Genomic DNA, 142,282 nt, shown 5'->3' with positions numbered 1-142,282 from the left:
GTATGTAACCTGAGGTACCACTGTACGTGTTTCGCAAGAAGAAGATCCCAGATTCAAGCTCTGGACTTTCAAATAAAAATGTTCACATAGCACAGCATCTGAGACCCTGGAGAGCTTCTGCCAGTCAGAGCATACAATATTAGGTTAGATCAGGAGTACCCAATATGTTGCCGTCTATTACAACTCCCAACATCCCTGCTTGCTGAGGCTGCATATTAACTCCATGAATGGACCGCTTTCTTTCTTTCTTTTTGAAATAAATTTTTATTTGATTTTCAAAAATATAAACATACCACAAAAACAATTCCAAATATTGAGATTGCTCTGAATCTCCCGACTTCTCCCTATCCCTTCCATGGGCCCTATTAATCCTATTTTCAACTGCATATCATTGCTTCTCCATTTTTTATCTTCCTAAATTACCCATACATACATTCCTAAATTTTTCTCCAATTTTTATCTTCCTAAATTATCCATATATCCATCCATACATTACAAGTGTGCTTAAAATCTTGCCAAAGTTTAAACCTGTTATTAAACAATGTTTAATAACCACGTTATTAAACCATGTTTAAACAATGTTATTATTACAATAATCTTCTATATAAATTATAAATTTTTACCATTCTTTTTTTAAAAAAAGATCTTGTCTTCTTGATTCCTGAGCTTCCCAGTTAGTTTTGCCATTTTGGCATGATCCATCAGCTTGGATGGACCGCTTTAAATGCTTATTAGCACATTTATTTAAAAGATGTGAACAAAAGGTGCTGACTTTCACAGGCAACTTCATAACACTAGCTTAGTTTTTGCTAAGTTTAAAACTAATTAAATGGTGACTACAGCAGCAAGGGACATGGGTGGCGCTGTGGGTTAAACCACAGAGCCTAGGACTTGCCGATCAGAAGGTCGGCAGTTCGAATCCCCGCAACAGGGTGAGCTCCCATTGTTCGGTCCCTGCTCCTGCCAACCTAGCAGTTTGAAAGCACGTCAAAGTGCAAGTAGATAAATAGGTACCACTCCGGCGGGAAGGTAAACGGCGTTTCCGTGCGCTGCTCTGGTTCGCCAGAAGCAGCTTAGTCATGCTGGCCACATGACCCAGAAGCTGTATGCCGGCTCCCTCAGCCAATAAAGTGAGATGAGCGCCGCAACCCCAGAGTTGGCCACGACTGGACCTAATGGTCAAGGGTCCCTTTACCTTTTTACAGCAGCAAGAATGCTACTTGCCCAAAAATGGAAAGAAGAAGTCTCAGCAAAGGAAGAATGGATACAAAAACTTATGGAATATGCAGAAATGGTGAGACTTATCAGGAGAATAAGAAATCAAGATGACAAACTTTTTATAAAAGAATGGAAATGGTTTATTGAATATTTACCGACAAACTGTAAACAGATAACAACCACTGGCAGGATTATTGTAATAACCTGCAGTTACATAAGTGTATATATTTAAAGAAGATAAAAAATAAGTTAATTTGGATATGCAGAAGATATTAAAAATAATTTTAAGGAACTACAGAAAGAGGGGAAGGAAGTCAAGTTTTTAAAATGTCAAAATGACTTGATGATGATGATCATCAAGTCATCAAAATGAGTTTGATGATGGTGGTGGTGGTGGTGAGGATGATAATTATAATAATTTATTATTTATACCCCTCCCATCTGGCTGGGTTTCCCCAGCCACTATGGGCAGCTTCCAACAAAATATTAAAAATACAATAAAACATCGATATTAAAAACTTCCCTAAACATGAAATGTATATATCTGAAAAGTAAAAATGAAAAAAAAAACCTAATAAAATGGTGGAGCTAACCAGACAAGCTATCCGTTCTAAAAGCACATTTAGAAACACATAGCAAAGGAATAGATTTTAGGAGTTAAATGGAAGGTCCCCCCCCCATTTCCTTTCATGTTAAAATGATTATATAAGCACAGAGAATGTAATACTTCTAAGAGACTAGATTAGATACCTTGGGGATTCATAAATGAATATATACACACCGGCTAATTACCAATCAAAAAGTCACACACACACAAGAGAGGCAAACTAGTACTCACATTTTGCATGTACACAGAGACAAGGATCTCCTAACATGCCATTCGTGTCTCCAAACAATTGTTAGTTTTATGGGAGTGCAAAGCAACCATGTCAACAATCAACCATGGAAGGGTGGGAACCGCTACACTAAATGGGGGAAACCCATCCATAACCACCAAATCATCATTTAGCGTATTTATTTTGACTAAGTTAACTCGTAGATGGTCAGTGAAACCATTTGAAACCATTGCTTGATGCAGAGGAGGCAAGTAGTTAAAACAGTACCTTCAGCACTAAACCTGTGGACAGCTCCAGTTAATCTATAGGCAGGTTTTCCCCAACCCTCAATAATCTTAAATTTTGCTTTTTAATCTGAAAACTAACTCTGGAAGTTTCAGCCAAGAGCAGAAAAGCAGAGTGAATGGGGACAGGGTGGGGGCTGGGGGAAAAGGAGGGCTTGTTAACCCTTTCCCTTCCCATCATTTGATCTCTCAAAATTGCCCTTAGAATCATAGAAATGTAGAGTTGAAAAGAGCCCTTCTCCCCAGTGCTTTTCTTCTAGGGGGAAAAAAAAAGGAGTTGGTGCAGCGTAGCCCCAGAAAAAACCACTGTTGCTCCCTGCAGCTGAATTTCCTCCATAGTGGCCCACAATTTGTGAGGGAGGGCACTAGGTTGAATCCTGACAAGACAGAAGTACTGTTTTGGGGGGCCAGGAGGAGGGCAGGTGTGGAGGATTCCCTGGTCCTGAATGGAGTAACTGTGCCCCTGAAGGACCAGGTGCGCAGCCTGGGAGTCACAGCTGTCCATGGAGGCACAGATGAGTTCTGTGTCCAGGGCAGCTGTCTACCAGCTCCATCTGGTATGCAGGCTGAGACCCTACCTGCCTGCAGACTGTCTCACCAGAGTGGTGCATGCTCTGGTTATCTCTCACAAGGACTACTGCAATGCGCTCTACGGGGGGCTACCTTTGAAGGTGACCCAGAAACTACAACTAATCCAGAATGCAACAGCTAGACTAATGACTGGGAGCGGCCACCAAGACCACATAACACCATTCTTGAAAGACCTACACTGGCTCCCAGTATGTTTCCAAGCACAATTCAAAGTGTTGGTGCTGACCTTTAAAGCCCTAAACAGCCTGTATCCAGTATACCTGAAGGAGCGTCTCCATCCCCATCGTTCTGCCTGGACACTGAGGTCCAGCTCTGAGGGCCTTCTGGCAGTTCCCTCACTGGGAGAAGTCAAGTTACAGGGAAACAGGCAGAGGGCCTTCTCGGTAGTGGCACCCGCCCTGTGGAACGCCCTCCCACCAGATGTCAAAGAGAAGAACAACTACCAGACTCTTAGAAGACATCTGAAGGCAGCCCTGTTTAGGGAAGCTTTTAATGTTTAACAGACTACTGTATTTTAATACCTTGTTGGAAGCCACCCAGAGTGGCTGGGGAAAACCAGCCGGATGGGCGGGGTATAAATAATAAATTAGTAGTAGTAGTAGTAGTAGTAGTAGTAGTAGTAGTAAGGACCTGTTTTGATTGCAAAAGACGTAGATAGTGCAATCTGCTCTGGACCCTCCCCCCCCCCAGCAGCAATCATAGGACAAAGACCCCTCTCCTTCCCTCAGGATCAACCCTCAATTGCTGCCACCAACTTTATGTACTGTAATAGAGACACAGCTGCCAGGATCATCAGTTTTCTGGCTTGGCAGTTACCCAAGCCATTTGCAATGAACATAGCCACACCAGGAACCTCAGCAGGGACTGTATAGTAAAGCCGTAATAGGTCTTACACCACAGCGTCAGTGCAGCATCAAAGGATATCAACACAGCCTTTTGAAAGGGTACATCCTTATCTGTCCTCATGACAATTACATTATCAGGCCTCCCTGAAGAACAGGATTGCTAAGGTGCACATCAGAGAATAAGCATTTACCTTTAAAATCACTGATAAAGTGAGAAACAGGGTTGCAGACACTCCTGGTTCCTTCTCCTCTGCTCCTTTCCTTTTTCTTTTTAGCCTGTCCTTTTGCCCACCTGTGGTAGGAGAACAGAACTCTACTCCTGCCCCTATGATAGGCACAGGCAGGTGGATGAAAAGGATCAGAGGAGGAGGGAAAATGGTACCTTCTAGCCTCCTTAGATGTGTGTTTAAAGAGGGAAAAGTTTATTTTCCAGGCTGCAACCCAGCAACCCTACTGAGTACTGCTGTGCTGTAAGTGCTAGGACTGAAAACCTCCTGCCTTTCATGACTTCCAAAGGAAGAGGAATCTGGAGCAGGTCTTTGCTCAGTAGCTCAAGCAGGCTCATTTTTCCTTAACGAGTTCATCAGAAATCAACGGTGGACTGACTTCGGTCTGCTTGGGCAGAGATGGGTTCATTGTGTAATAAACGAAAATCTGCCCTTATTCCCTTATGGGGAACACAATACCCATTATAAAGTCCTTTGTAGGTTCTCCGTCGGTCGGAGAAAATAACAGAGGCCAACCAGAGAATATTGAGAAGCAAAGTAGCTTGTAAGTCTGATCATTATTGAACTGTTGCAACAGGGTGCTGCCCTCACATGCAGGAGAAAGGAGGAGGACCCAGAACAAAGGTGTGCCTGCCCTTATATAGACATTTTAAATTGCCCACCCTGGAGTCCAAGACCAACCCCCAAAACATCATACATGCATCACAGAAGCAGTGTAGCCCAAGATCACCACCCCAGATACATCATACCTACATCACAGAAAAGGCGGTCTACAACAGAAATCTGAGTGCACTGTTTTTCTCCTGTCTGGCAGGTTACCTGTTAATGCTCAATTGGATAACCTGGGGAGCCTGGCCAGTCTTTTGTAATGACAAATACTTAGTTCCTGAGCCAGGTCACAGGCTCACCCTATTCATACATAGACATACCCTTAAGACAGGATTTGTGAAGGAAAAGACAATGGGGAGGCTTTTCCATTTTCCTTTGACCTTGCAGAGAAAACATTTGGTCAGTTTGGGAGTCAGGGCTGTTTTCCTGTTCTGCTTCAGACATGTGGTTTATATATTTATGTACATGTTTGCTTGGTACATTTATAAACAATTATATATACGATACCTTAATTTTTTTTATTTCAGTTGCAAGTCTCCCTGCACCACTGAAGCCCAAAGGTAGGCCAGCATTGTGCCACCGTTATGATAGCACATGTCACTCATGGACAAAGCACATAGTTTGAGTGCCAAAGATCCCAGATTCAGTCCCTGGGATTCGAAAAGCTGTGGGGCTCATAGGCCTGTGCCTATTTGGTCATCGGGCACAGCTGAAGTCACTCCTCTAGGTGTGGGTAGTCATTACAGATAGACTTCATCAAATCTAGGATTCATTTCCTTCCATTATGGCCTTTTGTTCCCAGGAAGTGAGTACATATGGAAGCACATAATTTATTCCCAGAGGGTGAGGTTGAAACGTTCTGGATATCATTGCCCAATCTTTCTAGATCATGCCTTTGCTTTAGGCGGCAGGCTACGATGTCCTCATGTCATATTACAGCATGTTTCTTATCCATGTGAATTAAGTCCTGAAATCACCGGTCAGGCCATTAAACAAGCACATACAAGCCAACAGCCGAAACTTAACTACTAAAGCTTTCCCCCCAGAAAGCAAATGTGAAGAGCTGGAAAAGATTCCAACTATTGAATTTTTCTTGCCACAGAGCTGCTTAAAGCAACAGGGGTCCTATCACACACACACACACACACGCCTCCACCACACATCCTGTTAACAATACACAATTGTAAAGCTGAAGGCACAAAGCAAAAGTACACTCTTGGTAAATAATATCACACAGCACAGGAAAAAGAAAATCAGAAGTAACACATCGCACAGATAACAATAATAAGATAGCCATATCCAGTCCAGTGTGTGTGTGTGTGTGTGTGTGTGTGTTTGTATAAGCACCTACAGTTTGAAAGGGACACAGGTGGCACTGTGGTCTAAACCACTGAGCCTCTTGGGCTTGCCGGTCAGAAGGTTGGTGGTTCGAATCCCCACGATGGGGTGAGCTCCCGTTGCTCGGTCCCAGCTCCTGCCAACCTAGCAGTTCAAAAGCACGCCCAAAAGTGCAAATAGATAAATAGGTACCACTCCAGCAGGAAGGTATACGGCATTTCTGTGCACTGCTCTGGTTTCGGTGTCCCATTGTGCCAGAAGCAGCTTAGTGATGCTGGCCACATGACCCGGAAAAACTGTCTGCGGACAAATGCCAGCTCCCTTGGCCTGTAAAGCGAAATGAGAGCCACAACCCCAGAGTCATCTGCGACTGGGCTTAACTGTCAGGGGTCCTTCACCTTTACAGTTTGAAAGCAGATCTTAGGCATGGCCAGAGCCCTTTGGATATGCTAGCACTACAAAGCTGCTGTTGAGAAACCTGTCTCTTCGGTCTAAAGGAGAACAACATGGGCTACTGTGATCAAACTCTGTGATCAACATCACTATTGAATATTACTCTAGGCCACATTCACAGCAGGCATTTAAAGCATTTAAAGAGAACTCTGAGAAGTGTAGCTCTGGGAGGGGCTCTGAGATTAAAGGCTGCTCTTTAGTCACCAGGGACCACAAGTGGAAGTGTGCTGCTGTCCTCGTGCCCTGGCTGTGGGCTACCTATAGGCATCCAGTGGGCCATTGTGAGAACAGGAGCTCCTGAAGCTCCCCACCTCCCCACAAGCATGTATCTCAGGCCACTGAATGTGTATTATTGTATTTACTTTTCAGCTGTTTCCATTTCCCAAGGCAACCAGTCTACATGTTCCACCAGAAAGAAATTAACTTATCCTATTTTCAGATAGCTCCTTACTCTTCTTGCTGTGTTGAATCCCTTCCCAATTCTGTGCAACCTTTGCTGATTTCCCCCCCAGTTAAACAGAGCTGTTACAATGTAAAGCTTTCCCACAGCAGAACACCAGCTCCAGAAATCCCACTATCTCCCTAAGCAGATATGAAATGAATACAGCAAGGACAACCAATACACGAGGAAAAGGAGATTTGTTGTGGCACACATTAAATTTGGCAGGGATTTGTTCTGTTTCAGCTGCAAAGATTGATAGGGGTAGCCGTAGGATTGGAATAAGAGACTACCAAGTTCCACGGAAACCGATTCATCAACACAGAAGCTAGGCATTATATAACACCTGTATGCACACACACACACACACACACACACACACACACACACAGAGGGGGGGTCTGCCAGACATCTTTTAGGGTCCCAATTGACCAACCAAGAGAGGCAAACGAGGATGCCTTGAAATGTTGCAGATGAAATGCTCAGATCAAACAAACACCCCATGCAATAAAAGAACTACTTGTATTTGGTTTCTCCTGGATTCCGATATCAGGAACTTCTTAATTATATCTGAAGGAGCCACCCCCATCGTTCTACCCGGACACTGAGGTCCAGCACCGAGGGCCTTCTGGCAGTTCCCTCACTGCAAGAAGCCAAGTTACAGGGAACCAGGCAGAGGGCCTTCTCGGTAGTGGCACCCTCCCTGTGGAACGCCCTCCCACCAGATGTCAAAGAGAACAACAACTACCAGACTTTTAGAAGACATCTGAAGGCTGAAGGTTTAGGGAAGCTTTTAATGTTTGATGTATCACAGTATTTTAATATTTTTTGGGAAGCCGCCCAGAGTGGCCGGGGAAGCCCAGCCAGATGGGCGGGGTATAAATAATAAATTATTATTATTATTAATTCTTCTCGGTTCCAGTTCAAGAGTTGCCTCCAGCAATCAGTTGGCTGCTGGCTTTTCTCTGTAAGCCTCTCATTAAAGAAAGTCCCAGTTGGTTGTGTACCCTCCCTGTGACTTCATAACATGCACCCCATCCTATTTCTTTGGCTCTCAAGGGACCAATAAGGGACACAGGAAGCTGCCATACTGAGTCAGATCATTGGTCCATGTAGCTCAGTCTACCCACTGACTTGTAGCAGATCTCCAGGGTTTCAGACAGGAAATCTCTCCCAGTCCTGCTTGGAGATGCCAGAGATGGAACCCATGACCTTCTACATGCAAAGCAGATGTTCCATTGCTGAGCTACAGCCCTGGCCCTAATGCTAAGTGACCACTGGAGCTGTGCAATATACAACTTTTATGATGAGGAAGGAAAGTCTTGGGTAACCTGTGTCATAGAGCAGTGTTCCCCAACCTTGGGCCTCCAGCTGTTTTTGGACTACAACTCCCATCATCCCTCGCTAGCAAGACCAGTGGTCAAGGATGATGGGAATTGTAGTCCAAAAACAGCTGGAGGCCCAAGGTTGGGGAACACTGTCATAGAGTATGCATCGGGGTGAGGAACTGGACCTACCAAGTGAGATGGATTTTTTTCCTCCTTCACTCTCTGTAGACCAGCGGTTCTCAACCTGTGAGTCCCCAGATGTTGTTGGACAGGGGGTTGGACTAGATGGCCCTTGTGGTCTCTTCCAACTCTATGATTCTATGATTCTATGATTCTACAACTCCCATCATCCCTGAGCTCTGACCTACCTTGCTAGCTAGGGATGATGGGAGTTGTCGTTCAACAGCATCTGGCAACCTACAGGTTGAGAACCACTGCTGTAGACCAAATTTGAAAGTAGGTGGGGCCATCTACCTGTCCGTTGCATGACATCATGCCCGTGAAGGAGCATCTCCACCCCTACTCTTCAGCCCGGACACTGAGGTCCAGCTCCGAGGGCCTTCTGGCGGTTCCCTCACGGCAAGAAGTGATTTTACAGAGAACCAGGCAGAGGGCCTTCTTGGTAGTGGCGCCCACCCTGTGGAATGCCCTCCCATCAGATGTCAAGGAAATAAACAACTTTTAGAAGACATCTGAAGGCAGCCCTCTATAAGGAAGTTTTGAATGCTTGATGTTTTATCGTGTTTTTAATATCCTGTTGGAAGCTGCCCAGAGTGGCTTGGGAGGCCAGGCCAGATGGGTGGGGTATAAGTAATAGATTAATAATAATAATAATAATGTATGCTAATGTGAGCAACAGTTCCAATAAAGACTACTTTACTGACATTGAAGACTCTGGGCCCTGAATCTGGTTCCCTGCCCACCTCCATCAGAAACACAGTAAATAACAGGGCCTTTTCACCTGTGGCACCCAAGACATGAAACAGCCTCCCAGTCTGAAGGAAGCTCCTCCTGGCTCCTTTGCTGCTCATTGTTAGACAGGAACCAAAGACTGTTTGATTTCAGCTAATTTTTAAAGGTTACCAACCTGCAGATTTTTTATGCTGCTACTGCTTTTTAAGGTTTTTTTTTAAAAAAACAACATTATATCACCCCAGAATTGGCCCTACTAAACATCTTCCAAGACAACAATGCCCATTTACACCACAAAGCACTCATAACCCACCTACTTTCAGCAGCCAGAAACACCATAGCCAGACACTGGAGAGACCTGTCAGGAGTAAGTATGGACCAATGGTACCAAATAGCATGGGAAACAGCCCTACTAGAAAAATTAACCAATAAACTGAAACTGACACGGGGACAAACAGAAGACGCCTTTACCCCGGTATGGCTCCCCTTTTATCACATACACAGCCCAATAAGACAATGACAAAAATCCACCAACAAAATACAAATCAATATGGCTAACTTGATCCAAAACACCCACCCACCCCACTCACACATGAAAACAAAGACCACCACAGCCAACCACAAATGAACAGCCACACCCTAGGTGAACCCCAACCTCTCTCACCACCAAAGAAACACAAATGAACAGCACAAGCAACGCTGACACCAAACCCTACATACATTAAGCAAAATAGAAACATCGCCAACCGACCCCACCCCATCTCCTCCCTCCCCCCCCCCAATGTCTCAACAAATGAAACTGATTTGTAAAAATGTTACATGGAAAAAATACGAGAGAGATTACACATACGTCTGTAAAACAAGAAAATCTTTAATAAAAAAACCAACATTATTTTTATTGATATTTTGCTCTTTTTCGTATGTGCTCTGCTTTTTGTTGATACCTTGATTTATTATCGTGTCTTGTTTTATTTTAGATTGAAACCACCTTGAATATTTTGATTGCAAATCACCTTTAACATTTTAAATGTCAACTAAGAAATTAGCACAATGTATCACAATTATATATTTAAATGCTGCGATAAAAGAGAATTTCAGACGGTGCCATTTCCCCCACCTTTGTAGCATGAAACAAACCATGTTTCCAATTTCGAGAAGCTACGGTACTTGTTTTTCTCTTGCATTAGTCAACTCTGCCAAACACAAGAGAACATATCAGCCCTTTTAAAAATGACCAGCATTGCCTTTTTCCCTTCTTCACCTCATCTACGCAGGCAGGAAAAATCATAAATACTTTCCACTTTAGGTCATCTGCAAACAGGAGTCCTGACTGAAACCAAATTTCAGGAACTCCTTCATTCCATTTGCTGCACAAACTACACTGAATTATTATGTTTTAAGCAAGCAGTTCGGTTTCATTAGATGCATGAATTATTGGCGATTTTGCTAAGATTTCTAGCATCCTTTGGCACATTACAGGTTAAGTTATTCCACTTTCTATTCCATAAAGGGTTGAACTTTTAATCCTCTTAGGCTCGGCTGCCTCCTTTGCAGAGCTTAAAATATCTACAACCAATGCATAACAGGTACACTCATCCCAGAATGTGCACTGGGCTTGCTGATGTAATCTTAGAGCTGCAAATTAGAATCTCCTAAAATGCCTTTTCCCATCAAACTGCATCAGTACAGTGGTACCTCGGTTTATGAACTTAATCCGTTCCGGAAGTCCGTTCTTAAACCAAAACCGTTCTTAAACTGAGGGGTGCTTTCCCTAATGAGGCCTCCCGCCGCCGCTGGTGCCCTTCCACTGTTCGGATTCTGTTCTTAGACCGAGGTAAAGTTCACAAACCGGGACACTACTTCCGGTTTTGCCGAGTTCGTAAACCGAATCGTTTGTAAACAGGACTGTTCTTAAACCGAGGTATCACTGTAATGGGAGAGGATGAGGTGAGAGGCACCTGCAGGACCTTTTCTCTTCGATGCAACTCTACAAAGGGAATATAATCTCTCAGGCCTCACTCCTCTGCAGTCTTCCACTAAATGTTCAGTGCTCATCATCAAGAGGGTAAACATCTATCACCCAGGCTCCCATCCATATTTGAATTGCACTGTTATTTACATCATGGCAGCCTAATCCATGGGCAAACTAAGGCCCGGGGGCCAAATCTGGCCCAATCACCTTCTAAATCCGGCCCCCAGACAGTCCGGGAATCAGCATGTTTTTTACATGAGTAGAATGTGTGCTTTTATTTAAAATGAATCTCTGGGTTATTTGTGGGGCATAGGAATTCGTTCTCCCCCCCCACCAAAAAAATATAGCCCGGCCCCCCACAAGGTCTGAGGAACAGTGGACCGGCCTCCTGCTGAAAAGGTTTGCTGACCCCTGGGCCCTAACCCTAGGACTTGCTGAGGAAGGGCAAAAAATGTTACCAACGCAACGCCAAAATCAAAACAACTGAAGCAACTCAAGACAGCACAATTGCATTGGTATAGCTACACTAGCCAAGGCTTGTCATTATTATTATTATTGTTGTTGTTGTTAATTAAATTGGTACACCGCCTTACACCCGTAGGTCTTAGGGCAGTTCACAAGACAAAATCACAATATAAAAACACAAAATACATAATCAAAATTAAAAAATAGAACAACCCAAAAACACCCCCACCCAAACACATTTTTGAAGGGCATTGAATGTCAATCAACCAAAGGCCTGAGAGCAGGCATAGGCAAACTCGGCCCTTCAGGTATTTGGGACTACAACTCCCATCATCCCTAGCTAACAGGACTGGTGGTCAGGGATGATGGGAACTGTAGTCTCAAAACATCTGGACGGCCAAGTTTGCCTGCCTGAGAGGAATGTTTTTGCCTGGCACCTAAAGGTGTATAATGAAGGCACCCAGCGAACCTCCCTGGGGAGAGCATTCCACAGACGGGGGAGCCACCGCAGAAAAGGCCTGTTTAGAGCTCCCATATCTTTAAGAATTATTTTTAAATATTTATATATTATTAGGGCGATTTCAGTTAAAAGAAATAAAGTGATACAGGGGGGGGAGAGAAGGAAAAGTGAGAGGGAGAACAATGACGACGATACATATAAAAACGAGAATATACAAAAAAAGCAATATACAATTTTCCCATACATTCTTGTATAAATTGGTATAGTGTTGTTGTCCTAGTGCTTATGTAAATGCTAACAGCCCACTACATTTTGTATAAACTCATTCCAAATGTTATCATATTTATCCATACAGAGTCTGCGCCTTTAAGAAGTCCATTCATAAATTGCCAGTGATATATCATCAGTCCATTGACTGAAGGGTATCATCTCTTTATTTTTCCAATTCCTCAATATCAATCTCTTGGCCACCATTAGGACATGGAAAATCCATTTCCGTTGTCCTGTTGATAATTTCCATAACAATTCAATAAAACATTCTCTACTGAAAGGTATCTTTAAGAATTATGTAGAGTTGGAAAAAATGCCAAATGCAGTATTTTCACCTGCTGCCCAGATCTCTCAAGGACTGCCTACTCCTATGAGAACCTGTCCAATTACTCACATCATCCCTGGTGGTCCTATTCCTAATGCCTCCACAATTCAAGACCCCATAGGCCATCACAAGAAAGAGTACCATCTTGTGAGTCACTCTTGATTAGTGGCAAAAAGCTCACCTGGCTCTTTCCTTGTAGGCATCAGACCAAAAACCTTACAATTTTGTAAAACTTTTGGGGTTGCACATTAACTGTTTCGGTTCCCTGTAGTTTAAGCATCACTTTTATTTTTAACTCTGTTGGTGCTGATATTGTTAGTTGCACCCTGTTGCTATGTCCAAAGCTGGTTTCAATTAATACGTGTGTTCTTATCTTTCAATTGTTGTAAGCCACCTCACGCATCTTTCTGATGGAAAGATGGCATGTATATGAATAAATGAAAGCTGCACCTACTAAAACTTATTTGTCTCCATTAGAGGTGGCGAACCTGTGGCCTTCCAGATGTTTTTGAACTACAAATCCCATCATCCACAGCCAGCATGGACAAATAGCCAGGGATGGTGGGAGTTGTAGTCCAACAACATATATAAGTTTCAAAAAAGGATGATTAAGCTGTTTGTGTATGTAAGGACAGCAGCTAGGATTCTTTGTGCAAAAGATGGAAGGAAGAAGTAGTTCCCACCAAAGAAGAATGGATAAGCAATGATTGCTTGATTGCTTTGTAGCAGAATGGAAGCCTTTTTCGGATTACTTAAAGAAATTCCATAATATGATGAACTCATTGGCAGGATTTGAACTATGAGCAACAGAAGGAATTAGAGATTATAGTATTGTTGTTATGGTAGAAGAGATAGAAGACAGGGTGCAGCAAACAGGGTAAACTAAAAACACCATGGAAAATGGGATGGGAAGTCTACAAAACCAAAGAAAAAATTACTATGTATACAAGTGAGTACGTTAAACTTTTGAAAATTTAATTATAGATATAGATATAAAATAGAAGGCTGAATGTTATGCTGATCTGAGATTAAGTGTCTTTGGGTCCGGCAAGAAAGTTAAAAACCATGAATCTGAAACATGCCTCAGCCAGGCACAGGCAAACTCGGCCCTCCAGATGTTTTGGGACTACAACTTCCACCATCCCTAGCTAACAGGACCAGTGGTCAGGGCTGATGGGAACTGTAGTCTCAAAACATCTGGAGGACCGAGTTTGCCTATGCCTGGCCTAAGGTGACATTACTGCCTTTGAAAATACTATCACTGGAGGGAATCAATGGCCATTTTAAGTATAAAATGATGTCTTCTGGAGGTCATAGAAAAATGGTGACGAAGCTGTGGCCCTCCAGATGTTGTTGGACCGCAACTCCCACCATTCCTTACCATTGACCATGCTGGTTTGGGTTGCTGGGAACTGGAAACCAACAACATCTCTGGAAGGCTACAGGTTTTCGGCCTGTGGCATAGATCGTAAACAAACAAGCAAACTGAAAACACATTTGATACTCAAACTAGTTTTGATGTCCAGTAGTTCCATTCAGCTCCAAAGTTAAGTTATGGACTTCAAACCAATTACGATTCTCAAACCCATTTGTTTTAGAATTGTTGATGGCTTCAACATAATGGTTTTGGGGCGTTGAAGCTCAAGGGTCTTCTGTTTCTGTACAATACAATACATTCATTGGATGCCTTGGTAAAGCTACCAACTTTATTGACACTCCATATCAGAGCAAAGGGAAAACAAAGACGAACCAAGTTCAAACACTTTGATGAAGCACAAAAGCCCTCTCCATATTCACATCAAAAGAAATTGTCAGCAAGACCAGTACCAAAATCTTCCAACATTCCCCCTTTGTGGGATGCCTGTAGGCTGTTTTAAAGAAAGAAACTGTGTTCTAGTCCTGTTCAGCAATCACGCAAATAGTTTGAAGAGCTTTGCCCTACAGATATTGACATTCTTCACATAATCACCCAATGAGACAAGTCAACTGCTAGTGGGATCAGGCAATTAAAAAAAGAGAAAACCAACAGCAGGTAAGAACTATACTAGTGGCCAGGAGAGCAGGGATGGGTAAGGAATAAGGTTGCTGTTGTTGTCTAGTAGGCTATGGGAAGTATATAGGGAAGATGAGAAAATAAGTCTGTCCAAAATCTGTAACACAGAAGACGTGACTAAGGAGCAAACATGTGACGGTCAATTACAAGTAAGGGGGGTGGGGAAGGCAATTCTCACAACGGGGATTCAGTTTTCATTGCAATAACTGCTTTTAAAGTGATGTGCACATCATCTCCCTGCCTAAGGCTATTGGTGAAATGTTGCAACTACATGCAGGATTCAGGGCCATAAATGTATCTCAAGTCATTTGGAAGCACAGAGCTATGAAATCAGGGGTGGCCAATGTAGGCTCCTTAAGACGTCACTCTCCTCCACAGATTTCCATGCAAGTACGTTCCGTTCTGTGACACAGGGATATACCCCCAGTCCTGACTAGGGCACTTGGTGCTTCAGCACCAAGAACATGCCTTAATCTCCGTTTTATGGTGTTCCACTGTTGCTCTCTCCAACGCACCAGTCTTCTGCATGGGGAGTAGGAGTCTCTGACTCCCCCCAAGAGGAAGGGTGCTCCTTTAGTGCATACTTAAACATATGGCAGCCACAGCAGTGAGGGGAAGGCCCTCTGCACATGCTCAGAGGCATGCCACTATTGCACACATTCCAGGACAAATGCACACCATTTCTGAAACCCTGAGCCCCATCCTGTGCTGTAAGAGATGTGTATCATTCTGATACAATCTGGGGGTTGTGGGTGGGGGAGCAGTCTCAGAAATAGGGCTTAGTGAGATTTGGAGAGCCCCAAGGATAATGCTCCCCCCCTGAAGGAAAGGCAGTTCTTAAATATCCGGTGGGAACGCAGGTCCCCCACCACCACCACCAAGTTGCCTTACCTCATCCCCCTGGCCAAACTGCAGCCCCAGGGCGACGAAGTGCTCCACCCGGATGAAGCCGTCGGCGTCCTCATCGCACACATCGAAGACCTCCTTGAGCTTCCGCAGAAACTGCATCAGGTTGGGTGGCTCCCCGAGGCCACTGGGCTCCATGGCGCCCTATGGGGATTAGCTGGACGCCGCCGCGGGCGAGAGGCTCTCCCGGTCCATCACCGCAGGAGGAGAAGCGGCGGTGGGGGCGGAGGCAGCGGCGGCGGCAGCAGCCATGATCTGGGCAGGCGAGCGGCTCCTGCTCTTCTCTTGCCTTCAGCCTGAACAGCTTCTGAATGACATCAGCAAAGGGAGGAGAAAGGCGCGCGGGAGGGGGCGGCGGGGGGGGGAGGCGGAGGGAGGAACAATGGCGAGAGGAGGAGGAGGCAGGGCGCGAGGGGACCAGCTCGCGGGGGACGAAGGATGCACATCAAAGAAGATGCCCGCGGCCGCCCAGGGGATGCGAGCGTTGGGTACCACTAGGGGGCAAGGTTGCCGTTCCGGCGCATGCCATCTCCCCTCAACTCTTCCTCTATCTCTCTCTCACACACACACACACACACACGCACTCACTCAATCTTCCGTTTTCACGTTTCTAAGACGCCGGGTTCGTTTACACGAAGAGCCCACCAATAAACTCGGAACCTGAGCTGTCGGCATATATTGAAAAACGAGAAGCGCATGTGCCAGATCACATTCAAGAGGTTTAGTTCCCTTGCACTGCTCTGTTATATATACCCACAATCAGTTTTCGGCAGTTTAGATTCCCCCCCCCCCCCCGCCTTTCAACAGCTTGTTTTGGCAAACGTGGGGATTGTATTCCGCGTTAGAGACGGGGGAGGTGGACGGAGTCAAGGGTGCTAATCTTGGTTAATTGACGTCGTCTTCAAAGTTGAGGTTGGGTAGGTGGCTATAAGAAAATATCTCCCCCACCCCCAACATAGAAGCCAACTCCTAGGGGCCGAGGTCCCTCAGACCCCCCCCTAAAATAATGCCCCCCAAAAGTTGATGGGCATTGCCATTCAAATAGTGCGCATGTGCCACATAATGTGATCGATTATATGGGGTGGGGCTCATCTGGGCCCCCTCAATATTTTATTCAAGTTGGCACCCCTGACCTTCCAGTGTTTAATCACCTGGTACAGCTAACCGTGTGGATTAAAGTGTTTAAAAATGTAATACTAGGACCAGGGAGACACAGAGTCAGCTTTCTGCTCAGCCGAGAAACTCACTGGAAGACCTTGGGTTTGTTGCTATCTCTCAACCTAACCTACCTAACAGAGTCGTTGTGGAGATGAAATGGAGAAGGGGCGAATTGCCTTGAGCTCCTTGGTGGAATGGTGATTTTAAAAAATATATGATTAAATGTTATGGAGTGAATAGTCTTTGCAAGCATGCTGGGTTTAAATTAAGCATGCCATGCTTAATTTAAACCAAGATTCAGCAACTGGCCTCACGCAGGACATGTCAGGTGGTAAATTATTAGGACCCCCAGTCTCAGGACTAACCATGGAGTAAATTCCATTGGCCTCTGTGGAGCTTATTTCCCATTTTCCTAATGGGACAGTGATGGCTGCTACATTGAATATGATCATGTGACATACCGGTAGTCCTCAGACACGAGTTGTTACCTATTCTATAAAGGGAAGGGTGAACAACCATTGCAGGGGGCAATTCCTTTTGGTGCATTCACATCAAAAATTGCCCCATTCGCTAGCATTTCAGAATGAGAAAAGACCAAAACAACAACCCTCAAACCAAAAACCTTGAGCTGGAATAATATTTCACACAAAAATGGCTTTCAAATTTGGGTCCCAGATTTTGCGTGTTTACCGTTTTCATATTTTCTTTTTAACCATTTGATTTCAAGGGGCATGGTGGTGGTTGCTAGGGGGGGAAACTTCATATATTTATAGGTAACACTAATTAGTAATAATTAGTAATTAGTAATTAGCCAAATTCAGCCCCTTGCACTCTATTAGGAAAATACATGGCAGGTGTGGGTTCGACACACTCCACTAGTAAACACCTTGTTACACATCCCTAAATCAAATCTTCCACAGCTGGGAGGCATATAAATTCGGCAGGAACCAGAGATCAACAGCTCAGGTATCCTGGAGAACTAATGTATTAGCTGTGAAGAGCTGGGAATAGAAAAAAAAGAGACTCTCGCTGCTGCTAGATTTCGAGCTGTGTAAATCTTGATTACAGCCTTCGAAGCAAGTGCTGGGATTCTTGTGAAATCCAGGTACTTGAGGGCTTGCACTCTCGCCAGGATTCCTGCAGCTTGATAGCTGGGCCCTGCCTGTTAATGAGTTCACACTGTGCCATTACAGCTGTTTTTACGTTTCCTGAGATTTTTATGAGTGATGTTTTGAAGAGCATTACTGGACTTCAACTTCCAGAAGCATTTTCTACTTCTTCTTTTTTGCTAGAGATGTTAATATTGACACTTGCAGCTGGAATCAAAGGGCACCTCGTTAGGTACTTGATTCTACCAGCAAAAGGATTCCGTTTCAACTTTTTTCTAGAAATTCAACTTTTTTCTAGAAATTATGGATTGAAAGGAGGATGTGGACTGGACCTAATGGTCAGGGGTCCCTTTACCTTTACCTATGCCATTTGATGTCAGGTGTGGTGGGACAGGTGGCAAAGGGACAGTCAGACTCTGCAAAAGGCACTGCGAATTGCTCCATGGCAAGCGGCGTTTGTATCAAGTGCCTTTTAAATTTGGTACCAAGTACAGGCCCCACTGGGGTCATAGCTGTCAACTTTCAGATTTGAAAATAAGGGATCAGCAGCCTTAAAAATAAGGGAGCAGCAGCCTCACCTGTCCCAGGGACAGTCTGCGGGATATCTAACAATCCAGGATAGCAGTGGGAAGCAGCGGGAAACGGCGCTGGAATAAGGGAATTTCCTGCAAAAAAAGGGAAGGTTGACAACTATGACCGGGATGGGCTTGTGCAGCTGATTCCTTGGGGCCACTGCTGAATCCAACCCACACCTGTGAAGGAACTTTCCCCCTTTTTTCTTTTCTGTTCTTTTTGAAAATCATTTTTATTTGATTTTACAATACAAAATTATAAAGTAAAATTCAAATACATATCCATATGCAGAGATTCCTTGGATCTCAGGACTTCCCCACCCCCTCCCTGGAGTTCCCATTTTAAACGTTTCATATTGCATCCTCTTCAATCTCTAACTGTTGTATCAATCCATACTTTCCATGGTATTTGTTACACTACAAGTGGAATCAAAATTCTGCCATTGTTTCCATTTGCTTACAGTGGTGTCTTAAGTAACTTAAAAATTCCCCCCCCCCAATTCTTTTGTAAAGTTTTTGTCCCCATAGTTCTTATTCTTGGTCCTCAGCTTGTTTGCCACTCTTCTCTCTTTGGGACTTTGTCTTCTTTCCATCTTTGGGCTAATAACATCTGGGCAGCTATTGTTCCATATATAAAGAATCTTTTCTGGTCTTTTGGGATGTCGGTACCTGTAATTCCTAATAAAAAAAGCTTCTGTGTTTTTTTTAACAAAAGTCATTCAAAACATTTTTTTTCAATTCATTGTATATCATCTCCCAGAAAGCTTTTCCTACCCTGCACATCCACCACATATGCTAAAAGTAACCTTCTCTTTCTTTACATTTAACTTTGGCCCTTTTCTTCGTCCTGCTTGAATTTCAGCCAGGCTGCAAAGGAAAAAGCTGTCACCCACCTGTCAAAAGGGCCTGCAGAAATCGAAGACCTCAGGAGCCTGGATGTGCAGATGATGGTGACTTGTTTCACTAATGACCACCAATGTCACTCAGCTTGAGATGAGAATGAAGCAGCCACCAGAGGAGTGGAATTATTATCTTCTAAGGGTGTCATGATCACGGCTGATGGTGACAGCAGTCACGAAATTAAAAGATGCCTGCATCTTGGGAGAAAAGCAGTGACAAACCTAGACAGCATCTTAAAAAACAGAGACATCACCTTGCCAACAAAGGTTCGTATAGTTAAAGCTATGGATTTCCCAGTAGTGATGTATGGAAGTGAGAGCTGGACCATAAAGAAGGCTGATCGCCGAAGAATTGATGCTTTTGAATTCTGGTGCTGGAGGAGACTCTTGAGAATCCCATGGACTGCAAGAAGATCAAACGTATCCATTCTGAAGGAAATCAGCCCTGAGTGCTCACTGGAAGGACAGATCCTGAAGCTGAGGCTCCAATACTTTGGCCACCTCATGAGAAGAGAAGACTCCCTGGAAAAGACCCTGATGTTGGGAAAGATGGAGGGCACAAGGAGAAGGGGACGACAGAGGACAAGATGGTTGGACAGTGTTCTCGAAGCTACGAACATGAGTTTGACCAAACTGCGGGAGGCAGTGGAAGACAGGAGTGCCTGGCGTGCTCTGGTCCAGGGGGTCACGAAGAGTCAGACACAACTAAACAACTAAACAACAACAGCAACAAGGGTGTCATCCCCCCCCCCCCCGCCGCCACCCATCTAGCCCAGCAAGGGGAGATTTTCCAGGCAGTGGCGATGATATCACTTTTGCCGCTCCCTGCATGAAGATGAAGGAAGCAAGCTTTAAAATTTACACACGAAAAAATGCTCGAGTTTCCTTAGAGTGCAGGCCTAGGGATAGTGTCAGACTTGAATATAAGATTCTGGAATTCAGATTCCAGGTTTGTGTCTTGGGTTCACAGCTGTGTGTGTGTGTGTGTGTGTGTGTGTGTAGCAGCAGCCTCCTCATCTGCATCTTCAGGACAGAAAGGAGCCTTCCAGGTTTGGTTTGGTTTGGTTTGGTTTGGTTTGGTTTGGTTTGGTCTGGTCTTGTTTGGTTTGTTCCCTGCTGCCTCTCTCTTTGTGACTGGTGCAGTGGTGTAGCGTGGGTTGTCAGCACCTGGGGCAAGGCAAGTAATTTGCGCCCCCTAACCCGTGGATTTGCGCCACCTAACCCTAACCCCCAGATGTTGCGCCCGGTGCGGTCGGCCCCCCTGCACCCCCCACGCTATGCCACTGGACTGGTGGCTGAAATGGACCCCCATGCAACATGGGAGGGGGTGCATGGGTTGGGAGAAGCAACAGGTTCCAAGTGGAAAGGAATAATACCATCCCTATGTTCTGCAGATTCCTGCTGTATTGAAATTTTGCATGCAGCTTTCATGTTTTGGAAACCTCGTATCTGCCGCACTAATGGACAGTTCACAGATAGGTGGGTTAACTACATGCGCATGATGCAGGCAAGTAAACAGAAACCTTCCCTTTTTCCGATTTGTTCCTCAGGGGCTTTTAGCTCATGTTCCCTTCCAGCTCTACAGTTCTGTGATTCTAAAACCACATGTTCTTGCTACAGATCACAAGGCACTGAGCAGCCGCAGTCTGACAGCTGCCCATCAACTGTCTCTGCACACTAATGAGATCTGGGAGAGGCAAGAAATGAGGAATCTGGATGGTGCTGTAGGAAGTGTCACTGGGAAGCAACCGAGAATGCCCATTTGCGATGTGACAGCTTTCAGCAGGGGTGAGGGTCTGAGAATGAAGGGGGGGGGAGTAAAGAGAGGGAATGGATCTGAGACCAGGTCTGAGACCAGAAATAGGTAAAGGTAAAGAGACCCTTGACCATTAGGTCCAGTTGTGACCGACTCTGGGGTTGCGGCGCTCATCTTGCTTTATTGACCGGGGGAGCCGGCGTACAGCTTCCGGTCCATGTGGCCAGCATGACTAAGCTGCTTCTGGTGAACCAGAGCAGCGCACGGAAATGCCATCGAACCACCAACCTTCTGATCGGCAAGCCCTAGGCTCTGTGGTTTAACCCACAGTGCCACCCGTGCCCCTGAGACCAGAAATGGTCCAGAAGAAAAGCCAGCTGTTTTAGAGTGGCTGGGGAAACCCAGCCAAATGGGCAAGGTATAAATAATTGTTGTTGTTATTTTGACCCATGAGCTTGTTTGGATTTTTGAGTGAGTGCCATGGGAGACATCCCTCTCTGCTCCACACAGACAAACAGCATGGAGTTTGGCACATGGAGGGCTGCTTCACATAGTAGGATTTAACCCACACATTAAAGCAGCCACTCATATTATTCAGCCTTAAGTCACGTAATACATGGTTGCCTCGCACATTAGAGGAAGGGTTATAATTTAGCTTACATCACGGCAAATAGATTCCTGCATTTCAATTAAGTTTCATTGCTATGATGCATAAGCAACTTTCTTCTGCCTATTCGGTTAGATCAGCCCAGTCTAATCTAGGACAGATCTGCAATTCACTCTAGTATGGAAAGTATCATACTTAACCTAGGACATCATCTAAGCAATAGCCTAGCTGAAAAAAAGAAGTAGACATTTCTGCAAGGCAAATTTTCTGGTTCTTGGTGACTTGCTAAAGCAGCTTTTGAATATCATCCTGGATCTTTATGGTTTCAAAACGCCTGCTGTAACGCTTGAAAGGCACTCCATCACGGCTTATGAGGAACTTCTCAAAATTCCATGCGATGTCACTGCGACACACAGGGGACCAGATGATGAACTGTGGGTTGGTCATCAGAGACACGGGGTCATCATGTGGAAAGGGCAACTCTTTCTTCAGGAATTTGAAGAGTGGGTGAGCGTTTTCCCCATTCACCTCACACTTCTCAAAGACACTGAAGTTGGGCTCATACCCATTGCCTGGGCGGACATACTTTAGTGAATTCAGGATCTCCTCGTTGGTGGCATTTTCCTGGTGGCCGAATTGGTTGCACGGGAAGGCGAGCACCGTGAGCCCCTGAGGCCCAAAGCGCTGCTGGAGCTCTCGGAACTGCGTGAAGTCCCGGCTCGTGGTGCCTCAGAGGGAAGCCACGTTGGAGACCAGCACCACCCGGCCCAGCAGCGAGCCCAGGTCGACGGGCTCCCCGCCGCCCAGGGGCCGCACCAGCACTCCCGCCAGGCTAGACAGCGATGCTCCGGCCATGCTGCGAGTAAACTTAGATCCCATAGAAAATCTGAGCTTTGAAAAGCACATAGAGCTGGAAGAGGAAGTGGGGAAGAGAGTCAGTTTTCCCAACTTCCTCCTTTAGCTCTATGAACTTTTCCAGAGAGAGAAAGGCAACTGGCCTCACCATTCCATAAGCAACCCTAACCCTAACCACAATACGCTCTCCATGAATTTGTCTGATCCTCTTTTAAAGTCACCCATTCCTTCTTTTGTGCCATTGCTTACATAGCAAAGAAGTCACCATCTATGGATCAGAGGGGGGGTTATATCAGCAGGCTTGTGAGAACTTCACAGTTTGTAGAAGTACGAGATAAAGAAGCAGCAATCTTGGGGGAAACTCCAGACAGCCCAGTGAGAGGATGTACATACTATGGAATACTGACAAACTGGGAAGCGAGGGTGGTTGAAAATGAGGGAAGTGGAAGGCGGAATGGAATGGTGTCACTGAAATAGTGAAGATGGGAACACCACACTGCAACATTTTGTTGCAGGCCCTACTTGTTCATAGCCCTTTGCAATAACCTCTTCCCACTTTATGAATGGGGATTAACTGAAACAAAGTGCCAAGATATGACAGAATGGGTTTCTGGGGAACAACTGCATGTGCATCCATGAAGAAAGTGAAAATCTGGAAACAAAAGTTGTTGGGCTATTTTTAGGCTTTTATTTTTTAGCTGCAGGCTTGTCCCTCATAACTGCACGCAGATATCTGCCGCAAACCAGCAGGATGGAAACAGATAATATACGATGTGCCGGCTGCCGTTATTAGTCACTACCAGAAATACCCTCTGCTCAGATCATGTGCTCTGTGGAACAGCAAGCGTAGGGCTTGTTACGGAAGGAGAAGCGCCTTTTCTGCTCCTGAAATATCACTTTTGATGGGCCTGTCATTTTGGCTTCTTAAAGGTTAGTGATTGAGGAGGAGACATTTCACGGTGAGGCCCTGCGGTATCCACAGAGCTAGCGGGATTCTGCCAGTTGTCAGATGTTTTCCCCTATCAATGCCATCCCTCCTTATTTAGCTGGTGTCACAACTCCTTTTGAAGCAAATGCAATCACCCAAAGGCTGGTGACCTTATCACCTGCCATTTCCATCACCTTCCAACGTACAGTAGCAACGTCTCTTAATACATTTGCAGGCTGTGTTCACCCTAGGAAACTCATCTCACATTCTCCTATAGATATATTAACAGCAGATGTGCAGTTTTTTTCATGATTTCCTGGTTCCTAGTTAAGAGCTTTCTCATCTTGCCTTCTCTGAAGGTTCTCTGAAGGTTGTTTTCAGGTGGCATTGGACCCCGGCTTGTCTAGCCAAAATCAATACATCCCTGTGTCCCTCCTTTGTTGGAAAGGTTGTGAGAACCTTGGGACATATTTTCATGCTTAGTGGGAATGCAAGATTATCTATATATTCTGGACCAGGATCTTCGATACTATCTCCAAAATTGTTAACCAACCTCTCTCATCAAACCCAGCCTTTGCTCTGCCCTCACTAAACCCAGATTCTAATCCTACTATCCAACATAAAGATTTAATTTCCCTCCCTACTGATAGCCGCATGTCTCATGATACCATATCACTGGAAATCCCAGGAAGCCTACCTCTAATAAAAACAATAATAATTTATTATTTATATCCCACCCATCTAGCTAGGCCTCCCCAGCCACTCTGGGCAGCTCCCAACAGAATATTGAAAACACGATAAAACATCAAACGTTAAAAACTTCCCTAAACAGGGCTGCCTTCAGATGTCTTCTAAAAGTCAGATAGTTGTTTATTTCCTTGACATCTGATGGGAGGGCGTTCCACAGGGCGGGCGCCACTACCAAGAAGGCCCTCTGCCTGGTTCCCTGTAACCTCACTTCTCGCAGTGAGGGAACCTCCAGAAGGCCCTCGAAGCTGAATCTCAGTGTCCGGGCTGAATAATGGGGGTGGAGATGCTCCTTCAGATATACTGGGCCGAGGCCGTTTAGGGCTTTAAAGGTCAGCACCAACACTTTGAATTGTGCTTGGAAACGTACTGGGAAATAAACCCCCATCCTGAAAAAAAACATAGTCCGGTCCACCACATGGTCTGAGGAACAGTGGACCAGTCCACGGCTGAAAAAGGTTGCTGACCCCTGGCATAGGTCCATCGAAATCAGAATTGCCTGCAATTGACTGGAAGTCGCTCTCCAGGAAGTCGCTTTCTCAGGAAGAGAAAAATATTTTTGGCAGGAGCACGTGAGACAGGAGAGGGGTAACAAAGCCGCATCTCCAATTTTTATTTTTAAAAATATTTTTATTAACAATTTCAGCATAATAAAATTTCAAAACATATCATATTCATTATTTTTCCCCCTTTCCCCCCACCCCCATCAAACCCTCCCCCCGAAACTTCCCTCAGCTCCTCTCTCTGATTTCTCAGCACATATTATTCTCTGCATATTATAAACTTGTACATATCCTTACGTTATCTTTCTATCATGTTATCAACCAATAAATTTGTGTGTGTTTATTCAAACCCTGCCAAGGAGTCCAGTTCATTTTGTTATCTTTTTAGATAAGTTGTAAAAAGCTCCCCTTCTTCCTTAAAGTCACAGTTGTCCTTGTCCCTCAGTTTGTATGTCAATTTAGCCAGTTCTGCATAAGCCATCAGTTTTCTTGCCACTGTTCTTTTGTTGGGATTTCCTCATTCTTCCATCCTTGTGCTGCCAAGACTCTTGCCGCTGTTGTAGCATACATACCGTATTTTTCGCCCTATAGGACACACTTTCCCCCCTCCAAAAATGAAGGGGAAATGTGTGTGCGTCCTATGGGGCGAATGCAGGCTTTCGCTGAAGCCTGGAGAGCGAGGGGGGTCCGTGCGCACCGACCCCTCTTGCTCCCCAGGCTTCAGGAAGCTCTGCGCAACCCTCGGGAGACCGGCTCCGAGGGTTGCGCAGAGCTGCCTGCAGTCCCGGGATCAGCGAATTTATTTCCTCCCCCAAAAAAACTATGTGCGTCCTATGGGCCGGAGCGTCCTATGGGGCGCAAAATATGGTAAATAAGTTCTTTATTTTTCTTGCATCTCCCATTTTTAGAGGAGCTTCAGGGAAAATTGCAATTTTCTTCTTCTTTTGGCCTCCAGTGCAGTAAAGACAGCTCATACAGCTCATCACATGGGAGATCTGTAAGTTCCCCTTTGGCCATTGTACTTGCAGCATGAAGAGCAGAAACTCTGGTGCTCACATATAAGAAACAGCAGCATTCTGTCCTGGTTCTTCGTCTCTCAGCGTCCCAGTCTCCTGCACCCAAATCTACCAACTTGATTTCATTATTTCCCCTTCCTTCCACCCACATCCTTGCCTTCAGCTCAGTGTGGGGCAATGGTTAGTCTTTAAACATTAGCATTTCAAGCACTAAACAACTTAGGCCCAAATATCTGAAAGACCACCACCTTTCCCACAGTCCCACTTGGGCTGGCCTCATCCCAGTATACCTGAAGGAGCGTCTCCACCCCCATCGTTCTGCCAGGATGCTGAGGTCCAGCACTGAGGGCCTTCTAGCAGTTCCCTCACTGCGAGAAGTGAGGTTACAGGGAACCAGACAGAGGGCCTTCTCGGTGGTGGCGCCCACCCCGTGGAACGCCCTCCCATCAGATGTCAAAGAGACAAACAACTACCTGACATTTAGAAGACATCTGAAGGCAGCCCTTTTCAGGGAAGTTTTTAATGTGTGACATTTTAATGTATTTTAAATTTTTGTTGGAAGCCACCCAGAGTGGCTGGGGAAACTCAGCCAGATGGGCAGGGTGCAAATAATAAATTATTATTAATTATTATTATTATTATTATTATTATTATTATTATTATTATTATTGGCAGCAGGGCCACTCAAGGAAGTCCCATCATCCTCAGAAGTTTGGGGGTGGCAGCTTCTCAGTTGTGGAATTCCCTCCCCATCAAACTTGGCACCTTCCTGGTCTAGTTTCTATGGTAGGTTGAAGTCAGATTTCTTTACCCTATCCTAGGCATAGGCAAACTTGGCCCTCCAGATGTTTTTGGCCTACAACTCCCATCATCCCTAGTTAGCAGGACCAGTGGTCAGGGATGATGGGAATTGTAGTCTCAAAACATCTGGAGGGCCAAGTTTGCCTATGCCTGCCCTAGCCATTGGCACCTGGTATCAATTAGGAACCACCCTATTTTTGTGACTGTCAACTGTTTCAAATTAATTTTAATATTGCTTTTCTAAAGCGCTGCAACCTGTCCTTAGACCTCACGAAGGGAGGTTAACAGCTCGAAAATAAAATAAAATACTTGGATCAGGCTTCCAATCTGTACTTGCCATGAAGCTCATAGGCAGTGTCTGAAATTCGCCAGATTGCGACCAAGTGAAGATGCCTGCGTGTCAGGATGGCACTCAACATCTCCACCATCTGGAGGTTTATTCCTGGAGATCCTTGGAGCCGAACTGTTTTCACACACTAATTCCACATCCTGTAGAATTCTATCAGTTCTATTTTATCTGCACAATCTGAACGCATTTCAGGAACCAAAATGCTTTTTTTGTGTGAAGGCTGAGCAGGAGCAGGGAATGACTTTAGAGTTAACCGCAGTACCTTGTTATCATTTTCCCTACCCCAATTCCCTGTTCACAGTTGTGAAGAACCGCATTTGTGGATGAACCACCTACCTTGCCACTTGTGTGTCATCGCACATTCTGGTCTGTGACCCTCTTTCATAACTGCTTAAATTGTTAACACTATGCAGTCTATGGTGGGATATTTAAAGTCTCCTTACTCCACCTGGTGGCTCAGAAGTCCACTGCAACGTTATGAGTAACCAGACAACAGGGCCAAGAATCCGTGACAATTAATGAAGGTACAGAATATATCCTACAACCTCTTTGTGGGCAGATTTATTGGTTTTTTTTTAAAGAGGTTCAGATGTATTCTATGTCTCAGAAAAATGGGATGATGCACAGAAGTAAAACTGCACCAGATTCTCTGTCTACGCTTGCTGAAAAATCAGCACAAACGTTTTGGGTGGAATCGGGCAGAAAATCTCTGTAGCAAACAGCTGTATTAAGTTGCCATCTTTTAAAAGGAAAATGAAAATCTAAAGCTATGTTGTGGAATCCTCTGCTCCTCCAAAGTGGTGCTATGCCCTCAGCTGCAATCACAGCTATTAAAGGTAAAGGGACCCCTGATCATTAGGTCCAGTCATGTCCGACTCTGGGGTTGCGGTGCTCATCTCGCTTTATTGGCCGAGAAAGCCAGTGTACAGCTTCCGGGTCATGTGGCCAGCATGACTAAGCCGCCTCTGGCGAACCAGAACAGCGCACGGAAACGCCGTTTACCTTCCCCGCCGGAGCGGTACCTATTTATCTCCTTGCACTTTGACGTGCTTTCAAACTGCTAGGTTGGCAGGAGCAGGGACTGAGCAACGGGAGCTCCCTGTTGCGGGGATTCGAACCGCTGACCTTCTGATCGGCAAGTCCTAGGCTCTGTGGTTTAACCCACAGCGCCACCTGCATCCCATCCAATCACAGCTATTATCAAGTAGCAATTAATAGCTCAGTCGGTAGAGGACAATTCTCTTTATCTCAGGGTTGTGGGTTTGACTCCCATGCTGGGCAAAAGATTCCTAGCATTCTGGCTGGAGATGATGGGAGCTGGAAGTCCAACACCATCCATAGTGCTACAGGCTCCCCACTGCTGGTTTAGAGGAAGGTAGGTAAATTGGTTTCTATCCCAAACCCAGAGAAATAATGGCATCAGGACATACACAAAGCCTAGGCCGCCACAACAGGCAGACTGAGAACGACGGAAGCTCTGTTTTAGTAAACAAAGGTGGGCATCTAAACCTTTAACATATATGTTAATGGCCTATGGAGAAGTATTCACCGGAAACATATAATTGTCTCTAAGTGTTTGTTTTGAAGAGCGCTGCGTGCAGAGTTCATATGCACCATGCAAATGTGGCTTCCATCCATTTATTATTTATTCAGAGTCATCAGAAAGACATGCATTATATAAATAAGCAACATGGTTTCCATTTCCAACATCCGGCATATTTGAACAAAACATAGCGCTCTCCTCCTGGACAAATGTTCGAGAGATGTATTGCAATTTGATCTTGGGGTGCTGCTATATCGACTTCTAAACTCGGGGGGAGGGCACAGGCGCGACGGGACAGTCACGAGAGGGCAACGCAAAGCAGCATCTGGCAAGAGCTTTTCCTTCATCTTCCCATTTCACAGAGCAACAAAGGTCCAGAGATCTGCATACCCACCTTGGGAGTTTCTGGTTGAGGGCCTCGTTTCATTCAAGGAAGGATTGTAAACAGCAAAAACAAAACAAGCCTAGCAACTAGTCCTCATTAAGGTGGTAGCAGCTGCCTTTACTGCCAGCTGCCCAATTTAACAAGAAAACGTGAAGCACAGGAAAGAATACCTACCCCAAAACACACAACACCATTACAATGTCGTGCTGGGTTTTTAAACGACAGGTTGAGTTACTGCTCAGATCGTTTCCATTGGGTCAAGTTCAAGTGGGGAAACTGGGCGGGAGTGCAAGGGTTAAGCGTTGCCCTGTTCCCCGCTAGTCCCCTGCCATTGCTGGCCCCTCTGCCCAAGACTGTAGCCTCAATCACATCAACAGTGAAAAACAGGGGCGCTGATGCTGCGATCGCTGTGGCCTGTTTGCCCACGGCCATGTTTCAGACCTTTGTGCCGTAGATCAAGCTTCAGGAGGTTGCAAAAGGAAGACTGGTATCTTTGGGAGTTTAAAGCTAGGGCTGCAAGCCCAGACTGCCTGTGTAACAGTGCTTTTCTGAATGCGTCTATATGTATATATATAAAAAATAGTCACCTTAAAATCAGATGTAATAAAATTTCCCTATCATAATTTGCATTTCCCCATCCCCACCCCACACATTTTACAAGCCTGCGCACTTTGGTGCCACGTGGGCTTTTGTCTCCGGGGTCAGCCAAACAGCCCCACCCAGCCAGACTACAAAGTGGCTCCTAATCAGTATATTTTGTAGGCTTGTTTTGTTTTCTACATAGAAGGTTGCCCTGAGTCGTTCACAGCAAACGCCGTGGTTTAATAGAAGGGCTCGTCTAACAGAGCCTCTGCTTTTCACTCGTCCTCCGGGGGCTCGGCAAACCTCAGTTGATCCTAAGCTCTTACCCGTTTTAAGCGGCGATGGTGCAGAAAGCAGATGTTCGGTGAATTACTTTATCGTACCGAAGGTCAGTGGGGGTACCGCGGAGGCAGAGGCTGTGGTTTCAGAGGAGTGTGAAGGGCAATGCTTTAAAAAAATAAGATGCCTTGCATAGCGTATCATATAGGGAAAAGACTCCACCGCGCTGAAGAGCTACTGTCCCACCCGCAAGTTCCGTGTGCAATGAGAACATTCCAACAGCATGATGCGCTCTTGTGGGAAAGCCAAGCCAGCAGGCCCCAGTTCTCTTAGCGGCATTGGCGGGTCACCATCTTGACCATTTTCAGCGCCATATCTCCTTGGTCGGCTGGTACCTGTTAAGGAGAGGAACGTGATCTTTACTCTCTTTCCATTATTACGTTTTTATTTCACCTTTTCTCCAGAGAGCTCGTACACAAACACACTTCTGTCAGATTCTCAGGCCGCAGTCAGAGGTAACTGGCCATTCTCCAGGCATTCGGCTTGAGATCCTGGTTGACCTCCCCGTCTGTGTCTCCCGGCAGGATACAGGCAAGGTCACCAATCGGCGATCCCACTCAGCGTGAGAGGGACACACCTCTCCCCCCCTCTCCCTGGTTCCCTCAGGGAGGGGTAAAGAGACAGACAGAAATCTATTTACATGTCTTTATTTCTGTCATTGCAGCAGTACAGAGAAACGTGTCTGCACTCTCCAGACTCCAACAGTAGAGAGAGAAACTCCACCCCTGTACTTCCAGTACAGGTCAGATGACACTCTGAGCTAACATCCGGTGCTCAGTACAGTGAATAGACTGCCCCTTTGTTCCAATAGTACAGTCCCAAACATCAACATCCTGTTTTGCATTCCAGCACTTTGCAGCTCGCTCTTGCATTGCTGCTTTTTCCTGACAACTTCTTCCTGTCTCCATTTAATCCTTGCATCAGCAGCGTGAGGTAGGTTAGGCTGAGAGATAATCGGCTTCATGGCTGAGAGGGGATTTCAACCCTGGTCTCCTAGGTCCAAGCACAGTGGTACCTCGGAAGTCGAACGCAATCCGTTCCGGAAGTCCATTTGACTTCCAAAATGTTTGGAAACCAAGGCGCGGCTTCCGATTGGCTGCAGGAAGCTCCTGCAGCCAATCGGAAGCCGCGTTGGATGTTCGGGTTCCAAAGAACATTCACAAACTAGAACACTCACTTCCTGGTTTGTGGTGTTCAGGAGCCAAAATGTTCGACTTGCAATGCATTCGGGATCCAAGCCTTTTACAATGTGGCTGGGGCTTTTTGGGGTTGTTTTCGTTTTTATTTTTATTTTATCTTGTGAACTACCCTGAGACCTGCGGGTATAGGGCAGTCTGCAAACTATTATTATTAATAGAATCATAGAATCAGAGTTGGAAGAGACCACAAGGGCCATCGAGTCCAACCCCCTGCCAAGCAGGAAACACCATCAGAGCACTCCTGACATATGGTTGTCAAGCCTCTGCTTAAAGACCTCCAAAGTAGGAGACTCCACCACACTCCTTGGCAGAAAATTCCACTATCAAACAGCTCTTACTGTCAGGAAGTTCTTCCTAATGTTTAGGTGGAATCTTCTTTCTTGTAGTTTGGATCCATTGCTCCGTGTCCGCTTCTCTGGAGCAGCAGAAAACAACCTTTCTCCCTCCTCTATATGACATCCTTTTATATATTTGAACATGGCTATCATATCACCCCTGAACCTCCTCTTCTCCAGGCTAAACATGCCCAGCTCCCTTAGCCGTTCCTCATAAGGCATCGTTTCCAGGCCTTTGACCATTTTGGTTGCGCTCCTCTGGACACGTTCCAGTTTGTCAGTGTCCTTCTTGAACTGTGGTGCCCAGAACTGGACACAGTACTCCAGGTGAGGTCTGACCAGAGCAGAATACAGTGGCACTATTACTTCCCTTGATCTAGATGCTATACTCCTAATGATGCAGCCCAGAATTGCATTGGCCCAGAATAATAATTCTTCAGGACTCCTGTTGGCATGCATGGACTGCTATTAACTTTTTTATTATTTGTCTGTCTGTCACTATGCTTTTTTATTGTTTTTATTATGGATGTTCTGTAACGTGTTTCTAATGTTGTACACTGCCCCAGGATCTTTTGATAAAGAGTGGTATGAAAACTGAATAAATAATAAATAATGATGATGATAGAAGCAGCTAGAGAGAATGTCACAGGTAGGCACAGCTAACGATTAGTCATTTAGAAAAGAAAAGGGGGGGCAAACCCCAGCTATAATATTATTCATCTCAGGATTTGCTATCATTTAAAGACAGTGATCCAGAGATGCCAGGGTAAGGCTCCCCTCCCCTCCACACACGGTATTTTTTGGCGTAGGTAGAGAACCGTAAGAGAAATCTGAGGCCTACTGATTTCAAGCGCAACGAGGGGATTGAAAAATTCCCAAGAAACAAAGGCCAGTGCAATCTCATCATATCACTATCGTCCAATGAAAGGTCTCAACTTATGGGAGCCTGTCATCTTGAATAAATTATCCAATCATCATTGTGCCCGCTCCACGCTTCCACACTGTAAGAAACAGAACTGCAGCAACTACTGCGACATCAAGAGATTTGTCTCTTGCTGGCAGTTGGTGATTTCAGGATTTTCCCTAACTACCTACAGGGTTTAGTCATTTTGACATGGCCCCTTAAGGACAAAGCAGTTGTGTTCGCTTCCCTTTCCCTTTCATCCTTTGTAGTTCCTATTCAGGCCCAGGCAGGTACCAGAAGTATAAAGGGCCCCTGGACGGTTACGTCCAGTCAGAAGCGATTATGGGGTTGCGGCCCTCATCTCGCTTTCAGGCCGAGGGAACCGGCGTTTGTCCACAGACAGCTTTCCAGGTCATGTGGCCAGCATGACTAAACCACTTCTTGAGCAACGGGACACCGTGACAGAAACCAGAGCACATGGAAATGCTGTTTACCTTCCCGCTGCAGCCATACCTATTTATCTACTTGTACTGGTGTGCTTTCGAACTGCTAGATTGGCAGGAGCTGGGACAGAGCAACGGGAGCTCACCCCGTCGAAAGGGATTTGAACCGCCGACTTTCTGATTGGCAAGCCCAAGAGGCTCAGTGGTTTAGACCACAGCGCCACCTGCATACCAGAAGTAGCCTAGCCTTGGCTCGATGATAAACAGCCCCCAGCCCTATTTCAAGTGCCTTTTTGTGGAACTGTTATGACTATAAGCCTGGTCACATATAACCTATTGGTTTTTATGTATTTCTCTCTCTTAAACACACAGGCCTGAAGGAAGATACTTGGCAGCCTGAAAGCTTCTAGCAGTATTTTATAAAACCAGCTGGACCAATAAAAGGTTTCAACTCAATTGTTCCATGTTCCTTGTTCTGTGAAATATTAAGATGGCTATTATAATTATTTCCTTTGGCACCTTGCACGGGAGCATAAGTGAAGATTCTCCATACGGTGCTAAATCCCTGCTCTCCGAGTCATTGCACCCAAAAATGATGTACTGCGACTGCCAACAAAGTAACTCCTTGAAAAGACTGCAACAGGAGCATCCAATTTAAAGCAATCAAGCCTCCTTTATATTCCATTTTGTTTCTTTCCCAAGGCATACGAGTTAACTTACCATGTGCCCAGCTTTCAGAATCCAGAAAAAGTCCAGGTTTTCGTAGGATTTATGGAAAGCGGCCGTCGCTGTGGATTCTGATCCTACATATAAAGGCTTCCACCTTTGCGCAGTAAACTTTTTCAGCATGGGCCACTTCAGTTTCCGCAGCCATGCTTCCTGGCCTAAACAGGTAATTGAGGGGGAGAGAGAAAATGCTCATGTAAGAGAGAGGTTTTGCCAGACATCACACTCCACAAAAAATGGTGGCGGTAGCGGGAAATGTCCTTATTGGGTTTTTCTGCCTGTTTTAGAAGACCCTGGAATACCACACTTTCCCCCCAGCCCTGCAATAATCAATATACAGTGGTACCTCTGATTACGTACTTAATTTGTTCTGGAGGTCCATTCTTAACCTGAAGCTGTTCTTAACCTGAGGTACCACTTTAGCTAATGGGGCCGCCGTGCTGCCGCTGCCTGATTTCTGTTCTCATCCTGAAGCAAAGTTCTTAACAGGAGGTACTATTTCTGGGTTAGCGGAGTCTGTAACCTGAAGCGTCTGTAACCCGAGGTACCACTGTAATCAATTTAAAGGAACAAAAAAGAGCTCCATAGGAAGCCTGAAAGGGGGTAAAGTTAAAGGACTCCTGGACGGTTAAGTCCAGTCAAAGGCGACTATGGGGTTGTGGCGCTCATCTCGCTTTCAGGCCGAGGGAGCAGAGTTTGCCTATGCCTGGCATAGAAACTTGTTTTTCTTTTAACCCTGCGGCATACATCTCTGTTCCTCCCTTAGTACAGGTATAGGCAAACCTGGCCCTCCAGGTGTTTTGGGACTACAACTCCCATCAACCCTAGCTAACAGGACCAGTGGTCAGGGATGATGGGAATTGTAGTCTCAAAACATCTGGCGGGCCGAGTTTGCCTATGCCCGGTCTTGACAATGGGTGGATCTACACACGGGCAGGGGGGACCACAATAAATAAGTCAGAAATTAGATTATAACAAAAAATAAATAAACAACCCTATGGAAAAGGGCGTATAAAAAATTCCTGCTCTCTGGCGCCATCTGGTGCTGCATGTTTATAGCACATTCAAATCACTGTTTCTTAGTCCAGTATCTTAGGAAGGCAAGAGGGAATTGTTAAGAAACTGTAGTTTGGAATTGGACATTACAAACTGCATTCTCCTCTTCATGGCTGTACTGAGTGACAGAGGACAGAGCACTCGTGCAAGAAACACTACCGACTGGCACTGAATCCAAACCAGAATGAGGAACCAAGGGGAGGAATATTGAAATAGAGTGACTCAACAGGCAACAGGATGAGATGTTACAAAAAGGTGGGTTGTCAACTACCCGAGGAGAACCATGACACTATCAGGGAAACGTTTGAGACATTTCTAAGCAACTGGCGCGTGCACACAGAATATGCCTGTGACTTCTACAGTCACCGCCTCTCGTCTCCACCCTGTCTTTCCTGATACTAACAATTATAGTCTCTGGAACCGCCTTCAAAATTACTTTTCTAAATTGGCTGCTGCTGCGGATTCACCTCTTCCTGGCAGGTTGTTTGCATCTTAAATGCAAACCTGAGCCAGCAAGCTTGTTCCCAAGTCAGGTCTCCACAAACCATGTTGCCTTAGGTGTAAAGAGATAACGACATAAAAGTGGATATTTGAATACAGTGGACTCTCAGGTTGTGAACATGATCCGTGCGGGATGCACGTTCGCAACCCGCAGAGGCGCGTCTGCGCATGCACGGGTTGCGATTTGGCACTTCTGCGCATGTGTGGCCGCCGAAACCCGGAAGTAACCCGTTCCGGTACTTCCTGGTTTCGACAGTCCATAACATGAAGAAACGCCAACTTGAAGCGTCTGTAACCCGAGGTATGACTACAGTGGTACCTCTGGTTAAGAACTTAATTTGTTCCGGAGGTCCGTTCTTAGCCTGAAACTGTTCTTAACCTGAAGCACCACTTTAGCTAATGGGGCCTCCTGCTGCCACTGTGCGATTTTTGTTCTCATCCTGAAGCAAAGTTCTTAACCTGAGGTACTATTTCTGGGTTAGCGGAGTTTTAACCTGAAGCGTCTGTAACCTGAGGTACCACTGTATAGGTTTTGTACATTTTGCAGAAGTTCTTGTTTTAGCCTAGGACAAGGCAACCTGGTTATAATCCAAATATTTGGGCAGGCATTCAAGCATGCTTCCAGAAGCCTGAGTTCTCATGGCTACTAGTCAATCTGTGTTCTCAGGGCATTGATCATATTGCCTTGTGATGAAACAGGCCCTGAAAGCCAGTCAGTTGTGTATATTATCAACTGCACACTGCAAGAACTCAGCCTGAATGGCTTATCAGAATTGCACATGTTTGCAGCTCCTCATATGCTGGGTTGACAGACAGTTGCAGGAGGTGGGAGGAAGCAAATATTACCGCATGTTTTGCCTTACAAGACTCACTTTTTGCCTCCTAAAAAATAAGGGGAAATGTGTGTGCGTCTTATGGAGCGAATGCAGGCTGCACAGCTATCCCAGAAGCCAGAGCAGCAAGAGGGATTGCTGCTTTCACTGCGCAGCGATCCCTCTTGCTGTTCTGGCTTCTGAGATTCAGAATATTTATTTTCTTGTTTACCTCCTCCCCAAACTAGGTGCGTCTTATGGTCTGGTGCATCTTATAGAGCGAAAAATACGGTAAGTTTCTAGATCTTAAAGCTTTGAAAACATTGGAGTAACGACTGGTGAAGTCTCAGAATGGGGCACAGCAAGTATTTGAACTCCTTAGCAAGCAAGTTTAACACTTCTACCAAGGTTTCCCAAACTTGGGTCTCCAGCTGTTTTTGGACTACAACTCCCTTCGTCTCTACCTAGCAAGACCAGTGGTCAGGGATGATGGGAATTGTAGTCTGAAAACAGTTTGGGAAACCTTGCTACATATTATCATGACTGTGAGACGCAAATGGGATTTCAAAAATGCGATGCCTTGCCTATAGCGTCATCCTCCCTCTCTCTGCTGACCCCTGACCCTTGCGCCCCCAGAAATATCCTTACCTATGGTAGAAACGATGAGATCCAACTGCCCATTGTAGACAGTAACATTGACGTTGGCTGCTAGCAAGTCATCTACGATATCTATTACATTCTTCATGAAGTCTTCAGCCATATTCGCAAACACGTCTTTTGACTGGCCTGGAAGAATGATGGCAAAAACATTAAGAGACGGGGGCAAGGAAAGGAAATATAATCAGCGCGGCTTTACCACTCATGGGGCCAGGTCCTGAGTTATCTGAGTCAGTATGATATACTGCTAAGGAGAAGTAGAACGTTTTATGTGTTGGAGAAGAAATCAGAACATCTAGTGGCATGTACTTTAAGAAACAACAGTCGACCGCCTTCCATTTTTTTCTGTGCAAATAAAACTGCGTATCAACTCCAACAATGAAGCCACTTCTGCTCTTCGAACAGATGGGATTTTCCACTGGGTTGCAATTTCTTTCTTTGTACAGTGGTGCCTCTGGTTACGAACTTAATTCGTTCTGGAGGTCCGTTCTTAACCTGAAACCGTTCTTAACCTGAGGTACCACTTTCGCTAATGGGGCCTTCCGCTGCTGCTGCCATGCGATTTCTGTTCTCATCCTGAGGTAAAGTTCTTAACCCAAGATACTACTTCCGGGTTAGCGGAGTCTGTAAGCCAAAGTGTTTGTAACTCAAGGTGTTAGTAACCCAATGTACCACTGTAGAATCCAGTTCAAAAAGTGGAAGACTTATAGGGAAACAGACTGGAAATGCTCTATCACAGGAATAAGCAAACTCAGCCCTCCAGATGTTTTGAGACTACAACTCCCATCATCCCTGACCACTGGTCCTGTTAGCTAGGGTTCATGGGAGTTGTAGTCCCAAAACATCTGGAAGGCCGAGTTTGCCTATGCCTGCTTTATCAAAAGGACCACCCCCTCAATTTTCCAGAGATCAGAGTATACAAAATACCGCTTATTTTCAGGAAATTTTCAGCTTTATTCCAGAGTTATGGCCCTACCTCCCCATCTGACATGGTCTGGAATTATTTTCAGCTTCTTCCTGATGGGCCCGTTCATCAAATCACTCAGCTTGTCCTTACTTTGATGTTGTACATGACGCTGGAATAGTTTCACTTACGGAAAGAGAAGGGGAGAGAAATAGAGAAAGGCTTTTATTGGAGACTGCATGAGCCGGTTTATCTGGAAAGATGACGCATATTAATTATAGAGCCTAAATCCTCGCCCTTCAGTTGCAAGAACTGCAGGGCGATTCCTAGTAGGCCAAAAATTTAAAAACCAACAAAACAAAAACAGCCTACAATAGCTTGGAGGGAATCAGACAGCATGAGACGGCAATAAAACATCCCATAAGTGTCAGTAGAATCAAAACTAATAGCTAAAAGACAAATTAAAAAGTCATGGCTTAGCACCATCATGCAATTCGGTGCTAGGAAAGATTCCCCGGGAGAAATATTTCCTTTCCTTGGTCATATGACCTGTCTAGTCACATGATCCAGTGCAGCATCCAAGGCCATAAATGAGGCCTTGCGTGGAAAAACATGGAAATTCCCAAATCCTATGGCTGCCACCAAATGTGACGGTTGGAGGAAATGTGCCTGGGGCACAAAGATATTTCTGGCAATGATAAACCTGCCCTCAAATAGGGCATTTCCCTCTGAACTTACACACAGGGACTGTTTCGCTTGCAACGGACGCAGCAGCTGTGGATGAAGTAGTATCCTGAGTCAGAATGTTATAGAAATTCACACCATTCGTGTACTAGAAAAGAAAATGGAGAATGAAGTGAGGAGAGCGAGAATGAGAGCTTCTCACCAGAAGACATCAGTACACCTCAGCTTTATACAGCTCTGGGTTTCCCCCCATGACAAGTCAAAATTCAGCTTTCTGGTGGGGGAGAATGAGCTTTTTTAGGAAGGCGATTGTCCAAAAAGTTGTGGAGGGATTTTTTTGACATACACTTCCTGGTTCTGTTTGCAAAAAAAAAACAGACCTATGCCAACCCTACCACAAGTCATGAGTTGAGTCTCCTTTACACCCAGTCATCAAACTGTCTCTGCTTCTTCAAAACTACTAACCCAGGGGTCGGCAAGGCTTACCGGGCATGGGCTGGATCACTCCCACAGAGATCTTCCATGGGCCGGACTGCTGCAGCGCGACACCGGAAATCGTATCTGCGCACATCCGCGGCTCTGGAAATAACTTCTGCACATGCTCAGACGCCTAAAATTGTGCCTCTGCAGAAGCGATTTTCGGCATCTGGGCATGTGCAGAAGCGATTTCCAGCACCGTGGACATAGGTAAAGGTAAAGGGACCCCTGACCATTAGGCCCAGTTGTGGCCGACTCTGGGGTTGCGGGGCTCATCTCGCTTTATTGGCCAAGGGAGCCGGCGTACAGCTTCCAGGTCATGTGGCCAGCATGACTAAGCCGCTTCTGGCAAACCAGAGCAGCGCACAGAAATGCTGTTTACCTTCCCGCCAGAGTGGTACCTATTTATCTACTTGGATGTGCTTTTGAACTGCCGTTGCGGGGATTCGAACCGTCGACCTTCTGATTGGCAAGTCCTAGGCTCTGTGGTTTAACCCACAGCGCCACCCGCGTCCCTCATCGTGGACATGCACAGATGCAATTTCCGGCATCTGGGCATGCACAGAAGCGATTTCCGGAGCCGCAGAAGAGAGTACCTGTGCCATGCTGCACTGGTTTAGCGCGGCGCGTGGGGACTCGCCAAGCAAGCGGCTCAGCTCGGGGGTGGCTCATAGGTCAGTTAAGCAACCCCCATAGGCTGCTTCCGGCCCACGGGCCTTAGGTTGCTGACCTCCAGTGGCGTAGTGTGGGGGGTGCCAGGGGTGCCGGCCGCACCGGGCGCAACATTGGGGGGGGGCACGTTTGGCCGGCCCTTCGCAAGACAAAAGTCCATAGGGAAATCTCCGGGACAGCGGGGAAGCGCAGCGCGTCTTCCCCACTGTCCTCGGACCTCCTCCGAAGCCTGGCGGTGGGGCGGAGAGACCTTCTTCCTGCGCCAGCCTTCGGATGGCTGTCCTGAAGACTTGTGGTGGGAGCAGTGGCGTAGCGTGGGGGGTGCAGGGGGGGGCCTGCCGCACCTGGCGCAACATCTGGGGGGGGCGCGGAAGAGACTCGAGTGCTAAAATCCACGGGTTAGGGGGCGCAAATTACTTGCCTTGCCCCGGGTGCTGAGAACCCACGCTACGCCACTGCTGACCTCTGTCTAATCTGCTCACACAAACTCCTTACAAAGCTTACCTCCTCTATGGTATCTTCGGCCTTACTCCAAAGCAATGTAGCCAGCTTGAATTGCCTTTTATTCATAGCATCAAGGACCTTCTTGGCAGCCGTGGTCACTTGTTTTAACCCTTTATCGTCAAGGTAAGACTGCAGTGCAAAATAGGGGAAATGAACATACATGAAAATCGTATGACAGATGTGTTGACCACCCTGCCATATGCTGAGGACAAGGTCTCTATACTTTCAAGAAGACAGTCCCTCTATTTGAAAGGCGTCCTCTGTTCAAAAGGATGTGTGGTCCAAGGATGGGTTAAAGATCAAGAACTATAAAAAAGAGACAGCAGGGACCTTGAAGTTGCTTATCAACACTTAGCACCCAGAGAAATAAATAATAATAATAATAATTTATTATTTATACCCTGCCCATCTGGCTCGGTTTCCCCAGCCACTCTGGGCGGCTCCCAATCAATACAGCATTAAATATTAGAAACTTCCCTAAACAGGGCTGCCTTCAGATGTCTTTTAAAAAGAAGATAGCTGCTTATTTCCTTCACATCTGAAAGGAGGGCGTTCCACAGGGCGGGCGCCACTACCGAGAAGGCCCTCTGTCTGGTTCCCTGTAACCTCACTTCTCGCAGTGAGGGAACCGCCAGAAGGCCCTCGGCGCTGGATCTCAGTGTCTGGGCTGAACGATAGGGGTGGAGACGCTCCTTCAGGTATACTGGACCAAGGCCGTTTAGGGCTTTAAAGGTCAGCGCCAACACTTTGAATTGTGCTCGGAAACGTACTGGGATCCAATGCAGATCTCTCAGAACCGGTGTTATGTGGTCCCGGCGGCCACTCCCAGTCACCAGTCTAGCTGCTGCATTCTGGATTAATTGCAGAAATGCCAGGTACACACCAAGTCATAGTATTCTGCACTATGGTAGGGCATATTGTGTATTTCAAAAATTTTATCTATACACTTAAACTAGCACATGTAATTCTTATGCAAGTCTGAATCCTCTTTTATTCGGTGATGCCTGAAGCTCCGTACATACCACATCTATAAAGCACCCCACACAAACACAAGGTATCCTGGGAATTGCAGGTTACTCATCACAGAGTTTAACAAATGACAATCTGCAGGATTATTTGGGAGGGCGGGAGAATGTGCTTTAAATGTATGGTGTGTACACAGTATAAGGGGCCGCCCTAGCATCTGAGAGTACTGCAGCCCAAACAAGAGAGAGTGGCTTTTGCATTTCACATGAAAAATGACCAACTGCCTATGGAAATACTAGGATTCTGGGCTGGATGGGCCTTAGATCTGATGGTTCTCATGAAAAAGTAAAAAACTAACTGCAAAAAGCATGGACCGAGTAAACACTTACAGTGCTGTAAAGGTAAGGTCCCCAGGAAATCACAGAATCTAAAGGGTAAAAAAGAAAAATCACGAGTTTCCATGATGCAATAGACTTCCTTAACAGTCAGGTAAATCCACTCCGGCTGAAAAAAATCCCTGATTACAAGGAGGACAGGAGAGATGTTCTCAAGACTCCCATTAACATACCTAGAGGAGAAATCCACGAATCGCCAAGCGCTACACCCAGAAAATTGCACTTTATGGTCCCAGCTTGAACAGCCTTTGAAAAAGAAAAAAAAAGTCAACAAGAGTTTGTGTAAAATGAGATCTACACCAATATAATATGTAATATTTTGAGTAGGGCACCAGCAATTTGACAGTACCGCCTTCAAGAACACATGGACCTATAAACAGAGCCTGTAGATTTCGGATGCTGTTTCAGAGCGAACAGAGAGGAAGCCAGTATAGTCGTACCTTGGTTCTCGAACGGAATCTGTTCCGGAAGTCCCTTTGACTTCCGAAAACGCTTAAAACTAAGGTGCAGCTTCCGATTGGCTGCAGGAGTTTCCTGCACTTAATCAGAACCTGCGGAACCCGCATCGGATGTTTGGGTTCCAAAAAACGTTCGCAAACTGGAACACTCACTTCCAGGTTTGTGGCGTTCAGGAGCCAAAATTTTCGAGTCACAAGGTGTTTGAGAACCAAGGTACGACTGTTTTCCACAACTGATGGCAACGGTGGCAGATGATTATTAGCTAGCACCCATGAGAAGAGTCATGTTGCTAAGGAAGAATCCAATCTCTTTAGCACAGAGATGGGAAACCTGTCACCCTTCAGACTCCATCAGCCACAGCCAGCATGACCAATGGTCAGAGATGAGGAAAGCTGTAGCCCAGTGACCTCTAGAGGGCCACAAGTTATGGCCTCCCCGCCTTCAGGGAAAGGTTTGATCCACGTACCTTATGCAGTTCCAAAGCGACGCCAGCAGCCATTTTGCCTCCATACGATTCTGAAAAGATGTAGAAAGGGACTTTCTACAAGAGAAACCCCATGAAAGCAGTTAAGGTTTTGAGCACTGTACCTTCTATTCGCCTGCCCCTCATCTCCAAACAGACAAAAATAAGTTTCGGCGTTTCCTTCCTCCCCAAACACATCGGAAATTGAACTATTCTGAGGAGCAAGGCCAGATTATAAAGCCTTCACTTCCATTTGCAATCATGAAGGGTAAATAAGACCACAGGATAGTGACCATATACATCACTGAACAACTCCGGTATGGCCAAAATCAGGAATTATGGGAACTGTAGGATCCCCGCTGAGGATTTGGTCATCAGATTTTTGCCACATTCTCTTTCCAAAGATAAAAACTCCTCCACTATAAACTAAGTATACCAAATTGGATTGATGTGCATGAGATCTTATGAATGCCGGTTTTCACTTCTGAAAAACCAAGGACTAGAATATTATTTCATCCGACTCATCTCGAAGGAACCCAGGGTACCTAGTTCCTCCATTTCATTCTCACAACAACCCAGTGAGGTACGATGGGGTCAATCACTCTCAGCCTAAGGTTACCAAATGAGCTGAGCGGGGATTTGATTTCCTCAGACTTCCTCAAACACGCTGCCCGATTTGAGGAAGTGATAAAATGTTATGTACTGAAGTTCTCACCCTGGGCCAGCAGGGGGATACTGTAGATAGTTTTCACTCAGGTCCACGTCAGTTATTTTAGGCGGGAAACCCTGGGTTGTTGTTGCTACAATGTTGACAGCCGGCTGCCTATAAAAGCAGGTCGGCTGAGCTGTTTGCTGCTCAGTTCTGTCCAGCTTACAAATAAAGAGCTGCTCTGGAGAAATCACTGTGTCGTCTGCTATGTTCGCCCACAACTTAACAGAAAATGTGAGGCAATAAGTGCAAAAGAGCAGGAAATAAACAAAGTGTTGAGACTCTCATGCCCCAATCCCTGTACTCTACAATGGCTTTGGAAACTCTCAAACCTTTCTGGAAAGTCATTTGGCCTAGTAATTTAAAAACACAAAACTGGGATTCTAAAATGGACATATACTTCCCCTTTTCATCGAGCGTCATTTGCAGGGCGGGGAAATTCTTAACACAAGGGGGGCATTCAGATGTCATGATAAAACGATGGCTTATTGGGACAGGAATGAGCTCACATGAGCTCCTCCCATCTCTCCCGATTTCCGGTGTATTTCCTTTGATTCATCATAGTTCAGCATTCTGTCTGAACGCTAAACTGAGATTGATCCCAAGTATAGTTTGTTACAACAACCCACCGTCATAACCCTTGGTTTAAAGACTTGCCAATTTTTCAGATTAATGGCAGTTTGGGGTCTGGAGGAACACTAAATTGTGGTTAATCAAACTGGAAGTAAAAATACTTCCAAATTCTGTCATGTAACCAATGACCTCATGTCACACACATCACGGCAGGGATGGTGGGTAGAGATAATAGTGTCATAAGTAATCGCCATAGTATGTACATTTGACTTCAAAATGTTGGACACTCGATTCTTTTCTCTTTTTTTAAATAAAATTATTAGATTTTCCACCGTGATAACACAAACCACAAAGCAAGATGATACACAAAAACAGAAAAAAAGAAAAAAGAAGAAAGAGAAAAGGAAAAAAGGGGGGGAAAGGGGGAACAATAAACAGATAAACTATAACAACAAACTTAATTCTTCACAAATCCAACCTTTTAAACATCTTGGTTGACTTCCTCAAATCCCTCCCTTCTGAGTTTCCTTGTAATTAAAAGTAACAGCTTTCCAATATCATTATTAAACTAAAACAATTTCAATTATAGTCCATCTTAGTCACTTTTCTTAACATTCTAAATCCCATTTATTTAACTGTAACTTAATTTAATCCTAGGCCTATTTGTTTATTTCAAGTAATTTCTATTTTTTTATATTACGTGGACACTCGATTCTAGGCTCGTGTGGCCATTCAGTGGACTACTTGCAGCTCTAGCTGTAGAAGTAACATTTCCTACCTAATACTTAAAATTATTCCATCCTTATCTGGTTACTTGCCTGGAATTCGGGCGTAGACTTGAAGAATTCTCTGAGAACCACCATCAGGTCTGTGGAGACTGTGCAGAGATTTGTGGCGTACGCAAGCGTATCGTTCACATAGCTGAATCCAGTGCCAACAGGGTTATCGACAAACAGCAAGCTTGCTGTCTGCAGCTGCATCACCAAAAGAAAACAGAGTAAGCCTTCTATATGTTGTTGTTGTTGTTTAGTCGTTTAGTCGTGTCCGACTCTTCGTGACCCCATGGACCAGAGCACGCCTTCCACTGCCTCCCGCAGTTTGGTCAGACTCATGTTCGTAGCTTCGACAACACTGTCCAACCTTCTATAAGCAGTAGTATGGCTCCAGATGACTTGACAACAGAGCAAAGTGTGGCTGTGCATTTGGTAAAGAAAAACCCTCCCCAAAGTTTTCACATTTCCCTTTTCCATCAGGTTCAGATGTTTGCAACAGATAGGTTCAAACTGGGCAAAACAAGGAAAATAATTTCGATGCCCCATAAGTGGACTATTCCTCAGAGCTGTAGCTAGTGTGTGTGTGTGTGTGTGTGTGTGTGTGTGTGTGGCTAGCCAGGTTTTTTGGACCCAGATGAAGCCTCCAGAGAGGTGCCATTGAGGCTCCTAGCCTCTGTGTGTGTGTATGTGTGTGCGCATGCAAATGTGTGGGGTGTGCCAAACGTGAAACAAAGCCCATTTTTGCCCCTCCTGTTCCAGGTTATTGTTTTTCGACTGCATCGTTTGAGGTTTTAGAAGATGGTGTGTAAATATATATACGAAGAAAGCCACAGTACAAACTCTTTAACGTACGCTTGCAAGTTTTGACTATCAGCATAAGCAGCAACAAGCCTTGGAGGCTAGCTAATCTTGTGAAACACACACACACCACCACCACCACAACATTGACAATGACTTTTACCACCCACATAATGTACAGAAATTAAGCAAGTGAGGCTTTTCCTGGAATTACAATTCCATTTTTCACTCAGGATGATGTTTCACCCACTTCATTTCTGTTTGTTGGGCTCGTTTAAAAGGATCAGAGCCAGTTAAAACTTCCATTGTTTGGTTTTTATCACATTTTAAAAATATAATTTTCATTATTACCGTTTCCAAAATCACATTCACATTCGAATATATATTTCCACCATTAATATCTTTTTTTATGACAAAACATTCAACGACTTCCCTTCCCTGATTCCTTTAATTTCCCCACCATTCCTGCACATTCTTACATGTCCTTTTAGTTTATTTTCTCCCTTTATTCTTCCTTTTTTATATATTATACCATTGAATTTACCTTAATCCTGCTAGCGTTTTCACTTGTTTACAGTTATTTTCCAAATAGTCTCCTTTTTATTGTTGCAAACCACGATGACACATTTCTGCGATATAGCAGTATTCAAATATTTTTACAAATAAATGACTAAATAAAATAAGTGCCAACTCTGGTTCCAAGATGAAAACATGCAGGAAGGATCCTAAAGCTCACATATTGTATGGGCAAAGGAAAACAGAAACGGGAAACAGAAACTGCAATATAGTATGATCAACTGCAACGTGCAGAGATCATGATCTGGAAGAGCCATTCGTATTAAATTCCATGGGACACACTTTTTCCTGCTTAAACTCATAATCATGTGAGCAAGCATGGTTAACTCCTTAGACAGCAACGGGTGGGTGGGTAGGTAGGAAATGAATCTTCTAGTCACAAGCCATGATACATACCCAAGTTGTCTTTCTTGGCTTTAGATCACTATCTAAAGGGCCAATCTCTTCAAAGTTTCCGAATCCTGAGCCCGAAGCCCCCGGGCCACCCTGTGAAGCCACACAGATTAGGGAAAAAAGCAGAGAAAAACAGATTATAAACCTTTTATAGCCCTTCCATTCTTTGTCTCCACAAAATCCCTGTGAAGCAGGTCATCAGAGGTAGATGGTTTCTCCTATGGCTGAACATGGATTGCGTTTCCTCAGCAATCACTGCAAGATGTTAAACTACAACTCCCATCATCCCTGACCATTGGGCTTTACAGTCTGGCGCTGATGGGAGTTGGAGTCCAACATCAGCCAGTAGGGCTGGGCGATATCTGGTTTTCAACATTGTGATGTTTCACTAGCTAAAACATCACAATATACTGATCTATAACAATGTCCTAGGACCTAGGTAAAAGGTAACGGATTTATGGACAAGTTAAGTCCAGTCAAAGGTAACTACGAGGTTGCGGCGCTCATCTCCACTCTCAGGAGTCAGTGTTTGTCTACATACAGCTTTCCGGGTCATGTGGCCAGCATAACTAAACCGCTTCTGGTGCAACAGAAAACAGTGACGGAAACCAGAGCACATGGAAATGCCGTTTACATTTCTGCCGCAGCGGTACCTACCGTATTTTTCGCTCCATAAGACACGTTTTTTTCCTCCTAAAAAGTAAGGGGAAATATCTGTGCATCTTATGGAGCGAATGTGTGATTGATCGCTGGCTCCCTTTCCGGCCCCGGCCCCTTGCCCAGGCCTCCATTGTTGAATGTTCTGCAGACGGAGGCTGTTCGTTTCCCCAGCGACATGTGATTGGCTGATTAGATTATATGTCTGGAAACTGTAGAAACAACTCCCTTTCCTTTCCTAAAGAAGCTGCAGAACTGTGAGTTTAACCCTATAAAAACAGGATTTTTTCCCTTTGCAAAGTAAGCTCAACAACTTTGAGCTGATCCTCAAAAAAATGGGCTTTCCCCCTTTCCTCTAAAAACTAGGTGAGTTTTATGTTTAGGTGCATCTTATGGAGCGAAAAATACGATATTTATCTACTTGCACTGGTGTGCTTTCGAACTGCTAGGTTGGCAGGAGCTGGGAAAGGACAATGGGAGCTCACTCTGTCACAGGGAATCGCCAACCTTCTGATCGGCAAGCCCAAAAGGCTCAGTGGTTTAGACCACAGCGCCACCCGCTGCTGACTGCCACAGTAAACTGATAGCATAATCCTTCTGCAAATCACACCCCATATCCTGCCCGAACGTACCTGAAGCCACATGATCAGAGGGAGCTGCGTGAAATTCTTCGCAGGGCTGTCGGCATAGTACAGCCACCAGAACATGCTGGCGTTGGGCCTGACAGTGACATACCCCCATGCCTGCTTCGGTTCTTTTGGTTCCTCTAAATACACAGCTGAAAAGGAGGAGGAGAAAAAACACCGGTTGCTACACTTTATAGAAAGGTGGTGCATGACATAATAAATATGGACAGGTATCCTTTTGACTCCAGTACAGTGGTACCTCGGGATGCAAACGGGATCTGTTCCGGAGCCCCGTTCGCATCCCGAACGGAACGCAAGACACGACGGCGCGTCTGCGCATGCCGCGTTTTGCCGCTTCCGCGCATGACGTCATTTTGGTCGTCTGCGCATGCGCAAGTGGCGAAACCCAGACCGTTACTTCCGGGTTGCCACAGAGCGCAACTCGAACGCACTCAAGCCGAAGCACATTCAACTCAAGGTATGACTTTACCAAGATCAATGTTCAGCCCATTTCAACACACAAAGCTGCTTCTTCTATCACTGTGTCAATGATTCTTGAGAAACTGCTACTTGTGCAATGGGTCAGGCTGCTATCGTACAGTGCAACTCGAATCCATAAAAGCAGTTGCATGCCAGATCGTCGCTGAAAAATTACTAGACACGCCCTCGCAAAGGATTCTTAGGCAATTCAGACAAACCACAAGGCTGAGGTCAGAGTATCTGCAGAAGCCCAGAGGCCTACTCTTAGAGACGTTCAAGGCTACATTGCAAAAGGTTATTTGGTGTGATTTAAAGCAGGCATAGGCAAACTCCAGCTCTCCAGATGTTTGGGACTACAATTCCCATCATCCCTGACCACTGGTCCTGTTAGCTAGGGATGATGGGAATTGTAGTCCCAAACATCTGGAGGGCCGGAGTTTGCCTACGCCTGATTTAAAGCAATAATTTGGGTTGTATTCCACACAGCGCTAAGGTGAACATTCACCGTAAGGATTTCTGCTTGCGCAACAGAACAACCTCCCACTCTCCTCCAAGCCACCTAAATATATTTGGGGGGTTCCTCTGGAGTAGATTTGGGGATGGTGCAGGGGACACACAGGGAAAGGAGAAGGGGGGCAAGTCCCATTGTACATCAGCGCAAATAACCATGACTTGGGTGGGCAGTCACCTCAGCTTGGCACTGGACATTTCAAGAACATTGCTAGCTGAAGAGAGGGGCGGCAAAAGCAGCCTATGGCTCTTTCCGTAAAGTCTTGTGAACAGCTAGGATATTCTATGCACAACCAATCAGGAAAAGGAGATAACTAATTGACCTTCACCCCCACAGCTGTGTACTTAACAGTCTCGCTTGGATTATATCTCAGAATTTGTCACATTACTCAGAGGAAGTGGATGTTCTGTCTACACCCCGGGAAGCTATGTATTTTTCCTCTGGCATTCCAGAGCACTGTTACTCTGGGACATACCTGAATAAATTTATGCATTTTGAAATGAAAATGGATGTGAGTAAGAGGTTGTGGTCTGGTTCACACATCCAGCAGAAATGAGGTGGCAAAATGACTTCTTACCACTTTGGACTTACTAAAGTGGTACCTCGGTTTTCGAACAGAATCCGTTCCAGAAGACCGTTCAAGTTCTGAAACGTTCGAAAACCAAAAACTCTATAGCCGACAGCTAGGCCTCAGGATCTTGCACTCAGCGGAAGCCGCGTGGCATGTTCAACTTCCAAGGCATGTTCGAAAACCGAAGCATTTACTTCCGTGTTTACGGCGTTTGAAAACCAAAATGTTCGTCAACAGAGATGTTCGAAAACTGAGGTACCACTGTACTTCGAACTGCATGTAGGGCATTTCTGAATGCTCCTCCTCTTAAGAACTCCCTAGATGAAATCGAACACATCGGGGATAAACGTTCTGTATCTCCCTGCTGTTCTAGTTTTCTGCTTGCAGAGATCACGCACACAACATTCAGTGGTGCAGCTCTCCATCTGCAGACCCATTTTACCATCTCGTCCTGCTAGATCAGGCTTCCTCAACCTTGGCCCCCCAGATGACTTGAGACTACAATTCCCAGCATCCCTGACCACTGGTCTTGCTAGCTAGGGATCATGGGAGTTGTAGGCCAAAAAACATCTGGAGGGCCGAGACTGAGGAAGCCATTACTGCATCAGGTGGCCTGGTGTGGAGCTGTTTCAGCAAACAGGAAGGGTTGTCACATTTCAGTCTCGCCCCACTAACTGCAGCACACAGCTTGATAAACACAGGCGTGGAAACCAGCTCCTAGGCAAGTTTTTGCCATGTAGGCTTCCAATAAAACCTTGATTGTCACTCACTGCATTCCACCAATAGGATTCAGCCTTCCTCCAGAAACTGATGCCACAACAGTCAATGCAACTGCTCTGGGTGAGAGCAGGCTCCCCACCCATCTGTAGGTGTAAAGCTATGGTTGCGAATGGACTACTCCCAGAAAACGGTGCCACCTTTTTTCTCACGTGGCTGTTATGAATTCTTTCAGCAGAAATTCAGCCAGAGCCAGCCATCGCTCCATCTCTATGCTAGGAATCTAATCCCCTGTTGAATGCAGTTAATTGTTAAATCCAAGAGGGCAGGTGGAAGTTTGACAAATTTAGTCCCAGAGAGTAAAAGATGTAACCTGTGTGTGTTTCTATGCCTTTTTATTTCCCTGTGTTCCATGGGATTTACTCCCATGAAGAATGCACAGGATGGTCACTTTGAAAACACAGGGCAAATCCTGCAAACACGCAGAACTTTCACACATACATTTATTTCTGATTTATTGACTGATTTGTAGACTGCCTTTTAAGGGAACCTTCCTATCACTAATTGCAAAGTATAAGCATGTAACGAACAACGTGGAGTTAAAAACTGGATTACTGCCCATAAAAATGAGCAGAAGTCATCAGTACAACAATGGACATGAATGAAGACTGTCACATTAAAAAGGTCAAAGATGGGGAATGAATTCCGCAATCACAGGGCCACCACCAGAACACCCTTGTTCTGGTACCCCCATCACTCTAATGCAGGCTTCCTCAACCTCGGCCCTCCAGATGTTTTGAGATTACAATTCCCATCATCCCTGACCACTGGTCCTGCTAGCTAGGGATCATGGGAGTTGTAGTCCCAAAACATCTGGAAGGCTGAGGTTGAGGAAGCCTGCTCTAATGTCTTTTACTGTTGAGATAGATACATAGCTAATGATCAAGGACAACAGGAGTTAAAGGTCAACATCTGGGGTGCCACAGTTCCCCATTCATGTGTTGGCTAATGCAGCAGGGGGAATCATGAAAACTGCCTACTGTAGTATGGATACTCAATATGGTGCCCTGCATTTTCTTTTAGGCTCCAAGTTCCCACCATCTCTGAGCTCTGGCCGTATTAGCTGGAGCTGCCAGGAACTGGAGTCCCATAACATCTGACTGCCCCCCACAAAGACTACCCCTGCAATTCTGAAAGCTACAGGGTTAGACTGCAAAAGAGGACATCATCCCTGCACTTTTAGTTGTGGTACACACAAGGGGATTTCAGCTCTTCTTTCCCTAACAGGTTGCATAAATACTACAATGCGGTAAGTTTGGACCTCCTAAAATTCCTTTTCTTCCATTCAGACATTACAGGTTCAGGGGCCTCATGCTCCTTTTGCATCTGCACATGCAGAGACAAGGGCTGGGTGGGCAGAGAGGGTCAGGTGGAGGATAACCAACGCATCCATTTAGGGGTTCCAACCAGTGTGTTTCACTACAGAGAGCTGCAGGGATCAGCATCTGAACCATTGCAGAGATCGCCTGGCTTGAAAGTAATCAAGGCCACCAGGCAGAAAGAGCTTCTCTGTAAAAGCAAACTCATTGTGCAATCCTATACCCAGGACCGATGTTAAGGAGGGCAGACAGCTGTTTTCCTCCTCTGTCTGGCTCTGTCTAGCACAGGGGTCAGCAAAGTTTATCTTGCCTGGGCCGGATCGGTCCTGCGGAGATCCCTCCATGGGCTGGATCGCATGCACCCACGATTTTAGCACAGAACGCGAGCGGGCAATTTGGTTTGGGGGCGACTCATGGGCCAGTTCCGGCCCATGGGCCTTAGAAGAAGAGTTTGGATTTGATATCCTGCTTTATCACTACCCGAAGGAGTCTCAAAGTGGCTAACATTCTCCTTTCCCTTCCTCCCCCACAACAAACACACTGTGAGGCGAGTGGGGCTGAGAGACTTCAGAGAAGTGTGACTGGCCCAAGGTCACCCAGCAGCTGCATGTGGAAGAGTGGGGAATCGAACCCAGTTCACCAGATTACGAGTCTACAGCTCTTAACCACTACACCACACTGACTGACCCCAGGTTGCTGACCCCTGGTCTAGCAGATTTGGGATGGAATGTCTCAACAACAGTTGTTTTAAATTACTTTCTTTTGACCCCAAGTGCTTGGAAAAATCTGTCAAAATCTCTACTTTTAGCTAAGTATTTTTATTTATTTTCTTGAGGGGGGGCAGCTGCCCCCACCTTTGGCTACACCCATGATCCTATAACCAGAAGCAAACCCCACTGAATCCGACAGGTATCACTCCCAGCGTACAGGATTGCGACGGTGGGCGGGAGAATGCAAGCCAGAAGCAAATTCCTTAAGATATCAGCATGGGTGTAGCGGGGCGGGGGGTGGGGAGTGCAGCTGCCCTCCCCCTAAATCAAGTAAATAAATGAAAATGCTTAAGTAACTAATTTGCATTACAGATAATTCGCTTCTGCCTCCCCTAACAGAAATCCTGCCCTCCCCCCAATAAAAATAAATCCTGGCTATGCCCATGGATACCAGTGAACCCTGCTTCCAAAGAGATGTAAGTAGCTGGGAAATAATAAGTAAGCGTGCATTTACAGTTCAGTTTAACTGCGAATAATAACAACAAATATTCATACCCCAGCCGCTCTGGGCGGCTCCCAACAGAATATTAAAAACGCGATAAAACGTCAACAATTAAAAACTTCCCTAAAGAGGGTTGCCCTCGGATGTCTTCTAGAAGTCAGATAGTGGTTTGTTTTCAATCGGGCACTTCCCCTCTAGTAAGAGCTTAAAACAACGCACACGAAAAAGCCAGGCACTGAGTTGCAGAGGTCAGTTCCCCTTAAAACTCACCTGAGCCCAAAGTGGCCAGAGAAAACAGCGCGATCGCCTGCGGCAGTTTCAACAACATCTCTGCTCTTGCCCCGCGATTTCCTGGCTGGCGGTCATATGACTCTGTCTGCTTGTCAGCTGTTTGTGCGAGAGGGAAGTGCGCCTTTTTATTTAAGGGAGCCGGGCGGGCGGCAGAGCCGGGCAAGAGCCGCCCCCTTTCCGCCTCAGCCGGGGAAGTGCAGCCGATGATTGATTTCCACTTGCCAGTTCCTGCAAGCTTTGCGCGTTTGCGCCGTGGATGGGGCGAGCGTTTTGACACTCTGCGGGAAGATGGATGAGGGACACTTCGTTTCAGCGCGAGCAAGTTTGCGCGGAGGAATGCCAGCAGCACGCTGTCAAACATGCAGGTGCTTAATTACGTCGGGAGCAATTTGGTTATGCAAATGAGAGAGCTGAAGATCTGCTGGGTTTCGCACCCGATCGTGCTGCAGTACCAGTTTCCTGCGTGGCTGACGCAGCTGGTTTTGCCTAATCCGTTTCGCTCCTTTGCTCTCTGTTTTGTTTTTGTATAATTTTCATTAAGTTTTTCAGTTTTACATTTTAGAATATTCATTTAAACCACCTTAAAATTATCAATGACTAATGACTTCCTTTCTTTCCATGGTTCATTTTGCATGCCATAAATCCCTGCATGTTTTACATAAACTAAACCATTTGGTATTCCATTATTACATCCATCAAAACTTATCTACACAGTTGAATTTATCTTAATGCTGCCAGCATTTTAAAGTGCACACAGTTTTCACCCATATATTCAGTAAACATTTTCCAATCTCCTTTAAACGTATGTTCCTCTTGTTCTCTTATTGTTTATGTTAAGTCTGCAAGCTGTGCATATTCCGTCAGTTTAAGTTGACATTATTCTTTAGTTGAGACCTCAATTGTTTCCCATTTTTGGGCTAACGAAACATGGGCTGTAGTAGTAGCAACATACATAAATAGTCTTTTTTGACCCCTGTGAATTTCCATCTGGATTATCCCCAACTAAAAGGACTCTAGGTTTTTTTGGGAAAGTACTTTTAAACATTTTTTTCAATTCATTATAAATTATTTCCCAATACTCTCTTGCCCTTTTACAAGTCCACCAACCTTTGCTCTCTGTTTTGATCCTCAAGAACCACTGAGCCTCTTGGGCTTGCCAATCAGAAGGCTGGAGGTTCGAATCCCTGCGACGGGGTGAGCTCCTGTTGCTCTGTCCCAGCTCCTGCCAACCTAGCAGTTTGAAAGCACGCCAGCACAAGTAGATAGGTGCCACTGCGTCGGGAAGGTAAACGGCGTTTCCGTGCGCTCTGGTTTCCGTCATGGTTTTCTGTTGCACCAGAAGCGGTTTAGTCATGCTGGCCACATGACCTGTAAAGCTGTCTGTGGACAAACACCAGCTCCTTCGGCCTGAAAGTGAGATGAGCACTGCCCGCAACCCCATAGTCGCCTTTGACTGGACTTAACTGTCCAGGGGTCCTTTACCTTTACAGTTCTAGGATTCTATGATCATTTCCCCAGACAAAGGCCCCTGAAATGGAGGCATATCCAAGTCTGTGCATGCTTTATCTAGCCGAATCCAAGGGAACAGCCTGGGCCAGAGGGACATGGCAACAAGCAGAAACCAAGCAAAGCTGCAAAATCACAGAACTGTGAAGCAGGGCAAAGTGACCTCAAAAAGAGTGAAGGAAAAGGTGTGGCACCAGCAGACACAATACTGGATCTTGATTCTTGTCAGACGCTAGTGCTGAATTTCCTATCTATCACTTGCTTTGCTTTCCTTCGGACCACATCAGAGAGGCCGAGAGGGTGGTCTAGGCAGCCCAAGACCTCCACACACACTGTCCAAGCTTGCACCCTGGAGAAAGGTCCCTTCGGGCGCTGTGATTCCCCTAGTGGTTTGACTTCACCCCCAGAGGCGCGCTCCATTGTTTCCCGAGACAGACACTTATGCCAACCTAAGTATAAAAAGCAGGTGTGGCTGATCTGTGAACCTACAGATGTTGTGGGACTCCAACTCCCATCAGCCTCCACCAGAATGGCAGGGATGATGGTTAAAATCCAACACCTGGAGGGCTGTAGTTGTGTGCCCTCCCCACTGCAAAGATCAATCTACTAATGTCAAGACTACGGTACTTTAAAAAGGCATTGAAGTGGGGGGGGGCAGGGGATGAGCGCTCTAGACATAGCACTTGTCCCAGAAAAATCAAACGTGCCACTGATTTTCTTTTTTCAAAGTGTAGTATGAGAAATAAGGGCATGGGTGGCGCTGTGGGTTAAACCACAGAGACAAGGGCTTGCCGATCAGAAGGTCGGCGGTTTGAATCTCCGCGACGGGGTGAGCTCCCGTTGTTTGGTCCCTGCTCCAGCCCACTTAGCCATTCGAAAGCACATCAAAGTGCAAGTAGATAAATAGGTACCGCTCCAGTGGGAAGGTAAACAAGATGAGCGCCGCAACCCCAGAGTCGGCCACAACTGGACCTAATGGTCAGGGGTCCCTTTACCATTATGAGAAAAAAGGCCCATATCTCTGCCTACGATTAAGGAGTTCTGTTTGCACATTTTCTACATGCCACAAACTCCTCTTTTCCAAACATGCTGCAGATAGTCTGTACAAGGTTCTAGCTGTCTCTTATGTTCACTTTTTTCTTTACATGCTTTTGTGATATGGTGAGCCAGCCCCTTCCTTGCATAGATGCTGGCCTTGACATGCCGACATTATCATTATGAGAAGCCATCAGTTTAGATCCATTAATTCTTAGGGTTTGCACATTTTAACCTGCCCCTGTGCCTTTAACAGCAGCTCGATGTGTGATTAGGCTGTGCTTAACCTGTTAATTTCTGTTTGCAATGGGGTTGTTAAACATGCAGGAATTAACCGGGGTTTATCCCCCGCCCCCGGTCAGCTGACAACCAAAGGCATTGCCATAAATCCTATTGAAGAAATTATTGTTGTTATTATTATTTTATTTTTACCCAGCCCATGTGCTTTGAGCGAACAGCAGCAGTTACCTTGCAAAGTTGTTCCAGTAAAACATGGCATGGAAAGCAGTGGCGTAGCGTGGGTTGTCAGCACCCGGGGCAAGGCAAGTAATTTGCGCCCCCTAACCCATGGATTTGCGCCCCCTAACCCCCAGATGTTGCGCCCAGTGTGGCCGGCCCCCCCTGCACCCCCCACGCTACGCCACTGTTGGAAAGCAAAACAATTTAAAAGCTCTGGGAGAGCTCTTTGGTTAATTCCAAAAGGATCTGGATTGCATCCTTACAATGGAAAACCTACAACGCTGCTTCTCTGTCCCGGACCAACACACACACGGCAACAACAGTACACATAAAGCACAACCCAGCTGTTTCAGCCACTTTCCAGAGAAACCAGAAGACAATCTTCAAGCCTGGATGGAGAAGAATGTAATTATTGGCTCCTGCAAACTGCATAAATTATGCAAACAGACCAACTTTACTTGAACCGTGAAGGGTCTGCAGCTACTCTTATAATGCTTGCTGCTTTGGGTTGCTTTCCGTTTCATATTCCTGAGAACTACTACATTAGCTGCAACCAGTTATGGAGAACTTTGGAGCTTCCTAGTTTTGAGTCATGAGCATTGCAACTAATTGGTTTTATTGGATGAGCAAAACGAGGCCTTTAGTTTACTCTTCCATTTAGCATTCCACTTATAAGCTGGTTTCTTATGTGGCAAAGCCATGAAACCCTGAGCTATTGGGGTGAAAATTGGTATACACATTCAGGGCACCGTTCTGTGTTTTAGGTTGCACTACCAGCTCTTGCCTCTCAACCTATTTTCAAAGGCAAATACAACATAATGGGATATGAACCCAGAAACATCGGAGCAAAAGTCGCAGTGAATATTCAGGCGCGCATTCTGCATTTGAAGGACAAAGGTGAATTTCAGCTCAAATCCTTGCACTCCTTTTCAGGAAAGATGATGGCAGACACAACACAATGCAACATCTGTCTTCTAGGGGTTTTTGTTGTTGTTTGTCTTTTAAGGAAAAATCCCTAAATAAATGTTTTGCTTCCTAAACAAGCTTATTTCTCTTTGGTGATCACTCGTAGCCAAGTAAGAGTGTCTTCCATGAACACGGTCTTAACAGTGAGTCCAATTCTGGACCCACATGTCCTTCCACAGTGGGGATATAGGTTTCCGGGTGGGAGTTGATCATGGTGATGTTTTGCCAAGCGTGCCTTCCTCTTAGCACGTTTCTCCCTTTCGTCCTGAGTTCGAGAGTCTTCAAAGTCCACAACACCTTTGGTTAAAAGGCTGTTCTCCAGTGGGAGCGCTCTCAGGCCAGTGTTTCCCAGTTGTCGGTGTTTATACTACATTTTTAAAGATTTGCCTTGAGAGTCTTTAAACCTCTTTTGTTGTCCACCAGCATTTTCCATTTTTAAGTTCGGAATAGAGTAGTTGCTTTGGAAGACGATAATCAGGTTTGCCTTGAGAGAGTCTTTAAACCCTCCCACCAGATGTGAAGGGAATAAACAACTATCTGACTTTTAAACGACATCTGATGGCAGCCCTGTTTAGGGAAGTTTTTAATGTTTGATATTTTATTGTGTTTTTAATATTCTGTTGAGAGCCACCCAGAGTGGCTGGGGAAACCCAGCCTGATGGGCGGGGTATAAATATAAATAAGAATAATAATTCCCATGCCTTCCCAATTGATATGCCAGCTTTTTCAGAGACACCGTCGATGGAATTTTTCGAGGATTTGGAGCGGCTGCAAGTTCGAAGCGAGTATATAAGTTGGAAAACAAGCACAGCGTCGATTGCACGGTCGCCGGGTTTTACGTTGCCATGATCTACGACTCCCGCCCCTTCCCGATTGCGGTAACTCAGCCCAGCGTCCCAGCGATCTTTCCTAAGATTGCGTTTGCAATTGATATCCAGTCCTCCCTTTTTGTTTGTTTGCTAATGCACTTAGGAAATGGAAAAAAATGTCCATGGAAACATAAAGTGCTGGGAGAAATATTATTTTTTTAAAAATGTCCATCTCTTTCTCTCACACGCATACATGTGAAAGATTGTGATTCTTCTTATTTATTCACTTAACAAGACGCATGCTGCTTGCAACTTTTAAAATCAATAAAGCTGTTTCCCTTTTCGTCCCTCGCGGGGCGCCGTAGCGGAGGCTCCTCCCATCTCCCTTTCCCCGACCTTCCTCTCCCGACCTCACCAAGATGGCGGCGGCCACCGGCGGCGGCGGCGGCGAGGCCCCCGTGCGCCTCCGGCTGCTCTTCGACTACCCTCCGCCGGGGACGCCGGCCTGCGGGCTGTGCTGGCTGCTCCTGGAGCCCCGCCAGGTGCGCCTCGTCACCGACCTGAGCAGCCTCGTCCGGGACAAGTTCGGCTTCAGCCGCCGCGCCAAGCTCAGCCTCTTCCTCGACGGCGCGCTGCTGCCGCCCACCGAGAGCGCCAGGATCGTGAGGGACAACGACTCTCTCCGGTGGGGCTGAGAGGGGCGCTCGGGGGGTGGGAAAGAAAGAGGGCTGGGTCGGGGGTGGGAGTGAGAGTCGCCCTGGCGCCCCCCAACCCGCCCCACTTTGAACGAACCAGCAGGTGGCTTATGTTTAGGGGCAGCCTTTCTCAACCTGTGGGTCCCCAGATGTTGTTGGACTACAACTCCCATCACCCTTAGCTAGCGAGGCCAGAGCTCAGGGATGGTGGGAGTTGTAGTCCAACAACATCTGGGGACCCACAGGTTGAGAACTGCTGGGAGGGGGGTGTTCCCCGCCCCTTTGTTCTGGCAAAATACAGGACGGGACAATTGGGGGTGGGTGGTAGGACTCTCCCCCCCCCCAAATCTGGAGCTCAGAAGGTACAGTGGTGCCCCGCAAGACGAATGCCTCGCAAGACGGAAAACCCGCTAGACGAAAGGGTTTTCTGTTTTTGAGCTGCTTCGCAAGACGATTTTCCCTATGGGCTTGCTTTGCAAGACGAAAACGTCTTGCGAGTGTTGCGGTTTTTTTTGCTCCCCCCCCTTGCTAAGCCGCTAAGCCTTTAATAGCCGCTAATCCTTTAATAACCGCTAATAGTGCTAATCCGCTAAGCCGCTAATAGGGTTGCTTCGCAAGACGAAAAAACCGCTAGATGAAGAGACTTGCAGAACAGATTAATTTCGTCTTGCGAGGCACCACTGTATTATTATTATTGTTTTATTATTTGAGTTTGTAGACCGCTCTATACTTGGAGGTATCAGGGTGGATCACAGAAAAGATCATAACATATCTACAGTGGTACCTCGGGTTACATATGCTTCAGGTTACATACGCTTCAGGTTACAGACTCCGCTAACCCAGAAATAGTACCTCGGGTTAAGAACTTTGCTTTAGGATGAGAACAGAAATTGCGCTCCGGCGGCGCGGCAGCAGCAGGAAGCCCCATTAGCTAAAGTGGTGCTTCAGGTTAAGAACAGTTTCAGGTTAAGAACAGACCTCCGGAACAAATTAAGTACTTAACCCGAGGGACCACTGTAATCAGAATAAAAAGAGCAACCCAATATCAACCCCACCCCCACCCCAAAAAGAGCCACATTTTAAAAGAGTATAGAATGTCAAACACATCAACCAAAGGCCTGGTTAAAAAGGAACGGTAGAGGCAAAATACATTCCAAGGTATGAACTCCAGGTTACAGATATCTTTTACACATACGCACTATGCCAGGCATAGCCAAAGTTGGCCCTCCTGAGGTTTTGGGACTACAACTCCCACCATCCCTAGCTAACATAAGGTTACCAGTTGTCCACGTTTCCTGGGGACAGTCCCCGTTTCTACAAATCAGTCCCCATACAAAATCCATTGAAGTTGAAAAGTGCCCCTGGATTCATTGAAAAAAAATCTGGTAACCTTAAGCCAGTGTTTCCCAACCTTTTTTGGGCAAAGGCACACTTGTTTCATGAAAAAAATCTCGAGGCACACCACCATGCCAGATGGGGAAAGGTCACTTTTTACTTATGTAAAAAAAAAAATAAAAAAATAGTAACAGCATAGAAGGTAATGGTTAGGCTAGTATCCCTCTTCCAAATATGCTAGGTTTTTATTTGCAGGGACTGTTCTACATGGGAAAGCATTCAGCACTGTCATTCTCCCATCTGCCATCTGAATTGGTACTATTCTGGGTCAACTTACTCTGCTGCATGTGTAGATGAAAATGGCACCAAGTGTGGGGGAGGGGGCAGAACAGGTTTCAGATACAGGATATTAAGCACACACGTACTTCAGATTGAACTGGTTGCTTGCTTTGCAAGTTTTCATTTTCCAAATGACTGCCTTGGCAAGCGCAATACCTACCAGGCTCAACGCCGGTCTCGCGCTGCCGCTTCCCGCGCTCTCAAGGACCCGGGAGGAGGAAGGTGTGAAGGGAATCCCGAAGGCGCGAAAACCTCGCGCATGCGCAGGCCTTCCGCCTGCGACAGCCCAGTAGGCCGGCCGAAGCGAGCGGCGATGGGATGTGGGAGGGAGCTCGCTCGCCGCCCTGCGTGTGCCTATGTGGGGCACGTTACAGCTCCGTGACGTCAGCGCCACGCAGGCAGCCAGGCTGGCAAACGGCGAGAGCCCCGCGCTGGGCGGCCTCTCCTCGTCGCCGCTGCCCCGCCTCTCGCCGCCCGACTCGCCCGCCTCCCTCCCACGGCACACCAGGCAACGTCTCGGAACACCGGTGGGGAAACACTGCCTTAAGCTAACAGGACCAGTGGTCAGGGATGATGGGAATTGTAGTCCCCATACATCTGGAGGGCAACGTTTGGCCATGCCTGCACTATGCATACTGTTGCTAGCTAAAAGTTATTATTTATTGAGTTTCTATACCACCAATCCCTGGAGGTCTCAGGGCAGTTCACAGAAAAGATCACAACATATATATCAGAATAAAAAGAGCAACCCAATTAAAAAAACCTCAGAAAAGAGCCACATTTTAAAAGGGTATAGGATGCCAAACAGATTGACCAAAGGCTGGTTAAAAAGGAACATGAAACACACACTGCAAACAGGTTGTTCAACTGAAATCCCTAAGATTTCTTTGCCAGTGTAGGATTAAAGTTTGGCACGTATGGATGTTTTTAGAGTAACAATGTATAAATGATGCCATGATCATAACAGAACTTTCTCTTGCATGATATCCCGACAGAGTCAAATTGGAGGAAGTTATCGAGGAAGAAGATAATGATAAAATTGCCAACGGTTTTCGTAACCAATCAAAAAAACGAAGGAAACGACGCCGGCAGAAGTTGGAAGTGAAAGATTCTGACAGCGAAGATGAAGGTCACAGAAAAAGAAAGAAGGGCAAATGGAACTGTGAGCGTCTTTCTTGTCAGGAAGAGAGCGCTGCAAACATTCAGGACCCAAAGGCCCTTAAGAAAAGGAAAAACGCGATCGGAAGATCCTCTGCCACAGACAGCGAGAGCGATGATAGTACTTGCCATTCCAAGAAGTTAAAAAAAAAAGTTGACCGGGAAAAAGAGCAGCGGGCAACCAAAGATAAACAGAAAAGGAGAAAAGAAAAAGCCATAGAAATAAATAACACTTCACAAAAGACCAACAAGACTTTTTCTTTGAGCCCCAGCCAAAAAAGTGCAGCGAAAACCCCAGTAGGACAGTCCGGCACAAAGAAACGTGAAACCTCAAGCGACTCCTCCACTTCATCAAGCGAGAGTGACCACAATATAGCAGATGCAAAACGAAAACACTCGCATCAAACTAAGGTGGCATCGCAGCACGTAAACAAACCACAACTGGCTTCTTCTGCGAAATCGGCTGGTAAAGTTGCCGCTAAACAGAAAGGCAGTGATAGTCCCAAGGCAGCATGTAGTAAAAAAGCCAAGAGTCCGTCCTCAAGTTCAGATTCAGATTCTACTTCGGGAGAGCAGGAGGAGCAGAAGAGCAATAACTTGAAAAGTAAGCCGCCATATAATAGCCAAGGAACTGCGGGAGGCCCGGCGTCAAGGAGCAAACCTAAAAGCTCCTCTTCAGAATCTGATAGCTCAGACTTGGAGGCTTGCACTGCTAAGAAACCCAAGACAAATTCTGCACTCAGTCAGGCGTTGGGAGGGAATGGCGGGAAACAGCTGCCAGCTGTCACTTGTGGACCAGAAATAAGTCCCAGCGACAGCAGGCGGGGTCGTGGCAGAGGAGAAAACCCCTTTTGGAGAGGGCCTAGGGTCCGTGGATGTCGTGGGATGATGAGGGGCCGGGGAAGAGGAAGGGGAGAGAATCTTAACTTCTTCCACAATTACAACGGTGAGCAGCAAAAGCAGCAACAGTTGCACGAAGTAGCAACAAACTCTTCAGTTATTATACAGGTGAGTCTGCTGGCGACTGCCTGCTTTAGTCTCCATTAACATTAAATAAGTTGGAGTTATTGTTATTAAATATACCAAGAAAAAAGCACACCAAGAACTCAGGCCAATGTAGGTTTCAATAGTGGGATTGGTCCCTACTCACAAATCAATAGTCAATAGTAACAAAAACTAATCCATTCAAACGTATGTATTCTGACAAGGATTACAAACTCAAATAGAGATTGCAAACTCTAACAGAGATTACAAACCCAAACTCATAAAGACAGGAATAACACAATAATTCGTTACAAAGATTTTCTCTTTTTCACTTGACAATAATGTTGATCCTTATAATTTATCAGCTTGCAGATGAAGACTCAATTTCAATCATAGAGCAGAAGTCAGAAGTCAGTTATGGATTAGAAACCAGGACAGGGCCCTGTTTCGATGTATTCACCTTCATCAGCTGGAAGTATCAAATATTACATGAAAATACATTTTAATTCTAAATTATCATAAATTATAAAAGAGTATTATGTACCATTTGGTTCCTTACCAAATTTTTGAAGGGTTGTGTAAGTTTGAAGACTTTCGGATAAATATATCCTGTTATTTTCTACGTTTCTCAAGGGTAACAACTGAAAATAATATTAATAATAATTGCATGTGTTGAATCAAATTAAAAACTAAGGCAGCATATAATCATATGATTCCTCACCTACATGTGGGTAGATCAACGTGTATCTTGAGCTGTTCGCGATGGAACACTGTTGGATAACTCACAAAATTAAAAGAAAAACTGGTGTAAAGCAAAGCGTGTAACTGTTAGTGTGATCGTGATGACCCTGCCTACACCCTAAATTACGTACAAAATAGTAGCCCACAAATGAGCATTGTGGGTGAAGAAATCCAGTGCTGCCGTTCTGCTTGCAAAAAGGGTTTAGCTTAAGAGAATGGGAGTTGTTTTTTTGCTGATTTTCTACTGTAGTCCCCTGGAAATCTGTTCCAGGGAGTTGAGGTACTCTTCAGGGCAGCATGGAAGGAGGTGCTGGGGGAAGGGAGAATTGGAAAAAGGGATATAAAATAATAATAATAATAATAATAATAATAATAATAATAATTATTATTATTATTATTATTATTATTATTATTATTATTATTATTATTAACTGGAAAACATTTTCCAGATGTTAGCAGACACTTCCACAGCCTCAGAAAACTTTCAGCAATTGGAACAGCAGCATTGGGTTTCATATTTTGTCGCCTGCAGAGGAAATATAGATACAGTGGTGCCTCGCAAGACGAAAAGAATCCGTTCTGTGATTCTCTTCGTCTAGCAGTTTTTTCGTCTTGCAAAGCAAGCCCATTGAAGGATTAGCGGATTAGCGCTATTAGCGGCTTTTAGCGGCTTATCTGCTGATCGGATCAGCTGATAAGCGGCTTAGCGGCTTAGAAAAAGGGGGGGAAAGGGAAAAAAACCAGCAGGAACCCGCAAGACATTTTCGTCTTGCGAAGCAAGCCCATAGGAAATTTGTTTTGCGAAGCACCTCCAAAACGGAAAACTCTTTCGTCTAGCGAGTTTTCCGTCTTGCGAGGCATTCGTCTTGCGGGACTACCACTGTACCTCTGAAACCTGACAAGCAGGACATGAAGGTGGTGGCTTTCCATCCCTGGTTGTTCCCAATATCTGGAACCCAGGTAGAGTGCATCTGCATGTGGAAGTTCTCTCATTGCCTCTGGCTTTTCCTGCAATTTTCCCCTGCCGTCTTTTGCCCTCTATATCACATTAATGCTTTTTACTGGGTTTGATTGTGGATGATAATGTTTTTAATCATTGTTTCACAGAATCCACCAGAAGCTCCTAAGAAGGACTATAGCATATTGCCTCTGTTAGCTGCTCCTCCACAAGTAGGAGAGAAAATTGCCTTTAAGGTATGAAATCTCAAAACATTTTTGTTCCTCGCTTCTTGCTTAGATAATTTTTATCCTGCTCTTCCATCATCTTGCAAGCTGTATGTAGGGAAGACACTAGTAACATTGGCAGGAATTTGAGGGCTGGAGTCAAGACTTCTTATGATGAGTGTGTTAGCACATTCTGTTGGGTGAGGTAGACTAAAAAATACATACTTGTAGTGTTAACGTAGTTCTGGCATGAAGTCTTTAACTCCTCAAGCATCTATGATTCTTGAAAGGTCATATTCTCGCCTATTTGCATATGTACTTGGGTGGATTAAATTGTTTCTTGCACTCTGTTAACCTTGCTGGAAAAAAGGAGTGCAATACATAATAAGAACTGCAAACAGAAGTCCAAGAAGACTGCACAAATACTTAGGTAACTTACTTAAATTAAAAATGTGTATTTAAACTGAAAATACAAACCCTAGGAAGATACTGGCTGGCTAAAAAGAAAAGAAACTTTGTCTCTCTAACAGTTGTTAAATGGTGAGCAACCACCATTGTTGATTATGCTTTCAACATAATTTCTCCTTCAGGCTCAAAATCGGATTAAAGATAATAATAAGAATAATTTATTATTTATACCCCACCCAGTCACTCTGGGCAGCTCCCAACATAATAATAATAATAATAATAATAATAATAATAATAATAATAATAATGCGATCAAACATTAAAAATGTCCCTAAACAGGGCTGCCTTCAGATGTCTTCTAAAAGTCAGATAGTTGTTTATTTCCTTGACATCTGATGGGAGGGCGTTCCACAGGGCAGGTGCCACTACCGAGAAGGCCCTCTGCCTGGTTCCCTGTAACCTCACTTCTCGCAGGGAGGGAACTGCCAGAAGGCCCTCGGAGCTGGACCTCAGTGTCTGGGCTGAACGATGGGGATGGAGACGCTCCTTCAGGTATACTGGGCTGAGGCCGTTTAGGGCTTTAAAGGTCAGCATCAACACTTTGAATTGTGCTCGGAAACATATTGGGAGCCAATGTTGGTCTTCCAGGACCGGTGTTATATGGTCTTGGCGGCCACTCAATAGGTGCATCAGTAGGTGATTCCTGCGGGGACTAGTAGGGCAGCTACTCTATCAGAGATGTTACCAGAGAAGGAGAGTCAGATGGAGACCTCATCATCATCCACGAACAGGCACATCCAAGTAGAAACCATTCAGAGCTGTCTTATGTGAAGTCAGGCGACATGTCCGCCCAGCCCGCTATTGTTTGCTCTGGTTATTGTCCACAGTTCTAGACTTGAGGAAGAAGCTTCTCATGCCTTGCAACTTTTAAAAGCTAGGGACTGAACCTGGGATTTGATTACTTGCGAACAGGGACCAGAGTTCCTACCATTCTGACATCTAGATCAGCTGATGTGCCCCCTTCCTCAGTTTAGATAAATTAATGCATCAATGTGTGTGTGGTTCCTGCCCCCCAGAAAAATCCAATTTAGATTTATATTGTTCTCTCAGAGTGTTTGTTGTGGGGGAGGAAGGGAAAGGAGAATGTTAGCCACTTTGAGACTCCTTCGGGTAGTAAATTATTATTATTATTATTATTATTATTATTATTATTATTATTATTATTTATACCCCGCCCTCCCCAGCCAAGGCCGGGCTCAGGGCAGCTAACAAGCAATAATAAAAACGAGTTGAATGACTACAACTTAAAAATAAGATTAAAATACAACATTAAAATATTGAAACTTTAAAATACTAAAATGCAGCCTCATCACAGGAGGAGAAAGGAAAAAAAGGAAGAGAGGGAGGGAATCAAATTGGCTCCAAGCCAAAGGCCAGGCGGAACAACTCTGTCTTACAGGCCCTGCGGAAAGAAATCAGATCCTGCAGGGCGCTGGTCTCATGAGACAGAGCGTTCCACCAGGCCAGAGCCAGTGTTGAAAAGGCCCTGGCTCTGGTTGAAGCTAATCTAACTTCCTTAGGGCCCGGGACCACTAGGGTGTTGCTATTTATGGACCTTGAGGCTCTCCATGGGGCATACTGGGAGAGGCGGTCTCATAGGTACAAGGGTCCTAGGCCGTGAAGGGCTGTAAAGGTCAAAAGCAGCATCTTAAATCTGACCCTGTACTCCACCGGGAGCCAGTGCAGCTGGAAAAGCACTGGGTGAATATGCTCCCATGGCAGAGACCCCGTGAGGAGCCTCGCTGAAGCATTCTGCACCCGCTGGAGAAGAAAGAAAAAATACATCAAAGAAATAAAATAAAAAGATTGACTTCCTTTGACCACTATATGGTTCCTATAATCTCATATCTTGGTTGTCTATAATCATTTTACACATTTTGGAGAGACAATTTGTTTACCTGTGGAGTTTTTAATCTAGGCTAAGCCAATCATAATTATGGGAACTTGCTTTTCTCATATAATTTGCAAAGACATCCCATTCTGATTTTTCCACTTGGTTGGTTTCTTAATAATTCTGTTAGTCTTACTAGTTTGAGATACTCACTTAATTTTAATAACCATTCTTCTTTTGTTGGAATTGTGTTGCTTTTCCAGAAAAGGAAAAGGATTACCAGCTTGTCTCATGCTTTCTGTTTGATTTTCTTTCAACAGCTTTTGGAGCTAACTGAAAATTACACTCCTGAAGTATCTGATTATAAGGTATTGAGACTGACTACTGTTCGTTGTGTTTTGATGGATTTTTTTTTTTTAAGCTAGATTGCATCTTGGCCTTTTAATATTGCCATTTCTCATTGTTTCTTCTAATAACGGTTAAGAACATGAGACACATCAGAAGGTTGCATAGTTCAAATTTGGATTCACCAAGCTTTTAGAATCATAGAGTGGAAGGGAACTATCCCAAGAAAATCCACTACATAGTAAAGGTAAAGGGACCCCTGACCATTAGGTCCTTTCGTGACCGACTCTGGGGTTGCGGCACTCAACTCACTTTATTGGCCGAGGGAGCCGGTGTACCACTTCCGGGTCATGTGGCCAGCATGACTAAGCCGCTTCTGGCGAACCAGAGCAATGCACGGAAACGCCGTTTACCTTCCCACCGGAGTGGTACCTATTTATCTACTTGCACTTTGACGTGCTTTCAAACTGCTAGGTTGGCAGGAGCAGGGACTGAGCAACGGGAGCTCACCCCATCACGGGGATTCGAACCACCAACCTTCTGATCAGCAAGTCCTAGGCTCTGTGGTTTAACCCACAGCGCCACCCGCGTCCCTTTTATAGTATCATACGTTTAATGCCCAGGAGCAAAGGGAAAGAGAGAAACATGCACTGCTAACTTTTTGCCAGTGGGGGAGCCTTCTTCTTCCGAATGAGCTTCTGTTTTGTGTGGCTTAATAAAATAAATGAACATTCCACGAACTTTGTCTGTATACATTCGCTAAGAATTCGTCAGTATGCAGGAAAGAATCCAGATTATTTGTTTCATGTATATATCACCTGTTACTCCGTGGAGCTCAAGGCAACGCAGATGATTCTCCCTTCCCCGTTTTATCCTCACAACGACCTTGAGAGGTTAGGATAGTCTGGAAGACGGTAACTGTCCCAAGGTCACCCAGGGAACTCCGTGGCTTAGTGGACATTCAAGCCCTGGTCTCCTAGGTCATAGGCCAACACTCTATAACCATTGTACCATACAGTCTCATAGTGCATACCAGGGTTTCCCAAACTTAGGTCTCCAGCTGTTTTTGGACTACAATTTCCATCTCCCCTGGCCACTGGTCCTGCTAGCTCAGGGTGATGGGAGTTGTAGTCCAAAAACAGCTGGGGACCCAAGTTTGGGAAACCCTGGGCAGGTGGGTATTCACTTACTTAGGAAAAAGTAAAGGAGCGTTCTCAGCACCTGTTGGGGTGGGGAATGCTCTGGAATGACCCCATTTTCTTGACAGGGAGCAGTTTCTTCCACAAGAGGAGTTTAGTTTTTGAAGCTGCTTCTGTGCTGGTCCTGGCTTCTGATTCAATTCTTGAGTGTGAAATTGTTAATTCACACACACACATACTGCATTCCTTTGTGAGGATCTCTGCCTATGAAGATTAAACCACCCAAGGTTAAAGGAGAAAAATCAGGCTTTGCCCTTGCTACAGCAGTGTCTTTTCAGTTCAAAGGTTATTTCCCCCCATAGGAACAAATGGTACTAATTCACTGTGCATGTGATAGACAAAGGCAGATCAGGCATGGACTAATGCTGCTCTATCTCTGTTGAGCCTGCTACTGAGAATCAAGCCTGCTCTTATCTTTAGCCCCATCCATGAGTTCTGTTCCTGGGTCACCCTTGTGTATATAATGGCATTCTAATGATTTATGCCAATCTATTGCAATTTGTGGGACGCGGGTGGCACTGTGGGTTAAACCACAGAGCCTAGGACTTGCCGATCAGAAGGTTGGTTTGAATCCTCACGACGGGGTGAGCTCCCGTTGCTCTGTCCCAGCTCCTGCCCACCTAGCAGTTCGAAAGCACGTCAAAGTGCAAGTAGATAAATAGGTACCGCTCTGGCGGGAAGGTAAACGGCGTTTCCGTGCACTGCTCTGGTTCGCCACATGCTGGCCACATGACCCGGAAGCTGTATGCTGGCTCCCTCGGCCAATAAAGCGAGATGAGCGCCGCAACCCCAGAGTCGGCCACGACTGGACCTAATGGTCTCAGGGGTCCCTTTACCTTTATTGCAGTTTGTACAGGATTTAAATGTGGGACAGATGACATTTGTCCATTTGTTCTCGACCTAGAATAAACACCGCGTTTCTTCCTTTCTCTTTTTTCTTTTTTACTTTTCAAGGAAGGAAAAATTGTCAGTTGGAATCCTGCTAACAAACAGCTAGAACTTGAAATTCTTTCTTTCTCATCAGGTAAGAGATATGCAACTTCGGAGTTGAATGTGAATATGGATTGTATTCAAGCAAGTTCTACTTGGAGTAAACCCACAGAAATTAATGGATAGCTCAGTTGGTTAGAGTGTGGTTCTGATAATGCCAAGGCTGGAGTTTGATCCCCATATGATACAGCTGCATATTCCTGCACTGTGGGGGGGTTGTACTAAATGATCCATAGGGTCCCTTCTAACTCTAGAATTCTATGATTCTATGACCCAAGTTAGTCATGTTCATTCATTTCAGTGGTTCTGCTCTCACAACTAATATTGGCTACATCCCAGTATATTTTCTCATATGAAAGGCAGCAACTTCTCTTTTAAAGTTGACTTTTCTTTACTAATTGTACGCCATTCTGCTTTAACTGCACGTTACAGTGTGATTGTTTATGCATCAGAAATAAGTCCCACTGTGTTAAATGGGACTTACTCCCAGGAAAGTGGTTATAGGATTGCAGCCCCAATTACATAACCACCCTTGCAACTTCCAGTCACATTCTAAGTACCTCCAAACCTTTGTATGAATGTTCTAATTGTATTTGTTGTGGTTTTTGTTTCTTCTTTTAAGTTTCAAAAGAGCCAGGGAAGTTTGATCTGGTTTACCAGTCTGCAGATGGAGCCGAAAGAATAGAATATGCTGTATCTCACGACAGGAAGGTATGGGGGTAGCACTTTCTTGAAATTAATTTGCAGGAGCCTCCTTTAACATTATTCCAATGACCTTTTTTTTTTTTACCATATTCGTAGGGCACATTCCATTCTCTACTCAATTGCAGTGACTCTGTGCGTGGAGGATTCTCAACCCTTTGCACTGCAAGTTACTTGTCTTATAGGACAGGCTAGAGGAGAGAGGAGAGGTGTCCCAGACTGTCCCCCAACTGCCTGTAATACAGCATTTGTATGTGCCAAGGTGTGTTCGGGGGAGACATGAGGGAACAGAGCTCTGTTGAGCCCTGCTGGAATTCTCTGTGCTGGAGTGTATTCTCCTTATAGAGACCTAGGACCCAGGTACCTACGGGACCGCCTCACCTGGTATGCCCCGCGGAGGATCTTAAGGTCCACAAATGACAACATTTTGGAGGTCCCAAGTCACAAGGTGGTTAGATTGGTCTCAACTAGGGCCAGGGCCTTTTCAGTACTGGCCCCAACTTGGTGGAACGCTCTGTCACAAGAGACTAGGGCCCTGAGGGACTTGACATCTTTCCGCAGGGCCTGCAAGACACAGCTGTTCCGCCTGGCCTTTGGTTTGGACTCAGTCTGACCCTTATGTTTCCCTCCCCTTATGGTTTTGATCTATGGGCTACTTTTAAAATGAGGCTGCATTTTAAATTGCATTTTAACCTGTATTTTAAATTGCTTCCCCCATTATGTTTTTACTGTAATTTTACTGGTGTTAGCAGCCCTGAGCCCGGCTCTGGCCGGGGAGGGCGGGGTATAAATAAATTTACTATTATTATTATTACTATTATTATTTTGTGTTCGAAGGGCAATATCCAAATAATTTGGGGCAGCGTTCAACTAACTAGTCATTTTAGTGCAAAATTTACCACTAGTGCAAGGAGACTTTTCTGTGCCCTCACCAGATCTGCTCTAGAAGGTTGGGGGAACCCTTGCAACATATTTAGGGGAGAAGGGAAAGCATGGCGTTGCACACGGAGAAATCCTCGCGCTTACGGAACAATTGTATTAGTGCTGTGTTGAATTCAACCCTCATACTCAAAGCGGAACAAATGAAACCAGTCCATTGGTTTCACTGGTTCTCCTGTTGATTAAGACACTAAATATCACACCAAGAAATAAATTGGTACCAATACAAATTCTCTGTCTAGTTCCCTATTTTTAATATTTATAGAAGTCTGCATTGTTTCAGATGTTGTGTGCAAACGAAATACTGCTTAATCCATGCAAGTATACTGAAGTGCTGGCACTTTGTCTACTGTTTTAACTTAGAGCATGCAATCATTTTGACATTATTGCGATAGGAAGAAGCCTAGGTGACCTTTGGGCTTAACACACGCCTTATCCAACGTGGCAACAGGGATGAGATTGGAAGCTTCCGCTTCTGCTTTTAATGAACTGCAGCTTTATGTGTCATTCAGCCCTGACAATCTGTCCCCCCCCCCCCGAATTATTGTTTGCTTGAAATGAGGCAAATTCAAACAAGGTACACGAAGCTGGCTTGTTCAGTAAGTCATAGAGATTTAACCACAGGTTGACTGAAATAAGTGAAGGCTTCTGAGCTCCTGATGGTCACATGCCCTGGGAAGTGGGAGGAAGCCTCAGGCTTGCTTAGACTCATTCCTGCCATGTTTATTATGATGCCTGAATGCAGCCAGGGAGAGAAACCGATTCAGCCTCGAAGCTATCAGACATAGGTCTTGTTCAGCAATTTGTCTCTTGGGCAAGCGTGTGTTAAAATTGATTTTATTATACAAAATAGTTTAAACACGTTAAATTTATTTAAAAGGGTTAATGCTGGGGAAATGGCATGTATCTGATCTGCTCATGTTGAGTCTTACATGCATTTTCCCCCCCTTTAGATAACTGAAAGTTGGGATGCGTTGATTGAACCCAGACTAATAGTTGACCCTCCGAATAACGAATCAGGCACGGGAAATGGAAATCCCTAAGCTGTGAAGTTACTCATCTGTAAATAGTCTGTGAAATGCTGTCCTTCTGTTTCTGAAGATAGTGTATGCAAATTGCTGTGTTTTTTTTTCTAAAAAAAATAAAGGATTTCAAAAACTGAAATGAGGTTTAAGAAAAGTTTGTGCCATGGTTCAGGTGCTTGTTCTGAGATGTTTACGTTAAGAGCCAATTATTTTCATAGGGCTATGGAGGAACTTGATCAGGTCCCTGCCCTCTCCATTAAAGTGAACAATAGGGAGGTCAACATTTTGTTGGGAGTCTCTCCCATGGGTAAAATAAAAGGGGGAGGAAATAACTTCTCCAAGATTAGGTAATACAATTGTATTATGAAAGCAAAACATACTTCCTGCAACCTAGCTGCCCATGATGGGTGTAAAAGCTCACAAATGGTCTGCAAGGGCTTCCTCATTCATGGAGGGAAAGGTTGGCTTTTAGCAAGCTAAGCTATACATGCAGTAAAGGTAAAGGACGCAGGTGGCGCTGTGGTCTAAACCACTGAGCCTCTTGGGCTTGCTGATCAGGTTGGCGGTTCGAATCCCCACGACGGGGTGAGCTCCCGTTGCTCATTCCAGCTCCTGCCAACCTAGCAGTTTGAAAGCACGCCAGTGCAAGTAGATAAATAGGCACCACTGTGGCAGAAAGGTAAACGCCGTTTCCATGCGCTCTGGCTTCCATTGCGCCAGAAGCGGTTTAGTCATGCTGACACATGACCCAGACAAACGCCGGCTCCCTCGGCTGAAAGCGAGATGAGCTCCGCAACCCCATAGTCGCCTTTGACTGGACTTCACCGTCCAGAGGTCCTTTAGCTTTTATATGCAGCAAACTGCCTTACCGAACAAAATTCAGAAATGTGCTTTTCATGTAGGTGTACCTTACACGGGGGGGGGGGAGGGGGCATTGTGAGTGTGACTGCATACCGAGCACTTGACTCACTTTGCTTATGCATTTAGCACAATGCAAAAATTATTTACCGTATTTTTCGCTCTATAGGACGCACTTTTCCCCCTCCAAAAATTAAGGGGAAATGTGTGTGTGTCCTATGGAGCGAATGCAGGCTCCTTGGCTTCAGCGATAGCAACTCGAAGCCTCCGAAGCGCAGAGGCAGCGCTCCCTCCGCGCTCCGGAGGCTTCGCGTTACTTTCGCTGAAGCCTGGAGAGCGAGAGAGGTCGGTGCGCACTGACCCCTCTCGCTCTCCATTCTTCAGGGATAGCTGCCTGAAGCCTTCGGAGTGCAGCACGAGTTCCCGCTGCGCTCTGCACGCTTCGGGTTCCTTTTGCTGAAGCCGGGAGAGCAAGACTCTCCTGGCTTCAGCAGAGAGGGAGAGCTGCGCAGCACCCCTTCAGCCAAGCGGGAGGAGAAATGGAAGGGGCTCCGTTTCTCCTGCCACTTCCCTGAAGGGGTGCTGAGCAGAGAGGGGGAGACATTTTTTTTCTTGTTCTCCCCCTCTAAAACAAGGTGTGTCCTATGGTCGGGTGTGTCCTATAGAGCGAAAAATACGGTAAGTGATACTGCTTCCCACGTTCTTACTGCTGTTTGCAGTGTCACCTCCAGCTGAACTTATCAAGAGCACAAGCTGAACTTGCCAACAAGCAGTACGAGCTGGCGCAGCATCATGAAACTTGCTGCCATGTGCTGAGTCATGAAAGTGTGGCAACCCAACCTTTAGGCTAGGGTTCACTGTTGTTCAAACACTAGGACAGATCATAATTTTAAAAATGCCTCTAAACTTGTCGGACGTGTGCTTCTCTCCACCACTCCCAATTAAACTAACGTCTCATACACATAGCTGCCAACTTTTCCCTTTTCTTGCAAGGAATCCTATTTGGAATTAGGGAATTTCCCTTAAAAATGGGGGAAATTGACAGCTATGCTCATACATTGTTTTCTCTGCATATGCATAGGTTGCAAAGGAGCGGGGAAACTCATGGATATCAGCATTTATTTTAGGAATGAATGTCACCTGGGCATTTCGGCAGGTGTCTTATTCATAAGACGCCTGCTTCTTGGGAGAAAAGCAATCACAAACCTAGACAGCATCTTAAAAAGTAGAGACATCACCTTGCCAACAAAGGTCCGTATAGTTAAAGCTATGGTTTTCCCAGTAGTGATGTATGGAAGTGAAAGCTGGACCGTAAAGAAGGCTGATTGCCAAAGAATCGATGCTTTTGAATTATGGTGCAGGAGGCGACTCTTGAGAGTCCCATGGACTGCAAGAAGATCAAACCTCTCCATTCTGAAGGAAATCAGCCCTGAGTGCTCACTGGAAGGACAGATCGTGAAGCTGAGGCTCCAATACTTTGGCCACCTCATGAGAAGAGGAAACTCCCTGGAAAAGACCCTGGTGTTGGGAAAGATAGAGGGCACAAGGAGAAGGGGACGACAGAGGACGAGATGGTTGGACAGTGTTCTCGAAGCTACCAACATGAGTTTGACCAAACTGCGGGAGGCAGTGGAAGACAGGAGTGCCTGTTGTGCTCTGATCCATGGGGTCACAAAAAGTCGGACACGGCTAAATGACCAAACAACAACAATCCAATTCCAACAAGTGGAATTTGGTGTAGCCTCACTTCCTAGCAGACGGGACAGGGAACCTTAGGCCCTCCAGTTGTTGCTGAACTACATCTCCCATCATCCCTGGCTACTGACCATGCCTGCTGGGGCCAATAGGAGTTATAGTCCTGCAGCGTCTGGAGAGCCTAAGGTTCCCCACATGCCCTAGCAAGAGGGCTCCCAATTTAGGGTAAGAAACCAGCCGTATCCTCCAGAGCAGAGTCTCCCATATTCGGGTCTCCAGCTGTTTTTGAACTATTAAGTCCCATCATTCCTGACCACTGGTCCTGCTAGATAGGGATGGTGAGAATTGTAGTCCTCCTTGGGCGATTACTTGTAGCCGAGTAAGATTGTCTTCCTTGAACACGGTCTTAACAGTGAGTCTAAGTGACTGTGGAGGCCAAGTCTAGATCCACACATCCTTCCACAGTGGGGACAAAGGTTTCCGGGGGGAGTTGATCACGGTGAGGGTTTGCCAAGCATACCTTCCTCTTAGCACGTTTCTCCCTTTCGTCCAGAGTTCGAGCGTTTTCAAAGCCCATGACACCTTTGATCAAGGCTGTTCTCAAATTGGAGCGCTCGCAGGCCAGTGTTTCCCAGTTGTCGGTGTTTATACTACATTTTTTAGATTTGCCCTGAGAGAGTCTTTGAACCTCTTTTGTTGACAACCAGCTTTGGAAGTTGCTTTGGAAGATAATCAAACATCTGCACAACATGACCAGTTCAATGAAGTTGATGTTGAAGAACTGGTAATCTTTGCTTCTTCCAGTACAGTGGCATTAGTTCGCCTTTCTTCCCAGGTGATGTATAAAATCTTTTAAACATCGTTGATGGAACACCGTTGATGGAATCTTTCGAGGAGCTGGAGATGGCATTCATAAATAGTCCACATTTCACAAGCATACAGTAAGGTTGGTAGTACAATAGCTATGTAAAGCATTTTGGTTTCCCTGCAAATGTCCCGGTCCTCAATCAGTCTGCACTTCAGCAACAGTTGGAGACCCAAGTTTGAGAAGCCCTACTCCAGAGTATTATAAACTGCAAAGGGTGCAAGGCGGCCAACTGATTGTCCTTTCCTACAACTCCACTGCAAGAATTCCCTGCCTCCTAAGCGGCAGTAAGCAGGCTGTCTTCACTGGGCTAGTGAGAGGGGATCAATTCCCACTTAAAAAAATAAATCTGCAAACCTCAAGGTCCCTGTGGCATTCTCTTGTGCTCATGTCTTGGTTCCCATCCTGCCAACACTTACCACCTGAGCTTGAAGTTAGAGGGAGCGATTAGTCACCAGCAGGATACATGATGTGAGCAAATAGAACAATGATGTGCCCCTTTATACACACACATTCCTCCTGTGCCAAGAACTGGTTCATGTCTATCATGTGGTTTTCTTTACGTTGATCACTTGGCATTGATGGATGGCGGAGTAATGCATATACAGTGGTAAGGTAAAGGTAAAGGGACCCCTGACCATTAAGTCCAGTCGTGACCGACTCTGGGGTTGCGGCGCTCATCTCGCTTTATTGGCCGAGGGAGCCGGTGTACAGCTTCCTGGTCATGTGGCCAGCATGACTAAGCCGCTTCTGGAGGACCAGAGCAGCGCACGGAAACGCTGTTTACCTTCCTGCCGGAGCGGTACCTATTTATCTACTTGCACTTCGTCGTGCTTTCGAACTGCTAGGTTGGCAGGAGCTGGGACCGAGCAACGGGAGCTCACCCCGTTGCGGGGGTTTGAACCGCCGACCTTCTGATCGGCAAGTCCTAGGCTCTGTGGTTTAACCCACAGCACCACCCACGTCCCTTTTATATACAGTGGTACCTTGGGTTAAGAACTTAATTCGTTCCGGAGGTCTGTTCTTAACATGAAACTGTTCTTAACCTGAAGCACCACTTTAGCTAATGGGGCCTCCTGCTGTTGCCACGCTGCTGCTGCACGATTTCTGTTCTCCTCCTGAAGCAAAGTTCTTAACCCGAGGTCCTATTTCTGGGTTAGCGGAGTCTGTAACCTGAAGCGTCTGTAAACCAAGGTGCCACTGTAAACTCTATCTAATGGTCAGGCTCCGTTCACACATGCGTGTCATCCCGTTAGGACGACAACCAAGCTACAAGAAATGTACACACCCCTTCAGCAACCTCCATTTGTCCAGCATGGATGTTTTCGGGACATGAAGCACTTGATCGCCATCCTGACGGACCCTTCCCTGGGAATAAAGTCTTGTTTATAGGAGCCAACTCCTACGGTGCAGAGGTCCCTTCGCCCACCCCCCTAAAATATTTAAGGGGTCTGTGCCCCCCCCACTGCAATTCAAATAGTGTGGGCGTGCATGTGTGCGCCCTGTCATGTTATCGATTATGCGTGGCGGGGTTTACTTGCCCCCTCCCACAATATTTTATTCAAGTTGGCAACCCCCTGGCCCCGTTACACTTCCGAGCAAACCTTTGCACAGAAACGGTGTGCATGGACTGCAGTTCACTCCTAAAGCAAGCAAGCAAGCATCCAAACATGGGCATTGCCAAGGGGGGCGTGGCAGAGAGGCAGCTGCCCACCAATCAATAAAAATCCTCAACTGTGTGGACATAGCCAGGATTTGGGGGGGGGGCAGCTGGCCCTCCCTGCCTCCCCTTGGCTATGCCCGACTAGCTGAGGTTGTGCCCCAGGATTTTTGTTAGGGGGGCAGGCCTTTTGTTTGGGGGGGGAGAACCTCAGGGAATTATGTATTTTTATTCATGGTGGGGGCAGCTGCCCCTCCCTGGCGACACCCCTGACTAGCTGAGGTTCTGCCCCCTCTAGTATAAAGCCTGACCCTCCCCCCCCAGCAAAAAAACCCTGCATGCAAAGGAGTTCCCTTTCGTCTGAGATCGGCTGGGCTTACTCGCGAGCAAGCGGTGACACCTCATTCCCAACCCCGCACCCCCCCCGCCCGGCCCCGCCCCGCCGCCGCCGCGCAGGAATTGCCCGGGGACGAGCATAGGGCGAAATGCAAAGCCGTCTCCCGTGCTTTTCCTTAAGCAGCGAAGGGGAGAAGAGCGAGACGCGAGCACGCGCCGGCGCCCCGCCCCGTCCAGGCGCGCCCCCGCCCTGCGGCTCTCCGGGCGGGGGGGCCACGTGATTTCCTGGAAAGAGGGCAAGGCGCTAGGTCTCTTTAAGTTTCGCTTTCCACTTTGCAAACGCTGCCAGTTGCTGCGACGGGCGGGTTGGACGGCGGGGTCCGCTTCTGTCTCCATTCCTCTCGCGCGCCCCGGCCATGGCTCAGCTGCTGCGCGCGCCCTCGGCCCCTTCCCTGGTGGGCTTGGAAGAGGAGCTGACCTGCTCCATCTGCCTGTGCGTCTTCGAGAGCCCCGTGACCACCCCGTGCGGCCACAACTTCTGCCTCCCTTGCCTGGAGATGACCTGGTCGGGCTTGCTGAGGAACTTCTGCTGTCCTCAGTGCAGGAGCTCCTTCGACAGTCGCCCCGAGCTGAAGAAAAACACGGTCCTCTGCAGGGTGGTGGAGCAGTTCCAGAGCGCCCAAGGCGAGCCCGCCGAGAAGAAGAAAGGCCTTGGAGATGCCACCACCAAAACCAACACCACCACCAGCAGCAGCACCCGCTCTTCGGTGGCCTGTGACAGTTGCCTGGAGAAGGTGGCCGACAAAACATGCCTCACCTGCATGGCCTCCTTCTGCCCGGAGCACCTGCGGCCGCACCTGGAGAGCCCCGCCTTCAAGGGCCACCAGCTGGTGCTGCCGGTGAAGGACCTCCAGCGCCGGAAGTGCCAAACCCACCAGAAGCTCCTGGAGTTCTACTGCAAAGAGCATAACAATTGCATCTGCTGTTTTTGCCTGGTCACGCACAAGGCGTGCGCCACCGTCCCCTTGCAAGAGGCCAAGGACGAGAAGGAGGTGAGACGGGGCCTTGCCCGGCTTCTGGCGCCGTCCAGGTGTACAGCTGTACCTTGGAAATCAAATGGAATCCGTTCCGGAAGTCCGTTCGTCTTCCAAAACATTCAGAAACCAAAGCGTGGCGTCTGATTGGCTGCAGGAAGCTCCTGCTGCCAATCGGAAGCCCCGTCGGACGTTTGGCTTCCAAAAGAACGCTCGAAAACCGGAACAGTCACTTCCGGGTTTTGATCGTTCGGGAACCAAGACGTTTGAGATCCAAGGTATTGGATTCCCAAATCCCGTCAGCCCTGGCCAGCACAGCGAATGGTCAGAGGGGTGACATGGAGATTGTCATCTAAATTTGGAAGGCGTGTGGCCAGGGAAAGGCTGGTTTGTGTCGCAAATGTAGCTCATGCGGCCTTGCAGTTAGGCAGTCGCCTGGTAGGCACAGAGGCAAGTGAGCAGGCTGGTTGAGGAGGGGCAGAGCAGAACTATGGTTTGGCAGCAGAGCATGTGTTCATGGCGTCCGGGAAGGGGACGCAGTGGGCGAAAGGAGCCCACCATGTGCCAACCCAGCTCTCAACCAAACCGGAACAGCACCAGCCCTGAGCCGCTTTGCGAAGCCTTGCAAAGCTGCTCAAGGAGGGCAGTGAGAGAAGCACGCTGTGTACCCTTCAATCCATGGACATAGCTAGGATTTATGTTGGAGGACAGGACACCCGATGGTCATCCTCTGTCTGGCTCTGTCTCAACAACATTTCCTTTCTTTTGACCCCAAGTGCTCAAAATCTTTCTACAATTTCTACTTTTAGTCAAGTATTTCTATTTATTTGCTTTATTGGTGGGGGCAGCTGGCCCTCCAGCCCCCTGGCTATGCCCAGGGACTGGGATCAAAGGCCATGTTGCTGTTGCATTTTTATCACGGCACCCTCCCCAGATCCTAGTCTCGCGAAGCTGTGGTTTCTATGCTGGGCGAAGAGGAGTGACAACTGGGCTGGTGGAGGAGGGAGGCATGCTATTCAAAAATCACAATGTGAGGAAAACTGTGAAGCCAGCCAATGCCTCTACATAGCCCCCCCCATTATTTCAGACATTGCAATATACAGTTGTACCTTGGTTGTCAAACGCCTTGGCATTCGGACATTTTGGCTTCTGAACGCCGCAAACCCGGAAGTGACTGTTCCAGTTTGCAAACGTTCTTTGGAACCCGAACGTCCGACGGGGCTTCCGATTGGCTGCAGGAGCTTCCTGTAGCCAATCGGAAGCCGCGCTTTGGTTTCCAAACGTTTGGGAAGTTGAACGGACTTCCGGAACAGATTCCATACGACCACTGTACTCGTATATTCCAACATTTAGCTGTTGATATGCCACAACTTTAAAAAACAGGTATTGCCCAACCTTAGTCAGGAATGGTCAGGAAGTATAGGAGTTGCAGTGTGTTAATATCCGGAGGGAAGCGGGTTCCTGTTTTTTGCTCTAGAGCAGGAACGACGTGTCTGTGGATGTCGATAGCTGATCTGTACTCTTAAAGCGGAGCCTCTTTTATTCTCTTACAGTCCCAACTGAAGCAGAGACTAACGGAGCTCTATGCTCTGAACGAGAAGGCTTTGCAGTCCTTGGACCAAGTGCGAGTGCAGCAGAAGCAAACCAGTGTAAGAAATGATTCATGTTTTCACAGCTTGCTTTTGATGAAAGGGGCGGGAGATTTGTGCACCACAAGCGACCCGCCTTGAGTTGAAAGGGAAGACCAAGATGGCGGATGTGAGCTTCTGTCAGCTGGTGGCCAGCTGGTTAACATCAGCCTGCCGTACCACAGTCTTACACTGCTGGTGGCAATAGATATTTTCTATTATCCCTGGAAACAGCTCACAAACGTGATGAAGCAGACTCATTTTCCTACTCATATTGAAATACTGCCCCTCAGTGAGGCCAAATTTAGATCCACAAAATGTTTAGGGGTATGCGTATCCCTGCGTCCCCCCAGAAAAAAAGCACTCTGTGTGTGTGCGTGTGTATTATAATTATTATTAAATTTTCTAAATTACATTTCAGAATATTCATTTAAACAACCTTAAATGAATGACTTCCCTTCTTCTCTTTCCGTGGTTCAATTTGCATTCCGTACATCCCTGCATATTTTACAACATGAACTAAATCATTCAGTAATCCAGTGTTACACCCATTAAATCTTATTTACAGAGTGTTTCTTTTTAAGGCACAACATGCAACAAAAGGTTGTTGTGTCTCCAAATAGGGCTCAGGTTTGGAAGCTGCCTTTTGGTATTTAGAACCTGACCATTTTATTATACCTCTAGAGCACGTTGTAAGGGACGCTGGTGGCGCTGTGGTCTAAACCACTGAGCCTAGGACTTGCTGATCAGAAGGTCGGCGGTTCGAATCTCCGCGACGGGGTGAGCTCCCGTTGTTTGGTCCCAGCTCCTGCCCACCTAGCAGTTTGAAAGCACGCCAAAGTGCAAGTAGATAAATAGGTACCACTCCAGCGGGAAGGTAAACGGTGTTTCCGTGCACTGCTCTGGTTCGCCAGAAGCGGCTTAGTCATGCTGGCCACATGACCCGGAAGCTGTACGCCGGTTCCCTTGGCCAATAAAGCGAGATGAGCGCCGCAACCCCAGAGTCGTCCACGACTGGACCTAACGGTCAGGGGTCCCTTTACCTCATAGGCGCCAACTCCATGGGGCTTGAGGGGACCCGAGCCCCCTCAAAAATTCGTTTGGGGGGGCTCTGCCCCCCCCAATAATCTCCGGCGCCCCTCCAGCAGAGCGCCATCGCCGCCCCTCCCCCAGCCCAAAATGCACAGGGTCGGGCTGCATGCCTCCTGCCCTCCCGAGCAAAAGCTCCACCCAATTTCCTTCGGAGCTGATTAATAGGCGCAGCACGCTCTCCCCTATTCGCTCACGAGGAGGCGGCGCCACGTTATTTGCATATTCATGAGCTTATTTATTATTCATGAGCTTTCCCGGCCCCCGCCCCAATATTTTTTATAAGTCCGTGTCCCTGCTTTACCTTTAGAGCAGTTTGTATGCTACCTCTGGAGAGTAGCAAAGGGGTCCTGCTTTCATTTCCTCCAGAAACACCCCTATGTAGTGCAGCAAGTGGCAGTCTTTCATTTAACCTTGCGGCATACATCTCTGCCCATCCCTTAGTAGCGGCATAGGCAAACTTGGCCTTCCAGATGTTTTGGGACTACAACTCCCATCATCCCTATCTAACAGGACCAGTGGTCAGGGATGATGGGAGTTGTAGTCCCAAAACATCTGGAGGGCTGAGTTTGCCTATGCCTGCCTTAGTACTTCCTGTAACTATGCTGGCGACTTGAGTAGACCCATTCCTTCTCTTCGTTCCCCACAGCCCCACCCTCCACCTCCGATTTCATCTACCATTTCCCTTCTTAACTGACACCACAACATTTCATACATCCTGGAAGCTCACGGTTATTTGTCAATCCCTTTTGGGGTTTTTTTTTAAAGTTTTCTTTCTCATTTCCAAAATTTTTCTGTACCTCAGAAGTCTCTCTCTTGTTGTACAGGTGACTTTTTTCCAAGCCAATAGGTACATGTCCTCTTGAGTGGGGAGTAGACAGAGAATATGCAGTTTATTAAATTTGTTTTTTTAAAAAATAAAAATGCCTATTTTAAAATGCATGCTAAGGTCTTAGTGAATAAAACATTTCATTTTTTAAATAATATTTTTTATTAATTTTCAGTTTCAATCCAATAATAGCCTCATTATAACAAGACCAAATCATAATACAGTTACTAATACCAGTTGTTCAAATACCAAATTACATAATTTACGTGGCCTCCCGCATGCTAGAATTGATGGTTTGATTATTTTCTTTATTTCTGCGTTCCAAAATCTTACTAATTTCAATTACATTATGGTCAAAATAATAATCCCTTATACAACAACTGCAGTGTTAATAACTTCTATTTGTGTTGACATATTAGATGATTTATAGAACTAAAACATTTCAGAAAGCTGTGTTCAACATTCCCCTGAGGCTCCAGCTTTCTTCTTTGTGATCCCCCACCTTTTTGCCATATAAAAATCTGACAACATTAAGCTTATTCAGTACTGATCATGTAGAGTTCTCATTTGGCCTAATTACCCATTATCACTTTCTGAACTCTTATTTCCAAATGCTTTTTTTTTTTTTTTTGTCTCTTCAGGATACAGCTAATCGGAAGTTGGACCTGCTGAAGGCAGAATTCCTGGAAATTATTGCTTTAATTGAAGAGGAAGAAAAAGAAGCTGTGAAGAAAGTCCTAGCGGAGGAGAAAAGAGTCCAAGATAAATACGAATATGTCTATAAAGTGCTGGGTAAGAAGAAAACCGAAATCCAGGGAGCGAGAGACCAAATTGAAGTGACCTTGACAGAGGATGACGACATCACATTCTTAAAGGTAAACCTCTGAACCAGGGCCGGATTTAGGTTTGATGAGGCTACAAGCCACTGAAGGTAATGGGGCCCTTTATTTGTCCAGCTGCCCTTTGTCAACAACAAATTGTCACTGTTTTTTGTGTTGAATATATGCTATATGGTAATTTATGGACCTAATAGGTCAATACACAACACAAAACACTGTTGCTGTATATAGGTTTTATATTATTTGTTATTTATCTTATATTTCGGAAATGTATGTCCAGTTTTTTTTCCTTTAATTTTTTGGGGGAGCCCCGATAGAGTGGGGCATTAAGCTATAGCTTGTTTAGCTTATGCATAAATCCTGCACTGCCCTGAACTCTGTTCGGTCCTGAACTGATTTCCTAGGGCAGCCTAGGCTTGGGTGCCACTATATTTTTCATCTGCGCAAACACTGCATGACAGCAGCTTCCTACGACTGCTGCTCCAGAGGGCAGTATGTGATGATAACTCCCTTTTAGACAAAGGTAAAAAGGTAAAGGAGCCCTGGACGGTTAAGTCCAGTCAAAGGCTAAGTCCAGTCAAAGGTTAAGTCCAGTCAAAGACTGGGATTGTGGCACTCATCTCGCTTTCTGGCTGAGGGAGTCAGCGTTTGTCCACAGACAGCTTTCCAGGTCATGTGGCCAGCATGACTAAACTGCTTCTGGTCCAACGGGACACCGTGACGGAAGCCAGAGCGCACGGAAATGCCGTTTACCTTCCTGCCACAGTGGTACCTATTTATCTACTTGCGCTGGTGTGCTTTAGAACTGCTAGGTTGGCAGGATCTGGGACAGAGCAATGGCAGCTCACCCTGTCGTGGGGATTTGAACCACTGACCTTCTGATCGGTAACCCCCGAGAGGCTCAGTGGTTTAGACTACAGCGCCACCCGTGTCTAGACAGGAAGGGGATGTGACAGTGTGTAAGAGCAGAAATCCTCACGAGATCATCCACTTTTATTTCAGAAGGCAGCAAAACTCCGGCAGTTACCCATCAAAGATGTCTTCATACCTAAACTAGAACTGGATCAAAACTTGATACACACCGTTTATCAAAAAGCCTTTGGCCTCAAAGAAAACGTGAAACAGTTCTTAGCTCAACCCCAGGAGAAGAAAAAAGAAGGTACAGTGGTACCTCGGGTTACATACGCTTCAGGTTACAGACTCCGCTATCCCAGAAATAGTACCTCGGGTTAAGAACACTGCTTCAGGGTGAGAACAGAAATCATGCTCTGGCAGCGCGGCGGCAGCAGGAGGCCCCATTAGCTAAAGTGGTGCTTCAGGTTAAGAACAGTTTCAGGTTAAGAACGGACCTCCGGAACGAATTAAGTACTTAAACTGATGTACCACTGTACTTGGCCTGTTTTTTTTCTAGCACGTGTCTTTTGCTTATTGTATCTCAGTGCACACTGTATTAAAGTTTTAAAGACTAAATGGTTTTGATATATGAGAATCACAGGTCCAGGGTCTCTCGAACTACTGCTTATAACAACAGAAAACCATGTTTTTCTTAATTACCCATTAGGCGTTAATGTGAATATGGGTGAAGGTGGGAGCCCGATTGATTTGTAAATTCTGCATAGCAACTGACTTGGAGTGAGGAGACCTAGGTTAGAAACACAGATATATATACCGTATTTTTCGCTCTATAGGACGCACCGGACCATAGGAGGGGGAGAACAGGAAAAAAAAATTTTTTTCTTGTTCTCCCCCTCTAAAACAAGGTGCGTTCAAGGTGCATTCACCCAAAGCCTCAGGCGGCTACCTTGGAAGCCTGGAGAGTGAGAGGGGCCGGTGCGCACTTACCCCTCTCACTCTCCAGGCTTCAGTGAAGGCAGCCCGAAGCCTCTGGAATGTGGCAAGAGTTCCCGCTGGGCTCCGGAGGCTTCAGGTTCCTTTCGACCTGCTCTTTGGGGCTGGCGGGGGGAAGTGCGGCTTTCCACACTGCCAGCCCTAAAGACCAGATCAGGGAGCAGCGCAAAGGCTGCATTCGCTCTATAGGATGCACACACATTTCTCCTTAATTTTTGGAGTGAAAAAGTGCGTCCTATAGAGCGAAAAATACGGTAAGTTAGGTGCCAAAAGCTCCTTAAACCAGGGCTTCAGTCGCCAAAACAGAATGCCTAGTTGCCATTTTGGGGCAGCCGGCTCAAAAGTCGTATTTTTCAGTACAACTTTTTGGTTCCTGAAATTCATAATGATTGTGCAGATAAAATACAACAGATAGAATTCTACAGGATGTGTTGCTAGTGTGTGAAAACGGTCAAGATCCAAGGATCCCCAGGCTTGCACCTGCAGGTGGGGGAGTCGTCAGGCGCTATCCTGGCGCCCGGGCATCTTCCCTTGGTTACATGTGCCTGATAGCCAGGTACAAAATGTGCCTGGCAAATTTCGAATGCTATTTGAATCCCTTGGTCCAGTCTCCTGGCCTCACACCTCCCTGTCTGTAAAATGGGTTTACAAATAGTGTCCCCGTTGCAGTGGCGATTCTGGCTAGCTTATTCTAACCAACTGAGCTATCCGTCCACCGGGAATAATTATGTCGGCACATCGCCTAGGAACAAATTTGGAGCTGTTTGCCAAATAACTTTAGGCTCCAGATCCAAACCATACCACCAGATGTGTACACCTCTGGTGTTGTTCCCAGGGGGAAACCGGGCCAAAGCACATTGTGAAAAACTGTGCATGTCCATACATGCACACATATACTTTACTTTCAGGAGCCGCACAGTGGAAACCGAAGCCTTTTGTGCAGCCAGGGGGGAAAATTGCTGCATCCAGTAAGTAAAAATGCATGTGACCCCCTGCTGCTTGCTAAAAAAAATTTGCAGTGGCAAAGACACGTCTTAACTCCAGCCTTGGTTGCTAAGTGGGTGGAAGGTCCTACGACAGACTCATCGCTTCCAGTCATGCGCGTGCCCATTCCTCCTTTTGCCTGGCTGTCTTTTAAGATATGCAGCAAGATATGCAAAAGACCAGTATCACCACCCTTCTAACTGGTGTTTTCTTTTCAAAGGTGCACCAAAGAGAGACGACCCTTCATCAACATCTTCACAGGAGAAGAAGACAGAAGAGGATGCTCCTGCTGCTGCTGCTGCAGACACTAGTGAGTGTTGAGGACACAAATTATTATTGATAATTTCCAGAGCCTCTCGCTCTCTTTCTCCTCTTGTGTGAGCAAGCAGAGCTATTGAGATAAGAGGTTACAGGAAGCCAGGGGCTCCTCCCAAGTTTCCTTACATACGCAGCCTAAGTTGCTAATCTTTGAGAAGGTGGATATTTATTGTCTTTGGGCAGACAGCTATAATTGTTGGCCTTCCCAAAGATAAACGTTGTGGCGTAGCAGTTAGGACACTGGATTAAGGGTAAAGGTAAAGGGACCCCTGACCATTAGGTCCAGTCGTAGCCGACTCTGGGGTTGCGGCACTCATCTCGCTTTCCAGGCCGAGGGAGCCGGCGTACAGCTTCCGGGTCATGTGGCCAGCATGACTAAGCTGCTTCTGGTGAACCAGAGCAGCGCACGGAAACGCCGTTTACCTTCCCGCCAGAGCAGTACCTATTTATCTACTTGCACTTTGACGTGCTTTCAAACTGCTAGGTTGGCAGGAGCTGGGACCGAGCAACGGGAGCTCACCCCGTGGTGGGGATTCGAACCGCCGACCTTCTGATTGGCAAGCCCTAGGCTCTGTGGTTTAGCTTCCCTTTTCTCGCTGTAGGGAACTCTTTAAATATGTCTCGAGTCCTCAAGGAAGTTTTCATCAAGAGACCCGCTTATGTTACTGCTCCCTCTCTTCTCCCTAGCTTCCTCTAGGCGGTGTTGTTATAAATATAAGCTCCTCGGCGCAGGCAGCATCTCTTGTGCTGTTCTGCATACCTGATGGTAAAAGGGCGTTTCGGTTGCCAAAGTCCAACGGTGATTGTGGCCCCGTTGTTTCCTTGTGTGCAGCAGGCCTTATTTGCCAGGTGATGACCTGGGCTGTGCCCTTTGTTTGACATTCGCTGCCTCCACCCATTATGTTTGTTCAGGCAAAAAGCATACCTGGTTACTGCAGTAAATAAGGCGTGAAGTTACTGAAGATTGATTGGCGGGCCCCTTTCCCCGCCCATTTTTCACGATGATACTGTTGAATTGCATGCAATTTCTTCCCCAACTCTGCTTGCTTTTAAGAAGGAAGATTCTTCCCAAAATGAGGTGCGCGTCTGCTGATGTAGCTCTGCTGCTTCTTTTCTGATTAAAAACAAGGCTATAAAAACAACAGTTTATAAGTTATTACATCGGTACCTCAGTTTAAGTACTTAATTCGTTCCGGAGGTCTGTTCTTAACCTGAAACTGTTCATTACCTGAAGCACCGCTTTAGCTAATGGGGCCTCCTGCTGCTGCCACGCTGCTGCTGCACGATTTCTGTTCTCATCCTGAAGCAAAGTTCTTAACCCAAGGTACTATTTCTGGGTTAGCGGAGTCTGTAACCTGAAGCGTATGTAACCCGAGGTACCACTGTACTTATACCTCGCCCATCTGGCTGGGTTTCCCCAGCCACTCTGGGAGGCTATCAACAGGAGATTAAAAATACATTAAAAAACTTCCCTAAGCAGGGCTGCCTTCAGATGTCCTTTAAAAATAATAATAATAATTTATTACTATATGTAATACAGTGGTACCTCGGGTTACATACGCTTCAGGTTACATACGCTTCAGGTTACAGACTCCGCTAACCCAGAAATAGTACTTCAGGTTAAGAACTTTGCTTCATGATGAGAACAGAAATCGTGCTCTGGCAGCACGGCAGCAGCAGGAGGCCCCGTTAGCTAAAGCGGTGCTTCAGGTTAAGAACAGTTTCCGGTTAAGAACAGACCTCCAGAATGAATTAAGTACTTAACCCGAGGTACCACGGTATTATTATTGTTTATTTATATGCCGCCATTTGACTGGGTTGTCCCAGCCACTCTGGGCAGCTCCCGACAGAATGTTAAAACACAATAAAACATCAGACGTAAAAAACTTCCCTGTGCGTGAGTCCTTTCTGAGCATCAGCAATGGGTGTCTTGTTGCATCACCCCCATTTCTTTTTTGTTGTGCTTCCTGTGTTGTTGGCGGAACACCTGCCCTGCCGACTGCCCAGTTCCCCCCCCCCTCCCAACCTATTATTAGCCAAATCACCAGAATCAAGTCACAAGTTCACTGGCATTTCTTTTGAAGAATACCACCCGCATGGTAGCTCATAACGAGTGTGAAGTTTGAAGAGGTTTTTCCTTTTTTTAATGTAGAAAAATGGATGATCAAAGGCAGATAAATTTAGATAACTAGGAGAGACTGAGGAAGATGGCAGAATGGAACATGGTTCAGTAAAAACATGGAGGGGGCAGCCAAAAGAACAAGAAGTTTACATTTTAGAGTGGAAAATAAAACGGTTAGATTTGTTTGGGGCCTGCCTTACACCTGCTGCAGAATGGGATGTCGGAGGTAGACTGGACTTCAGCTGGAGAAATTCAACTCTTGAATGAAAATAAGTTTCAGTGACTCTTCCAGATGGCAAACCTCTAGTCGCAAGGCACAGGTACTCCATTCTTAGCATACGCTGAAGTTGCTTTTTTAAAAAATATATTGTTTCATTACGTTCCCCAGTAACCACAACTGTTTCATTTCCCCAGTAACCACAACTGTTTCGTTTCTCCTTTTTTTCAGAGCAGAGAAGGCGACCTGCTAAACGATGTAAGTTCACCCTTGCAAAAATTGCATTGCCTTGCTTAAAAGTTGAGGAATAGCCGACCTGTCTTTTGAGCCTGGTGTCGCAAGAGTGCTCTTCATGCACTTACCCAGATGTGTGGGGCACCTTGACTCATGGCTCTGTCCATAAAGTATCCCTGCCAACATCCTGTATATGTGGTTCTAAGCTAACAACTTCCTAAGCATATATCTCAGCTGGTAAAGCGGCGCATCTTCAGTATCTGACAAAAAGTTGTACAATGAGGATGACGGTTGCACTTCTGTGGGAAAGGAATTCTACAGTTCGGAGGGTTGTAAGCTAATTCTACGTTCTAAACTCTCTACAGTCGTACCCTGGATTCCGAATGCCTTGGTATGTTTTGGCCCCCAAATGCCACAAACCCGGAAGTGACTGTTGCAGTTTCCGAACACTCATTTGGAACCCAAACGTCCGATGGAGCTTCCGAGGCTTCCGATTGGCTGCAGGAACTTCCTGCGGCCAATCAGAAGCCGCGCTTTGGTTTCCGAACGTTTTGGAAGTCGAACGGACTTCCGGAACGGATTCCATTCGACTTCCAAGGTACGACTGTATTGATTTTAAATTATATCATTGTTTTGCTGTAAGCTGTTTGTGGTTGGTTAGAAACCTGGCAAATGAATAAATGTTTCTCATGTTAACTCCTCCTAAAGTTTCTGCGAACCAAATCATATTTCAGATGTGATCAAGCCACCAGAGGGAGTATTAGAGGCACGTAGCGGTCAGGTGAAGCAGACTTGAGAGTCTGCATAAATTGATTGCTAGGAAAGCATCCTGGCTATGCTACCATGGGCAGTGAACGAAATGGAGCCAAGATCCATTTGCTTGCATTATGTACTGCCTTTCCAACCAAAAGCATTTTGTAAAACAGATGAAGACTCGGCTTTCTTCTTCTGAAAGTTAACTGTGTTGTCTTGCCTTGGGCAAGAGGGTTCAGCCTGAGGAGCGTCTAAATGTTAGGAAACAGATCTACTGCAAAACTCGGGAGAGATCTTCCAGTAAATTCTGATCTTCTTTCTGCCCACCTTTCTCCTAGAAGACTCGGAGGTGTAGGGAAAATAAGGATGTTTTAAAGGAACTCTGAAGTGTTACTGAACACAAGGACCAGGGAATGGAAGTGTTTTAAGCGATTGAAAAAGGGCCTTGGTCTTTTCCTCACCTGGGTTACATGGTGTTCAGCGGCTCCTGGCTCTTGATGATAATAATAATAATAATAATAATAATAATAATAATAATAATAAAATTTATACCCCGCCCATTTGGCTGGGTTTCCTCAGCCACTCTGTGGCTCCCAACAGAATATTAATAATAATAAAAAAGTGATAAAACATCAAACATTAAAAACTTCCCTAAGATTATCAAAGTTTCCTGCTTTCCAGTTCAACAGCTGTTCCTGGAATAGGGTGCAATCTTAAACCCAGTTGTATGACGAAAAGACCCTTCAGAATCTAGGCGACTTAACTTTTGAATGAATTTGGCTAGAATTTGGCTGTAAGATCCTGTTTGTGCAACCTGTGTGGTAGAGTTGAATGAAACCTTGCAGAAATTAAGTTGCCCTGTTTTGGTGACGGTTGTTTAAAATGTGAATATTGTAAAAAAAAATAATCATCACCCGACTCCATTTCCCTCCCTTCCCCAGCACAAAGTCCCACCCAGAGAGCACGAAGTTCTAGCAGGCCTCAAGCAGGGATTCCGTCGATAACTCTGGAAAGCTTTTTAAGTAAATCCCGAGAAGAGCTTTTGGAATGTAAGTCACCTGATTCTGTGTATGCAAATTCAGTTCCCGGAATTCCATCACGCTCTCAACATTCTGTCACATTGTTTTGGACTGGAAAGGTCCAGTGTTGTTGTTTTTTAAGTATACACTAGTGGCCAAAATTGTGGAAACCTTTTGGGGAAAGTGTCTTTCCGAGGTTTGATGGCTCATAACACCTAATTGGCTCTCTAAACACTCATGCTCATTGGCTACATTCACCCTAAACAAGTTGTGCTTCCTTTTTCTGAATAAATAAATAATAATAAAAAATTGTCCAGTAGCACCTTAGAGACCATCTAAGTTTGTTCTGGGTATAAGCTTTTGTGTGCATGCACACTTCTTCAGATACTCTAAAGTCACCCGACCCTTATATATAGTGGGAGGGTGGGGTGGGGTATTTCTCAGAAGGTTAGTAGGAGATGGGTGATTGGTTCAATGGGTATAGTAAATTCCTTTTTCTGGTTATTTGGCTATAATGTTTGACAGAATTCAGATAATTGAACAAACCTTGCTGCATTACATTCTTCATTAAATTACAGTGGTACCTCGGGTTACATACGCTTCAGGTTACAGATGCTTCAGGTTACAGACTCCGCTAACCCAGAAATAGTACCTCGGGTTAAGAACTTTGCTTCAGGATGAGAACAGAAATTGTGCTCCGGCAGCGCGGCAGCAGCAGGAGGCCACATTAGCTAAAGTGGTGCTTCAGGTTAAGAACAGTTTCAGGTTAAGAACGGACCTTCGGAACGAATTAAGTACTTAACCCTAGGTACCACTGTATATTTCCATTGATGTATAATTTTATGGTATTTCTCCAAAAATAGTGGTGTTATAAGCCATGAAACCTCAGAAATTTCCCAAAAGGTTTCCACAATTTTGGCCACTAATGTATTAATGTATGGGTCCTGTCCCCGTTCTCACACACTTTGTTTCTTTTTCCTCACACTATCTTTGTATAAATGAAATTCTCTTAATAGCAAAGACTATCGTGCTCTTCTTCCCCAACCTTCCTCAATTTCCCCTCTTGCTCTGTAAAATATCAGGTGGTCGTTCTTCTCACTTCTCCCCTGAACTTCCTTCTCCGCAGTTGCGACAAAATTCACTCTGGATTTCAACACCGCCCACAAGAAAGTGCTGCTCTCTGAGAGGAACACCAAGATATCCGTGTCGGAAACTCCTCAGAATTACCCCCACCACCCTCAGCGCTTCACCTACTGCTCCCAGGTGGTGGCCTTCCAGTGTTTCAAGCGGGGCATCCATTACTGGGAAGTGGAGCTGGAGCACAACACCTTCTGCGGGGTCGGCGTCTGCTATGGGAGCATGGCAAGGCAGGGGGCGGAGAGCCGCCTGGGGCGTAACGGCAGCTCCTGGTGCATCGAGTGGTTCAACTCCAGGATCTCGGCCTGGCACAACGACGTCGAGAAATGCCTGCCCAACACCAAGCTGAAGAAGATTGGCGTCTTGCTGAATTACGACGGCGGCTTCGTCATTTTCTTCGGGGTCGGCGAGAAACTCATCCTGCTCTACAAATTCCGGGCGCAGTTCACGGAAGCGCTCTATCCAGCGTTCTGGGTGTTCTCCAGCGGGACCACTATCTCGCTGTGCCAGCTGAAGTGAAGAACGGAACCGCCACCATTTGCTTTGCTCACATAGGGCCTGTCCATATGTTAACTCGTCTCTCTCTCTCTCTCTCTCTCTCTCTGTGTGTGTGTCTCTGTCTGTCTGTCTGTCTGTCTCTCTCTCTCTCTCTCTCTCTCTCTCTCTCTCTCAGAATCCTTGGCTTCAAAGCAAAAGTTCACCCTTTTGAAACTTGACCTTGCTTTCTGGGAATCTGAGGGCTACTAAATCAAAGCCACAATCCACTAAGAATATTGCCTTGCAGAATGCTCTCTGAGAGTGTCCTTAGGAAACTTTCAGAGGTGTTTTCCTGTTGCGCTTTCGGTGGACTGTATTCCTCAGGCACACAGAACTCCTGGCACGCGTTCCATGCAAGTCTGGGGCATGTCTGAGCAGACGCTTGCTTTGCATTGCTTCTGCCCCCATCCCTAACACGCTGTCAGGAGTTCTGAGCACAGGATATCTAAGGTGTATCCCCACTGCTGTGTCCCTGCCAGAAGAATTCAGTTCTTGCCATATGGGCACTGGCACATTCCCAATCTCACTGTCTCAGGCAGATCAGGCTTCAAACAGATTTCTCTTTGAAATAGTCTGTTGTGATGCTTAGGGCAGTAACTTGCATTGGGAGTTGCGTTTTGATAAACAAGAACAGCGCAGGGCTGTGGAGGTGGTTGGGCATACCTGTATCCGATATTGCTAATTCTGCTCTTGAAGAAGAGCAGGGGCAATCAGTTTGCTATCGCTGCATGGAGGAGGGATGCCAAACAGTCTCTTCAGACTAACTACCTATGATGTTATGAAAGGAACCCACCCACCTCCCTTCAATTGCTTGTAGCATCTATGAAGATGCAGATAAGCCTCTCAGCTCAATTCGTTTCTTTGGAGTCATGGGAACTTAAGGAGCTGATGCTGTTGGAGGCTTTGAACCATATTCAGCATGCCAGGACAGGAAGGTTGGACAGGAAGTGCTCGTGTTTTGGTTGCACTTCCTGGTCAGAGACCCTTGCTGAAGAGGAACGGCTTCCTTTAGAACAACAACAAGACATCACCAGCAGCAGCCCATGCTTCACACCCTCTGTCTCGTTGACCGCTTGGAATAAAGCACTTCACTTCTCATCCTGGTCCTTGAAAATCTTAGCTGCGGCATTTTTTCTGATTTTTGAGGTATTGGGAAGAGGCTGTGGGTGAAATGTGAGATCTTTCAGGCTAGTCTGGTAGATGGAATCTTCTGCTCTTCACTGTTGGAGGAGATTTTGATCCCTCTTGTTGGACACATGCAGTTCTCCAAGGGCAGACTTTGATAGTGTTTTGACTTAAAAGATCACTAGTGCGAAGAACCAGCATGCCCAACATGGATCATGTGTCTGAGTGATCCCTCCTAGTGGGTGTTTCAGACTTAATGTGTGATCTGCCAGTCAGCAAACTGGGAAGGACCTGAAGAAGCTGGAAAGCTAAGATTTTCTAGTCAACATACTTAGCATTCCTATGTCTTAGATTTCTTTATTTGATACCTGCTGCCGTGTCTTTCCGACAGTTACACATCATAAGCAATTGAAGAGAAGTTTGCAACCCTCTTTATTAAAGAGGAACAAGCTGGAGGCACTGCTAAGGTCTTAAGAAAATGTGTGTTTTGTACTGTTGCTAGTAGGCAACACGTTTGGCCTTTCTGGGGCCAGAACACACACACTTTGCAAAGATGCTTTTGACCAAATCTCTTGCCTTGAAGCTCTCCAGTTTAGAAGCCTCACATGCCAGGGGTCTTCTGGCAGAGGCAAAATGAAAACTGAGAAGCATCGATGCTAGGCATGAGCTGAAACCTCTGGAGAAAGCCTGAGATAATAGGAAAGTGCCACAGCAAGTTGGCCCACATGTTTAAGAATCAAGCCATGGGTTTCTTCCCGTAGTCAAAGGATCGAGGGATAACACACTGTTGGGAAATAATTCCTTTCCAAATATTCCAAGCAGTGACATCTCTGAATCCCTACTGCTAGCTGGGCTTTTGCACCAAACGACTCTTCTTCAGAATAGTCCAGGAATCTGAGGCACAAGTTACTGAGACCTTCTGTGGAGCTTATGAAAATGTAGCAGATCGTTGGCCCTCTTCCAGAAAACCCCAAGGAAGTTCAAGAAAGCCAGGAAAGAGTGATGAATGAGCTGAAAACAAAGTAGGGTGTGAGGCAGACAAGGGGAACACTACCGCGTTAAGCCGTGGTGTGACTTTGAAACAAAATACATAATAAACTTGAGGTAATGGAAGAATTGCTAGGGTGGAAGAATTGCTGGAATAGAGATCTGATTATTCTTCTCCAGCCTAGCAAAACCTTGGTGTTCAGCAGCTCTGGGACCACATTTTCCCCTAATGATCCATGCCTATGTATTGTAGGATCTGAGGACATCATCTCCCTCCATAGAGAGAATTTGGGGTGTGTATCCTTTTTCTCATAAGGCCTGCTAACTTCTTCTTTTTTTGTAGAAGTGTCCTTGGGGACTACTTTCTCAAATGAGTTGGGTATTTTACTTTAGGTATTCTTCCTACAAATGCTCATGGGCTCTTGACACACTTTTCCATGTGTTTAAATAACCCACAAGCTATAAAGCGCAGTAGAACCAGTTCCCCTTATCCAAACTTTGTGTGGTTTGGGATGCTTCCTACAGTGACTTGGTTGATGCCCAGATGCCCTTCTGCTCTCATTACGATCTAGCTTCCTTGATCTTTGCTGAAATCTTCTGATTATGTTGCAATGGGTTTTGAGATGATGATCTTTGGGAATCTCACTACTTTTAGTCTTTTGCCTGGCACAAATATTGACCACTGGCTAAAAGTTGATCACTGTTTTTGATTGTTGAGATAAAAATGAAAGGTAATCTGTTTCTTCTTAGGTTAAGGCTTGTTTCCTAGCCTAGAATACCATGGGGGGGGGCGTGTGTTATGGCAAGACAGGCAGTAGAATAATACTAATGGATCCAGTCAAGCAAAAATTAAACGTATTATGTCCTATTAGTTTTGAGTGGAAGGATGCTGTGCCTCATTTTTCAACTCTGCCTTGATAATCAATGATACAATTTTATTTTCTGCTGTTGTTTCCCCAGACCAGATGAAACCCTTCACCGAAAAGCAATGTTTTCCTAGCAGTGTGGCTGTGTTTACATGGATACATGGTTGGCTCAATTATAATAATCTAGTATCTAAGCTACCGATTTCTGCCCAGCTTTTCGGTGTAGTAAATGAAATGAAAGCTTATCTTGTCTGCAACACTACTGGGAAATAACTTCAGCAAGCTTGGAAGCTTGTATAGAAGAACAGAACATAAAAATCAAAATTTAGCTAATGTTTCTTCTAGTTCAGATTGCGAACCATGTTGGTCTGTGGGTTGTTTTTAAGAAGCAGAGGTTAAAAATAAGAGAGTGAATGTTTTTGGCATTCCTCCTTTTTTTTGCCACTGGGCTGCCTTTGTGATTGGCCCATTACAGTGTCAGGCAAGACTCTGTCAAATGTAATGTTGCAATGTATACAAGACTGCACAGCCTTTGTCTTGCAGGTTGGCTTGATGTGAAAATTCAATAAAGTTTGATTTTATGATCGTTACCACGGAGTGATGATTGTTGGAAAAGACAACCTGCTGCCTCTGCTGGGGAATGAACATGGGTTTAACATTAATCCCGAAAACTTAATTCGCTTGTAGGGAATCTTAATTGAAAGCAGCGGGACCTCCGTCAAGTAATGCCAGTGAAACTTGCATAGGATTGCAGCATCCACCTACACCATGGGTAGGCAAACTAAGGCCTGGGTTCCGGATCCCGCCCAATCGCCTTCTAAATCTGGCCCACAGACGGTCCGGGAATCAGCGTGTTTTTTCATGAGTAGAATGTGCCCTTTTATTTAAAATGCATCTCTGGGTTATTTGTGGGGCCTGCCGGGTGTTTTTACATGAGTAGAATGTGTGCTTTTATTTAAAATGAATCTCTGAGTTATTTGTGGGGCATAGAAATTCGTCTGAGGGATAGTGGACTGGCCTCCTGCTGAAAAAGTTTGCTGACCTCTGACCTACACTGTGAACCAGGAAGTCTTGGGTCCAGATCTCACTAGGAGATGCACCTGTCTCACCAACTGGGGGCATTCTCTGCACTTGTGCTTTTTCCTTTGGTGCATGATCTTATCTCAATGTTGACAGTGCTCTAGTTATCTCCCGCTTGGACTACTGCAATGTGCTGCAGGTGGGGGTACCTTTGAAGGTGACCTGGAAATTACAATTAATCCAGAATGCGGCAGCTAGACTGGTGACTGGGAGTGGCCACCAAGACCATATAACACTGGTCTTGAAACACCTACATTGGCTCCCAGTATGTTTCCAAGCAGAATTCAAAGTGTTGGTGCTGACCTTTAAAGCCCTAAACTGCCTCGGTCCTGTATACTTGAAGGAGCATCTCCACCCCCATCATTCAGCCCGGACACTGAGGTCCAGCTCTGAGGACCTTTTGGCGGTTCCCTCACTGTGAGAAGTGAGGTTACACAGGGAACCAGGCAGAGGGCCTTCTCGGTAGTGGCGCCCGCCCTGTGGAATACCCTCCCACCAGATGTCAAGGAAATAAATAACTACCCGCCTTTTAGAAGACATCTGAAGGCAGCCCTGTTTAGGGAAGTTTTTAATGTTTGATCGTGTTTTTAATACTCTGTTGGGACCGCCCAGGGTGGCTGGGCGGGTTATAAATAATAAAATATTATTATTATTATTATTATTATTAGGCATAGGCATAGATTTGCACTATTTCAAAACTGACCACAATTCCTCATTGAGAGGATCTGTTTCCTGACCATTCAGAAATACAGTGGTACCTCGGGTTACATACGCTTCAGGTTACATACACTTCAGGTTACAGACTCTGCTAACCCAGAAATAGTACCTCGGGTTAAGAACTTTGCTTCAGGATGAGAACAGAAATCGCATGACGGCGGCGCAGCAGCAGCAGGAAGCCCCATTAGCTAAAGTACCTCAGGTTAAGAACAGTTTCAGGTTAAGAAAAGACCTCCAGAACGAATTAAGTACATAACCAGAGGTACCATTTTACCTGTTTTGGACCAGAGATGCAGCCACAAGTTGGAAGCAAGCAAGTTTTTCTGTGAAACTTTACTGAAATATTCGAACCTTGCTTTGGGCACTTACTATTTTTTCTTTCTGAGTTAAAAAATTGTTCCTCTACATTTTGAGCAGAATGTGCAACTTTTTAAGAAACCGCATAGCTCCTCACCCCGACCCACTGCTTCCACCCCCCACCCCCACCCCACCCCAGCCCTCCCCTCCCCTTCTCCTCCGTCTTCAATTGAGTGACTGCTACTTCTCAAATAATCAATATGTCAGTTAAAAACATGTCACGGTGTGGTCATTGTATGGTTCCCATTCAAAGTCCATGTCATTTAGACTTTCATTGGCAGCTATTTTGTCCCATTAAAAAGTTCAAGACAGCAATTTGTGAATCCTGCTCAGCCAAGTAGAACTGTGAAAAAAGGAGTTATTTTAAAAGTCAATTAATTGTGGTCTATTGGAGCCCTCCTCATTCAATTTTTTTTCAGGCCTTGTCACGGGCGAGCATCTGTCAGGTCTGTGTTTCCCAGGCTGCTATCAGATGCCGTTACATTGTAAATAATGGGTTCATTCAGGCTCTTTATTGGACTTTGTGTGGTAGACACATTTGTATATCATTTTACGGTGTAACAATTCCATTTACATAAAATATAGGCAATTATGTGAGCAAGTCCAAAAAGCTGTGGGAGGGAGGGAGGACCCCCCATTAAAATAATAATAAGCTAATTGAAAAGAAGGAGATAATTTAGGAGAGAATGCCAACACTTCGAATTCATGGTTCCATGATGATTCGGGAATAGAGGGTGTATGTTTAAAGATAATATCAGAAATACTCCAAATGATACCGTTTAATGCTACATATAATGTCTATTCATTGTTGGATAAATAAAACTACTCTTTCCCCCCCTTCAATGATATTTTATTAAGTTTCAACACTTTTAACACATACAATCGAAACACACTTTCATCTTTGTCAACTTCCTACCCTGTTTTCCATGTTGTTTCTCCCCTTTTGCTGCATCCTATCTTCTATCTATTAAATCACAACCATGATAATATAATCTAATTACTTCTGTTGCTCATAGCTCAAATCCAACCTCTTTCCCCCCCTACCTTCTGTTGAAATAGGTAGTAAAACTCCCACTAGTTTTGCATATCACAGGACTCTGCCCATAGTTTTCTTTTTAGCACCGTAGTTTGGTTAAAACGGCTGAGCTAGTGATTGCAGATGAAACTGATTTATATTTCTGCCGAGTTTCCATTCTTCCCACCATAGATTGCTCAGTCAAATGAATAAAGCAAATACGTTTGTTTCCAAGACGCCAACAGTTGGTTTTGCTCCTTTGTGTGGGTCTGAAATTCTTAGATCACTTAATTCACGAGAGACTCCTTGCGTGTTTGCTTGCTATTTTAAATTCCATGTGTGCAGATACATAAGGGGAAACTATTAAGACCTCACGCCAATTCAGGAAATTTTGAAGAAAGAAAAAAAGCTTTTTCTAAAAGAAGAAACACTTTTTGTTTCTAGTCAATTCTCCTCTTGCACAAATGGTGTGCCTCTTTTTAAGGCAATGCTTGCTGTCCCTAAGCAGTTGCATGAAATATTTTTCTACACAGACAAAAATCTGCCAGAATAACGAACAGCATTTCTTGTAGTCTCTTAATTAATCAACAAATGTTAATATATACTTGGAAGCCCCAAAAACCATGCAGAAGAGCTCTGATAATCCTGAAAGCTTGGCATTGTCTTTTACCAACAGATGTTGTCTTTGGGGTTTGTTGCACCCAACATGTTTGACAAAGGCTGCAGTCAGGTGGTTAATGTGAATCCTTAAGTTCACCAAGGAAAGTCAGTGACTATTGAGAACTACTTAACTAGATGAGATAGTGTGGCACATTCATGTGTTTTGAATTCAGATCTCAACCCGTTGGAAGCGAGGTTGGTGGGTAGGTCTTCCTTACATGGCAAAAGGCAGTTTTGAGCGGAATATGAGTAAAAGCTATGGTTTTCCCAGTAGTGATGTATGGAAGTGAAAGCTGGACCATAAAGAAAGCTGATCGCCGAAGAATTGATGTTTTTGAATTGTGGTGCTGGAGGAGACTCTTGAGAGTCCCATGGACTTCAAGAAGATCAAACCTCTCCATTCTTAAGGAAATCAGCCCTGAGTGCTCACTGAAAGGACAGATCCTGAAGCTGAGGCTCCAGTACTTTGGCCACCTCATGAGAAGAGAAGACTCCCTGGAAAAGACCCTGATGTTGGGAAAGATGGAGGGCACAAGGAGAAGGGGATGACAGAGGACAAGATGGTTGGACAGTGTTCTCGAAGCTACCAACATGAGTTTGACCAAACTGCAGGAGGCAGTGGAAGACAGAAGTGCCTGGCGTGCTCTGGTCCATGGGATCACGAAGAGTCAGACACGACTAAATGACTAAACAACAACAACAGGCAAATTTGAGGGGGTGGGCGTCAGCCAAGCTCCCTTCCCAGGCCCTACCTCCATCCCTCCCAGTTGGAATTCAGGTTTCATAGTCAGTCCAGCCCACAGGCTTCTTGTATATTGCAATTACAGTCATATCTTGGGTTACAGCCGCTTCAGGTTGTGTTTTTTTGAGTTGCGGACTGCCCAAAGCCGGATGTACTGGAATGGGTTACTTCTGGGTTTTGGCGGTCGTGCATGCGCAGAAGCGCTAAATCGTGCTTTGCGCAGGAGCGCTGAATTGCAACCTACGCGTGCGCAGACACGGGTTGCGAACATGCATCCCGCACGGATCATATTCACAGCACAAGCGTCCACTGTATTTATATCTCGTCTTCTAGCATACAGATCCTCCTGTATAAGCACCAATGAAAATAAATTGCAAGACCACAATGAAAACTAACTTCTGTTTTGGTGTCAAGTTGCTCCACACAGGGCAGGTTGTGGGAGACGAGATTGTGGGGAGGACGACAATCTGGGCTGGAGCTAAGCACTGAGGGTCACCGTTGCCTGTCTTTCTCTCTTGGTATCCTCCTCGTGGGTCCGTCAGTGGTAGATGGCGATATGGATTTTACCACTGTGCGGTAAACATGGGTCTCCATCTCATGCGTACAGCATGGAGGGGTGGCCACTACTTTATTTTATGCAGATGAGATGTGATGCTCATCTAGCCTCCACACAAGGGGTGGAAAGAGAATAATAATAAAATAAAATAAAATAAAATAAAATAAAATAAAATAAATAATAAAATAATTTTATTTATACCCCGGCCAGAGCTGGCCTCAGAGCGGCTAACACCGGTAAAATCACAATAAAAACATCATAGGGGAGGGGGGGAAACCCCAACAATTTAAAATACGGGTTAAAATACAGTTTGAAAAGCGGCCTCATTTTAATAGTAACCCATAGTTCAAAACCATAAGGGGAGGGAAACATAAGGGTCAGACTGAGTCCAAACCAAAGGCCAGGCGGAACAGCTCTGTCTTGCAGGCCCTGCGGCGCCCTAGTCTTTTGTGACAGAGTGTTCCACCAAGTTGGGGCCAGTACTGAAAAGGCCCTGGCCCTAGTTGAGACCAATCTAACCTCCTTGCGACTTCGGACCTCCAAAGTGTTGCCATTTGTGGACCTTAAGGTCCTCCGCGGGGCGTACCAGGAGAGGCAGTCCCGTGGGTAAGTAGACTCTTGTAAGAAGCATTTAGGGATGCCCTGGTGAAAAAAAGGTAAAGGACCCCTGGACGGTTAAGTCCAAAGGCGACTACGGGGTTGTGGTGCTCAGCTCGCTTTTCAGGCGTTTGCCCACAGACAGCTTTCTGGGTCATGTGGCCACCATGACTAAACCACTTCATTATACACCTTTAGGCACCAGGCAAAAACATTCCTTTTTAACCAGGCCTTTGGTTGACCTGATTGACATCCTATACTCTTTTAAAATGTGGCTCTTTTCTGGGTTTTTTCTTTATTGGGTTGCTGTTTTTATTCTGATTATATATGTTGTGATCTTTTCTGTGAACTGCCCTGAGACTTCTAGGTATAGGGTGGTACTCAATAAATAATAATAATAACTTTTAGCTAGCAAGAGTATGCATAGTGCATATGTGTAAACGACATCTGTAACAGCCAAGTATAACCTGGAGTTCATACCTCGGAATATATTTTGCCACTACAGTGGTGCCCCGCAAGATGAATGCCTCGCAAGACGAAAAACTCGCTAGATGAAAGGGTTTTGCGGTTTTTGAGCTGCTTCGCAAGACGAATTTCCCTATGGGCTTGCTTCGCAAGACGAAAACGTCTTGCGTTTTTTGCAAGTTTGTTTCCTTTTTCTTAACACCGTTAATACAGTTGCGACTTGACTTTGAGGAGCAACTCATAGAACGCGGTGTGGTAGCCTTTTTTGAGGTTTTTGGCGATTTTTGAAGCTTTTCCAAAACTTTTCTGACACCGTGCTTCGCAAGACGAAAAATTCGCTAGGCGAAAAAACTCGCGGAACGAATTAATTTCGTCTTGCGAGGCACCACTGTATCTCAATAGCATAGAAAGCCAGTGTGGTCTAGGGGCTAGTGTCGGACTAGGACTTGGGAAACCAGAGTTCAAATCCACTCTTGGGTGATGATAAAATAAAATTTTATTTATTCATTCATCCATTCGCTGCCCCTCCGACTGGGTTTCTCCAGCCCCTCTGGGCAGCTGCCAACAGATTAAAAACAGAATAAAACATCACACATTAAAAACTTCCCTAAAATTTGTGACTTTGGGCCAGCCACTGCATCTTAGTGCAACTTACCTCACAGGGTTGATGTGGGCATTAAATGAGGAGGGGGAGAACCAAATATAGCACCTTGAGCTTGGGGAAAAGGCGGGCTACAAACAGGGGTGCCAACCTGAATAAAACATTGGGGGCCCAGCAAGCCCCACCTGCATAAAATTGATCACATAGTGTGGCACACACACATCATTTGAATGGCAGTGCCCATCAACTTTGGGGGTGGGGGTGGCCTGGCCCCTTCAAATATTTCATGCGGGGGGGGGGAGGCAGACACAAAGAGACCTTGATCCCTAGGAGTTGGCTCTGGTGGCTACAGATGAAATAAGGAAATAAATAGGATGGAGATGAAAATCAACTTGCATGAGTTAGATGTTGGGCTGGGCAGGTCTACTTTTAAATAGCGACAGTGGGTTCGGCGAAATTAAGAAATGACCGCATCTCTTCAGAAGGAAAATGTCGAACGGTGTTTTACAAGATGCCGACGGCTGTACCTTTTATTTTTTTCTCACAAAAGGGTAGCTTTAAATGGAAGGGTCTCGTTTCAGCGCAGCTTAAGTGAGACTCCTTTCACAGGAGCAGAGCAGAATAAGCTGCGCGGACTTCTATTCACACAGCCTGCCGTTTATAGGGGTGGTCCCAGTCACTCAAAAGCTCATTAAAGAGTTTTCTCTCGCTTGGACTTCATGATAGCGCGTCGAGGAGTGTGAGTGGGGGGAGAGCAGCCTGCAACCACTGTTTGGACTAAAAGAGGTGCAGACTCTACCAAAAAGAGCAGGCCTGTGCAGGCAGCAGATATGAGCGACTCCTGCACCTTTGATAACCTGTAAACCTGTTAGAATTCCTGCTCTACGATTGCAGTCATGGGATATTTATCTTTCACATGACGGTATATGTTTTGACTCCACAGAGTGGGAAGTGACAGAGACAGGATGTTTGTGTTACTGTGTTCCGTAAAGAGGGACTATTGTCCTTTCTTCTTTTTCTCTTTGCTGTCTGATGCTAGAGAGAGAGGGAGCCATGTTGCAGTGCTCTGTGTGTGTTTATATGTAAATAAAGTAGATTAGCCAAAATGCTGAGTTGCTGAGGTCTGTCACGCATGATGTGCGAACTCTGCGGATCCCTAAGTGTGCCGTTGTTGGTTGGCATCAGTCACTGTGATGTTCAGGAAGAAGAAAGCTTTTGAAGCTCCCGAATGAAAGACCAGGAGTGAGAGAACATGCCAGTCGGGCATGTGTCTCTGCCAGGGTCCTACTCGAGTGTAGGCTGAGCTCCTGACAACCCACCTTGATCTCCCCAGCAAGCCAGGCAAGGGGCATTGCTATGGGCCACAGAACCATTCCAGTCTGGCCAAAAACCTCTGAAGAGAATGCCTGATGAGGTGTAGACAACCCCAAGGCCATTCTGGAGTATTGACTTCATCCCTGAGGTTCCTTGCACCACACTGGACACAGGTGTGGCAGCGGAAAATGGAACTTTTCTCAGATAGTACCAACATCTCCTTCTCTCAGTCTCCGTGGTGGTGTGCCAAGTCAGCTACTTTGCCGGGCTAAACAAAGCCTCTGTAGCTGGTTAGTGGATGTGACGTTTGCCCTCCTAGGTGTGTGACATCATACCGGGTTCATAAGGAAAGGGTTAACTAATTGTAACCAATGGGATTGTAGCCAATTCAATGCTTTTGAATTATGGTGCTGGAGGAGACTCTTGAGAGTCCCATGGACTTCAAGAAGATCAAACCTCTCCATTCTGAAGGAAATCAGCCCTGAGTGCTCACTGAAAGGACAGATCCTGAAGCTGAGGCTCCAGTACTTTGGCCACCTCATGAGAAGAGAAGACTCCCTGGAAAAGACCCTGACGTTGGGAAAGATTGAGGGCACAAGGAGAAGGGGATGACAGAGGACGAGATGGTTGGACAGTGTTCTCGAAGCTACAAACATGAGTCTGACCAAACTGCGGGAGGCAGTGGAAGACAGGAGGGCCTGGCGTACTCTGGTCCATGGGATCACGAAGAGTCAGACACGACTAAACGACTAAACAACAACAACAACAACAGGCAAATTTGAGTGGGTGGGCGTTGGCCGAACTCCCTTCCCAGGCCCTACCTCCATCCCTCCCAGTTGGAATTCAGGTTTCATAGTCAGTCCAGCCCACAGGCTTCTTGTATATTGCAATTACAGTCATATCTTGGGTTACAGCCACTTCAGGTTGTGGTTTTTTGAGTTGCGGACTGCCCAAAGCCGGATGTACTGGAACGGGTTACTTCTGGGTTTTGGCGGTTGTGCATGCACAGAAGCGCTAAATCGTGCTTTGTGCAGGAGTGCTGAATTGCAACCTGCACGTGCGCAGACACGGGTTCATAGAATCATAGAATCATAGGGTTGGAAGAGACCACAAGGGCCATCGAGTCCAACCCCCTACCAAGCAGGAAACACCATCAGAACACTCCTGACATATGGTTGTCAAGCCTCTGCTTAAAGACCTCCAAAGGAGGAGACTCCACCACACTCCTTGGCAGCAAATTCCACTGTCGAACAGCTCTTACTGTCAGGAAGTTCTTCCTAATGTTTAGGTGGAATCTTCTTTCTTGTAGTTTGGATCCATTGCTCCATGTCCGCTTCTCTGGAGCAGCAGAAAACAACCTTTCTCCCTCCTCTATGTGAGGAGTTGCGAACACTGGGTTGCGAACATGCATCCCGCACGGATCACATTCGCAGCACGAGCGTCCACTGTATTTATATCTCGTCTTCTAGCATACAGATCCTCCTGTACAAGCACCAATGAAAATAAATTGCAAGACCACAATGAAAACTAACTTCTGTTTTGGAGTCAAGTTGCTCCACACAGGTTGTGGGAGACGAGATTGTGGGGAGGACGACAATCTGGGCTGGAGCTAAGCACTGAGGGTCACCGTTGCCTGTTTTTCTCTCTTGGTATCCCTGATGTTGGGAAAGATGGAGGGCACAAGGAGAAGGGGATGGCAGAGGACGAGATGGTTGGACAGTGTTCTTGAAGCTACCAGCATGAGTTTGGCCAAACTGTGGGAGGCAGTGGAAGACAGGAGTGCCTGGCGTGCTCTGGTCCATGGGGTCACGAAGAGTCGGACACAACTAAACGACTGAACAACAACAACAAACCAATGGGAACCCAAGGGGCAGAGATAACTGTGTATAAGGTTTAAGCACAGAGGGTTTTGGGGTGGGGGAGTTAGAGGTAGGGTGGTTGAGAAGACAGTCTGGAGTTAGAAGAGACAGAGAAGATAAGTCTATGGGTTGGGCTAGTCTGGTGTGAGAGAGTGAGAGAATTTGTTAAGAGGAGTCAGTCAAACAGTTGAGATCAGTCAGAAGGTATTAGGAAGGTATAGGCCGGTAAAGAAACTAAAAATACTGTTAGGAATATTATCTGAGAAACCATAAACTTGTTAATGTTTGTAAAATAAACTCTTTTTTTTTTTTTGGTTCACTTTTAACAACTGACTGGACTCAGTCTTTTACCAGAGAGTAACTGGTTGGTGGCAGTGGGGAAGCGAGCACAGTGGTGGCACAGGGATCAATAGACCGTTAAACATCTGGGGACCCTGTGTGATCGCCACAGTGGAGTTCAAAACACATCTGATATTGGAGACAATACAATTCCGACTCATCCTTCCTCTGTTCTTTATTTTTATTAGCAAAGTGCTTTACATTCTTTATTGTTTGCCCTCACAACAACTCTGTGAGGTTGGCCACTACAACCTCCCCCTTTTCCCAGTCAGGAAGTGGGTTGACTTAACTTGCCCACGACTGCACGACGAGTCCATTGCCGAGAAGAGACTTGTGAGCTAACCTGTCGCTATTCTCGGCTCCCTTTCCCTTAAAGAAAACGCACACTTCTCTTTTGACGTTCCACCTCTGCCAAACAACACGAGCGCCATCGTTCTCCCTTATACGCAAAGCTGTCCTGAAATTGGTCCTTTGGATCATCACGACAGGCATGGCGACTCCTTAGTCAAATGGAAACTCGCAGGGATTTGCCCCCCTCTCAATAGCTTTGTGATAGACAGCACCGAAGTCTTTAAATCGCGGGGCACAGCCCAGCCAAGCTTCCCCAAAGTGCTCATTGCCCGTGAAGAGGAAATCGCCGGTTCCTTTCTTCACCTTACATTGCAGCAAGGTCTTGACGGGTCCTCGCCATTTGCCGCTCACTTTATCTTGCTGAAAGATCTGGTTTTTCTGCCTGTAGACCCGCCGCGCACCGACTTCCACCTGGGACATGTGGTTCTCCGCATCGTGGGTGACGTTGTGGATCGATCCTCTCACCACTAGGTGTAAATTTTGCGTGTTTATTTATAAGGGAACTATGAATCGCCCTTCCGCCAAATGGGCACAGGGCAATCCGCAACAAACATAATTTTGAAAACAGGTGAGTGCATTTTGAAACAACAAATCGTCGAAACACTGACTCATGTAATGCTGCTAAGGATTAAATATTGCATTATCAAGCCTGGGCAAAGAAAACTGTTTCTTAGTTGACACCTGAAAACCAACAATGTGAAGACAGGTGTAATTCTAGGGGTGAAGATTCCCTGAGCCTATGGGTCAAACTTGGCCCACCAGTGAATCCAATTTGGCCCACGATTCCGTTTCCCCCAAACCATGCCCATCAACTGACATCACTTAACCATCCAGGGGTCCTTTGCCTTTTTTACCTTTTACTTTCTACAGTAATAGCTTGGCTTCCCCCAAATAACTATGGAATGTGTAGTTTGTTAAGGTTACTGAGAATTGTCAGCGGACCCCCTTTCCCCTCACAGAGCTACCGTCCTTAGGGTGGTTTAACAGTCAATCCCTCTTTCCAGAAAACTCTGGGAATTGTAGCTCTGTGAGGGCAATAGGGGTCTCCTGGTGCTTTCCATGATTCTTTGGGGGAAACTGTGACGTTTTTGAATTGGTATCACGGTGCTTTAAATGTCATGTGCAGATGTGCCCGATGTCTTCTACTCTGCTCAAGCCGGTAGTTCATTTCCCTCCTTCTCTTGCTTAGCTAAAGCAATGAGCCCCACTGTTTTTCAGTTGATTAAGTTACCGGCAGGGCCGCGTTTAGGTCTGATGAGGCCCTATGTTACTGAAGGTAATGGGGCCCTTCATATGTCCAGCTGTCCTTTGTCAACAACAAATTGTCCCTGTTTTTTTGTGTTGAATATACGCTATATGATAATTTATGGACCTAATAGGTATCTAAAGCCATTTGCACATGTTGCCATGCAGAATGTAGGCACCCTATATATAGAAATGAGCAAACCAGTGATATTTTAGGGAGCAGACTAGCAGGCGGGGCCCATGACTTAAACCATAGGACACAACACAAAACACTGTTGCTGTATGTAGGTTTTATTTTATTTGTTTTTTAAATCTTATTTATCTTATTTTTTATCTTTATTTTGAAAATGTACATCCAGTCCCCCCCCTTTTAACTTTTTTGGGATCCCCAAGAGAGTGTGACCCTAAGCTATAGCTTGTTTTGCTTTTGCGTAAATCCAGCACTGGTTACCCGGATCTCAAGTGAGGAAGTTCCTCCTTGCTGGGCCTGCAAAACACACACACACACACACACACACACACACACACACACACACACAACGACTGACAGGTGTTGTGCTGAAGGCCACATGGTGGGGGATTTAGACTTAAAGCATCCACAGAGCAGATGAAAGAGCCCTTAGAACTGACTCTGTTTATGGCTTCACTTCCATGCCCTGGATTTAGCAGTTGCCACCACCAGGTGTTTTTTTTGTGTGTGTGTGCGTGCAGATTAGATCAAATAACTGGTCATGAAAGTGCAATTGACCCCCGAAGCACACTTAGCTTTATGGTTCTTAAGAGCAGAGGCCCTCAGACCTCAGGAGCAACTTGGAGTAGGAGGAACAAGAGCATTATAGTTTGTCAATAGACTTGACTGAAGCTGAGTGCTGGGGGGGGGGGAGAAGGGGGACAGAACAGGGGGACATCTGTTATGCTAGAAGGCTAGTGGCTTCAGGAAATTGGATTAACTAAGGAAGTTCCCGAAATCTTCCTAAGTAAGTTCTTTGTGCCCATGACATGAGTGAGATAATTATCCTCAAAGGGGGAAGATTTCAAATGCTGCCTTCTTTTGCAGACAAATCCCATAATTGATTAGTTGGTTTGGGGTGCCTTATTTTCGATCACAAGTAGAAATTGTTGTCTGAGAGCTATAGGTGTGGAAATGGGCTTGTGACAAAGTTAGGGATGATTTATTCACCCACAGGCCTTAAAAAATATATACCGTATATTTTGCTCTATAAGACTTCACTTTTTCCCTCCTAAAAAGTAAGGCGAAATGTGTGTGCGTCTTATGGAGTGAATGCAGGCTGCGCAGCTATCCCAGAAGCCAGAACAGCAAGAGGGATCGCTGCTTTCGCTGCGCAGCGATCCCTCTTGTTGTTCTGGCTTCTGAGATTCAGAATATTTTTTTTCTTGTTTTCCTCCTCCAAAAACTAGGTGCGTCTTATGGTCCGGTGCGTCTTATAGAGCAAAAATTACGGTATATTTAATGAGGAGGGGTGTTTTGTCAGGCAGAATTCAGGGTGCACTCAAGGCAGTGGTCATCTAAATGCTATCCTGAGGACCCAGATTTCAATGTAGAACATCACCACGAATACAGTGGAGCCAGATGTATGTGACGGATCATTCTGAAGTTCACAGAATGATCCCAGAATGATGGGATGGCGACAAAAATAAAAGTCGCCATGGCTCGAAAAGATGCCCACCATCCAGCCCTCCCCTAATAGTGATATGAATTGGCTTTGAGGAGACCTTTACACAATGAGCCTATTCATACGACTTGCAGTGCAATATAAGTTCAGAGGATCTTGCTCCCAGGAAAGTGGTTACTGAAGACAGAATGGCCACCACTGGCATGATTGGAGTTGGCATGGAAGTTCTATCTGTGATGACCCATTTGTTCATGAAAATCAATGCTTGACGTTTCAGTGATGTGAACCTTAAAGACCATTAGCAGCGTGGAACCATCGTAGGGCTCAACTCAGTGGTTCATACCAGATCCTGCCAGAACCAATTAGTCCTGCAGAAGACAAATTTTCGACAGTCAAACCTCGGTTGTCGAACGAACAGTAATCCATTCTGGAAGACCGTTTGACTTCTGAAACGTTTGACAACCGAGGCGCGGCTTCCGGTTGGTTGCAAAAGCTTATTGAACTCAAGCAGAAGCAGCGTCGGACATTCGTGTTCCAAGGAAAACCAGAGCATTTACTTCCAGGTTTTTTGGTGATCCATTTTGCTAGGCTTACGCACCAAAGTCCCTCTCACAGAAAAGAATGAAAACTTCACTTAGAATCATAGAAGGGCCCTGGAGGATCAGGTAGGTAAAAGATAAAGGACTCCTGGGCGGTTAAGTCCAGTCAAAGGCGACTATGGGCTTGTGGCGCTCATCTCGCTTTCAGGCTGAGGCAGCCGGCATTTGTCTGCAGACAGCTTTCCGTGTCATGTGGCCAGCATGACTAAACCGCTTCTGGCACAATGGGATGCCGCGGCGGAAACCAGAGCACACAGAAACACTGTTGGCCTTCCTGCCGCAGCGGTACCTATTTATCTACTTGCACTGGTGTGCTTTCAAACTGCTGGGTTAGCAGGAGCTGGGACAGAGCAACGGGAGCTCACCCCGCGCAGGGATTCAAACCGCCAACCTTCTGATCGGCAAGGCCAAGAGGCTCAGTGGTTTAGACCACAAAGCCACCCGCGTCCCTTTTCCTTGAGGGTCAGCCCTCTGTAAAACAGGAATCTGTTTGTCCAACGTGGGGCTCGAACCCACAACCCTGAGATTAAGAGTAATATGCTCTACCGACAGAGCTATCCCAGAGGGACATTTCTGTTCACATCAGGTGAGCATGTCCCATGTTATGTTATGATAGTTGTGCACAGTGGAGGAAGCATGCCTGCCGACTCTACCAGGGAAACAAGCTCTGCCTGAGCATGTGAACAGGATATGTCCCATTATTTCCTTGCTCAAGGAGAGGTGCATTTAGGCATGCAAAAGTAGCCTTCTGTGCTATGCTCCAACTTCACAGCTGATCAGCAAGAGGACTTTCATTCAGGCTGCAGTCCTACCTGTGCACTTACCTGATGAGACACAGTGGGATTTACTTCTGAGTCTAAATACGCACAGGACTGCCCCGTTTGCACCTCTCCAAAAAAACGATGTTCTCCTGCCAAGCTCACTTACCAAAATCACTGCTGCAAATAGCCATGAGAAGTTCCATGTTGTCACAGGGGCGGCACATAGCTGGGGAAGGAAAACACAAAGTCGATAAGGAGGGTTCCTAGAGGGCTCTTCAACGAGTCCCAAACGGTAAGCCTGCTGCAACGACCTCATTGGCATCTGGATCAGGTTATGCCTTCATTCCCAGCATCTGAGAGCATTTGTATGATTTTCTGTAACATGGGGTGGGGGAGTGGAATCGGGGGTCCTGCAGACGTTGATGGACCAGAGCTCCTTTCACCCCAGCTCTTGGCCCTGCTGCCTGCAGCCCAACAACATCTGAAGAGTCACAGGTTCCTCACCTCTGACCTTGAGGGGTCTTGTGATAATCCACTCAGGAGCATCTGTTTCCAAAGCAGTACATAATTTCTGTCAATTGCTCAGGCCTGTAGAGGTCAGCTTCTTACCCTCCAATATTTCTCCAGTGAAAATAGGGACATTTGACAAATACCGTATTTTTTGCACCATAACACTCACTTTTTTCCTCCTAAAAAGTAAGGGGAAATGTCTGTGCGTGTTATGGAGGGAATGCCTACGGGTGGCATGCCTACGGATTTTCCTCCTCTAAAAACTACGTGCGTGTTATGGTTGGGTGTGTGTTATAGAGCGAAAAATACGGTAAATGAGCTGCAAGGTCTTTTTAAGACAAGTACTCTCTGGAATTAGATATCTTGGATGGTTCACTAGGAATGTGTGCTCATAGCATTCAACATGTTTCTTCTTATATTATTTTAATTCTTTTATAGTTTAACTGGTGGGGATGCAAGAGGCAGCCTTCTTTGTGGCTTGTAATTATTTGTATGTTTTAAACAGATTATATATATGTACAGTTGTACCTTGGAAGTCAAATGGAATCCATTCTGGAAGCCCATTTGGCTTCCAGAATGTTTGGAAGCTGCAGAAGCCCCGTCAGGCATACGGCTTCCAAAAATAGTTCGCAAACGGAAACAGTCACTTCAGAACAGTCCATTCGGGAGCCAAAACGTTCGAGAACTAAGCTGTTTAAAAACCAAGGTACAGAGCTTTAATACTACCAATGTTTAACTATTTTTTAATGTTTGTTTTCCCTATATTTCCCTATGTTTTTATCTGTAAGCTGCCTTTAGGGGAAAAGGCAAGGTATAAATATATACTAATTAATAAATAATAATAATAATAGCAGCAGAAAAATGGGTAAAGGTTTTATTTTGCTCTTCAGGGCTTCTGGTATAGCTGATTGATTGGCTGGCTTTGCTTTCATTTTATCTTTTGACCTGGTTGCAGCTGCTGATGTGAATAGCTTGCTTTTTCTTATATATATACGTTTGATATTTTATTGATCTAATTGTTTTATGAGCAGCTTTTGGGGTGGGATGGGGTTATTTCATGTGAACTTGAAGATCAACGTCCCCACATGAGGTTCGAACACCAAACTGGGGGAAATGAGACCCACACGTAATCGTTTACCTTCCACGAGCGCCATTTTCTGGAAGTCTGGGCCTGTGATGGTCTTGTTGCTCAGCAACTCGTACTGGAAGCTGGCTGTCCTGCGGCTGATGTCCCTCTGAGGACTGGCCTGCAGGAAAAGCGCCACCCTCTGGGGCGTGCGGGTGCTGAAGCAGGAGACTTGGTGCAGGCGGGGCTCCTCAGCGTCACTCAGCAGCAGGTGGAGCTGCCCATCCCGCTCCACGTAGATGTTGGCCCCTTGGAAAGTGTTGGACGGCTTGATGCAGACGGCGGTGTGCTGAGCGCTGGACAGGTTGGGCTCCAAGATGACGCGGAGGGCTCGGGTTGGGTACATCCATTCCAGGAAGCCCTCGGTGCAGCGCAGGTGGACCTGTTCCACCGCACGGGAGCGGGGCTCCCAGCTCAAGCCGCTAGAAAACAGAGGGATGGACAACTGTGACAACCAAATCTCTCTATCTGGCCCTTGGGACTCTATCCAGGCCACACCTCCTTCCATAACCAAACCCCTTGCCATAGGACACACCCCTTACCAGCTCTGCTTTGCCTCCTCCATGAGTGTTTTTGTCCGGATGGAATTATTATTATTACTATTATTAAAAGGTAAAGGTAAAGGGACCCCTGACCATTAGGTCCAGTCGTGGCCGACTCTGGGGTTGCGGCACTCATCTTGCTTTATTGGCCGAGGGAGCTGGCGTACAGCTTCCGGGTCATGTGGCCAGCATGACTAAGCCGCTTCTGGCAAACCAGAGCAGCACACAGAAATGCCGTTTACCTTCCTGCTGGAGTGGTACCTATTTATCTACTTGCACTTTGACGTGCTTTCGAACTGCTAGGCTGGCAGGAGCAGGGACCGAGCAACGGGAGCTCACCCCGTTGCAGGGATTCGAACCACCGACCTTCCGATTGGCAAGTCCTAGGCTCTGTGGTTTAACCCACAGCGCCACCCGCGTCCCTAATTCATCTTTACAGACCTTCAACTACCATTCACACACAGGAGGGACTTTGGTCTTATACCATTCGCTACAAACTGTTGTGAAGCGAGGCCGCATTACACCACCGCGTCCCATATTACTATTGTTGTTGTTGTTATTATTTGGCATACAAATAAAATTATTATTATTATTATTATTATTATTATTATTATTATTATTATTATTTGTACACCACCCCTATACCTGCAGGTCTCAGTGCGGTTCAGAATATAATGGGCATGGTACTTTGCTCTGACTGATAAACTTACACAACGCTTTAGATGCGTGGAGCAACAACAACAACAAAAGGATCCCTTTGATGCTGATTTTGCTTCAGATTTATTTCTGTTATCAACTGTTACCTAAAGGTAAAGGTAAAGGACCCCTGGACGATTAAGTCCAGTCAAGGGCGACTATGGGGTTGCAGCACTCATCTCGCTTTCATGCCAAGGGAGCCAGCGTTTGGCCACAGACAGCTTTCCGGGTCATGTGGCCAGCATGACTAAATTGCTTCTGGCGCAACAGGACACCGTGATGGAAACCAGAGCGCACGGAAATGCCGTTTACCTTCCCGCCACAGTGGTACCTATTTATCTACTTGCACTGGTGTGCTTTCGAACTGCTAGGTTGGCAGGAGCTGGGACAGAGCAATGGGAGCTCACTCCATCGCAGGGATTCGAACCGCCGACTTTCTGATCGGCAAGCCCGAGAGGCTCAGTGGTTTAGACCACAGCGCCACTCGCATCCAACTATTACCTAAAGGGACCTCATCCCCCCTCCCTGTAACTCACACATATTTTTGGCTTGGTTATTAACTTAACTCTGGGTAGCTCTGTTGGTTAGAGCATGGTGCTGATAACACCAAGGTCACAGGTTCAATTCGCATGTGGGATAGCTGCATATTCCTGCATTTCAGTGGGTTGGAAGAGATTGTTATCAGGATCCCTTCCAAGCCTACCATTCTAAGGTTCTGATTGTATGCTGGTACTATTTTCTGCCTTATACACAGAACCTGCATTTTGCTTTGTGCCTAGTTACCAATACACATTATTTTGTTGTTTTTATGTGTTGTTTCATGTTATTCTTAATATAAAAAAACCACACACAAAAATTCATACATATAAAACTAACCATTTTGGCCTTCTGAGTGGTATGTATGTTTCAGCTCATATGAATTTATCTCTGGACTGGAGTCACATTCACCAATAGCAATTTTGGGGCAGATATTTAGGAAGTCAGTCTTTGAGCCAGAGCAGGCCAGAGGCTAAAGGGGAAATCTTCTACTCAGTCAAATATCAAATCTAACAATGTGATTTACGGATGCCAGTTCAGCTTTCAGCACCTATATGCTTCAGATTACAGAGCAGAACATGGCTGCTTTTAGGTAGCCAATTGACGCATTATGTACGTTGTCGAGACAAACAAGTTTTAGCTTTTTTAAATAAGTAAAGATGTAATTATACAGGGATCATTTCAGAACAATCAGTTCATATTTAAGAACTGCAGAAATTTAGAGCTTGATGGGGAGGTGGTGGGGAGCCTTGTGTAGCATGATTCTATACATACAGACTCAGAAATAAGCCCCATTGCATTCAGGAGAACAATATTTTATGCATTTGGAGGAGTGTACATTGCCCCAGCCTTAAAATCCCTTTGAGTTCAGTGGGAGAGCGAAGTTGAAATCGCTTCCATTGAACTCAATGGGACTTAAACCTATCAGACTGTTTGCCAGGACAATGTGCTTAAATTTGCCAGGTATTTAAAATTATGCTATTATGCTATGAGAATTATGCTGTTCATGTTGTGCACTGCCCTGGAATCTTTGGATATAGAAATTGAATTAATAATAATAATAATAATAATAATATCCATTTCCTCGGCGGATGTTGTGCACTGCCCTGGGATCTTTGGATATAGAAATTGAATTAATAATAATAATAATAATAATATCCATTTCCTCGGGCAGACGTTTTGCACTGTCCTGGGATCTTCGGATATAGAAATTGAATTAATAAGAATAATATCCATTTTCCTCTAGCGCGTAAGTTGCGCGTCGCTTTGCCTCGCCCTCTCCGCCCGCGGCTTACCTGCCCTTCCAGCTGCAGTAGTCGGCGGCGCACGGCTGGAGCCACAGGCGGAGCAGCAGCGGGAACAGCATCCGCAGAGGCGGCGTCCCTGCGCGCTTGCTCCGCGCCTCCCGCTCCGGGGACATCAAGCGGCGGCTTGGGGGCAGCTGGGGGCCGAGCCAGCGCGAAGCCAATCCCTCCGTCGAGAAGGGAAGGAGAGGGGAGCCCAAAAGGGTGCTTCTTTTTCCTTTCTCTCTCCGCGGTAGGGAGAAGGAAAGCGGCCTCGCTGGAGAGCGCTGGATGGAGACTGGAGAGACAGAGGCGCGCGCTGTGCGCAACAGGACGAAGCGAATGAAACGCGAGAGCGCCAGACCCTCCCTACCCGCGTCCCATGACTGTATTTCAACGAGGTCTAATCTGCGGTTGAGTTGACAGATGTCCCTGGTTTTCCAGAACTCCCACCTCTCCCCCCCAGCATCGCCAAACACAGGGGCTGCGCTTTGTTGCAAAGAGGCGCCCCCCCAACCAAACCAAATTATACATACATAAGGCAGCAAGGAGCGTTCTCGCCATTACTGAATGCCCAGTTAGTGTGCATGCGTGCATTTAGTCGTATATGTATGGGCTGTGGGTTGGGAAGGTGGTACAGGAAAGAATAACAGCAACTTCTTATCGTTATTAATATTATATTACTATTTCCATCTCATTATTACATCTCTCTCCTGCAGCCTTCACCACTAACGCCAGGACCAACAACGCGTCAATACAGACCACAAAAGAGATGATGCCGAAATGGCAAAATTAACGGGGAAGTTCAGAAATCAAGAAGACAAGAACTTTAAGACAACCACACTTGTAAAGTAACAGAAACGATGGATGATTTAGGACAAGAATTTGGATATGCAGTTGTAAATATTATCATTATCATCCATGGAAAGGATGGGGGGGGTGGAGGAGTCAGGAAATTCAGAGCAATATCAATATTTGCATTTGGAATTGTTTTTGGTTACATGTTTATACTTTTAAAAAAATCGAATAAAAAAGTATTTTTTAAAAAAACACAATACAGTGGTACCTCGGGTAACATACGCTTCAGGTTACAGACTCCGCTAACCCAGAAATATTACCTCGGGTTAAGAACTTTGCTTCAGGATGAGAACAGAAATCGCACAGCAGCGGCGCAGCGGCAGCAGGAGGCCCCATTAGCTAAAGTGGTACCTCAGGTTAAGAACAGCTTCAGGTTAAGAACAGACCTCCGGAACGAATTAAGTTCTTAACCTGAGGTACCACTGTACAGGCCACATAAGCAAAAGGCAGCAGGTTTAAACTACTTAATATGAGTAGGAAAAGAGCAGGAAAAACATTTCTGACAGTAACAGCTGCTTGACAGTGGAACAGACTCCTGTGAGAAGTGGTGGACTCTCCTTCCTTGGAGGTTCTTAAGCAGAGGTTGGGTGGCCATCTATCACGGGTTGGACTAGATGACTCTTGTGACCCCTTCCAACTCTACAATTCCATGATCCTTAAAAATGGCTTAAAAGGGTCAGCTCCCACTTTATAATTTCTTGTGCAACTCTAACCTCTAAGCCTTCTTCAGCAAGCACCCTTGTATAAATGCTATTGCAGTTGTCCAGATGATTGTTATACAGTGGTACCTCGGGTTACATACACTTCAGGTTACATACGCTTCAGGTTACAGACTCTGCTAACCCAGAAATAGTGCTTCAGGTTAAGAACTTTGCTTCAGGATGAGAACAGAAATCGTGCTATGGCGGCGCGGCGGCAGCAGGAGGCCCCATTAGCTAAAGTGGTGCTTCAGGTTAAGAACAGTTTCAGGTTAAGAACGGACCTCTGGAACGAATTAAGTACTTAACCCGAGGTACCACTATAATCTGGTATGCCAGTTGCAGGTGTGTGTTGATGTACTTAGAAGAGGAGTTTGGATTTGATATCCCGCTTTATCACTACCCTAATGAGTCTCCAAGCGGCTAACAATCTTCTTTTCCCTTCCTCCCCCACAACAAACACTCTGTGAGGTGAGTGGGGCTGAGAGACTTCAAAGAAGTGTGACTAGCCCAAGGTCACCCAGCAGCTGCATGTGGAGTTGCAGAGACGCAAACCCGGTTCACCAGATTACGAGTCCACTGCTCTTAACCACTACACCACACTGGCTCTTAATACTTCACCTGCTGTTTGTACGCTTTTGCTAAGTGCGCAACGCGGACCTGAGGTTTTCTTCACAGCTGCATGGGGCTTCGGTTTTTGTTTGTATGTTATCCATCACCCCCCATCCTGCAATAAACTCACAAGAATGCACCTTCGATTTTAAACAGCCTCTCCATTGGGTTTTGGAGTACAGTAACGGTTGAGAAAGGCTCAAAAGTAATGACAGTGCCAAAGAGGAAAACAATCTCTGTCTTACTTGGCTCTTGAGCAGTGCATTTTTAAAAAGCCAGTCACCTTTGGGGAGTGCACTGGTGTTTCTAAGCGTTGCCAGGTTGCCACCCATGGAAGGCTCTTTTGTTATTTTTAAACCTGCTGCTGTTTATTCCTTCCTCTTTTGTCTCTGCCAGCTGTAGTGAGCAGGACTCTAATGTGCTTCACAGCAGGCAGAGAAGAGGTGAATTAAAAGGCCAAGGAGGAAAGCCAGCAGGAAGCCCCAAGGCTGTTCCTATCCTCTGTTAAAGAAAAAAAAGGGGTTGTGGGGTTTTTTTTGCCGAATTTTCAGGTTCTGTGCAGGCAATCTGACTGGTATTTCATATTCAATGCATAAACATGCATAGTAACTAAATCTGAAAAAGTGTTCCATGGAAATGCATTTTATTAAGATGATTTTTCTAACTTGCTTTTTTTTAAAATGGAGGAAGCCACCAGTATAATTGCCAGCTGCCGTTATAATTGAACCCCACCCCCACCGCCGATTCATTTTCTGTGAAACAAAAGTGCCTGTTTTCCTTTGGCCAAATGCTGGTGGTTATGAAATGGTTTTAATGATTTGAGTACAAGGGACTGTGAAGTGGCTACTGCTGGAGACCAATTGGACCAAGGTGAAGCAGCATGGCTTTGTGATAACCTTCTGGGAAGTTTTAAATTCTCCTCGTCTAAAGTCAGGAATCTGAAGAATATCTGAAGGAGCGTCTCCACCCCCATCGTTCTACCCGGACACTGAGGTCCAGTGCCGAGGGCCTTCTGGCGGTTCCCTCACTGCGAGAAGTGAAGCTACAGGGAACCAGGCAGAGGGCCTTCTTGGTAGTGGCTTCCGCCCTGTGGAACGCCCTCCCACCAGATGTCAAAGAGAACAACAACTACCAGACTTTTAGACGACATCTGCAGGCAGCCCTGTTTAGGGAAGCTTTTAAGGTTTAATGCATTATTGTATTTTAATATTGTGTTGGAAGCCGCCCAGAGTGGCTGGGGAAACCCAGCCAGATGGGCAGGGTATGTATGTATAATATAATATAATATAATATAATATAATATAATATAATATAATATAATATAATATAATATAATATAATATAATATAATATAATATAATATAATATAATATAATATAATATAATATAATATAATAATTATCCACTCAAAGTCAAGCATAGCTGCATCCCACTGATTTCAAGAGGAGTTCCCAAGACCAAACCGGAAAGAATTGTGAACCTTTTCAGAGGCATGAAGTGATTTTTTTTTTTGTAGGGGAACAATTAGGGCTGGAGGCATCAGCTTGTGAGTGATCACCTGAGCATCTCGTCCCTCCATCCCTAAGAAAGGCAGAAGAAGCTTCACGGGTTTGGGGAAGGAGATGCCAGGCCTCTGACAAGATGCTAGAGTCCTCCTGCATCCTCCCCAGGTGGGCTTTGGGAAGGTGGCGGAAGAGCTCTTGGATCCATCCGAGCATCGCACCTCCCTCCCTATGCTGGGCAGAAGCTTCCTGGGCTTTGGGAAGGAGCTGCCAGCGGGAAAATTTAGGAGGAGGAGAAGGAGTTTGGATGTGATATCCCGCTTTATCACTACCCGAAGGAGTCTCAAAGCGGCTAACAATCTCCTTTTCCCTTCCTCCCTCAAAACAAACACTCTGTGAGGTGAGGGAGGCTGAGAGACTTCAGAGAAGTGTGACTGGCCCAAGGTCACCCAGCAGCTGCATGTGGAGGAGCGGAGACGCGAACCCGGTTCACCAGATTACGAGTCTACCGCTCTTAACCACTACACCAGTTCCCCTGGTCCACTGACCACACACCACTGCACCTCTTGGCTTTTTATAAAATGGGAATGCAGCTATGATGTGTTATAGCAAGTCAAACCACTGGGTCCATTTCTTCTTTGGCGATCACTCGTCGCCGACTAAGATTGTCTTCCATGAATACGGTCTTAACAGTGAGTCCGTAAGTGACTGTGGAGGCCAATTCTGGATCCACACATTCTTCCATAGCGGGGACATTGGTTTCTAGGCAGGAGCTGATCACGGTGAGGGTTTGCCAAGTGTGCCCTTGCGTCCTGAGTTTGAGCGTCTTCAGAGTCCATGACACCTTTAGTAAAGGCTGCTCTCCAATTGGAGCGCTCGCAGGCCTGTGTTTCCCAGTTGTCGGTGTTTATACTACTTTTTTTTTTTAGATTTGCCTCGAGAGAGTCTTTAAACCTCTTTTGTTGACCACCAGCATTATGCTTTCCATTTTTAAGTTCGGAATAGAGTACTGTGGTACCTCGGGTTAAGTACTTAATTCGTTCCGGAAGTCTGTTCTTAACCTGAAACTGTTCTTAACCTGAAGCACCACTTTAGCTAATGGGGCCTCCTGCTGCTGCCGCGCCGCCAGAGCGTGATTTCTGTTCTCATCCTGAAGCAAAGTTCTTAACCCGAGGTAATATTTCTGGGTTAGTGGAGTCTGTAACCTGAAGCGTATGTAACCTGAAGCGTATGTAACCCGAGGTACCACTGTAGTTGCTTCGGAAGACGATCATCAGGCATCCACACATGACCAGCCCAAACTTAAACCAGTATAGCCTACACCAGGCATAGGCAACCTCGCCCTCCAGATGTTTGGGGACTACAATTCCCATCATCCCTAGCTAGCAGGACCAGTGGTCAGGGATGATGGGAGTTGTAGTCCCAAAACATCTGGAGGGCCAAGTTTGCCTATGCCTGGTCTACACTAACAGGCAGCTGCATACCAGGGTTGCAGGCAGACGTTTTCCCCAGTTCCACCTGGGACTGCATGCAAAACATCTTATCAGTCACCACTAAGACCCCTGGGGAACGAGTGGTGAGGAATCTCTGCTGCTGGATCTCACTGTCGGCCTGGCTTGCACATCTGGCAGTTCGTTGCACCGCCAGGCCAATGTGCGCACCAAGTTGATCCTCTGGCTTTGAAAGCACAGCACAGTTTCAAAATCGGCAGCACCCTGTTGGTGAGCAGTGAAAAAGTCCGCCCGAGTGCACCGTTACCCGAAACCCCTTTTGTCCCACAAAGCGCTCATTCTCAGCCCTTCTGGCTCCGGCTGACGGTTAATGAGGAGACTAACCTCCTTTTGTTTTTGGAAAGAAAAAAAATATATATCTTAAAGTGATTAATAAGAGTTTCTCACTGCACTTTTAAGAGACAACAAAACAGAATCTTGTCAGCGCAATCAAAGCAAACATTGAATGATTGATGGAAATTCAATGGCTTTAAGTTTGGCTTTCAGGATCGCCTTTCAGGGGTCCCTGAACAAGAAAGCCCCGGGGGTCCCTGCGATTATCATGCTAAAAGCCCGCTCTGTGCCTGCCAATAATTAGATTTCTATATGCATTGCCTTTCCTGGGCTTCAATGTGCAACATGGGGAGCTGCTCTTTTGCGGGTCTCGAGGAGCGAGGCTCCCTTTCAGCCTCCCTTAAGCGTGGAATCGGGATTTCGCACCCGGGCACGGACAATGGCTCTGTGCGCTCTTGTGTGGCACATGCTCAGCTCTGTGCGCTATTGTTCTCCCCACCCCCTCTCAATAAGGCAAGGCTCACGGGCAGCAAGACTTTTAAGGCCATCTGTTACCTCGTTGCCAACAGAACGTTCTCACATTGTCCACAGCTGACCAGAGAGAGGGGAGTGACAGCTCAGAGAGCCATGGCTCTGGACAGCTCCTGGAGACGCGATTTGTGCTCTGGGCAGCCAGCCACTGCGAGGGAAAGAGGCTCTTTTTATGGCCAGCCAATGTGAAATGGAGAGCGTGGGTCAAGGTGGAGTTCCTGCGGTCCCTCCTTGCATCCTGGGCAGTTTTGTTGTTGTTGTTTAGTCGTTTCTGACTCTTCGTGACCCCATGGACCAGAGCACGCCAAGCACTCCTGTCTTCCACTGCCTGCCGCAGTTTGGTCAAACTCACGCTGGTAGCTTCGAGAACAGTATCCAACCATCTCGTCCTCTGTCGTCCCCTTCTCCTTATGCCCTCCACCTTTCCCAGCATCAGGGACTTTTCCAGGGAGTCTTCTCTTCCCATGAGGTGGCCAAAGTCTTGGAGCCTCAGCTTCAGGATCTGTCCTTCCAGTGAGCACTCAGGACTGATTTCCTTCAGAATGGATAGGTTTGATCTTCTTGCAGTCCATGGGACTCTCAAGAGTCTCCTCTAGCACCATAATTTAAAAGCATCAATTCTTCGGCGGTCCAGCTCTCTTTATGGTCCTGGGCAGTAGAAACAGCTATACAGTGGTACCTTGGGTTACATACTCTTCAGGTTACAGACGCCGCTAACCCAGAAATAGTACCTTGGGTTCAGAACTTTGCTTCAGGATGAGAACAGAAATCATGCTCTGGCGGCGCGGCGGCAGCAGGAGGCCCCATTAGCTAAAGTGGTGCTTCAAGTTAAGAACAGTTTCAGGTTAAGAACGGACCTCTGGAACGAATTAAGTTGTTAACCCGAGGTACCACTGTATTCAGACCGAATGGCTTGCTGAGGAGCATAGAATCATAGACTTGGAAGGGACCCTGAAAAATATGCAGCTGTCCCATACGGGGATCAAACCTGCGACCTTGGCATTATGCTCTAACCAGCTGAGCTATCCAGGCTTTTTCAGACAATATGAAGATAGTAAGGGAAAGGGAAGGGACGTGGGTGGTGCTGTGGGTTAAACCACAGAGCCTAGGGCTTGCCGATCAGAGGGTCGGCGGTTCGAATCCCCGTGACAGGGTGAACTCCCATTGCTTGGTCCCTGCTCCTGCCCACCTAGCAGTTCGAAAGCACATCAAAGTGCAAGTAGATAAAAAGGTACCGCTCTGGCGGGAAGGTAAATGGTGTTTCCGTGCGCTGCTCTGGTTCGCCAGTCATGCTAGCCACATGACCCGGAAGCTGTACGCCGGCTCCCTCGGCCAATAAAGCAAGATGAGCGCCGGAACCCCAGAGTCGGTCACGACTGGACCTAATGGTCAGGGGTCCCTTTACCTGCAATGGGAGCTCACCCCGTCGCAGGGATTCGAACAACCGACCTTCTGATCGGCAAGTCCTAGGCTCTGTAGTTTAACCCACAGCGCCACCCGTATCCCAATATGAGGATAACCGTAAGATATTTTAAGCTAAGCTGGAGTGACCTCTCTGTCAGCAAAGGGCAAGGTAACACCAATTGCCCTATAGCATGGAGACAAAGTTTTTAGGCATATACATATATATAAATTTTATTTATGCTTTTCAAGTTTATACATTTCACTAATTTTACAATCATTTCAACATTTCAAAACTTGACTTCCCTCCCCATTTCTGTGGTTTCTTAAATTTATTTTTAATATCTTCTGCATATCCAAATTAACTTAATTTGCTCATTTATTCATCTATTTTAAATATATACTCTTATTAAACTGCAGGTTATTACAATAAACACTGACCCACAGACCCACAATTGCCCCACGGGGAAAAGGGCGGCAAGTTCAATATGCCCTGTTTTTAATGTTTGGTGTTTTATTGTGTTTTTAATATTCTGTTGGGAGCTGCCCAGAGTGGCTGGGGGGGGGAGAGGCCCGCCCACATGGGCGGGGTATAAGAAAGAAAGAAAGAAAGAAAGAAAGAAAGAAAGAAAGAAAGAAAGAAAGAAAAATAACTGATAACAGTTTTAAGGCAAATCGAAAGCCAGGCATAGAAGAATCGTATCAATTATGCAAATCGTTCTGTAAAAGTATGACAGGAGTGGGGAAACTGTGCCCCACTCAGATGTTGCTGGGCTTCATCACTACAACCATCTGGCCACAAAAGGGCAGCAGTCATTCTGGTGACTGTAACCTGGTTGGAGGAGCCATTTGGCACCTAGCTTATATATACACGAGTTTCTTTTTTCTTTAAAATTAAATTTTCTGTTTTACAATTTCAAATAAATGTTTTACAAACGTTAAAATATCCAGTGACTTCCTCCTCCTTCCGTGGTTCATTTTACATATCTTGCATCCCTGCGTATTTTATAATAACCATTCAAATCAATTTCCCACTATTACATTCATCAAGAATTATTTACTCTGTTGAATCTATCTTAATGTTGCCAGTGTTTTCAGCTGTACACCGTTATTTTCCATATTACTCAATAAACATTTTTCAATCTTCTTTAAACGTATGCTCTTCTTCCTCTCTTATTCTGTATGTTAAATCTGCAAGTTGTGCATATTCTGTCAACTTAAGCTGCCATTCCTCTTTAGTTGAGACCTCACTCACTTTCCATTTGGGGGCTAACAAAACACGGGCCGCAGTTGTTGCGTACATGAATAACCTTTTCTGATACAGTGGTACCTCAGGTTACATATGCTTCAGGTTACATACTCCGCTAACCCAGAAATAGTGCTTCAGGTTAAGAACTTTGCTTCAGGTTGAGAACAGAAATTGTGCTCCGGCACAATTGAGCTCACCCCGTCGTGGGGATTTGAACCGCCGACCTTCTGGTCGGCAAGTCCTAGGCTCTGTGGTTTAACCCACAGCGCCACCCACGTCCCACTATGGGGGACTTAGGTTACCGTAATTTTAATATGTCGCACAAAAATAATTTTGCGATTGCCAGCCTTAGGTGGAAGGAGGGAGCTGGCATTAAGATCTTGTGCTAACAAAGGCAGCATAGTGATCTCTGAAGCTCGGTTCGAGACAATTATGCCGCCGCTCAGAGCAAAACGTCGGCTGAATGTATCTGACCCGACCTCATTTTGGAATCAAAAGCTACATGCAAATAGTCTTTTAAAAGGTCTGATCGCAGGCACAATATCGGGAGTCGAAATGCCAAAGCTCCTCCTTTGTTCCAAATCAGTCAGGGAAGCAGAAAGGAAAGGATGTTGGGAGGATGCTGACACCATGATGAAGTGACCCCCCGGGAGGGTTCATTCAGACCCAACGTACTCCGCACTCAAAACCAGCCCATCTGCTGCCATTAGAAGCCATTGAGGCACTTGATCTCTGAACCGCTCTTTCTACCACCAGCAAACTCACAGCCCATCCCCCCCCTTCCCCAGTGGACATCCACATCCACAGCTAGTTGGGTTTGTCAGTGGGTCGTTTTCCCCAACTGCAGGCCTAGTGAAAATGGGAAATGGCGGAGACCACTTTGAGAGGGCAGGAGGACCCCAGTGCGGGTTTATATTTTACAACTGAAAACACCACAACTACCTGAAAATGATTTATAGATGGTATTTAACTTTGTGTAGACTTGCTAAAAGGGATGCGGGTGGCGCTGTGGGTTAAACCACAGAGGACTTGCCGATCAGAAGGTCAGTGGTTCGAATCCCCGCGACGGGGTGAGCTCCCATTGCTCGGTCCCTGCTCCTGCCAACCTAGCAGTTCGAAAGTACGTCAAAGTGCAAGTAGATAAATAGGTACCGCTCTGGCAGGAAGGTAAACGGTGTTTCCATGTGCTGCTCTGGTTTGCCAGAAGCAGCTTAGTCATGCTGGTCACATGACCCGGAAGCTGTACGCCGGCTCCCTCGGCCTATAATGCGTGATGAGCGCCACATCCCCAGAGTCGGCCACAACCCGACCTAATGGTCAGGGGTCTCTTTACCTTTTTTTTAGACTTGCTAAAATGTTTAAGTCCGAATCAGATAAGTGCTGGAGATGAAATGAGGTTGACGGTGGTATACCTCTAGAAGGGTAAAAAGAGTATTGGGAAACGATATATAATGAATTGAAAAAAAAATGTTTAAAAGTACCTTTCCAAAAATCCAGAGTCCTTTCTGTTGGGGATAATTCAAAGGGAAATTCCCAGGTGTTAAAAAATATTATTTATGTATGCCACTAACACGGCCCATGTTTTGCGAGCCGAAAAATGGAAAATGAGCGAGGTCCCAACCAAAGAAGAACGGCAACTTAAACTGATGGAATATGTGCAGCTTGCAGATTTAACATATAGAATAAGAGAAAAAGAAGAACATATGTTTAAAGATGACTGGAAAATGTTTACTGGATATATAAGTGAAAATTGTGTTCGTTTGAAAATGCTGGCAGCACTAAGATAACTTCAACAGTTTAAATAAGTTTTGGTGGATGTAACAATGGATTACCGAATGGTTTAGTTCATGTAAAATATGCCGGGATGTAATGTATGGTATGCAAAATGAACCACGGAAATATATGAATATGAATGAAAACACCACAATGCATGAAATGCTTTTTGAACTACAGACAATTCTCATTTCTGCATGGCACTGGGGCTCCCACTGCCCACATCCCAGCCTATTTTATGAAATCATAGCCTGCCTTTCTCAAGCTGCTGCGATTGTACCACCCCAGCTTGCAAACTCCATGGCCTGGTGCAAACATAACCAAGGCCAAGGTTTAGTTTGGCTTCCGTGTGTTGAAAGATAATAAATGGGGCCGTGCATTCCTCCTCTATGCATAGTCAATTTAAAATTGCACGGCTTGACAAATCAGCTTGATTCGCGTCTGAACCAGCAAGCCATGGCTGGTCATCGTCTTTCAGTTTCGCATAGGAAAACAGCTTCAAACTATAGGCCTTTCTGTCCTAACTCGGAAGGCAAGCACAAAACCTAGTTGCTGGTTTGGATGGGGGCGTAAACTAGAGTTTGCCAGAACCGGGAAAGAACAAATTGGATTGCATCCAATGGTGTTGCTCACCTGATCACAAGGTTAGCAAAAGACAGGAGCAATTTCAGCAATTCCCTCTCCCCTTGCAGGCCCCCCCACCTCCCTTAAATCTGCTCTGAAGGAGGCTTCCCCAAGCAAATTTATAGGGGGCATACAGGGGACTGGACAGCAAGGGGAAGAGGGAGTCACCAAAAAAAAATCCCCTACGTTTTGGGGGTGCAAGTCTTACCCATCGGCACAGCGACACCACTGGATTCAGCCCACTGAAACTTGAGTTGCAAACCCACACTACATCTCCAATCCTGCAAACCATGGTTTACATTAGGACCAGAACATCATGGGTAAAACAACCCACGACTGGAAGATTCACTTATTAGCTATTGCATTAAGCATTTCAATGAGGGGGAGCAGAGAAAATTTGCAGCTCTCTGAATAATTTGTTTTAGAAAGGTAAGCTAGGCTTTTTCATGCAGAGGGATGGATTGATCCCCGATGAACCCCCCAGGGACCAAAGTTTAAAAAGGGTACATGACCATTCTTGTTGTTGTTGTTTAGTCGTTTAGTCGTGTCCGACTCTTCGTGACCCCCTGGACCAGAGCACGCCAGGCACTCCTGTCTTCCACTGCCTCCCGCAGTTTGGGCAAACTCATGCTGGTAGCTTCGAGAACACTATCCAACCATCTTGTCCTCTGTTGTCCCCTTCTCCTTGTGCCCTCAATCTTTCCCAGCATCAGGGTCTTTTCCAGGGAGTCTTCTCTTCTCATGAGGTGGCCAGAGTATTGGAGCCTCAGCTTCAGGATCTGTCCTTCCAGTGAGCACTCAGGGCTGATTTCCTTAAGAATGGATAGGTTTCATCTTCTTGCAGTCCATGGGACTCTCAAGAGTCTCCTCCAGCACCATAATTCAAAAGCATCAATTCTTTGGTGATCAGCCTTCTTTATGGTCCAGCTCTCACTTCCATACATCACTACTGGGAAAACCATAGCTTTAACTATACGGACCTTTGTTGGCAAGGTTATGACCATTCTTAGTTCTTAAAAAAATACATTTCGGGGGGGGGGGCTCTCACAACAACCTTTTGGTATCACTGATCACAGCAGGGGACCTGTGAAGGCGTCAGCATTTTGTTTTCAAAGGGCAATTTTTGCCTTGGGGGGCGGCCCACAAAAAACTTTGGAGAGCTCACATGCATCATATGGGCTGCAAGGTTAGTAGCCCCTGCTTTAGGGACAGCGGAAGCAGCATTATACAGAGTCAGGCCATATGGCCCACTATTATTTCACCAGGGTTTCAGAAAGAAGTCTTTCCCATCCAATTTAGGGGTGCCCAAAGTTGAACTCAGGAACAACCACAGGGAAACTACATTGTCTGCCCTAAAGCCCTTGTTTAAAGTTTATGATCTACGTAATAAACCAATAGCTCTTCTCTTTTCACTTGTGGCAAATTCCAGGCAGTAGGTTTACTTGTTTATTGCTGCAAAAGCATAAAAGCATCACAGCACCCCAAAAGCAACCATTTATTGTGGCACCACTTTCATAGACTTAAGCCCACATAACATCAAATGTCACATGCTTCTTCTGTACTGACACAGGCCATTAATATTTTTGTTAATAGGTTGCTTGATTGGAAACCATTATTATTTAAATAAAGAGGGACTCAAACATTCGGTGCCAATCTTTTATTAACAGATGATGTAAACAAAACAAAACAAATTCAGATCAGTGTCTCACCAAAGAGCAGACAATACAGATTCAGATCCACACACATTTTCTTCGGTCTAAATTCACACAAGAGGAAAACAAACAAACAAACAAACAAACAAACAAACAGACAGACAGACAGATTGATAGAAACACAAGGAAACCCGGCAGCTCTCCAAAGTATAAAAACAGGGCCCCTTAAGAAAAGAGGAGACAAGAGGTTTCTTTCTAGCACATCACCTGTGCAGCATCATGGAAAGGAAGATGTACAGAGAACTCTTAAAACCGATTCTGACGGCTTGTAGGACTTGGGAGCCGTGCAGGTTAAAATTCTGTTTCATAAATCACTTCGAATATTCTGAAGGACTGCCCCACGTCATCTTAGTACTTCTCACAACACTCCTTTAATACAGAATGGTATTCTCATTCCCACCTTATATAGAAGATAAGCAGAGGGAGAAAAGATGCCACCCAGCGAGTCCTGGGTGTCTCAGCTCAGACTCTGAGGCCTAGTTCCCACTGAGAGGAGCTGTTCCTGAACACTTCAGACTGAAGGCTTCTTTCATGGAAAAAAGATATTCGTGCACATAGAAAGGAAAGGGGTTCTAGCCTAGCCTGCTCACAGGTACGTACAAAACTAGAATTGGTTCTCCCCCAATGGAAAATGATCCTTTTATGTAATCTGCCACCTGCAGTCCGAGAGACTATAGTTCAGGAACATTTTGACTGCCTCACCTGTAACCTGTGAAAGCTAAGCATTAGTCACTTCCCTGATTCTGGATCTCTGGGATGTGATAAAGCGGAATCTCACTTAAACGCTGAAAACCCAAGAATGCCCACATGTAGGATAGCCGCCCCAAGCCCCCGAAAAGCAGGTCAGACGTTTGGAATAATTTACAACAGCTATACACTGCAGTGGCAACTTAGAGATGTGCTCACATGGAACAGCAGGTTTCTAAAATCAGAGTATGACCACCAGCCTGACATTTTAAAACCCCCAAAACACTCTTAAGCCACCCTTGTGAGACCGGATTCCACCCAGAGGAAGGTGTGGTTGAGTTATCATTCCACCTAAGCTCTCGAAGCTCTTTGAGAGCGCACATTCAATGATGAACACATTCATGTTTCAACCACGTCTTGACAGCACCCATCCAAAGGGTACGATGTGGTTAAAAACAAGACATGTCATTTTACCTTTTCACCTTTCAGCTATGAGCTATCTGAGGGTTTCAGAGACCATTGAGATAGAGAGAGAGAAAGAGACCTACAACCACAACTGACTTATTAGGGATAGTTACTCTGGCTTAGAGGGAAACCCTACACATGCTAACTAAGAATTAAGCCTCATTAAAAAGAACAGAACTTCATCCCAGGTTGCAAAAATGTACCCTTACCTTAAAATTTTGGTATGTAAAAGAGTGATAGTCTGGCAGCCACAGCTATAAGCCAACTTCCCAGGTCAAGGGGCTATAATTGGGCTGTAATTCCCAGGTCAAGGGGCTATAATTGGAGGCTACATTCCAGCTTATTATAATTTAGAACTATAATAATATCACACCTATATCTACAATGTCGGTTAAAATGGGGGGGCACCCTTTTATGGAAAGCAGTCTCCAGGAGTTAGTTGTGGAGAAGAGGACATGGTGAGAAGTGAGCAAACATAAGCAAGGACGTAGACTGTATCACAGGGAAGTGGAGACCTGTGGCCCTCTGAAAGCTGCTGGAATACAGCTTCCATCATCCCTGATCACTAGTCACATTGGGGGTGAAAGTCCAGCATCATTGGTATTTGCTTTGGCCACATAGTTGCTCTTTCCTCACTAGGAAGGACCCCAGACTAGGGTTTAACACATGCCCTTGAACTTTTGAAGGCCAGAACAACAGTTCTTTGGCTAGCATCTCTCTCTCTCAAAAGACATGCCATCAGAAACATGGGGTGTATCCCTGGAAAAGGCTGGTTAACTCCTCCATGCCTCTTCTACATAACCCCAGCTCGAAAGCACAATTCTGGCTATGCACAGACCATGGTGGACAACAACCATCTCTCAGGAAGAAAGCGGAGCGATCGTAAGAGTGGAGGGAACTACATGCACTATGCCAAGGGCACTGAGTTTCCAAAATAAGCAGTGTGCACAAACAAGGCCTTGAAACACCATCCTTGCCCTATGAGCAGTCACCACTTGCATGCTCTAATTGCTTCTGTTTCAACTAATTAACCTGAAGACAAATTCAAAGACAATCAAGTACAGTGGTTAGGGACTTTTGGTTGACGCAAACTGAACGTGCGGACAGCACGCACACCTTCTGAAAGATAGCACTCCCCCCCCCGCTCCGCGAGAAGGAAAGCATTGCAAGGTAGAATAGCTCACGTTTAAAGACACCCATTTTAGAAGTGTGTGCATTTGGAAAAACAAAAAGACACAATCTAGAATGCAAATACCTCAAGCAACATAAATTATATATATATATAAAATACCTGAGAAAGATGCAGTGCTGGTACTGGAGAGCAAATAAACGAGAGATCTCATTTGCAACGGGGAATGACATGGTGAGACAGTTTGCACTCGAAAGGGAGCAGAATTTTTCTAAAATTTACCTGACATAGCGTAAACGGTTAACCTTTCAGAGGAACTCTTATAAAGGGCCACGCGGCTGAAACTCCCAGCGCCCCATCTGGAATGCTTACTCCAACTTGTGTGTTGGTATCACGCTGCTGAGAATTTTCCTGCCATCAACAGAAAGGGCAGAGGGAAGGAAATGCTTATTGTAAGGACACAAGGTAACTCGGCCTACGTGCCACTTACAGAGGCGGAAGAGGGGGCTGTTATCTGCAGCAGCGCTCACCCTGTGTCTATAACCAAAGCACACCGCTTCGCTCAGTGCATAAAAACTAATGCAGCAAATCTGAATCAGAAACAGCAGCTCCAAGGGGACACCTCCAGTCTTCTTACCTGCAACAGGCTCCTCATTTGCATCAACACCCAAACACGCATCCCTGTGCTCAGATATCTGCTGACTTCTCATTCTCTCGAATGAGGCACCCTGCGCATAAGCTGCTCTCTACATGCACCACAACACTAACTTCTTTGAGTGCCTTCTAGCATTTGAAATGGCTAGAAATGTGCGGCACTTTCTCACAAGTGAGCTGTGAGGCTGGTACTCTGAACTTGTGGATCCTTTGGGGGAATCTTCCCAAGTTCTGTGCGGCAGATTTACTTCTGACCAGTACGCAGAGGACTCCTGGTTTTTGCCTCCCAGCTTTTTGCCTTGAGATGTGCCAGGGAAGTCACCATCACAACCAGCCCTAATTTCACTACAAATAAGATACAACCCTTTTTTTCCCCTTGGGGCAAGGGGTGGAAAGCTATGTAAAGTACTCAGACATAAGGTGGACTTTGACTTACAAGTTAAAAGGGGACTATTTTAGCTGATGCAGACCATATAAGCTCAGACAACAGACAGATCTACTTTTCTCATTGGCCTAGGTTCTCACGACGACATTAAGCAGCAGATGATAAAAGATCATATCATACAAATTATTCTAAAAAGAATAAACTCGAAAAGTATCCAGACATCAGTGCTTCAATCGCTTTATTTCAGTAGCAAAGTATTTCACACAATCCAACAATTTCCTAAAAAAAAAAACTTCCTTAGAGAGTTCTAGAAAAGCAAGACCATGTGCGTCTGTTTGCTCTTCTGAGTCTTATCCCAACCAGTTTGTAAAGTTCCACTAGCCAGGGAGCAGTAACTTTTAATTCATTTCACTCTTGCTAGTTAGAGAGGCTGAAGCTACTTAAGTATTGCCAATGGTTTGGGAGAACTTTGCTCCAGGATATTTACTATATACTCCCAATGCCATGACAGAAGCAAGGGGTGGCAATCTTCTTGGTAGCTGTTTCTGCCTTATCTCTAGTCACTCATAAGAAGAAGGTTTGCACATTACAGCAGCCAAGGGCTTATCCATTCATCACACCATCCAGACAGCCACACATCCAAGTGGTCACTGCACCATAGCGGTGCAAAAAGCTGCCAGATAGGCAAATAGATCACCTGAATCAAATGGAACGTCTGTGTGATATGGGCATTCCACACAGCTTGCCACATCTTAATGCAATAACTGTTCATTCCAGGTTATAATAATTTTATTATTTGTACCCACCCATCTGACTGGGTTGTCCCAGCCACTCTGGGTGGTTAGTAGCAGCAGCAGCAGATCAGGAAGTGTTAAACAACAACAGATTCTTACAAATCTAGTCATAATGTAAACTACTTGAGTGGGGAAACCACAGCTCATGTTAGAGCTGTAACTCAGTAGCTGAGCACCCCCTTTTGGATAACTGATCAACTGCACTGTTTGAGGGAGTTGCCAAGTCCGTTGAATTTTGTTCAAGATTCAGTAGTTTAAGTAATTAAAAAAAGAGCTGATATTTCCTCTCAAGAGTGTGTTCCCTAGCTGATTTACAGGAACAAATATTGAAACCAAACTGGAGCGTCACATGAACACACTAAAACCAGCTCACACACCCAACAGCCTGAGAAATCCTTTCTTTGCAGTAGGCATGTCCTTGCACCTCTCACTGTTGTTTTGACGTAATGAGGAGCACAGGAATTAAGCATGGAAACAGGAGAGAGCGTGACAAATGTGAGATTTCACAAACTGGAGAAGCCTGTTTATAACTGCATCGTATAGTAGAAGGGCCCACCCCACCTGGAAGATTCCTGGTGGTCTGAGAATGCATCAACCAGAACGAGAGAGTGTTACAAGCCTATCCTACAGAGCCCAACAGCTGCTCAGATTGGCCCCTTGATAGCTAGATGAATAGTACGATGGCACAGGAAGCAACTCAAAGCAGGAATGTCCTGGCAGTCCTGGCAGAATGAAGTGGTCCAGGTAACAGAAGAATAAAGGTGAAAGTGCGTAGCTACCTCTCCAAGGTGCTGAACTAATAATACATTCTTCAGTAGGAAACGGTAAAGCATATTCAGCAGATTCTTTCCGGAATCCACTTGTGGAAATGCCTACTACGTAAACACTAGGACACTCAAAATCAGAGCATAGCACTTACATAGGAATCATTCAAATAAATAAGAACAGAAATCGAATGGATAGGTCTATTAACATCCACCTAGCAGCTCGGAATCTGTTTCTTGGTCAAGTGCTTTGAGGACACGGAAAATGACTTTTCATATACCTCTTTGCTGTTCTTATCAGCTAAGAAGGTACACAAGAATTTGTAACAATTTTCAACGAGGTACAGGTGGTGATTGAAGGCCCCTTTTGTCTTCGTTGAGCAGTGATGTTCCCCATAGAACAGATTCTTAGACATGGTTATCAAGAGACTAGTGCCGACCAATAAGTCCTACAGCAATGATACCCCGGCCATGAAGTCCTGGCAATCACTGGCGTGTATTTCTCTCAATATCACAACTTACTCGTTCAATGCATATTTGGGAACTGTCCTGTGCAACGGAAGACATACATGGAGTCAAATGGACCTTCAAGCACGCTGCTAACGCTACAAATAGCTTAAGAATACAACTAGTTGACCGTCAAAATCAGTCCAGTGAAAAAAGGTTTAACACAAAAACAAACACACAACCACCCTGACTTCAACGGATAATATTTGGTCTGTCAATTTACATAGTCTGCTCCAGCCCAAGACTATTAAACTATATCACCAATATTGAAACTTGCCTGATTTCTAGACGTAATTTTCCTTCGCTCAAAATGAGCACGGGGGCACTCTTAAATTAAGCTATACAAGCTAGTGTTTCTAAAACTTGTAATTATACTACCCAAGTGAATAACGTGCATTACTAAACGGTCTTTTAGAAGTACTACCACACATACACATGGAGTTGGGAATCTTTCCTAAGGGGGAAAAGAATAATTCAGTGTTAAGACCAAGGGCATATTATGCCAGGAATGTATCCCTCCACAAGCCTCACTGAAACAAGGAGGAATTTCTATCCTTGTACTACTTTGGTTTGTTTCAGTGGGATTTGTGAACAGCAAGAAAAAAACAAAAACGTATCTGTAACCTAAGCAGACTTGGAGTGTGCTTCCCAGTGGCAAGAGTGATTTCCACCAATTCCTGTTTCAATTTACAGCCCCCTGAAAATCTACTTTGGAAGATTAGGGGACACCCTGGAACGGTGAGGGGAAAAGAATTGAAACTTGCCTCCTCCTTTTTTTCCATCAGGAGTCCTTGCTGGATTGCAGTCCCTTCTGCAAACAGAAGGCAATTTGGGATTGGACTCGGAGATAGTGGATAATATGTTCTCATTTGAGTTCTTCTTTCAAAGTGGTCTGAACGGAATCAGTGCATCGTTCACAGGCTATTTAGGAATTCTTTGAAATTTAAAATTACAAGTACTGGGACTGTCAGTCAGGTGGAGAAGCTTTGGTTACTGAATTTTGCAAATCTGTTTCCCTGAAAACAAGACTACAGTTGCACTGGACAGTTTCATCTAGAATATTTGTTGCTATTGTCTTGTATAATTCAGGGATCTAACACATCATTTAATCTCTGATCAGCCAGTGAGGAAGGAAGCGTTACGTACTGGTCAAATGAATACTCTTCTTTGTAAACCAGAACCATAAGTATCTATCAGGTCTTGACTGGTTAGATAAGCAACTTACTGTTCAGGAACTCTCTCTGTTCATCACCTAAGAAGGTAATAATATCAAGTGCTGTGATATGCAATGGTTTTTAAATATCTATGAGGCCTAGCGACACTAAGTGCAAGTCAAATAACATCTGGTGCTGTGATTTTTATTATTGAAAATGAAGCTAGTCATGGTCTGGTGCAGACATAGCGCTTGCCCCATCGAGAGTATCCTGTGGTTCATCATACTTCACTCACGTGCAAATTCCCTATTCACTTTCATTTTCAAAGCTAACCACGGGTAGTGAAAACCCTGGTGCTGATACGACTTAGCACCAGGGTTGGCTCAAAGAAGGAGGAGGAGGGAAGGGAAGGGAAGGGGGAATTCATGAGAAAAATGGGATGGAAAAGGAGAACTTGAGTCCACAGGGTTCTCAAGTGATCAGACAGGGGTCTATCAGCACTGAGCCCATATGTCCCCAAACAACATTTCTTCATGCTCTTCAGATCTACACAATTAGACATCACAGACACCAGCAGCTAGTCCATAGGACTATACACAAACTCTGAGAGAAAGCCTACAGAAGGCGGCATTCAGTCTGCAGAGCAGTCAGTGTAAAGTAGCCATGAAAGTTTCCCCCCCTATCCGCTTCAGCTTGCTGCTATAAACCAGAGTAAAAGTGCTTGCTGAATTTAAGCCTGGTTCAGCTTTTATATATATCTATATCGCTATCTCACTAAAAGCATGGCTTAGTTACTCCTGTGCCAGTTGTAAGTACAGAGATTGGCATGGCGTTAAGAGGTTTACTGGAGACGGAATATCTAGTGCTAAGCTTTTCAGCCAAAGCCAAGCTGGAGTTACCATTTTTAGCATGCCAAAAACCTGGCCCAGACCTAGGTATCTTCATCTGTCTGATCCTTGGCAAATTCTTGTTCGGATACGCTGGACACGTCGTCGTCGTCTGTCTGTTCCCCTGAGTGATAGAGCATCAGCGCGTGCGTCTTGTGCGTAATGGTGACAGTGCAAGGGCCTTGTGCCCAGGGTTCTCCGTCCACCTGCATTGGCATCTTTGAATTCTTCAAGATTAACTGGAATTGGGAAGGTACGTAAAGAAAAAGAAGCGAAGTCAAACCACTGCAGAGACGGCAAAACCTGAAAGCCGTGTCAGGCCAGGCAACTGAACTAGGGCAGGGTGCTTAATGTCTGTAGCAGATCAGCTCATAGCATTTATTAAATGGCAAGAGAAAGTTTAGGGGCAAAAAATAAACTTCACTGGCATTTAATGGGAAAAGAAGAGTTAAAAAGGGGGGCTTGAGGGGAGGAAGGAGGCAACTAGCTGTTCAACTCAAGACTGTTGGAAAAAGGAGACTTCCTTGGCTCAAACCAGCAGGGCTACGTACAGATAATGAAAGGGGATTCCTGTTTCCTTCCTTCCCTATTCTTTCTTTCATGCTACTTGAGCTTCTTTCACAACAGCAAAGCCCACCACATTTGTTAAAGGCCATTAGTGGTCCCCAATCCCTGAGACAGGGCAGGCTAGAAATCCACGAGTAAAAGATATTTTGGATGTATTTTATGTTTTTAAGTTGAATTGCAACCTGCCCCAGCTTCTCCAGCTGAAACGGGGGGGGGTCCCCTAAAAATAATAGATTTAATAAACAAGTAAGCAACCACCCCATTTTTCAAATCATCCTCCAAGACTGTAGTTTATGGAGAGAGCATTTCCATATGTATGGTTCATGAGTTTCCTAGAATGTCACTTGAAACTGAACAGGTTGCTCTGAAGCCACTATTTGGGGTGTAACGCTCCCAATGCCCCAGTAAAATTAAGTGGCACTAACTGCTGACTGCCTGCTGCAGAAAAAAAAGTACCAGGCTGGTTAGCCAAAAGTTAACTAAACCACCAGTCAAAAGCACATGCCTAGCACTTATTTTAAAGATACAATGCAGTCACACAGCATCCTCCTGAAGGTGCTCCTCTGCTTTGGTCAGTCTGTCCACACAACAGACTGAAGTGACTTTGGAATCCACAAGATATGTGTGGCCCTCATAACAACCTGAGGATTAGCTTCCAGATGAAGATGGAGCCAAGGTACCTGCTGCTTGTACTTCCAGGCTCAGTGCCAGAAGGCTGGACCAAGAGCGTGGAAAGCAGCCCTGGAGGCACACCCCGAAATTATCACCTACCCTCACAGTGTGGGCCTGTCCCAGCCGAATGGGATTTGCGAGCTTCACTTGAATCTGAGCGCAGTGAAAAGAGCCATTGACTCCGACAACTTCCAGCAGCCCATCATCATGCCTAAGAGAGAGAAAAGGGGAGCTTCTTACCATTATAAGCACAACTTTAAACACGACTCGTCATAGAAGAACACTTCAGACATTCTGCTTCAGAATGTTTCTGCTGCTTCAGTAGTCCAGTATGTATGATGCTGCAAAACAAGTCTACAAGTCCCCACAAAGTGAGCAAACCCCTGGATAAACGGGCCCCAAAACTTTTACCAAATGCACACAGATCATGTACAAAAAGTTTATACTCTTACCTTGCCGGAGGGTAAAGTTCATCCCCCATTCCTTCCCACAGTCTACAGCCGCCTCCCCAGTAGGCGATATTCAGAACTATGATGCCTTCCAAGCTGGGCAAATCAATTCTCTCTCCATCCAACTCTAGCTTTAAAAGAGATACAACAGATTGTTAGCAAGTTACATTGGCAAGAGAGAGGCGCCATCACCAACTCTTTGAAAGATTCCATCAACGGTGTCTCTGAAAATTTTTACACATCACTTCGGAAGACAGGTGAACTAATGCCAGTGTACTGGAAGAAGCAAAGATCGGCAGTGTCGAAGCAATGATTCTTCAACATCAACTTTGTTGGACTGGTCATGTTGTGTGGATGCCTGATGATTGTCTTCCAAAGCAACTATTCTATTCCGAACTTAAAAACGGAAAGCATAACGCTGGTGGTCAACAAAAGAGGTTCAAAGACTCTCTCAAGGCAAATCTTTAAAAATGTAATATAAACACTGAAAACTGGGAAACACTGGCCTGTGAGCGCTCTAATTGGAGAACAGCCTTTACCAAAGGTGTCGTGGACTTTGAAGACTCTCGAACTCAGGACGAAAGGGAGAAACGAGCTAAGAGGAAGGCACACTTGGCAAACCCTCACCGTGATCAGCTCCCGCCCAGAAATCTATGTCCCCACTGTGGAAGGATGTGTGGATCCAGAATCGGCCTCCACAGTCACTTACAGACTCACTTTTAAAATCATGTTTATGGAAGACAATCTTACTCACCTACAAGTGATTGCCAGAGAAGAAGAAAAGACACTGCCAAGAGCAAATTCAAAGCTAGACTTTTGGATATGTCAGGAAGGGACTCTAAGTGAGGCATGCTGCCATTTTACACAGAAGAGTTCTGAGGGTTTCAAGATAACCTCCTTTATTTAGCTCAATAAAAGTGAGAAGACTATGGGGAGTGAGGCCAAGCCAAATAATCCCATTATTGGCTGAGGCCCACCACAAACCTCTGATTCCCATCTGCACAGAGGGTCAATCATTTTTGCTCTCCAAGAGCATTTTGGATTTCATAGAATCATAGAATCATAGAGTTGGAAGAGACCACAAGGGCCATCGAGTCCAACCCCCTGCCAAGCAGGAAACACCATCAGAGCACTCCTGACATATGGTTGTCAAGCCTCTGCTTAAAGACCTCCAAACAAGGAGACTCCACCACACTCCTTGGCAGCAAATTCCACTGTCGAACAGCTCTTACTGTCAGGAAGTTCTTCCTAATGTTTAGGTGGAATCTTTCTTGTAGTTTGGATCCATTGCTCCGTGTCCGCTTCTCTGGAGCAGCAGAAAACAACCTTTCTCCCTCCTCTATGTGACATCCTTTTATATATTTGAACATGGCTATCATATCACCCCTTAACCTCCTCTTCTCCAGGCTAAACATGCCCAGCTCCCTTAGCCGTTCCTCATAAGGCATCATTTCCAGGCCTTTGACCATTTTGGTTGCCCTCCTCTGGACACGTTCCAGTTTGTCAGTGTCCTTCTTGAATTGTGGTGCCCAGAACTTCCCTTGATCTAGATGCTATACTCCTATTGATGCAGCCCAGAATTGCATTGGCTTTTTTAGCTGCCGCGTCACACTGTTGGCTCATGTCAAGTTTGTGGTCAACCAAGACTCCTAGATCCTTTTCACATGTACTGCTCTCAAGCCAGGTGTCACCCATCTTGTATTTGTGCCTCTCATTTTTTTTGCCCAAGTGCAAAAAAAATCTCTGAGATGATTTCTCTGCCCAGCTCTACTGCAAAATGAATTAAGTATTATGAGGAGGAAACAACCATCTTACCTCAATCTTTTTGTTCAAATCCTTACACTCCTGTACTAAGCAATCTTTGGTCCCATAGAAAAAATATACTGCCTGCAAAGAAAGAAAGACTGTTGTGAAAAAGAAAGCCTGCACACAGAGGAGCTTTTACTTTTGCTACCACAACTTCTTTTGGAGATTTTTTAAATTAAATGTTAGGGTTCTGAAAAGGTAAGTATTAAAACAAGCTTTGGTTTTACCCGACGTACCTTGTTAATAATCCTACTGGAAAAGAGAGAGGGAGACTTTTCACGATGGGCGTGGAAGTTTAAAGCCATGAGGGCATCTGGACCTGTGGAAAAGTAGTTGTTCATTGTGAAGACCTGCAAGAAGAGGGAGAAGCATTAACAGCTTTAGCACTTGGCTGTTGTGAATCCTGATCTTCCTCAGAAGTAGATCCCACTCATAAAACTGTTGCTTTAACAGATTTATTTTATTTTTTATAGTTTTCTATGTTCGTAGAAAAATTTATACAGTGGATGTCAAACTTAATCCATTCCAGGAGTCCGTTTGACTCCCAGAACCATTCAGAAATCAAGATGTGGCTTCCGATTGGCTGTAGGAGCTTCCTGCACTCAATTGGAAGGCACGTCAGATGTTTGGTTTCCGAAAAACGTCTGCAAACTGAACACTCACTTCCAGGTTTGCGGTGTTCGGGAGCTGATTTGTTTGGGAGCCAAGCCATTCAACAACCAAGGTACCACTGTACAATGTGATTTAGGCAGCTGTCCGAACTCCTGATCCACTCACTGGAGGGTGGTAGTATATGGAACAGAAGTCTCCCTTTACACAGCCCAATGCAGTCCCACCCCTGGAGGGTATAACTAAGCTGAACCCAGAGGTCCTGAGGAACCATGATTGATGGAGCAGCAGCTTACTGGATCCACAATTTTACTAGTCCTCTGTTCTTTCCAAAAATCCCAGCAACCCATAGGACCAACATGTTTCAGTGCCAGAAGGTGTCCATTGGTGACCAAGCAGCATTTTTTGTCCTCCCCAGGCTTAGAACGATTAAATACATGCACACATTTCCAAATCGTACCTTAAGCTTCCTTAAGTTGTAGTATCCTTTGTTTGTTACCTGAACCTTCCACCTACAGAAGGGGAGAAAAGGCGCAGATTGTACATTTTTGTTTGCATTTCAAACCCAAATTCTCAAGCATGTGGGCATGTTCAGGGATGCAGGAGAGGATATATTGTTTAATGATATCTTTCCTAACTTGCGTTAGCAAGTTCTATATCTTAGCAGAGTAACATTCCCCTTTAAACGCACAGCGGTTTGCTTGTTTTAGGCTCGTCTGAGCCTCCCAATATAAGATTCCTGGTAAGATCCCTTCTACTCCCTCATAAAAAGAACAGACACAACAGTCTTATTAAAGTCAATATAAAAGTAGTTTACTCACAATCATTCAGTTCACAGTTGGATCCCTGAAGGCAGACTTAGGTCACAAAACTATATACACATGTGGAACTATCCCATAAGGGAGTTAGTGCCTAAGTGACTGTGAACAGGTAGTCACTTCTGCAAACACATGGAAAAGCAAAATGGAGAAGAGAGCAAAAGAAGGAGCTGTGCCCAGGTTAGGCGACACACACACACACACACCTCGAGTCACATGCAGAGGAAGTTTGTTACAGCTCAGGAGGAAACAGGAAGTTTTCTCCTGGCTGGAACAAAGCATTCCCTAGCATGTCCACTCTAGGAATGTTGTACTTGACTGCTATGGGTTTCACATCCCACAAAACAAGCCTCAGGCGGCATGTCAAAATGCCAAATAAAGGAACATGCAACGTGGCAGAGATGGCAACTTGGCTCTACTTGCCTGACACGTTGAAACTGACATTAGGAAAAAAAATAAAACAACCCCTTTTGAACATTATGCTTTTAGGAATCATGACAGTTGCTGAGCAAGTCCTTCAAGATAAGGCTTCAGGACCAGGGCTGCAATCCAAACCCAACTTAATTTGAAGCAAGTCCTACTGCTTTCAAGACATGTGTAGGACTGTGCTGTAACTGTGTTCATCATGCCTGCATATGAGTGGGGTTAGGCTAGCCTTTCTTCGTCGGAAACAAGGTATCCTGGAGCACAACCCTTATTTACAAAAAAATTCTATTTAAGACATTATAGAAATGGACAACATTACCACATCAATCCCTCAAAGGACAAGGAAAACCCACATTTATACACAGTGTGATGGACAACATCATTATTTTGCAGCTTTTTCTTCTCCTCCTGGAACTAACTGTGCTCAGCTACCTACATGAGAACGACCATTTTCCATCACTAGTGCAAACCTCTTGAACCATGGTCCAACAACGTTCTTTGGGCAATTTCCCAAAAAAAGCTCAAACAACTTGTTGTGTCTGGATTTTTACTTCTTGAAATAGGGCAACCCTATTCTAGACTGTAACAGCCACAAAGAAACACGGGTTCTGCCTTACTACATATTGTGGTTTTAAAGAAAACCTCTATTGAGTATAGGTCATCTTGAGGGTCCTGTTGTGTGTACAAGTTACTTTAGCTAAATCTGTGTGTGTGTGTGTGTGTGTGTGTGTGTGTATGAAGGCTGCAGTGCACATCTATTTGTAAAGAAGGCCAATGCATGCATGGTGCTTACCATGGAGCAAGTGGGCATGGTAGCATTTCCTATGAATGGAAGGTGCATGTTGCCAAACACAAAATGACCCCTGGATATTTTAGTCGGTTGAGCATGAGACTCTTAATCTCAGGGTTGTGGATTTTGAGCCCCAAATTGGGCAAGGTTCCTGCATTGCAGGGGGCTGGACTGGACGATTAGCCTTGGGGTCCCTTTCCAACTCTACAATTCTGTGATTCCATTTAGAGACCACCTAACATCTCAAAGCCTCGAAAGCGTGTACAAGAGAACAAATTTTATATAAAGAAATAAATACAGCTAGCATATGCCATGGGGCCCCCAGTACCTAAACCCATTAAAATCCTGCTGCAGTTTTATAAACTGGAAACGCTACGCTTGTACTTGCCTGCATTTGGATTAAAAATGAGACATTCAGTTTCTGCAAAGCAGCTTATTGAAGGGCTCCCTGATCTCTAATCACCATGGGCTTTGCTTCCATGTACAGCTGCTTCCTATGTGACCTCTAACCATTTCCCCCTTTTAATTGGACTGCCCTCCCCACTCACCCCTGGGTTTAATCTTTTTTGGTTAAATTAAATTAATCATAACTACTCACACCACTAAAACATTTCGAACTAGATATGATTCAGGCAGGCATTGAAACAGAGCTGTAGCAATGCACAGAACTGAGGACAGATGTCAGAACTCAATGTATCAGTTCCCCTATAGTGATATTTTAGAGAGGTTAGAGGGTGGGAGGAACAAGCAAGGATCTTAGAGATGGCTTGCTTGGAAGCTCACCTATCCAGCTTGATTCCATCAGCATCCATCACGTTGCGCAGAATCTGCTCCACGGGGATCTCTCCGGCATAGCCAGCCCCCCAGCCCAGTGTATTCGACAGATCATTTCCCGTTCCCAAGGGTAAGATCGCAACCTGTGGGATGTAGCGCTCTTGACCCTGCCAAACAGAAGTATTGATTCAGCATTAAGGCTCTTGATTTTACATGGTAACTTCTCAAATTTAATCCCAGAATATAAAAGACTGCCTAAAAACACCATTAACTGGAAATCAGGTTCAAAAATTACTATTCAATGTTACAGGTGGAAGGCTAAAGAGAGCAGATGACAAAATTATAATACTAATCAAAGGAAAGGGTATGTAACTTTCCTCTTCTCTACCTTTAAATTTTAGATACCAACAAATAGAGAGAGACCAGACCGGAATAATAATAATAATAATAATAATAATAGTAATAATGAAGGATGGGAGCCTGAAATCAGCTGCTTGTAAGAAACCTATATAAACAGGGATTCTCAAATGGAAAAACTGGGTTCCTTGGGGTGTCTGCAACCTGCTTCCAAAGTTATGATAGTCTTTGAGGTGGGGAAAACAAGTGAAGTATTATAACCACCTTTGAGATCAGTTACATTGGAACTGATCACCCGACAATAACGCCCAACAAAACATCCTTTCCAGTCAGGAAAAGGTAATTGTCACAAAATAAAAACAATGCCCTAAAAAAAAAAGCAGAACTAAAACCACACCAGCGACCAAATGCACCTAAAAGCAGGCAGTTCTTTGTTGGAAAAAATCAAGCAGTAGCAAAATTTGCAGTAGTGAAGAATGAAACAGGAAAAATGACAGGGTGCCATTTTGGGAAACTGTGTGTTAGAAGCACAAAGCAAGGGTTGTGGAACAATTAAATGTGCCCATGCACAACTTATGGGTGGGGAGAGAGGAGGGCTGACTACTTATGGCACCTTTGCCAATGATCTATGACAGTCCTATTTAGAAACATGAAAAGGTAGCCTTCATAAATGCTCTCCGGAATAAGCACTTTTCACTTATTTTTAATGAATTCATTTATAATTTTATGATCTTATAAATGGCCTTTGTGCCATTAAAGGTTTGGAGAAATCCAAGGCTACGCCTTGCTGAGAACATTCTCTCCCCCCCCCCCCATAAAAGTTTTAAATGGTACTCCTGGTAAAAAGGAAAAAAAGAGGCAGATTAAAGTTACTCCGGGAGCATATAGTAAAGTGACGACATGGGTTGTTTGGCCTGCAGTACTGGGTCAGGTAGGGATGCGGGTGGTGCTGTGGGTTAAACCACTGAGCCTAGGACTTGCTGATCAGAAGGTCGGCGGTTCGAATCCCCGCGACGGGGTGAGCTCCCGTTGCTCGGTCCCTGCTCCTGCCAACCTAGCAGTTCGAAAGCACGTCAAAGTGCAAGTAGATAAATAGATACTGCTCCGGCGGGAAGGTAAACGGCTTTTCCGTGTGCTACTCTGGTTCGCCAGAGCAGAACTTAGTCATGCTGGCCACATGACCCGGAAGCTGTATGCCGGCTCCCTTAGCCAATAAAGCGAGATGAGCGCTGCAACCCCAGAGTCGGCCACGACTGGACCTAATGGTCAGGGGTTACCTTTACTGGGTCAGGTGAACCTGGCACAGATGGGAGTGCGAAGAAATCAGTGGGTTGCCAAGTCACTTTGGGACACCATACCTTGATCTTCATGTCATCAATCGCATCCAAGACCCAGCCCACGGTGCCATCTCCACCACAGACAAGTACTCTAGCAGAATTGCAAGGCAACCAAGTGCAGAGCTGTAGTGCTTTTGCAGGTGTTGTT

The 142,282-nt window shown here is 45.6% G+C and overlaps 6 protein-coding genes across 7 annotated transcripts in view; 2 read left to right on the top strand and 4 right to left on the bottom strand.

The window, feature by feature from the left end:
• Positions 1-21,706: 21,706 nt before the first annotated feature.
• On the bottom strand, positions 21,707-22,490 carry LOC309526767 (glutathione peroxidase 1-like). The gene has a single exon (XM_082212989.1). It carries the CDS (start codon positions 22,485-22,487, stop codon positions 21,918-21,920), a length of 570 nt encoding a protein of 189 aa, XP_082069115.1. The 5' UTR covers positions 22,488-22,490; the 3' UTR covers positions 21,707-21,917.
• Positions 22,491-28,455: 5,965 nt separating this feature from the next.
• On the bottom strand, positions 28,456-52,479 carry SCPEP1 (serine carboxypeptidase 1). The gene is made up of 13 exons (XM_082212555.1): positions 52,083-52,479; positions 46,949-47,094; positions 45,663-45,752; positions 43,934-44,093; positions 41,841-41,911; positions 41,089-41,161; positions 40,910-40,947; positions 39,555-39,683; positions 37,956-38,049; positions 37,290-37,403; positions 36,305-36,442; positions 33,282-33,445; positions 28,456-30,015 (listed from the first exon to the last, which is right to left on the bottom strand). Exons 1-13 carry the CDS (start codon positions 52,462-52,464, stop codon positions 29,950-29,952), a joined length of 1,665 nt encoding a protein of 554 aa, XP_082068681.1. The 5' UTR covers positions 52,465-52,479; the 3' UTR covers positions 28,456-29,949.
• Positions 52,480-57,282: 4,803 nt separating this feature from the next.
• On the top strand, positions 57,283-70,932 carry COIL (coilin). Its single transcript, XM_082212535.1, has 7 exons — positions 57,283-57,563; positions 60,243-61,413; positions 63,238-63,324; positions 65,914-65,961; positions 68,092-68,161; positions 68,750-68,838; positions 70,722-70,932. The coding sequence occupies exons 1-7, from the start codon at positions 57,298-57,300 to the stop codon at positions 70,809-70,811; spliced, it is 1,821 nt and encodes a 606-aa protein (XP_082068661.1). The 5' UTR covers positions 57,283-57,297; the 3' UTR covers positions 70,812-70,932.
• Positions 70,933-76,496: 5,564 nt separating this feature from the next.
• Positions 76,497-94,363, top strand: TRIM25 (tripartite motif containing 25). 2 transcript variants are annotated; one of them, XM_082212521.1, is made up of 9 exons: positions 76,498-77,259; positions 78,795-78,890; positions 81,429-81,662; positions 82,629-82,785; positions 84,383-84,442; positions 84,679-84,768; positions 87,347-87,373; positions 89,044-89,151; positions 90,248-94,363. In XM_082212521.1, the coding sequence occupies exons 1-9, from the start codon at positions 76,624-76,626 to the stop codon at positions 90,775-90,777; spliced, it is 1,938 nt and encodes a 645-aa protein (XP_082068647.1). In that variant the 5' UTR covers positions 76,498-76,623; the 3' UTR covers positions 90,778-94,363. The 2 variants fall into 2 exon arrangements, with proteins under 2 accessions (XP_082068648.1, XP_082068647.1); XM_082212522.1 differs by lacking the exon at positions 84,383-84,442 and having other exon boundaries at positions 76,497-77,259.
• A 9,682-nt stretch (positions 94,364-104,045) lies between these two features.
• On the bottom strand, positions 104,046-113,937 carry LOC309526567 (meteorin-like protein). The gene is made up of 4 exons (XM_082212823.1): positions 113,372-113,937; positions 110,314-110,723; positions 108,832-108,891; positions 104,046-104,893 (listed from the first exon to the last, which is right to left on the bottom strand). Exons 1-4 carry the CDS (start codon positions 113,494-113,496, stop codon positions 104,577-104,579), a joined length of 912 nt encoding a protein of 303 aa, XP_082068949.1. The 5' UTR covers positions 113,497-113,937; the 3' UTR covers positions 104,046-104,576.
• A 15,769-nt stretch (positions 113,938-129,706) lies between these two features.
• DGKE (diacylglycerol kinase epsilon) overlaps positions 129,707-142,282 on the bottom strand; it is a 26,463-nt gene continuing 13,887 nt past the window's right edge. The window contains exons 5-12 of the mRNA XM_082212554.1: positions 142,156-142,282; positions 140,450-140,607; positions 138,093-138,144; positions 137,260-137,373; positions 137,033-137,104; positions 135,221-135,348; positions 134,868-134,979; positions 129,707-133,768 (exon numbers count right to left, since the gene is read on the bottom strand). The exon at positions 142,156-142,282 is cut by the window's right edge and continues 17 nt beyond it. Of these exons, the coding sequence (XP_082068680.1) occupies positions 133,574-133,768; positions 134,868-134,979; positions 135,221-135,348; positions 137,033-137,104; positions 137,260-137,373; positions 138,093-138,144; positions 140,450-140,607; positions 142,156-142,282 (958 nt within the window). The 3' untranslated portion in view covers positions 129,707-133,573. The remainder of the gene's footprint in view (positions 133,769-134,867; positions 134,980-135,220; positions 135,349-137,032; positions 137,105-137,259; positions 137,374-138,092; positions 138,145-140,449; positions 140,608-142,155) is intronic.

Source organism: Podarcis vaucheri (genome assembly GCF_965113315.1).
Source record: "Podarcis vaucheri genome assembly, chromosome: 2".
NCBI classification, from domain to species: Eukaryota; Metazoa; Chordata; class Lepidosauria; order Squamata; family Lacertidae; genus Podarcis; species Podarcis vaucheri.
This window is presented reverse-complemented; position numbering and strand designations above follow the sequence as displayed.

What these genes read in the sequence shown, in the direction of transcription:
- SCPEP1 (XM_082212555.1), bottom strand. Translation starts at nt 52,464, where the DNA reads ATGTTTGACAGCGTGCTGCTGGCATTCCTCCGCGCAAACTTGCTCGCG. An exon ending in TACGCCCGAATTCCAGGCAA is followed by an intron (nt 41,912 to 43,933) that starts GTAACCAGATAA and finishes TCTTGTAGAAAG; the next exon opens with TCCCTTTCTACATCTTTTCA. An exon ending in TCGCTTTGGAACTGCATAAG is followed by an intron (nt 41,162 to 41,840) that starts GTACGTGGATCA and finishes TCTTTTTCAAAG; the next exon opens with GCTGTTCAAGCTGGGACCAT.
- COIL (XM_082212535.1), top strand. Translation starts at nt 57,298, where the DNA reads ATGGCGGCGGCCACCGGCGGCGGCGGCGGCGAGGCCCCCGTGCGCCTC. An exon ending in GAGAGAAAATTGCCTTTAAG is followed by an intron (nt 63,325 to 65,913) that starts GTATGAAATCTC and finishes TTCTTTCAACAG; the next exon opens with CTTTTGGAGCTAACTGAAAA. An exon ending in AATTCTTTCTTTCTCATCAG is followed by an intron (nt 68,162 to 68,749) that starts GTAAGAGATATG and finishes TCTTCTTTTAAG; the next exon opens with TTTCAAAAGAGCCAGGGAAG.
- TRIM25 (XM_082212521.1), top strand. Translation starts at nt 76,624, where the DNA reads ATGGCTCAGCTGCTGCGCGCGCCCTCGGCCCCTTCCCTGGTGGGCTTG. An exon ending in TGCAGCAGAAGCAAACCAGT is followed by an intron (nt 78,891 to 81,428) that starts GTAAGAAATGAT and finishes TTGTCTCTTCAG; the next exon opens with GATACAGCTAATCGGAAGTT. An exon ending in AAGGCGACCTGCTAAACGAT is followed by an intron (nt 87,374 to 89,043) that starts GTAAGTTCACCC and finishes TCCCTTCCCCAG; the next exon opens with CACAAAGTCCCACCCAGAGA.
- LOC309526567 (XM_082212823.1), bottom strand. Translation starts at nt 113,496, where the DNA reads ATGTCCCCGGAGCGGGAGGCGCGGAGCAAGCGCGCAGGGACGCCGCCT. An exon ending in TACTGCAGCTGGAAGGGCAG is followed by an intron (nt 110,724 to 113,371) that starts GTAAGCCGCGGG and finishes TCTGTTTTCTAG; the next exon opens with CGGCTTGAGCTGGGAGCCCC. An exon ending in TATTTGCAGCAGTGATTTTG is followed by an intron (nt 104,894 to 108,831) that starts GTAAGTGAGCTT and finishes ATTTACACCTAG; the next exon opens with TGGTGAGAGGATCGATCCAC.